The 112,066-nt window shown below is 39.3% G+C and overlaps 5 protein-coding genes across 20 annotated transcripts in view; 2 read left to right on the forward strand and 3 right to left on the reverse strand.

Annotated features, from left to right (window-relative positions):
- The window catches only part of RBM46 (RNA binding motif protein 46), a 14,370-nt gene extending 7,996 nt beyond the window's left edge, over window positions 1–6,374 (reverse strand). Inside the window, exons 1-4 of one of the 11 annotated variants that reach the window (XM_068137235.1) lie at window positions 6,279–6,345; window positions 4,463–4,516; window positions 3,207–3,368; window positions 1,003–1,470 (exon numbers count right to left, since the gene is read on the reverse strand). In XM_068137235.1, coding sequence (XP_067993336.1) covers window positions 1,003–1,470; window positions 3,207–3,357 — 619 coding nt within the window. In that variant the 5' untranslated portion in view covers window positions 3,358–3,368; window positions 4,463–4,516; window positions 6,279–6,345. The other 10 variants (XM_068137236.1, XM_068137231.1, XM_068137228.1 and 7 more) reach the window with 10 other exon arrangements.
- An 11,819-nt stretch (window positions 6,375–18,193) lies between these two features.
- Window positions 18,194–23,149, reverse strand: LRAT (lecithin retinol acyltransferase). Of its 4 annotated transcripts, XM_068137239.1 has the most exons (4): window positions 22,577–23,149; window positions 21,943–22,030; window positions 21,421–21,482; window positions 18,194–20,464 (listed from the first exon to the last, which is right to left on the reverse strand). In XM_068137239.1, exons 1-4 carry the CDS (start codon window positions 23,111–23,113, stop codon window positions 20,435–20,437), a joined length of 717 nt encoding a protein of 238 aa, XP_067993340.1. In that variant the 5' UTR covers window positions 23,114–23,149; the 3' UTR covers window positions 18,194–20,434. The 4 variants fall into 4 exon arrangements, with proteins under 4 accessions (XP_067993340.1, XP_067993342.1, XP_067993339.1 ...); XM_068137241.1 differs by lacking the exon at window positions 21,421–21,482; XM_068137238.1 differs by having other exon boundaries at window positions 18,194–21,482.
- A 4,120-nt stretch (window positions 23,150–27,269) lies between these two features.
- On the reverse strand, window positions 27,270–86,899 carry LOC137440734 (uncharacterized). 3 transcript variants are annotated; one of them, XM_068137243.1, is made up of 20 exons: window positions 86,716–86,899; window positions 86,305–86,405; window positions 85,967–86,036; window positions 84,996–85,126; window positions 82,863–82,951; window positions 80,619–80,718; window positions 79,266–79,309; window positions 77,554–77,631; window positions 67,943–68,139; window positions 65,765–65,829; window positions 64,364–64,470; window positions 61,041–61,152; window positions 54,489–54,588; window positions 45,132–45,171; window positions 43,459–43,510; window positions 41,567–41,678; window positions 36,777–36,860; window positions 35,136–35,259; window positions 30,253–30,343; window positions 27,270–29,146 (listed from the first exon to the last, which is right to left on the reverse strand). In XM_068137243.1, exons 1-20 carry the CDS (start codon window positions 86,879–86,881, stop codon window positions 29,072–29,074), a joined length of 1,938 nt encoding a protein of 645 aa, XP_067993344.1. In that variant the 5' UTR covers window positions 86,882–86,899; the 3' UTR covers window positions 27,270–29,071. The 3 variants fall into 3 exon arrangements, with proteins under 3 accessions (XP_067993344.1, XP_067993343.1, XP_067993345.1); XM_068137242.1 differs by having other exon boundaries at window positions 54,489–54,591; XM_068137244.1 differs by lacking the exons at window positions 27,270–29,146; window positions 30,253–30,343 and adding an exon at window positions 36,121–36,160 and having other exon boundaries at window positions 35,173–35,259; window positions 54,489–54,591.
- A 7,326-nt stretch (window positions 86,900–94,225) lies between these two features.
- FGG (fibrinogen gamma chain) lies at window positions 94,226–98,927 on the forward strand. Its single transcript, XM_068137245.1, has 10 exons — window positions 94,226–94,358; window positions 94,458–94,502; window positions 94,937–95,120; window positions 95,205–95,298; window positions 95,815–95,945; window positions 96,417–96,550; window positions 96,665–96,849; window positions 97,585–97,862; window positions 98,209–98,378; window positions 98,697–98,927. The coding sequence occupies exons 1-10, from the start codon at window positions 94,284–94,286 to the stop codon at window positions 98,709–98,711; spliced, it is 1,311 nt and encodes a 436-aa protein (XP_067993346.1). The 5' UTR covers window positions 94,226–94,283; the 3' UTR covers window positions 98,712–98,927.
- Window positions 98,928–104,785: 5,858 nt separating this feature from the next.
- On the forward strand, window positions 104,786–111,724 carry FGA (fibrinogen alpha chain). Its single transcript, XM_068137247.1, has 6 exons — window positions 104,786–104,882; window positions 106,849–106,977; window positions 107,893–108,076; window positions 108,375–108,520; window positions 109,518–110,490; window positions 110,869–111,724. Exons 1-6 carry the CDS (start codon window positions 104,832–104,834, stop codon window positions 111,576–111,578), a joined length of 2,193 nt encoding a protein of 730 aa, XP_067993348.1. The 5' UTR covers window positions 104,786–104,831; the 3' UTR covers window positions 111,579–111,724.
- Window positions 111,725–112,066: the final 342 nt, after the last annotated feature.

Raw genomic sequence — 112,066 nt, forward strand, 5'->3', positions numbered from 1 at the left:
ACACCAAAATCAGAAACTAAAAAAAAAACCCACAAAATAGACAAAAAAAAACAAAACCAAACAAAAATCTTCCACCCTCTTACTCATTTCAGGGCAACATTTTAAATATTATACAACTACTTTATTTTATGCTCAGTGATCTGGTCATATTTATCCAATTACTTGGCAGGACCTATGTAAGTCTTAGGTAACACTCCACCAATAATTATCATTAGACTTGCCATCATTTTAGCCTTAATTAACTACAGGGAGTTTTGCCATTCATTTCAGCAAGGCCAATGCTGTATTACCTGCGTTAATGACTTTGCTTCTCCAACTACATTGTTTCATGTCCTATTTAATTTCTCTTCCTTTCTCTTCTAGAAATTCTTTTTTTAACTGCAACTTGACCTATCTCTCTTCTTTCAGTATATTTAAACCCTTCTACTTTCCTTCCCTCAAAAGACATGAAGTGCAAAGTCATCTTCTTTTTAAACTCTTATTTTCTAGTAAAATATTTTAAAAACCTACTTTCAAACATTGTTAAAATATGAAACATCAATAACATCAGTCATGACAATCCAAAAATATAAGGTCCACATTCTAAGCATTCTATTTTTTGAGTTTAGCTTTAAGAGAATTCATGTGCAGAGATCCAGACTTAGCTTTAAGAAAATTATGTGCAGGCATCCATGCATGCAAATGAAAACTGAATGTGTCCCCAAGAAAATATGGTGTAAACTACAGTAACTTGCATTTATAAAACACTTAAATTTCATCTTCTGTAAATAGAATAAAAATCTCCCCACAGAAGTACCACAGAAAAAAAAAACCAAACAAACAAACATTTGATTCATGAACCAATAAAATAAAATAAATCCTACTGGAGCTGACAGCTACTATAGTGGTTTTATAACTCTCAAAATATATTAAAAGAAAGGAAAACAGGGATGATTCACCACCCTGTCCCTTGCACAATGGAGACAGATACTAACCAAAAAACTCCATTACAAACTGATTTACCTGGGATTAGCCGCCTTCTGGCCATTGCAGCTGCTCTGTGAGATTCATATTCTACGAAAGCAAAGCCACGATTTTTAGTTTTGTCAGTGGCATTTGGATAAACAATGACATCCACCACTCCTTCTGTAACTTTTTTCATTTCATTCAGTATTTCTTCTTTCTTCTTTTCTTTTGGAATTGCTCCAATAAATAGCCTGCAGTTGTCCAGGCTTACGCAGACACCAATAAATTTCCCTGGACGAATTTCGTAATTATTAAGAATCTTGATGGCTAGCTGGGCTTCTTCTTTAGCAGTGTACATCACAAAAGCATAGCCTCGATTCTCACCACTGAATTCCATCATCAGTCTGAACTCATAGATCTTCCCAGCTCTCTCGAAAACAGGAACTAATTCATCTTCGTACATATCACGAGGAATCTTACCCACAAAAACTTCACACCCACGAGGTGGTGGAGGACCTTCCCAACCTTAAAATAAATAGTTCGATCTTAGTACAAAAGCCAGAGAGGTATACTTGCCCTGACCCCTCATCTGGAGGCGTAAGTTATTTATTTTCAGTCCCAATTTAAAGCTAGCATATCCGAATCCATTATTTAATTCTTATGTTAAAAAAAATAATAAAATCCCCAGAATAAGTAAGTCCCTAGATCACATCTGAAGTTACAAGAAGATCCTTGCCTCTGCCCTTAAGCCACAGACATTCATGCATTCTTTTGTATCCCTGCCTTACACAAGGAAAGGTGTGTTCAACAGATACTGCAAAAATACATACATACATTTAAAAATCTGGAGTTATGTTCTGCAAGTATGCATTTGTTAAAAAAAAAAATGTGTTTTTTTTTGGTTTGGTTTAAAAACACATTGGACAGATCAGGCATTAGGTTCAAAGGCAGGCAAACTGTTAAATCATAACTAACAGCTTTTTCTAAAGCTTTAGAAAGACACCTATTATTCAAAAAAGCCCTCATTCCAGTTACGTAAAACTGAATACATTACTGCCAAATGGCAACAACTTACAATCCCTGACCTAAAGAAAACCTGGTCTGTGCCACCTTTGCCAATGAGCAACATGTATTTCACAGAGCAAACATGGAGATAGCTAATTAAAAGCACCATTCCTCAAAAAGTTAACAGGTTACCGGGTGATCAGAGTTCCTTGACTGGGTTCTTGATTCATCACTGTATGATAGATTACCAGATTCCCTTTTTTGCAGCAGTTCCAGTAAGCAAAATTCAATCGTTATAATCCTCCCACTCTTAGTGAGATCATGCCAGCTCACATTTTCATCCATGTAATTCTAATGAATTACATATCTAATGACATGTACATCTGTGGCAATCAAAGCAGAGAACCCAAACAAAGCAGTAATTCACTTTTCCTAACTTTTTGCTGTTGTTGTTAAACACTCTACAGATAGTTTTTTCTACAAGTTGCCTAAGATGATCAAGAACTGTGCTGCTGCCAATTAAGTGGGAGGGAAAAAATCACATTTTTAAGGATAATGTTATGCCAAATCAACTGCTTGTTCTGGATAACAATAAACAGTAGTAGAAACAGGATGGTAACAGGACAATAGGGCTGACAGTGAGACTACCTCCTATGGTAGCAAAACAAGCTTACAGAAACCACATTCTAAACAAGCAAAACTTACGATGAAGAACTTGTTTTTTAGTTACTGCAATTTCTTACAAGCTACCCCAAACATTCAAGTCTCATTTGGCCTAGAAAACCATTTATAGTAACAGGGTAATTTCCAGCCTAAGCAAGTATGAAAATACATGAAGATTCAAAGGAGAGGTATATAATTAACACCAATGAACAGATTTATGGAAGATAACTGGTCAGACACCTAGTTTCAGACAAGATAAACAAATTTAATTAATAAAACTTTGCCAAACAAATACACTTAATACCATTTCATGTCATTAAAAATTACAATGGAAGAAAAAAAATTGAATAGTTTAAGAACAAGCTGAGCTCTCTAGAAGCACACTGTGATGCCCTGCAGTTCTCTTCTCCAGTGTCATTTTCAAAGTAATTTCACAAGGCTTCCTCTGGCTATTTCATATAGCCTAGTAAAAAAATTCATGAACTCTTAGACAGGAAAAGCTCCCAAAGAGAATTAACTTTGATGCATTTTAATCTTGCAAAATGAGCAGCATACAGTTCAATCCAGCTTCATAATCCAAAAGAAATTATTACCTGGTGGAGGACCACCAAATTTTCGTTGCCCATTTTCTTGAACCATGCTGTATCCAGTCTTCTCCATCAGGGCCAATAAAGCAGCCTCATTCTGCGTGCCACTTCGGATTTTACCACATCCATTTGCTGCGGCGTTGTTTCCCTCCTGCATATCTGCAATAGCTTCAGCAGAATATCGCAGATACTTCAATTCAGGTAATTAGAATTTGTTATAAACACACAGAAGCTACCAAAGCACAGAAACACCGCTTACATTATGCTTGGCTATTTACTATGACTTTGTTTAGCAGTCAATTGTACATTCAACTACTACTACATTCTCTTTAATTCTGCCTACGGCTATTATAATCTATATCCTTACTTTCAAAACACTGTTCTGTATCTGTGATAATGTGAACTTTAACCAACAACTATACTCAAACTTTCATAAATGAAATCACAACTATTTTTCAAACACGCTGTCCTCAAGTAGAATAAATTTTCATAAATCACATTACCACAGTTGTGTAGAGGCCTATATGCTACTTGAAAAGTATCACTTTCATGTCACTAAAATTTATAGAAACGTCAGATTTTAAGACTTGTCCATGTCATGAAGAATTCATGAACATAAGTAATTTAATTAAAACCATTCTATAATAAAACTAAGCAGAACTGTTTTGACAAAACTAAATGGTTGAAGTAATCCCAGCTCTGGAATCCTTATTTTCATTACTTCCTCCATTTTCACAATTTCCAAAACTAAAGCAGGTTACCAATATGGTTGTTGCAGTTCTACCCACTATTTCCCTTGCGTGACAAGATCTCATCCAACAGCTTTACATTTGTGTCATACAGGTGATGGGAAACAATCACACCAAGAAATTCACTTGGGAATTACTAACTTTACTAGTCAAGCTCTTACAAAGTCTTTTTCCCCCACTCCTTCTTTTTGGTTAACTTATGTCTTCTTTTCCCAACAATTCCCACCTTATGATCTGCAATACTTAAACAAGAAATCTTCAACACTTCAATCCTTTGCACAAATGGTATGCCCAAATTCTACACCACTCAGCCTCCAAAATAAATGCTTCCCAAAAAAATACAGCCAGAAAAATAAGCTACAACTTTTTGTTCTTTAATATCCCATTTTCAGCTCGCTTTGTCTTCAGGATCAGGCTCCCAATAAAAATGTCTTGAGACATCAGCAGTTCATTTATTCCAAGAAAGAGTTAAAATCAGCTTAAATTTAACACATTTTTTTCTTATCAACCCACTAGTATTTGCTGGACAATGAGGCTTCCTAGTTAAGGCTTCAATGGGTAAGGTATCTGCAAAGCAGAGAATAAAAAAACTACATCAAGGACAGTAAAAAGTGCTTAAGTAGTTCAAGTATTCACCTCTCTCTTTATTAGAAGTCACTATTCAAGGTCCCAAGAAACCAATTATCTCAAGCACTGCAGTAAACTCAAATTTGCTGCACTGAACACTGCCAAAAGACAGTTCAGAAGCAGTTAAAATGGCATCCTTTTTCTATAGTTGGAAGCTGAAACCACCTTTTCAGCTTGTCACTTCTGGTGGTTTTGAACTAACTAGTTTTAGTTTGATTATCAAAAGGAGCATTATCTATGTAAATTATTTACTTGACAGCTGACTATGCAACTCCCTACAACTGGCAGAAAGGCTTGTAAAACTACAGCCAATAATAGTAGTTAATACACCAAATGTTATGCCACTGATCTTTATATATAAAGGCTTTCAGACAACTGCCAATCACAGTAAGCGAGCTTTTGCCTCCACAGTCAAAACATTAACCATCCCCATGATTGCTAGTCCTTTTAGTCTTCACTTAGATGATACATTCTACTGAAAACTACCCTAGTATGTCCAGTTATCTTGCATAAATTATGTTTCCAAAAGGATTATGAAGTGTATTTATGGAGTCATTAAGCCCCTTCCACTGCTACATTTATGCAAGTTATGCAATGATATTACTGTCCAGAGGTGGACTCATCCCTCAACAGATCGGAAATTTCAAAAGTGCTTTGAATCAAATAAGGAAAACTATTTTTCAGTGCTTTCTTTCCACAAGTGGCATATGACAGATTACACATCCCTTAATTAGAATAGTGACAGAACATAACTGCACTTTTTTCTATCCTAATAGTCTTCTAGTGCAGACATGTATGTCTTTTCTACAAAGATGGTATTCACTTCGGGGCAAAAATCCGTGGAATCACCCACCCTGGAAAAGTTAATTTATGACATCCACCACAGGTTACTAAAAGAGTCAATCCCTAAACTCCTGGCTTCCTAAAAATGAGATTCCACAAATGAAGCAGAGTACAGCACTGCAAAGGCAGTACCAGCATGATGCCTGTCCTCTACAAATAGTGTCCCATCATTTATTTTCAGCAAGCAAATTACATTGACTGTGTTTCTCAGCCTTGAAGACTGCATCAATATTCTATAATCAGGAAAAATTCTTGGCCATTTCAGCCCCTAACGGGGTATGAAAATAGACAACAAATCTGAGGCAAAGGAGAGAGGTAAATTAATTGTCTCTTTGTCTCTACGAGTTCAAACATTCAGCCAAGAAGGTTTACCCTAAAAACTGAAAAGGGGTGGCCAGATTAAAATCCTGGGAGCTGATGAGGATGCCCAGAGTTCCCGAAGAGGGGAAGAAGCACAGAAGAGTTAGGGCAAGAGCCCTACAGGGGAAATAAGCAGACTAGAGACAGGCCCCAGGGTGAAAACGTCGTCTGAGGTAGCAAGACCTCATATGGGGCACGAAAAAACAGCAGCCCCAGAAATACCCTGCGCACTCCCGACGACTTGAACGTTACGGGCGGCCGCTACGACCCTTTCTCGCGACTCCTCCACACACCCTCCTCCCTCACGCCGTTCTGTGCCTTTCCCCACAGCACAGCAAGAGCTCGAACCCGCCGCTATTCTCAGAGAGATGAGATGAGGCGAAGCGAGGCGAGGCTGCGGCACGACCACCCGATTTCCCGCTCGGAGCCCTACGCCACGCCGCCAGACCGGATCGGGGGCGCAGACCCGCCCACCAGCTCCAACAGCCACCTCACTCGCCTGGCCCCACCGCGACAGTTTTCCCTCGCTCCGGTCCTGCTGCCACAGCTTTCCCTCGCTCTGCCCCCGCCTAGCCAATCACCAGGCAAGCACAGGGCACAGGCACAATTGACAGGCAAGGCTAACCAATCATAGCAAGACAGGGGGTGATGCCCAGCACGCGAGCTGTTTTAAAACAGGTGCTGGTGAGATGGTATAGCCTTGCAGCGCGTGGCGGAGCTGTCGCGGGCGGGGCGGCCGCGGGAGCCGTTGGGGCGTCGCGTGACCACCTTTGGGGCGGGCGGGAGGAGGCAGGCAATGTCGCCGCCGTAAGCCCCTGCTGAGGGCTGTACTGGCTGCCAGCCCGCCCCTGCGGCACTCCCTGACCCTCCCTCTTTTGGCGAAGGAGGGCTGGCTGCTAACTTCCCCAATAGCTTTTCAGAACCTGTGTGGTGTTTTTTTGTCTCTCTCGTATTATTTCCGGTGTTAAAAGATGTCCGTGGGCGCTTAGGGTATGCTCTGCTGTGCAGTTGTGCTTTAGAGAAGCATTTGGCTTTGTGCAGGTCTATGCTGACCTATATTACCTACCAGAAATAGGCCTGTTTGCAGTCCCTGTTGCTCTAGGTAATATCTGACAGCATTTATTTAAGGATTTAATGGGTGGACTGTTCCGTGGATAAAGAATTGGCTGGATGGTTGCATCCAGAGGGTAGTAGTTGATGGCTTTAAGTCCAGTGGGTATTGGTGATAAGTGGTGTCCCTCACGGGTCTGTCCTGGGCTTTTGTTGATGATACAGTGAGATAGAGTGCACCATCAGAAAGTCTGCAGATGACACAAAGCAAAGGGCTGTTGTTGATACACCATAGGGACAGGATGTCCCAGAAGGACTCTAGAGAAGATGGAGGGGTGGGCCCAGGCGAACCTTACAAGGTCCAGCAAGACCAAGTGCAGGGTCCTGTGCCTGGGTCAGAACAATCTTCATTATCAATACAGGCTGGGAGATGCGATGATAGAAAGCAGCCCTGTGAAACAGGACTTGGGAGTTCTGGTGGAAAAGAAGCTGGACATGAGTCAACAGTGTGCACTTGCAGCCCAGAAGGCCAGTTGTATCCTGGGTTGCATCAAAAGAAGCATGGCCAGAAGACTCAGAGAGGTGATTCTGCTACCTTGCTCTGATGGAGTACGTCCAAAAGCTGACCACAAAAAACCAGTTCTGCAAGGGCAGGCTGAGGGAGCTGGGGTTGTTCAGCCTGCAGAAGAGAAGGTTCCAGGGAAACCTAATAGCAGCTTTCCACTTCCTGAAGGGGGTCTACAAGAAGGCTGGAGACGGACTGTTTACACAGGCCTGCAGTGATAGCATATGGGGCAATGGTTTTCAATTAGAGAAGAGTAGCTTTAGATTGGATGTTAGGAACAAGTTCATTACCACAAGGGTGGTGGATCACTGGAACAGGCTGCCAGGGTAGTTGAGGCCCCACCCCTGGAGATATTCAAGGTTAGGTCCAACAAGGCTCTGAGCAACCTGATATAGTGGAAGATGTCCCTGCTGACTGCAGGGGGGTTGGACAGTATGACCTTTGGACATTTCTTACAATCCAAATCACTGTATGATTTCCATTTTTTAGAAATAAATGTTAGCTTAGTAACCATTACAGGCACTTTTCAAGCCAGTTGGGCTGGAGGCTGTGCAGTGCTGAGTACTGCTCCTGAGCTTCGATCTAAGCTCTTTAGGGACCACAGCCATGCAGCTATAGCCCAGCTCTTTGACGGGCAGACATTAAATACAGCTGATTCAGTAAAGAATATGGGACTAGATTGTGAGTTCTTCAATTTATGCGATAACCTATGTAAATTCCTCTTTATGAATACATTCCAGAGCTTTTAGCAATCTAGTTTTAAATATGCATTGCCATGGAATTGTCACATCACAGCTACTAGACATTTACCTGTTTGGGTTTGCTTATTTTTCAAAGAAAGCCTTATAATTCTTTTATCAAAATTAACATAATACAGTAATCTATTTTATAAACTATAAGTCTTCATTGAAAAGTTCTGCATGACCAATGTAACCAAACCTATTGCCTTCAATATTAAAGTTGACTGTATTTTCATTTTGTGTTTGCTTGGGGTTTTGACCACACCTAAATCAGCCACACAGCTAGTATGACTAAATTTGGGCTCTGTAAAATTAAAGTTTGGAGCATTTTGACTGCAGCTTGGTTTCCTTGTTACCTTGGAGACTGTTCACCCCATGGCAGAAAACTCCATGCATCTCAGTTGGTGTTACTGACAGGAAGTAGTGAAAGAATGCAATCTCAAGTGGAGAAAAAAACTCAACAATGCACAACTTCTCAGCATTTTCTCTATTTCATGTACGTTACATCTTACTGAATGGGATGCCACATTACAGCCTTTTTGGAGTACAAACAGCTGCTTGCTGAACCAGTTGCTCCGCTGGAAGTGTTAACCTGTGCCAGCACTTAACAGCAGAAGGTCTCAAGGAAAACATACAAATTTGTCATTAGGTTTTTAACTTTATGACATGATGTGAATAAAAGAAAAAAAACCTCAAAATAAGCAAGAAGTATTCCATTTTTACATTATTCTCTTATTAAACATCAAAGTCAGACATAGAAACTAATTTGGTTTTGACTTTGACCTTTGCCTCTCTAAATGAAATTAATGATCCTTTTTTTCCTTTGTTCCCCATGTGCTAATTAGGTATCAGAGTTTTCACTAACCTTTTGCCCACAGGTGCTACCTGCTTTTTTTGTTCACTGTAATTTGGATTTACTAAGAACAACTGTTTTCTAACGTGTGTTTACTTTGGATTTTGCTGTGACTAGTGACAAAGTCTGAGGTGAATAATTTTTATTAAGACAAGCTTCACAGGTCATGCAATAGATTTTATTAAATCAAGCAATATGACTGATTTTTTTCAGGTCTTCAGAAAATGTTTGTGCATCTGGAAGCTTAATCAAAAGTGCTTGTCCACCTCAGCACTCTCTGTTTTTCTTGTATTACAACAAGCAGAATCCTCACCAAGCAAACCCTTCTGTCAATCTCCCATTTTAAAAAGCTAGGTCTAGTTACCTGTACCCTGAAACACAATGTCTAATTCCATCAAGTTGGAACAGTTGTAGGGAATAAGCTGCCTCTTTCCTCCTCTAGTAGGCACTGCTTCAAATAAGTTAACCTTGGTTTAATTTCCTCCCTTTTCTCTCACATAACCCTTAATTGCATTGAGCATTTAAAGTTGTATTTTACTTGTGTAGCAGTAGCTGTTGTTTGGGGAAGTGTGGTAGAAGAATCATTACAATTTTAAATCAAAATTCTAGGAGTGGCAACTGTTCACAGCAAAGGGACAGTTTCTTAGAGGTATAATTTCTTTCTTCTAAAATACATAAATACCATTCATTCAAAAAATTTTTGGTTTTTAATTCACTTATTTTTAATGTTTACTAGAGGATAGGTAAAAAGACTAGGCCCAGAATAATATTGGTTATTTATCGGAGTATTTAGCTTTTTACTGCTTTATTAAACCAGTACCTTACTAAATATCTGTTTAACCTTAGAACTCATTTTAAAACTAATTTTTTGGATTATTTTACAAGCGTTATAGTATAATTTACAAAAAGCATTTGGCACAAATTCTGGTTAGAAAATGACTTTAAATTGTAAGTAATACGCTATTTACCCTAAAGCTTTATAAGGTTTCCATTAACACTGAGTAACACAAATACTTTTTTGAAACTATCACAGCTCTGATGGATGAGGAATGAGGGCAGAGTCCTGCCAAGATTGTGACATTTATTCCTTTGGCTAAATTTGAAAATGTGAAAGAGGTCTTTTTCTTGCACATTTTATTTTATAGCACTGCACCAGACAGTTGCTTTTCTTTTCCTTCTAAGTTATTTTAAGTAGCTGTAACATAGAAGTCCTTGATGATTTCTAACTTCTTTTTCTTTGGAACTCTAGCAAGCCCTGGCATATATGTTCCTAGAGTGGGCTATTACTGCAGTTGTAATATACTTTAATAGAGGTGTAAGCTTTTCTTTTTTTTTTCTTTGTCAGTGTAAATTCTACTATGGCCTGGAGCAGGAAAAGAGGGTATGTAGTATTTCTGCATTCTGGACATGTTTGATATGTGGAAATACTTTAAAAGGAAGTAGACATCCTTTGATGTTTAGACAGAGGTCTCTGTAGAAAGCCTAGACATAATATGATTGTAAATCTAATTATAGTAAGCTGTCTAAAAAGACTTCAGTCAATCAGACCATTTTATTTGGGGTTTCATTTTATCAAGGAGCTGCAATGCCTGTTTAGCAGAATCCTCCTAGCGAGGCATTCTAGTGCCTAAAGGATCTCTTTACTTGAAAGGTACTGTTTGCTGTCATTCAGCTTTCTTCCTTAAAAGCGTTGGACTCTTTTTAATTATAAAATTAGAAAAATCTCATATCACTGGAACAAATATGTAAAATATTAATTGCAGAGAAAACACCATAGATAATTGCTTTCTTGATTCTGTGAATCAGTTTGAAACTCACATGCCACATGATTTTAACATAAAGATATGCAATGAATATGAAAAAAAAGGATCTTGAACCATGTCTGGGTTTCACTAAGAGAGTACAAATATCAACATCAGTGGTGTAAATAGAATTAAATCAGCTTTAAGCCAATATTGCTGAGTGCAGAGCGATGTAAAATGTGCATAACAAAGTGTCTAAAATCTCTTTGCTTGTTTCCTCCCATTACCTTCAGAACTTTCTGCTTTCTGCTCCCTCTCTATCTCACTCTAAAAGCCTGAACCCTGTGTGACAAAGTCATACCCGTAATCACTCAGTGAAATGCCTGTTTTCTGGCAATACAGCTAACCTCAGAAGGATGGAGCAGATGAGAATTGCTGAAGAAATTAACACAGCAGAAGGTTGGTGGAAGAAGGGGTGAATGTCAGGACATAGAGGGGAAGAAAGGGTGGGGAGGAGGGAAAGGCTGAGGAAGATGGGGAATCTTGTCCTGCAATACTGCAGTCTTTTGACACTCCACCGTTGCAGAATGCTTTCCTGTTTGCTTTTAAGGCAGACGTTTTAGATTAATTCTGAATGTCAGTATATCCTCCACATATCTGTATAGCAGTAATTAAACAGGTTTGACATTTTTAGTGCTAGTGGAAGTGGCTACTGCTCCGGCGACATTGAAACCTAAGTTTTCTGTCCACAAGGATGTGAAACAAAGTGCTACAGGACAGGCTTCCTTTCATCATACTGCTAATATCTCAGTCCTCACCACAGGGCTTGGAAAGATCTGAGACAGTCCCCTCTCAGTCACTGCTTAGTTTTATATTTCTCTGCAAATATTGTCAGAAAATACATGAATTTATGGTAGCTTCTGTGAAAATCTTAGAGCACATTTCATCATTGGAACCAAACAGGTTTTAGAAATCAAACTGTAAAGTCTTTGGTCATACCCAACTCAAACATTAAGTGGAATTTTACCAGGAAGGCTAATGATTTTTATATCACATTGCCTTTTGAATATTTAATTTTCCTGGACATAAATTACATTGAGTGCAGCAATGGAAAACAATATTTAATTTATACTTTTCCTAGATTTAAATATTTAAAGTACCTTAACAGTAGTTTGACAGGTGGAAAAGAGTCCGCTTTTTCTTTAGGCCATACTTGGCTTTGAGTTTCAGCTTGTTTGAGAATCCTAAAAGGCATCAATGTATCAAGCTCACATCCTTTACATTTATAATCTATCTGCTGTGTGCTGCTAACTAGCTCTTTAGTCAGGAAACTCTGGACTGTCAATGCAAATTACAAACAACTTCTGTGTAATTTTCTTTATATGTTTTCTGAGGCTTTGAGGATATGGTGATGTGCTTGGAGACACAATTAAGAAGGTCTAAAGCAAGGCAACCTATGTTTTTGTAAATTTATTTCATTTACATATATATGTATATTACACACATGTAGAATCCCTGATTTATCTGTAAGGGTGTGTTTATAGTATTCATTAAGTACAGCTATCAATATTTATATATATTTTTAGATGCTTTTAGATGTCTTTCCTACAAACCTAGTGACACAATCGAAATCGCAGTGGCAAACTAAACCAAGAATCTACCTTGTGGGCAACTATAAAAAACATCAGTGTTATGCAGTTTAACTATGCCTTCCTGATTTCTGGTTATATGTTACAACAATGAAGCAGGAATTCAAAATTAACACTTCCAAACCTACTGAGCAGTTATGTCAACTTAGTAAACATTTGATTTAGTTGTATTTTTAAACATGAGTTTTACAGGTTACTGTTTCCAGCTTACTGGAGATCTGCACAAGTGCAGTTTCCCTGAATACAAGAAAGCCACTAGGTGGGAGCATGTTATCTTAAAAGAAGGTTTGTCAACCTCAGCTGTTTTCATTTTGAAGAAACATTTCCCAGCATCCAGGAGATGCTGCAAGACCATCCACATCATGTCAAGTTTGAGATCAATTTGGGATTTTTCAAGGTTCATGTTCACACTGGATGCTGGGGAGACACTGCCTGCCTTGCTGCTCCATCAGCCCAGGAAGACTTGAGCTGGAGCAAAACAGAGGCAAAGTCTTAATAGAAGTTATACCCTCCAAAAAGAAGATCTCATACCTAAACAAGGACCACAAGCACTCTGCTTAAGATAATTATGTAGAAAACCCCAAAGACCCAGACTGAAAAGAAAGGGGGGGGACGAGGGGGGGGGACGGGGCAATATTCCATCCAAAACCTATAGAGATTTCATAAGAGACCCATCCACCTTTTTGGTTTTTTGTTTTTCATGGGAAATACATCATCACATGAGTCCTAACCTGAGGGGATCAATAAGAAAAATTGTAGGGCTGACAAGTAAACTCAAAGTAGCCAACTGACCAGTCTGGGTTTAGGCAATTCTAAAGAAACTCCAGGATGATGTCGTTACACTGAGAGGTGTAACGTGCAATAACTTTCTGAGAGCAGCCATAGCACTAGAAAGATGGTGCCAGATGAGCTGCTTTCAGAAGAATTTCATCAGCAAACTGGGAAAAAAAAAAAATCTGACATCCACAGCAGGAGTATCTGAGAGTTGGAAAACTGCAAGTGGAAAAAATGAACACAAAATGATTTTTCATTGTTCCCTGTAGTATGAGAAGGGGAGGAACAGCTAATGTAATCATCAGGCAGCCAATTCAAAATAAAGTGGTTTTTCATATGTCATAATTAATCTTGCCATAGAATCTGTCAGAGGCCAGACAGGTAAGCTGAAAAAAAAAGTAAGACAAGTTCACATAGGGTAGGAGTATTAAACATGATGAAATGAATGCAAGCTTTAAAGCTGGAAGTTTGTGAATTGTTGCTTATGGAAATTTTTGAGACTATACCAAGACTCTGTCTGTGCCTGTACCCTGTCCCCAGGTTCTCACTGTTGCTTATTGGTGGATTATGATACGTAGCTAAACTGATGTGCAGATATTGCCAAGTCCATTCCTGTCTTCCTGTGATGCTGAAAATTTTGGCCCATGTCTATAAGCTCCAAGGCCCTCAAAGCTAGTTAACAGTGTCTGGTTGTCTTGGATTGAGAGGCCAGTATTCGTGAAGATTAATGGGAGTAGTTGTGTTCAGAGAAAAAAATCTCAGAAGCCTGCCGAAGTGTGCATTGCTTACACCAGCACAAAACAAATAGTCAGAAATACTGGTGGCAGCACAGAAGCAACCATCTGCAGGCAGGTGTCTGAATAGATTTAAAGAAATGGGGGAGGGGGAAGCTGTACAGTTCATGACCTGTAAGATTCTGTACGATTCTTCAAATCATAATTTGGTATAAAGTTCATAGTGATTGGATGTTAATTTCTGAATATCATTATTAAATTTCCACAGGTAGAAGATTTTGTAGAGGCCAGGGAACAGCTGGCAAAACTACAAACTTAGTCTTGCTTTCTATGGAGACAGTGACAAAGCTCATGTTGATTTTAGCTAGAAGCATAGCCCAGTGATGCTCTTACTGCAAAGCTTGGAGTGCTATGTACTCAATTACTGACAACCTGTCCTAATGGGATAATTTGAAAATATGCAGTACTAGTAAAGTGATTTTATTATTTTTTTTAAAGTAACTCCTCTTACTATTTTTTTTTAATTAGGATCAAATGTTTTTTTGTGTAAGCAGATGACCTGCTCACATCCCGTGTTCCCTCCCTGCTCAATTATATAGCGAGCTCACAATTTATTCACAAACCCAGTGTCTTTCCCATTAGTCTGTAAGAGAACTTTTAGCAAAACCATTCCCCAAACCAAAAAATGCATACTAGAAAGTTACTGAGGGAAACTAATTTCTGTAACTGGTTTGGGTGGATATTTTCAGTTTGCTTGTAAAAAAAACCCTCTTTGCAAGTCATAAAAACCTCATTATAATTTTGAAACACATTTCATGTCTATGCATCAGGTCTGCTGCCTGTGCAATTCTCAATGCTTTAACAGTATTAGTTACTGGAATTACTCAAGACATCAGAAATAGAAACACTCTGTTCCTCACTGGAATTTTAGTTCATTGGCCAAGCAGAGTTACTGCTTTCTCCAGGCAAGTTTTTGAAATGTCATTCCCAGCCTATGTCCTGTGTATCAATATATGATCAAATCATCATTCTGAAATGCTTAACTGTACAAATGAGTGGTTCTTTCTTATATACAGGATGACCAAACCTATTCACTGTCAGAAATTTGGAGTAATAACTACATGGAAATAAAAAATTGTCTGTGATTCGGTGCTATGTGGCTGATATGGGAGGTTTAGGCTGGAGGTTAGGAAGAAGTTCTACACAGGGAGAATGCCCATTGGAATGTGCTGTCTGGGGAGGTGGTGAAGTCACCATCATTGGAGGTGTTCAGGGGGAGACTTGATAGGGTGCTTGGTTGCAAGGTTTAGTTGATTAGGTGGGTTGGATGATAGGTTGGACGCGATGATCTTGAAGGTCTCTTCCAACCTGGTTTATTCTATTCTATATAGTGGGAGAAGAAATGTTATTTTTGCCTCTATTTGTCAAAGCTTTGTCCTAGTTTATTACACATTTGGATTTTCAGAGGAACTAAGTTTTGTGCATGTTCTGAGCTTGATGAAGGACTGAGAGAAATGAGACACAGCAGCATGACTATGGATACCATGGGCTACGTCTACATGTATGCTTTAAGCATTGAAGCTTTACGCACCTACCAATCTGAGGTGATCCTCAGGCTTTCAGGCCCCTCTTCCAAAGCATGGGAAGAGTTAGATGCTTTAGCAAGGACTCCTCAGGAACTGGCAGAGCTGGAACCTGTCTGAATTAACCTGTGAATACAATGAGGCTTGGCATGGAATTTAAACAGTCTGGGGCATGTCTGCATATCTGCTTCAGGTGAGTCAGTGTGACTGCAAAGACTGCAAAAGACCGGATTGTGAGGCACTTTCTGTTCAGGCTCCAAAATCGACAGAGCTGTGATAGCGTGATACTGAACCAAACAGCCTTTTTGCCCTAGGTCTGAAGGCAGTTCTGATTTTTTTTCACAATTATGCTGTTTCTGGCTCTGGAAGCACCCAAGTCATTGTTAGCTCTAGGCTGCTTAACAGTACCATGTTGCTTAGACAGACTCCAAATTAATGAGGTTGAAACCAGATGCTTCCCTCCTACTAAGCATTCACTTGGAGCTACATACAATCTTATCTGCAAACATAAATAACAAAAGTTCCTCTGTTTAATATCTAACTTTAATTTTTTCTACCAGGGCTGCAGGAGACCTCTCATTATCTTCACACCCATATTTCTTTACTTTTATTAGAATTAACTACCAACTTCTTACCACCTGTGTGGCAGACCCACCCCTACCTGTGTTTCTGCACAGTACTAAAAGGAAACGTGCAGGTACTTTCTGTAAAATTGCAAGAAATGCAGGTGCAAAACTAAGTTGGGTTTTAAGATTATGCAAAAGCAGAGGATGAGGTGGCTTGGCAAGTTTAGCAGAGCATAATCCTTCATTTGCGTGTATTGTTAATTATATAAAATAGTGCACCTCCTTTGCCTCACAGAAAACTCTGGTTTCACAGGCAGGGAAGCTGCCTTCTGCTAAGGAACCGCACATTATGTTTATTTGGTACGTCCAATGCAGGAACCTGCAAATATTAACATAGTCTTGCAGCTAGCCAGAAAAGAGAGACAATTGTTGTCCCAGTTATAGAAATGAGAGAAAAAAATACAAAGAGAAACCGTAGGCAATAGAGGCACAGCAGGCATCTGCTTTAATTTAAAATGCTTGCTTTACCTGAAACAACACTGGAGCAAAGCAGCAAACTTTTGCTCTAAGCTGACTCTCTCTCCTTTACTTTTACCTGAAAATTGTCCTAATGCATTTTGTATTGTGTTGAAGTCAGAAATGTCCTAGTTTTAGCATTTCTAGTTCCTGGCTGCATCTAGGGATCTGGTTCCAAATCAGAACCTCACTGAGGCCCATAAACCATGAGAAGTGACACTCCCCTTGGAGGGAGCAAATATGTGAAGCCCAGACACAGCCACGCAGAGTGACCTGAGAGCAATTTTCTCCTTCAAAGCCACAGGTGTTGCTCAACTTGATTAAAAAAAAACAACCAACCAAATAAAACAAACCAAAACCAAACACTATTCAATAATGACTGTCCTAATAATGAGGTAAAATTAGAAAAAGTGAAGAGGTCACCACCTCATAGCATTATCCAAAGGCTGGTGAGTCTGCTGCAGGATGAACTGAGAAGGTTCTAGAAGCAGGTCTCCCAAATCCCCAGAAATATTGTAATCATCACATTTTTTCTCTCCTTATAAAATGGTATTGCTGTTTCCAATGTATGGCTCAATCAGGAAGGGACTCAAGGGTTTTTTGGGTAAAAAATGGGTATGTCTGACTTAAAACTCTGGCAGGGTTAATCAGCTAAACAAGGGCACAGAATAAGTTTGTGCATCCATGCGCATGTTCACATGGATGCTGTTTACACGATGCCAGTTTTAGCTGCTGGTAACAAGTGCTGTCTTGGAGTGTGCCTTGGGATGAGGCAGGCTGGGGACAAATAGCCACTAGAGGTGAAGCTACACTTGTGGTGAGGGAGTTCAACTATACAGACATGAGTCACGGTGCACACCACATGGATGGAAGATGAACCCCATCTATTTACTAGGTTATATTACAGCTTGTGGCATTAATAGCATTTAAGGGAAGGCAAGTTGATTCAGTTAATCTCAACCACAACATGCAACCCTGTCTAAAACCCCCTAAACTCCAGCTGGGACAGGAGAGGAGACATACCACTGCACCTACCTAAACAGTATTTGAGCCTTCATAGGCATACATTTCTGCATTCACTGACTGGTCCTTCAACACAATATGCCCTACCCTTGCAAGTAAAACAAACCTACATCTGCATCCCACTCTTCACTGCCTCATTGAGACCAAGAATTTAGTTGTAGGTGTTACAGTGTGGTTGTAGGGACCATGAGGCTGATTTGTTCCAAACTGCACTATCACAGAGAGCAACCACCAACCATTTTCCAGTTTACAGGTAACACTATAGAGAAGAGGAAACTACTAAAACAAGGTCACAGGGATAAATGAAATTCTCTAGTAGACAGGGAAAACATTTAAAAGCTATAGAACATCTTACAGAAAGTTTTCCACCCTATGAGGCAGAAATAGTAAACACAAATCATCAGATTTGTGAAACAGAACTGTGGTACTACGATCAGTGTAACTGATTAAAGTCTTGTAAAGATCATCCCACTTCCCCTCTTCCTGTCTCCAAGCACTCAGAACCGTATCCTAAACGTTCCCTTGACTTCAAAAGTGAAGCTACGCCACAAAACACAGCATGGAATCGATTTTTAAGAAATTATGCCCAAAATAGCTCTCAAATACACTTAGTGATCTATTCTTACAGCAGATGATAGTTTATTTTACCAGCACAGTGTTCTGAAAGACTTACAGAAGAGTGCAATGCACTGCACTAAAAAGCCTCAGGATTACTAAGCTTTTGTATCATTTCCCCTCAGTAAACCCATTCATGACAGTTAGAGGAATCAGGTCCTAAGCTGTTACAAAGCCTAAGGAACTCCTAAGAGTCACCTGAGAATTTTTTATTAAAAAACAAACAAACAACAACAAAAACCCCAATGGATAAAGGACATCCTTACTAATGACTGTCTAATACAGTTCTGTACCATTCAGTGGTGTATGAGACTTTATTTAATGTGAGAACATGCAATAAATAACACGCCACCATATCATTTCTAGACATCACTGTTCTAGTGTTTCTTGTTGCTACAGCTTGTTCTCTAAAACCTGTCTGGACGATGTCAAGTCACACACAACTTTAATTCCCTCTTCCCTACCCCCTCAGACTTTAACAAGTATTGCTACGATTTTGTTTTCATTAAAAGCTTCTAATGGTATTTATATGCAGCATTCTCCTTTAGAACAGGAGGACCCAAAGGTGAAATCAAGCAGCAGACGACTTCACCACAAAATGAGTAATCATTTATGTTCCAAGCTAAAATAAATACAAACAGAAAGCTCACTGTTCTAATGTCATTTAGCAACTTAATTTTTTCTAAACACAGGTTTTGTAAAAACATTTTGAGCTCATTTTATTTTTGTTTTCTTTGGAAAGCCTGAAGTGAAACATCTATGCTTCTAACTTCTTCACTACTTTCCTTTCCCTGTGGCACAGGGGTGACAGCTTTTCTCCCTCATTACATGTTCTGGTTTAACCATGCAGCTTTTCAAAACAGTCCCACCACTTATATGAGCTACACCTCTAGATTTAGAGTCCCCATCACCATCACTTACAGTTACCTATAAACAATTAGCACACACCTTTCTGAACAGCTGAACTGCCCCAGAGTTTTATGTGTTTTTATTATAACTAGTTCCTTCATTTCAGTGGCATCATGGATGAGCTCAAGTCTGAAAGGCAATGCTCCACCTAGGGCAAGTGCTTATTTTTACTCAAGTAATTACAGAAAAAAGTTGACACTGACATTTACAAAAATATGTCAGAGCACAAGCACCACCCGCTGAGCTGAACATGAGAATTCATGCCTGCCAGTCTTGTTTTTCCCCTCAGAGTATGACTGATTTGACTCATGCCTGGCTTTAAGAAAATTTCCAGATCTCTGTTAGAATTATAGTTGGTAGGAAAAATTCTTAAACATGCATCTGAATTTCTGTTGCTGTGCTCACATTACTACTTGTCTTTGATGAAAATATACAGCAAAACATTCTGTACAATTTTATAGTGTTTCATAAAGATTCACATGTTGAAGGAAAGTTACCTACTAATACAGATGGGAATCTGCAAGGAACTGTTTTAATTTCTTTCACAGACATCTATGAAAAACCCAGTTTAGTTCCCTAACCTAACCTCAATGCTTCTTGCTCAACAGCATTAGCAAAGCATTGGTCCTTTGATATTGAAGCTACGACACAAACATTTCTCTGCCTTCCAAGAATCCCACTTATGATTTGGTTACTGGTCATGACCCCGTTGTTTGTTGTGTAGGTGAATTGTAAGGATTACTGGAATTCTTATAAATCCCAAGTAAATAAAGAGGAAAAATAAAGCCCACCTGTAATCAGACACCATGTAACTGCATGTTAATGGACTGTTCAGTGCCCTACTGGGATATGTTAGCAAAACACTATAGCATTATACTCAATTTCATCAGGACAGTGAATGTTTTAAATAAATTCTATTTATATAATTACAGTAATGACTACAGTTGATACCTTACACACAGCCAAGTAAAAAACCCACACTGGAATGTATGTAAATATTGCTAAGGCATACACTATGAAAAAGCAATTAATTTTAATTAAAAACCATCTTCATTTTAAAAGTTTACCAGAATCTGTTACACTGAGCATTGCAGTCTTTGAAAGCAGAACAGAAGCTGTTTACAAGGATTAAACAGTAATTGATATCCAGCTGCTTGGAGCTGGGCTGCTGACTGAACATATACTGAAAGCTGGGCTGAAATCCCCTCTCAGCTGATGGCAGTGGTCATGCTGCTGTTTCCTATGAGTCTGGAATTTCACCCCAGTCTTTACATTCTTTGTCGGTTATAGTGGAGCAGCCAGAAGAAGAAGAAAGATGATTAGAGATCAAGTCGACTCACAGTTCAAAAATCCAATCTTCAAGCAGCTGCAAGGTGTAGAGGAAGGAGAAGGAGGTTTATAGCACAGTTAAAACGAGTATCTCTAAAAATGTGCTAAGCGAAGTAGCAGATCTGATGATACTGAAGACCACTCACAGAAAAAAGTAAATCAGAGACTCAGTCCTTGGTGATGACAACGTTGTATTTGCCTTCGACTAGAAGGTAGGGAAGCATAGCATGTGAACATCTAAGTGTGTGTATCACACACAAAGCATTCCAGAAGCTGAAAAATTTCTCTGCACACATCAAGACATTGCTAAGAAAAGCAAAGATTTTGAGCACTTAACAATTGGCTAGATGAACTCAATTTCATATCCAACTTTATACATTCTTTATAAAGAGAAAGGCCCCATCACTGAAGATGAAATATTTTTAGCACCAACTGCTGGCTTGCAAGTGAATACTTATTTGCAAGGCAAGAGTATGGACAGATGTTGTCTCTAAGAGGCATATTGTTTTAAGGCAACATCCAAAATGACAATATAGCCACCACAGAAACTGCTTCAATGATGCCTGATGCTTTATGGCACCCATAGGTGAGGGAAAGTAGGAACTAAATTGGCATCTGTCTTCCTCTTCCCCACCATGTGCTCTGGAACACAGGAAACTCTCGACATTTGTGTGTCTCTAGTTGTCATAAAACAAGCTGGTTCCTTCCTGTGTCCCATAAAACATTCTGTAGCCATTTATGTTAGCCATACTAATCACTACCAGTAGCAAGGAAAAGGCTGAAGAATTGTTGTCTTTCCTTACCACTAACCAAATTAAAAAGTTCAATACGGTAGCAAATGCTTATGCAATTAGCATGAATGAGTGATTTGTGAACGTTTCCCAGAAGGCAAATGACGGGAGCCAATCTGGCCAGATGTGCTCCTGCAGCGCACAGCACCCAGCCCAGGGTTGGTTTTATTTCTTTGTTATCAAAACCAGTCATTTTACTTACTTGTGTCTCCACTAAACAGTATTTCAGGAATGGAGACAGTAACTTCTGAATATAGACTATATCTATAAAAGGAAGAGGTAAGTAGTGTCTCAGTATCCATCACTTCGAAAATTCCATCATACATCTTTATTAACAGTTACAGCACCTAGGTATGCAGCTACGGAATTGAAGAACGTGAAGGATATTACCAGAATCACTTATGGCTACAAGTAAGGAGCAGAACTGCATCACATCCCTACTTTTTCATGATTTAAAGGTGTGTTAAAATATACTGAGATTTGCAGGAAATCTATTATTTGGCTTACACAGTAAGCTATGCCCTGTGCACTATATTATAGACAAAGTTGCATTTAAAAATGGCACACAAGGTTAAGACACTGATGAGTACTGTGCTTTCATAAATACAGTAGTATACATCTTATATACAGACCCTGGCTGTGAACTTGCAGGAAGGCTGTTAGCCAGCCATCCACAGAAAGAAGGGAATAAAGATAGTGGGGAGTGTGGTGGAAGGTGCCAAACCTAGGCAGACTATTGATGCTAATCCCACAAGCATCGAAGCAAGAACACTCCGCTGGTCCCGAATGATCATCTTCACAGTCTCACAGAACTGAAAAATAGGGAAAAAATAAAAAGGTTACATAGAAGGGCTTTAACTGGCCAACTGGAGTGGCCCACACTATTACAAACCAGCGGTTGCTACCCAGCCTCTCAGGCGGGCTCAGTGCACGGTGAGGAGCGATTCTGGCACCGGCTCACAACCCAGCTGGGGCTAACCCAGTACTGCCTGCAGCTCCGGAAGAACCAGTCACTTCAGAGCATTTTGAGCGCATTTGTCCCAGGAATTCAGCTTCACTTTCCTCTCTGCTTGAAGCCAACAAAGGCCGAGCCACCCGCCCTCCCAAGCAGCTCCGCGGCGGCAGTAGTACCCGATGCGCGGAGCGCGGCCGTCTGCCCCGTCTGAGAGCGGCGTGCGGCACCGGGCAGCAGCGTCCCAGGTCGGCGGCGGCTGAGCTAGTTTGAGGGAGCGGAGCGCCCAGCAGAGCCGCGGCCGCGAAGGTCAGCCCGGCACCGCCAACGCCTCCCCTGGCAGCTGCTGCCTTCCCGGCAGAGCGGCTCCCTGCGGGGCTCCCGAGCGCCCACAGCCAGGCCATACCTTGTCGGTCTGGAAGCTGACGGGCGCTCCGTACCGGCAATAGGTGACAAAATGCTCGCAGTTGTTCCAAAGCAGGCTGTAGGCCGTGGCTCCCACCAGCTTCTCCGCCCGGCGGGCCGCCTCCTCGCTGCCCAGCACCTGGTCCTCGAAGAGCCGGTCCATGTGATTGACCAGGATGCTGCCGCCGTAGGCGAAGTCCTCCACTGTGTCTACGCGGATGCTGGCCGTTTTGGTGATGACGCCCAGGATGAGCCGCTTGTTGGTCACTACCTGCTGAATCTGCCGGCGGTCGCCGGTAAGGGCGGGCAGGATATCGGGCATCAGGTGGGCGACGCGGTTCTCACCCAGGTAGATACCGAAGTGGATGAAGAGGGTGCGGGGCACCTCTAGTAGGTCGCCCCGCTTGAAGCAGCTGGTGTCGTAGTACCCGGGGGCCGGCGGTGGTTCCTCATCGGAGCCCGCGGGCAGGGGCCGGACGTGAACTAGGAACAGCAGCTTCTCCAGCAGCGACGCCGCCTGCGGCACCAGGCTCTTCATCGTCGGCGAGGGGCGCCCTCGCTGCCGCCGAGAAACCCCAACCCCCCGGCCCCGCTTTTCTAGGCTACCGGGCGGGGCGGGGCGGCCACCCGGGCCAGCCCACCGGGTGAGCGGCATGTGGGAGCGCCCGCCCCGAGAAGCAGTTGTATTTTATTGGGAAACGCGACGGGCGTACTGACCCGAACCGGTGGCCCGCGGCTCCGTGTCGCCTTGACCCTCACAATAGCAGCGTGCCCGCAGCCCGGACCCGGGTGCCACCCGCAGCTCTCTCCGACCTGTCCTCGGGGCTGCCCAGGTAGAAGAGTGCGTTTAAAGCCTTTATTCGCTACAGGAAGTTCAGCGAATGGTCCCGGGGCCGCAGGCGCTTCATTTACCTTCTGCCGCCGATGGCACCCAAGGAGCTCTGGGCACCCGCCCCGACAGCAGCCCCGCGGGGCGAATGGGGCAAGTGGCGCCCGGCTCGCAGGCCGGGGGAGGGGAGGGCGCAGTGGGATAGAGCTGCCGCAGTACTCGCTTGGCGGCGGGAGGGGGTAGCGGGTCCCTGGCTCCCGAACGCGCTTTTCTTCCTCGGAAGTAAACAGGGGTTCGAGAGAGAGAAGTTCACATTTATAACTGAACTCGCCCGAAAGGTCCGCCCGCTAAGAGTGGGAAAAGGCGGAGAGGCATTCTCCTGCGTTTTGGTTTGTGCTGATCCATTATGTAAATGGATAAATCCTGGCAACAGAGCCCACAAAAGAATATCCCTGTCAGGTCAACAAAGCCGCCCCGTCTGAGGCTCCGAAGTTTCAGTAGCCAAATTCCCGCCGCAGAGGGGACTGTGGTATGATGGATGGGACAGACATTCATCTTACCTGGAAGATGGCAGGGCCCAGAGAGTGGCAGGGGAGGGGGCCGCACTCACCCGCCGCCCCCTTTCACCGAGCCCTCGCCATCACCACCGTCTCTCCCCGTCCCGCTGCCACGGCGCTTCTCTGGCACTCCGGCTCCAGGGGTGCCGCTTCGGCTGCAGGGCGAAGCTTTTGCTTCTGTGGGAAACTCGGAGTGGGCAGGGGAGGAAGCAATACTGGTGAGGTGGTAATATGTTAAAGCATCTTCACCCAAAACCAAGCTTTAATCTAATCTAAACCAATTTGCCTGATCTGTCCTCTGGCAGGTTGTGGATGCTTCAGCAAACACGGCAACATACTCGATACCACGTACAAAAAAAGGAAGCAAGAAGAGGAGTGTGTAACAGCTTGTCATGTCTCCACAGTCAAACCGTGTTGAAACACCTTATTATTTTTCCCAGTTTAGTCACTTTAAACCTGAGAGTCTGTGGATCAAGAATGAGATCCCCAGATCACCCTTATGCTAGTCACACCAGCAAAAAGAGAAAATGTTCACCATCCTTTTTCTTTCCATCAGGGATCAGCTCTGTTAGGACTAGAAAGGCTAAAGGGATGTGAGGGGCCCAGCAAGTGAGAGTCTCCCTACCACCATGGATACTGAAACAGGGTTCTGGCAGGATTTTGTGCACAGGAATGATGAGGCTTATCAATAACCAATGACCCAAAGCAAGCTTTCCACTCAGTGAAAGGAAGTATTTCAGGGAAGCAGGTTACCTCACTGCTTGCCAACCGAAAAAGAATGGCTGGTGTGGCTCCCCGATTTCCTCCTGCTTGAAGCAGAGAGCAGCTTCCTGGGAAAGCACCTTGCTCCATCTGCAAAGAGAGCGCCCCACCATAGCCTCTTGTATATTTGTTGTTTGCAGGCCAGAGCCTCAGCGTTTCTTAGCAGGGTGATCAGGCATCAGGGATTTTCTCTGGAGTCTCAGCCAGATTTTTACACAACAGAGGCTTAGCCCTCTGAAGCCTCTAGTTCAAATCACATCACTTACAAAAGAGAAAATACTTTACAGATACAGTTTATGATGCTGCCAAGAACCCTGTAGATTAGCCACCAGCCACACAACATCATCTTTTAAAATCCTGGTTTTAAAATGTATTTGGAACATTTGAAGCTTTTCCTAGTAGTGAATAAAAATGGAGTGGATGTGAAGCTTTTCTCATTTTTAAATAGTGCAGTATTTTTAATGAACAGGGGAAAATATCTATCTATCCATCCGTCCATCTATCTTAGAATCCCTCATCATGATAAAGGGGTTTACCGATTTGGTGATGGTCACAGAAGCTGGTCCAGAGCTAGACTGTGCCACAGCCAGGTGGTTATCAAGGATTCCACAAAAAAGTCCTGACACAGAAAGGTTCCTCCCTGCCATCTGCAATATAAACACTGGGCCTGCCCTGGGCTGCTGTTTCAAAGCAGTCCCCACACCTCCCCACACCCCCCACTTCCCCAAAGCTGTCAAGGGAGTATCTGGATGGCTATTACTGAAGTAGGTGTCAGAGATGCTTTCGTCCTGCAGTTCAGATTTTTCTACCCTGCCCTAAGGAAGGTAGAATTCACCTGAACACTCTGTCAGAAAAAGACATTTCCCAATGGGATCTTTTACTTGGAGGCTTTCTTTGTTCTCTTGATGCCAATTAACTATAATTCCAAAATCACCAGGGTCCATTTCAAGTAAATCCGTAAAGGAAACCAGGATGAAACTGAAGAAGAGGAATCTCCATTAAGAGGAGACTAAGAGCCTTACTGCATGGGAGTGTTTCAAAGACCTAAGGTGAGAGGTGTGGCATTTCTGCAGTGCAATTTCCTCATACCTGAGGCACTAATGAGCCTCCCCTCTCCCTTCCCCCAAACCACTCTTTTACCATTAAGCCTGGACACCCCAACACTAATGGAACAAGCACAAAAGGCATTACACAATGGACAGGTCTTTGAAATTGTTTCACTCCTCCAGCCAACACACGGACCCAGTTGCAGCAAGTGAAACCCACCCAGACAAAGCTTTGCCACTACTTTGCAACTGCCTGCAGAGCACTTAATACAACCTCTCAGAGTAATTTCTGAATGAAACTGAGGTTCTTGAAAGGTAACCTGCAACCCAACATTTTCTTTTAGACTTTAAAGGATGCAGTCCTTTTAAATTGCTATGACACAACACAAAACTTAGAAGACATACTTACTTTTCCTCTTGTATGAAGAGGAAAAAGCACTTCCCATATTTTAGTGGAAAAATGGTTTCACTGGAGATGGCTAAACTGAAAATATACTTTGTGCCTCAAACAGGCTGGCACATGCCTCATCTTGGAGCACTTTGGTAAAACTACTTTTGTACCTTTAATACACAAATTGCAGTGGGAAAATCACTTTGAAATATTAAATAGCAAACACTGACAAACCATGCTGGGGCCACTAGCTGCGGGCAGAATAATTTAAAGATAAACCCCATGATTTGAGAGTTAGGTAAGATGCATTAGGAAAGCTGTGAGTGGTAAGAGAATGCAGCCTTTGTTTTGTAGCGCAGAGAAGGCGCAGCACAAAATCTTCCCGGGTAAGAAGCGTGAGCCAGTTTCCATTACACTGAAACTCCTGTATTAGATAGAACCTTATTTTGTGTGCTAGGAATTACTATTTCCATCTTGCCCTTGCAGCTAACACAGTGGGGAAAAAGCAGGAAAGAAGGGAAACTGGAAGGGTGAGGAACAGCCCTGATTTAACGAGCAAGCAAAATGCACTTTTTTAACTGACTGAAGGTTCATGAACGCAAAACATGTTAAGGAGATCAAGAAGAATAAAATCTTTGGATAGGGATTTTTGGAGGCTGTAATTTGCAAGAAAAGTATTTGAAAAGCAATGCCACTTGCTTTAAGATGGTGCACTGAAATAAACAATAGACAGAAAACATTCTTGTGAAGGATGGTTTCACAAGGGCAATTCACAAGGCTTCCAAAAGGGCAATTCCAGAGATAAAATGTAATGCCTTTATATTCCCATATCCCATCTATTTGAACACCCTACCATTCTTTTCATCAAATTACAGCTTCTGCTGTGGAACTGCAAATGACCAGCTCTCTAGAAAACACTATCATTTGCCTCTTCAGTTTTTGCATTTAACAAAGACTACAGACAAAACAGACACAAAGTCTGAAGGAAAATGAGAACCAGCAAGACAATACACAAAACTGCAGGCAAGCAGAACAACCACAATACAAAGAACCTTTGAACTAAGTATCATTATTCCAGCAGAAGAAACAACATAAATGACTAAAACAAATTTGCTCATTATAAATGTTCACTTTTATTCAAACATTATTGCATATGCGTTTACAGAGTCACTTTTGCAAATATTTACTGTAGCGTTTTTATCCCTGTAGCCTGCTGCTGAGGTCTATCACTTTATTTCTTCTGAATACTTCTGTTGTGCTGAACTAACAGGCTTCCAAATTATTAACAAGAGTTTTCTAACAAAGATTGTAAACATTGTAAAACCAAAATGCTTTTTCCCTTCAAAGCTATTAAACTGTATATTTTTGTGCAGTGAAGTAATGACTCATTTTTTTACAACTAGGTTGAATCACGCTGTATACACAGATAGTCCTTACAACTTGCTAAGAGAATAGTATGTTTAGATGGAGGTAACATTCACTTATGATACCTTCACTTCAACTTAACAAAACCACAGAAAAGATGGGAACAATTATACAGCTCTCATTAGCAAGCAAGAGGCTAGGAAATTAGTCAGAATGGTAGCATAGACTGAGATTTAGGCATGACTAGGAGATAGTTTTGGTGACAATTGAAGAATACTTCTTTTCAGTACTTTCAGTACTTTCAGTATTCCTAAGGTTGGAAGGGACCTCAAAGATCATGTCTCCTTTTGTCAGCACTAAACAATTATCAGACTCATCAAAACAAAGGAAAATATTAATTTCTGGATATAAAATGCCTGAACATTTGGATTAATATTCCTATGGCTTCTGCAAAGGAAATACTGACAAATACTGGCCTACAATTTCCACCTTCATATTGTCCCAGTAGGTACAATTCAGATTTTTAAGTCTCTGCTTAATCAGGTGAAGTTAATAGTATCCTAATTTAAAGATGTTAGTCATATTGTACAGGAAGGGAGATGGAGAGGTGATAACTGGTAGTCAGAAGAGAAAGGGAGCACAGAGCATTCACCATGGTATCTGTTCACCGCAGGAGACAGATCTTTCTGTGGGAAGAGTAATGCAGGACTCTGCTGCACAAAATGATGATGTACAGCCCTGAAACAAAACAAGGTATTCTTCCACCACCCAGCCCCACTTCCTCCCTGAGAGGATTGCAGTATCACAAGAGAGTGAGTGGCAGGCTAGATCACAGCACTCTCCTTTCTTCATCTTCTAGTTTATTCCCATGACAAGATCTGCGATTTACCAGTAGTCAGTGCTTTCAACAATGGATTAATCAGCAAGACATGTGGGAAAACGTAATAATAAAGTCTGTCATTAATTGGACAAAGTGCTGGAAGTTTAGTGGATCACCACCAAAGGTCAGCATTTACTACTAGTCACTCTATAACAGTAACAATTATTACTTTATTGCCCAATGGTGAAAGTTGCTCCCCAATATCAGACAGTGCTGACTTCATAGCGATGCACAGCAGGTTACTCAGCCTCACAAACACAGCTGAAGGAGCTCATCAACCTTGGTCCATTTATTTTTCAAATAAAGATTGAAAGAACAAAAAGAAAAGTGGATGAAGAAAGAGGCAATTTCCATTTTGAAACAAAGATTATTTTCTCTAATAATTAAATGTCATGTTGCAATTTTATTAACTCTGTTTTACAGGAAATCAATTAATTCTTCATCCAATGTATTATCTAGATAGGAAATGTTATCAATTACAAAGTTATTAGTCTTGTATTACTCAAAACATTTGCTAATCTGTGCCATATAGCTAAGCCTGAGAGATAATTGTCACTAATTTCTACACTTTGACTTATAAAAAAACCTCTCACTCAAGAAACCAGCTCTTGTTTACAACATGTTTTTCTACCACTCAGTGTTAAAAGCATATGTATTAAACACCTGTTACTCTATCAGTGATTTTAAATCAGGAACATTCTTAATCTGGAAGTCCAACAGCATCTGTCCAAATGCCTTGCCCTGTAAGAAAGAAAAAACAAAACACAACAAACCAACATTTCATTTTACCATCTTTGGAAATGATTTTGTTTTGAACAGTTTTATAAGGTACTTCTCCTATAATCAAGTGTAAGAATTCTGTGTGCTGTCTAAGTGTTGTGTGCATTTATTTCTATGAATATTTATATATAATTTTAAGGTGATTTTTTTCCAAACCTTGGACTGTTGGCTATCCAAAGTGATATATACCTTTCCATTTATTTGGCTTTTTCACTTGTGAATCAATATACTTAGGGAAAACTCTACAGTTGAGTTTTCAAGCATCTAAACCTGAACAGATTGAATAGCTTCAATTTATTTGGTACCTAGTGCTAAATTAATTTTCTTTTGTGTTCTATTCTGCTCTCTGATTCATACATCATCCTAAATAACCATCAATCTCACTGAATAAGAATTTGGTGAAGAGTCTTCTTTACTAAGCTGAGATGATTTGTACCTGTAAGCATTTCTCAGCCTATGGTGGCAGAACTGTGCTTTGCTGTAGCCATAGGAGTGCCGCATTAAAGCACCTCTAGGCTTAGATGTTTAAAATATTGAACTCACTGTACAATTGCAAAAAAAATGTTAAGTTTCAGTTTCACTCAGCATTGCCAAGAAAAAAGGTGTGTCCTATCTATCTAGACTTTCCCTTCAGATTTATGTTACTTATCAGTACAATTATATTTACAGGAGTCACAGGCTAAGCTAGAGGCGCTGTTATACAGTTAGCAGTTCTTGTATTCACAACGAGACAGTTCATCAGAACTGTCTAGTAAATCTACATTCTCTAAGACACAACAACCTTCTTGAGAAGCTGCTTTTGCTGGTGAAGCTAAAAACATGGGTAGCACACGATAAAGAGCACAACTGATCTGAAGATGCCTTAACAGTTTCCTATACATGTATTTTTCACCAAATATTCTAAATTGACTTTCTACTTCTCTATGTATATTACCAGGAAATTAAAAAGGAAATAAAGAGTCAAACCCAAAAGTTTACAGTTCTAGTTCAAAAACTCATTATAAAGAGATTGTGTAATACATAGTTATAAATGGTAACTACATTAAACCCAATGCTTTGATACATGCCTGTGGGTCACTTCTTAGCGATGCTACACCACCACCACCAAGGGCATTCTTCAGAACAAAATTTAATCCATGGATTCCTGGCAACTCATATCTGTAAAATAAAATCTACACATTGTTTCTCAAGAGATTTTGTAAGATACTTGTGCACAACATCAAGTGAAACACAGCATGCAAAAATGTCATGCTTCTGATGGCATCCTACTGTGGAGTCAAGCCTAGAAGTTAATTCAAGATTTAACCCACAGCCATCCTTGCCTTCTTATTCCTTCCCCTTTCCACAAATGAGCAGTCCTTAATAGTTTTAGGGTAAGACATAAAGAAATCATTCTCCTCTTATTCAATTTCAAAACTCATTAATTTCCAATCAGACTGGTTTCTGTATTTATTTATTTACTTCACAAGATGTAAAGCCCATACAGAAATCTCCATAGGCAAGAACTTCAAGATCTAGTATGAACTCAAAGATCACAGTGGGCACAGGTTGCCACTTTTAATATTTCTTACTTCTGATACTGCAACATACACTAAATTTGTGGAACTAACTTTTGCCAACGTAGGCTACCAGATAATTGGGGGAAATTGAGAAATTGAGAAATAACTGACTCATTAGATCAAACTCTTCAAACTAACTACAGAAATTTTGTAACAAATGATAAGTAGAGCTATATTCCAGTGCTTTCTTGGAGACAGATACTTTGTTCAGATAAAATTTTAGTTTAGTGTGACAGACCTATTTTTTCTGTTCCACTGCTACTATAAGCATTTTTCCATCCTTGCTTCTGACTGGTGCAGTTCCAATTTGGAAACTTGTAGAAGTTTGGCAAATGGCTCTGTGGTTTCCTCACAAAGCTCTTTAAAATTCCATAAATAGGTCTACAGCATATTTCCATTTGCCTCTCCTTGCACAGGTTTTCAGTGTTTTGTCATCTTCCTTGCATTCTTCCTGTTTTCCTTTGTTTTCGTTTTCCTCCAACATTTTCTTTGCCTAAGCACTTGACTCTTTTTTTTTTTTCCAATAGGAAAGGATTTAATCAGAACATGATCAAAACATGGGCAATAACACAGAAAGATTATAGTCAATTCTTGCTGTTTCCAGATGTTTGACTGCTGTAATTTAAATCAAGGCTCCTCCAACACCACCTGTTTTTCTTTAGGTACCTATCTGGATCTTCATCTGTTTGGGACATTCTTCAAACCTACCCTCTTGAAATAGCTGGAATTTCTTGCAGTATCCTGGTACTGCCTATTTTGTCACTCTTGAGGTTTATATTTTTCAGATCCTTTTGTACGTTATCAATATTATGGCTGTTGTTGATATTCATCACTCTTGTATCTTAGGCACGTGACCCAAACTTATTGTGGGAGGAGATCATTCTGCTGAGTGACCTGGCATGAACTAGATTGCATTATGCTCTTGCATACAGTCATGGAGTGTCAGTGCCTGTCTCCCAGGCAAGGAGTTTGCACTGATCCTCCTACTCTTTTATTACCACTGTAATTATGCTGTACTTTAGTATTAGAATTATTAGTAGTTATTAAGAAAAAAAAATGGTGTTAGCATTCTGTTGACCTTCCCTGAAAACTAGTTGCCAGGCAACATCACCACGTTTAAAGGATAACCAATGGGAAGTCAGGAAAGTTCAATTAATCCAACAATGCTCTACCAGACAGCAGGAATAGCAAATTCCACAATAAGCTATCCACACAATTTACTAAATTTAACAGAATAATCAACTACCTAGCAGGATTAGAGTAGCCCACAACATTTTCAGCTAAAAAGACCAATACAAATTACCAATAACCATATACTATGAGAGCTAGAGATCTACCAAAACATTACAATGTAAATTTTACTCTAAATACTGCCCAAAACTTCCAAACAGCAGATTCCACAACTGGCAGATCTCTCCACAAGAATTAGACCAATGGACTATGTATCCCACCAGCTAATAGCTCTCAGAACAAGTTCCATGAAAATCAATCATTTAAACAGGAGAGAAACAGAAGAGTCTACAAAAGCAGAAGCAAATAACAAGAGTTGAAGAATTTAACTTCACTTTCTGCACTTAATTCTGGCAGAGAGAGTGTGTAATACAAGCAACAGGTCTTAATTTGGAACCTTCCAGAATGACACATTCACTTCAAGTACCTTAAAGAAATATTTGCAGTGAGATACTCTACCTGAAACTAGGATTATGAAGTAACACACAAAATGTCAGCATTTTTAATAATTTAAGGCCTCTTTGAAGCACCTCAGCATCCAAGATATTTCTGTGCACGCAAAAAAATACACTTACACAATAAAACAAATCAAACGCCACCCTTAACAGTCTTAAGCAGCAACAATACATTAACCACAATGCTGGCATACTTTGTTTAATTATGCTGGATAAATGCAAGTTTCATTAACTGACATCTAAAGGAATAAAACATTATCTAATTGTACAATTAAATCACAGGTTTTAAGAGGTGCTTTTAAAAAGCACAGAAAACAAACCCTTCAAAGAATATCAAGTCTGTGACAGAAACCAGTAAAACAAGGAAAATTCACTGTTCTAGCTAAACTCCTATGCTTATGCACAATGGGGTGCCTGCTTAACTACTTCCTTTGAAGTGCTCTCTGCACATATTCAAAGAAGTCAGGTTTCCCTGTGAATTTCCTGTTAAAATACATGGAAATAATAATGTTACAAAAACTGTTTAATGCATTTGTATTAAGGAAAAGATAGGATTCCTCCTATCACAGGAAAGCAGGAACTGCCTCCATAGGCTTAAAAAGGTGTTTGTATATGAGATACATTGTAGAGAATTTCTGCCCCCAGATATACAAAAACCAATCTAGAAGCATCACTATCCACATTTCTTATTCTTCAGCTTTTAGTAAAAATATCCCATAAGAAGAAAATCAGTTTTCATATATTTCTGAGTGTCAGGATACTCTCAAAGCATAAAGAAGATAATCATATTTCAGAAGATGAAAGAGCAAATTCTGACAGGATAATTTTACTGTGCTTCTTAAATGACTGACTCAGTACCACAAAATGAAAAGTTGCTTATCTTAAGCTGTATCTTAAGATACCAGATCTATTAAGAATGTACTCCGCACAAGGGAGGAAGCAACCACATAAATTTGGGATTAGAAAGTATGGGGGAGGTGCCTGAAAAACCATTTTTTTGTAAGTATGTTACCTGAAAATCTGGAAGTTTATGAGTTTTCAGTGTTCTCTATCAAAATAATCCCACCTTTTCTCTGTTTACTACACCTATTTAATAGCTTTAATGAAAAAGATTGAAAGGGAACTGGTTGACAATCCCTAGTCTGTAGAGAGGCAGTGCCATGGTCGGTATGTTTTTAGTAGCAAAACTATTACATATTTTTTTAGCCAGTCACAATTTAAATAAAGAAAATGAAGGGAAATGAAAGAGTAAGACAGCTCTTTTTATGACAGTCAAAATAAAGTAATAAACAAGTAATTTAAAAAGAAACTATACAATCTGAAACACATGAGCGTAATCCTTATAATCCTAAATATTTCCACAAAAGGGTTTATTCTTTTTCCCCAGTAGTTTTTCAATTCACTCACAGAGCTCCATTATCACATCATGAAAGGGCCAAACTCAGGAACAGATAATCTAATTAATCGAAATAAATTCGCTTTATCCAGATACAGCAATTTTCAACTTGTATTTATTAACATAAAAAACAGTAAGAAACAACACTGAATCAATTTCTGGAAGCATCATTATGAGGCATAACATTTCTTTTATTCTTTGCTCTGCTCTGTTTCAGGGGAACTTCAATTACATGTCTTGCCATCAGTTTATAAGATACAGAGATTTGTTAGCACTTATGAAACAGCATGTGAGATTCGCGCTGAGCTGCTTATGAAGACAAAGAACAACACTTATACCCTAAACATCAGGGGTTAAAATAACTCCAAGCTCCCTCTGAAGTTTAAACTGCACCTTTCTTACTCAGGCTCTTTGAACAAGAAAAGAAACACTTAACAGTTTATCCATTACTCATGGAAATATAGAGTGATGTGTCTCTGTATCTGCGGAATAACTGGCATTGTATCAAAACAGGTCTTAGAAGACTGAATGCTTTATGGCAGTATTAAGCTTTTGTTTGTTTTTGAAGGAAACTGGGAAAATAGTTAGACCTATCACCTCATGCTATGAGAACAGTTTATGTCTCACTTGCCAGTCCCCAGGAAGGACCCTGAGCATCAGCTGAGGATACCACGAAAACAAAAATGTTACATATCCTCACTGCTGGCAGAGGATATTCTTTGGAAAATGAATAGCAGGTAAAAGTGTCCTGGTTAGGGTGTATGAGGACTACAAAGATGCAGTGAAGTTGCGCAGGGAGAAAATTAGAAGAGCCAAAGCACAGCTAGAGCTCAACAGAGCTACAGCCATTAAGGATAATAAAAAATGTTTCTATTAAATTCATTAACAACAAAAGGAGGACTAGGGAAAACGTCCATCCTTTGTCGGATGCAGAGGAAACAGTGACTAAGGATGAGAAGAAGGCTGAGTTGCTCAATGCCTACTTTGCCTCAGTCTTTAGCACTGGAACCAGCAGCTCCCTGGACACCCAGCCTCATGTACTAGGAGTCAGGGAGAGGAGTCAAAATGAGGTCATCACAATAATTGAGGAAGTGGTCAGTGACCTGCTACACTGCTTAGACGCACACAAGTCTATGGGGCCAAATAAGCTACAACCAAGGGTTGGTATTTAAAAATGTAAGGGAAAATACACAAAAATATTGGAAGATGATGCACATGTTTGCAGTATTTATGTTAGCATACTTTAAGATAACTTCTGATACCATCACATATTTACCATACAACTGTGGAGTACACAGCCAACAACTTACCTTGTTACTTGTTCTTCTTCAGGTTTTCCTTGCTCTAAAACATGTTGGAAATAATTCTGCAGGGCCTCAGCAGTCAAAGTTTTCTTCAGGTATGGGTAGTAGAGGGGATGCCGTGCTATCACACCTGTTAGGTGTACATGGTGTTAGCTGGAATAGGAGCTGTTGAAACCAATTTGTATTTATCCTTTCAAAACTCATTTGAGATTCTCCTCTTAACTGAAACTGTATATATAGATCCTCTTTAATGAGCTCCTGAATAAAACAGAACAACAACAGTGTAACAGCTTCCCCTCTGTCAGTAAAGAGAGAGTGTGGGGCATGACATGAAAAATTGCTCCCAGACTAAGCAATTTTTCTGGCTGTAAAATGCTCCTGCCACCAAGAGACACCTAAAGGACAACATCATAACCCACAGGCAGCTGTCTACCCCTAAATGATTTCAAGATTTAAGGTAAGTAATTGCAATTAACCATAACAAGGTCTGATCAGTGACTGATGGTTTGGTCCTTGCCCCACTCCTTGCACAAGATCCTGACGTAAGTGTGAGAGATTGCAATTACATTTTTATTGCTGTATATATGCTTTCATAAGCTTCAGATAACTTTATGCTGAAGCTGAAGTTCCACAACAGGATCAGGAAAGTAGATTTGTGTCACAGTGATCTTTTTATCTGCAGACTTCAAAGGTAAATTAATCTTAAAGGTCAAGTTTGTTGTGTTACTCTTGCTCTTTAGTAAAGAAGTAGCGTCTTTACATCTGAGGAAGTCTATCAGCTATGCATCCTTCATGATTTGTCAATCCTACACTGCAACAGTGGTTAACCATTGCGAAAGAAAGAAAAAAAAGAAAGAAAAAAAAATCAACATTCCTTCATTATTCAACCCAAAAAGGTTTCAAATAAGAACAGGAAAACTATATTCCTAAATGAACAAAATTTATCGGTTTTAGCATCACAGCTAATAAGCAAATCAAGTCCCAAACGCACCTTTAATTCATACTGAGCTTTGAACACCACACACTCTCATCTTCCAACAAGTGAGAGAGCCAATTGTTGCATGCAGAAGTAAGGAACAGAAGGAATTATTAAACAATGCAAGAAGCAGCAGAATCAATGTAAAGAGACTGCACACTGAAATACACCATTTGGATTAACAATGTATGAAAAGCTTTCTCTTACATGCAAGATCACCTTTGGTATTTCCCAACATCGTCAATGTTTTAGCCATATACACAAAATTCACGTATGGAAATATATATGAGAGCAGACAACCAAGAGATTATATAACATAACACATACACAAGAAGGAGTGGCAACTAACATTTAAAGGAAACGTAGAAAAGGCATTTCTTAACCTGGGGGAGCTTGACTTTGCAAACCTCAAGAAAAATCTTTGTAGTATGATATGAAAGTATTTTTTCTTAAGCACTTTAGATTTCAACAGCCGCTAAACAGAAAACTAGAGATGCTTAATTAGTGAAGTCATTGTTTGTATGGGTTATTTTTTTGTTTCAGCACAGAGACAAATTAAAAAAACAATCATAATCAACTGACATGTGATTTCTAAAGAATTAAGAGCACTTTATATGTAATAACTCGTCGGTGAAAATCTTACATCACTTCAGCAAGCCAGAAAAATATACCTATGTTTGCAGAGTTGCCTTTGTCTCCACTTCTAGTATAGGCAAGATCTTCTAAGCGGTAAGTATGGGGACCACTTGGTAAATCTGTACAATAGAGAAATGAATGTGTTTTAGTGATAACTACTAATAGCAGTACATTTTGAAGAAGTATCTGTCATTTTAAGTGAATACCGTCTGCACTGTTGGTAGTGCTCCAGAAAACACAAACTTTCTTCCCACAAGAGCATCCAGAGAAGAAGAGGTGAGGCTGGTGGCCAAAATTATGAAACTGATCCCTTCTGCTCTGTCTCCCAGATTCCTATTGCCTTTTTACAGCCAAATACTGTAACAGGCACCCCTCTTCCACCACCTCTGAATGTGAAAATTCATCTTGGTCTTAGCAATGTGGTATTTCTAAAGGATGCATAGCAGCTACTTCTAATTTCCGATTAGCTGACAACTTTTGTGCCCTTAACACACCAACCTCCCTGTTTCCCATGCAGGTGGAAAATACAAGTAGTTGCTACTGTCTTGGTAATTCTGCAACATCTCTTTATTCCAATAATGCCTGCAGAAAATGGTCACAATTCAGAATTCCTTTTCAAGACAACATGTGTGTCCCACTTTCATATGCACTGTTGTAGCAGTTACTTACTCACCTGCACAGAATAAAACCAAGAGGTTTATTCTGAGTTGCTAATTTTGCAAATATCTCAGTATTATATATGAAAAGGTCCTAAATGGTCCTAAATGTATGCACTATAGGAAGCCAGTCTTATTTTGTTACCTTGTCAATTCCTGAGTAACAGACTTTCAAACCTTTAGGAACATTGATTTCACCAAACAAAATTTGTATTTTTATCTATATACATATAAAAAAAAAGCCAACCCTCTCCTGCCCAAATCCAGAAATTCAATCTTGTGGGATCCACACAGTTTACATGTGAGGTTTGATGGTTAAGTTATAGAGCACAGACCCCTTGCAATCATTGATTACTACAAGTAGTAGGCTGTCACTGCCTAGTTTCTGTTCCCCAAAGCCAGAGATTAATTTCTCACTTCATCACCAAGTGTCAATCATTTGCTGACAGCAGTGTAATACTGGAACTAGAAGTTTGGGTTGTATCCCAGTTTTCAGGCAGTGAGAATCCAGTCAAGTCCAGATGGTTTTGCTTCTGATCCAACTTCCCTGAGCCCACATCAGCTCTCCCAGCATCCTGGAGTTTTTCAGTCGCAGCACCTCCACCCAATCACCTGTGGTCCTAACTCACAGTAGACTTCTCACTCCTCAGTTGCCCTCTCCTCTATCCTCTTCCTGTCGTTTTCTAGTCCTCCTGCACTTAAGTGGCAACTGTCCCAGTGTCTGCTCTTTGAACACCAGCAGGGGGAACATTCAGCGCAGGGAAGTGACAGCCCTCCTGCTTTCCTTTGTGAAAGCTGCTGCTGCTATATCTACAGGAGGTGAATGTCCTAAAGATAATTTCATTTTTTGGGTAAAATGCAAAAAAAAAATATGTGTGCTCTGGGCACATGCTTGTCACAGACAATATATGGCTAGTGTTTTAACAACTGTCAAATTTAAAAGGAACTGAAAAGAGGGACTCATAAATCAATTACATTGGACAAACTTCATATTGTAAGCCAACAATGCAGTCTGAAAATGCACCAGTCTGTCTTCTCTGTATTGTTACTGCTTCTGCTGTGGATATCAAATATTGTGCTGGCTGTGTGATTTTGTTAATTTTAGGGATTAAGAGACCCAATACTAAAGATGTTATGCTCTAAACGCTGGCCAAAGGCAGACTGTAGTAAGTAGTGTAACTATATCTATTTAAATTAATATTCAAGATACAAAGAATGTTTATATTATACTTAAAAACATAATCAACACTGCGGTAAGTTCAAGTATGATTTAAAGTGCACCTACTATTAAGGCATGGGTAGATATGCACTCTGTGAATTGCGTTAAGCAACCAATTAATCTCAGCTCTAGCCAAATCAACATTATCATTAACTCCTTCCTGCCCACAGAGAACTGCTGATTCCTCAGACATGAAGCAAACTGACCTGAAGAGCTTTAGCAAAGTAAGAAACTATGTCTAAATCCTACTGGCTGCATTTTTCACCATTCCCTATCAAAAAGGGAGGTTGCAAGTCTATGGCAGGGGAGCTGGACAGATCTCAGTTCATTTGGGTATGGTGTGGAAGATACCAGGGATGACAAAAATGCCTCACCACAACACAGCACATTATTTGTATTGTGTATCCTGGTAGCTGGTTGAAACAGATCAGGTGACACATATGAGAGCAGGTTTACTGGCACATCTGAGCAGCAATAACAGGGAAAATAAAAACCAATAACTAGGGGCTCACTGCAGCAACCTCTTGCACTGGCACAGCTGGATCTACCCACACACCAAACAACAATATACCAGTGTTAAGCTGTTTTAACTAAGACCTAAAGCTTTGTAACACATATTAGGTCACTGCCAAAGAAGAGTTGAACGACGGACTACAGTTTAATGTGGTACAAAAGATCTTCATTGGCATTTGTGTCATGGTAGCATGAAATTTGAAATGGTAAAAACAGAGAATGAAAGAGTTGACGCAAGAGGTTTGCTTTGAGTTGGATGCCCAGTCTTTTCCATGTTCACTTCTGTGTAAAATGCAAGCAGAAATGTGCCATGAAACTCTGCAGAAAACATTAAAGGGTGCATTTATTTAATTAGAGAACATTATTTTCTATTAAACATCTCCACTGAGAGAGGATCTGAAAAGGTCCAGCTAAAGCTCATTGTTAATTTTGGACAAGACTACCACACTTCATACACCACAGGAACCACATTATTTTTAATAATTCCATTCAACACAGAATAAAATAAAAATACAATGTAGTGCTTCTTCAAAGTCTGAAGGATGGCAATGTTGAAATTGTCTAAGCTGTAGAAGTCTTTTCTCTGTCAGGCATTTTACAGTCTTTGACAGTCTCCCTTTGAACACAACCAGTTCTAGAGTGTTCTGGTGCTCTTATTTATTATTACCCTAATTGATTTATCTTTCATGATCTGTTTATCAGGAAATTTTTTGCATTTAATAAACATCTTAAATGAATCTACAAAAGAATTTCCTTCAAAGCTAGGGCAAATGCTAAATCCAAATCCCGCTCTCCCAGAACTGTATCTAGGAGCATTTTTTAAATCCATTTTCACATATTTCTCTTATCTATCCAAAGACAACTAACAGTCCCTCACACTTGAGATAACCAGGAAACTAAGAAAAATATTTCCCTCCTTACTAAATGCTGACAGAAAGTATTTGGAAGAAGTTGCTGCTTTTACAATCTAACCCATTTGTCTATTTCTCATTTGTGCTGTCCATGCGTACAGAAGCCACAGAAGCAGGTAAGTACTTAGTTGCATACAGAAAACAGTTCTATTTACAACTAATGGCAAAAGTTTAGAGAACCTTCACAGGGGAAACAAGCAAGGGAGCTCTGCTGTGCCTCATAAGTGGTGTTTTTTTCCTGCTTATAATGATGATGTCAAGCATCTCAGAAAGTCTTCTCAAATGGTAAGAAAAAGGAAGTCTAATAGCTTTTTGTTTCTCTAATATCTGGTATTGTAGTCTACTTGAACAAAACAAACAAGACAAAAAACCAAGACCTTTACTAACCCCTTTATCAAGCAGAACAACAACTTCCTATTCCTCAACCAGTCTAATGGAGCAAATCCCCCACTGTCCTCCTGGGAACTCCCAGTAGATTGGCAATAGATGCAACAGTTGAAAAACCACTCAAGAGTTTATTTCTTCACAAATCATTGCACTAAATAGGTGTTTTGAGTATACACATACTTAAATGACTGAGTTACTCTTTCAGCACCAGCATTATTTTTAGAAATATTTCTAACAAGTAATCTTTAAGCACAGTCACCTGATTTAGATTTGAAAACAGCTATCCACAGCTTTAACTTAATTCTCATTTCTCTGGTGAGCAGGAATAAGGTAATTAAGATTCTGTTTAGAGCAAAATGGAATTACGAAGTGTGCTATACATTAAGTAACAGTGTATGTAGTTCTTCCATTAGAAAGAATATAAACATTTTCAAGTGTCTAGGACTTCTAACAATCCATAATGCAGTACCTAGCTTGTATGAACAACTCTGATTGAACACTTCCTTTTCACTACAGACATCCTGACATGTTCCATTCAGCTCCTTGGTTTGCTCTTCTCAAGTTTCTCCTTTTCTTTCTGCAGAGAATTTAGTTAGACAAGTCTAAGAGCAACACAGGAATTACCGCGCTGGATCATTAGCCAAGTGTGGTTTTCTTTGTAAGCCACTAGTTCCAGGTTGATCCCATTCTTGTTCATTTTGTGGAGGCTGCCATATGAAATGGGGCCAAATTTTCTATTTAGATTTTAAGTAGTCTATAAGTCTGTCCTCCACACTGAACACAATTCATTTGATATAAGGTAAACCAAAGTGTTTCCAGGATTAACAAAGTAAGATGCAGTATACTATGAAACCATGTTTCAATTTCAAGGTAGTATTCAACTATCTTCAGCCATGTCTAAGGCAGGCTTAGGTTTTTTTGAATAAGAATTTCCTTACATACCTATTATAGTCTCAAATACATTTTCTACTGTGTGATGCTAACCTCCTTTCTTCTGAGGACAGTATTTTATGTATTTTGCAGCATACTTGAAAATATATGGTATGAAGAGGTAAAAGATGTTTCACAGTCAAAAATTAGTCCATGATTTTCCAGGTCAAAGATAGCAAATAGATTCACAAACAAAAAGATGAACATACCTTTCAATTCACTGCTAATCTTAGGTGGATCACACGAAACAATCTCATCTGATGTAAATGTGAGATCCTCCTCAAATTTCTCAACATGCTGCCCATTTAAAAATAGGTTGATCTGGAAGAAGTACCCATGTTCAAATTAGAAATTAGGAATAAATATAGTCTATTTCTAATTAAGTACTGATCTTGCCTTCAGTAGGCTTGCTGGAATTTTTCTCCCTGAGGAAAAGTTTGGGATACTTTTTAAACATGAAAAATCACACATGGAAAATAAATACTCTTTGCACTGTAAAACCACTGGTGATCTGTGAAAAAATTGGGACAATTGCATAAGAGCAGTGGAAACAACAAACAACATATTGAATCCAAACTGACACCCTGAAAGTTATTATCAAACACAAAACAAAAGAACCCACTGTGGCAATGTTAACATACCTGACAATCTCCTTATGGAGGCTTTTTGGTTTTAGGTCAAATGCTGACCTAGAGCAACTAGACTCTTTATAACTGAAATTCCAATCTAGAAAAGCAGTTAATTCATACTTTACTTCATAGTATCTAGCTAGACCATTGCTGTTAATACATGGCTAAAACTTTCATGCAAGGACTTGAATCACTTACACATTTTTACGTAACCTTTATTAGTGCAGTACAATACTGATGGGTCACACGGCTTGCTGCTAATAGTGTATCAGTGCATTCATCACATTAGCTACATAGAGCAAGGGGTTTGATTTTCTGTATTGGAAAGAATAGATGAGACACTGCTTTCTTTCCCTGCTAAATTGGCTTACTATTTAATCTCAACAGCACTTTATCATGTCTGGATCACAGAGCTAGTTAGTAAGTTCACATTTAATTTAATGAACAAAGAAGGAGTAGGCTAAGCATCCATAACAATAATAATTTCATCCTAAACTTGGCAAAGACAACCCATTTGTGTAAAGCAAAGCATAAATGACAATAAAAATAGCTACCTGAACTTCAAAGAACAAGATTAAGATTCTCAGGGGAGACGTTATTGCTGTCTACAACTACCTGAAGGGAGATTGTAGACAGGTGGGGGTTGGTCTCTTCTCCCAGGCAACCAGTGGCAGAACAATAGGACACAGTCTCAGGCTGCACCAGGGGAAGTTTAGGCTTGAGGTGAGAAGAATGTTCTTCACAGAAAGAGTTGTTGGCCATTGAAATTAGTTGCCCAGGGAGGTGGTGGAGTCACCATCCCTGGAGGTGTTCAAAAAGGGATTGGACGTGGCACTTGAAGCTATGGTTTTGTAGTCATGAGGTGTTGGGTGACAGGTTGGACTTGATGATCTTTGAGGTCTTTTCCAACCTCATTGATTCTATGATTCTATGATTTTTTAAATGCTTTTCTACTATACACTTCATAAACTTAAGTTTTAACAACTCAATAGCATCTCCTCTGTGAAATTAATCCTAAATTATTTCCCATTAATGCACAGAACCACTCAAACAAAAACCGTAACATCTGGGGTTGTATTGCTAAGCACCAGTATGCATGTTAGAAAATGGAAATGAAACATTCCTTTTCTAATAGGCTTAGAACACATCTATTGACTGCTGATAATTGTTTTGCACAGTTGGGTTTTTAATCAACTGCTTTCTGTTTGCACCCACCACCCCCTCACCCCCAACCTGTGCTCCTAAAGCTTCCTTTCACCACTCTAGCAGACGCCTGTCAAAGTATCTGTAGTTCAACTGTTGTAAAATGTTTTCAGTGAATAACATTAGTCTCTGGGAAAATACTTCTTAATCAAAGTTACCCAAATACTTTTCAGTTATAGGATTCAAAGGCACCAAATAATGCCAGAGTCAACGGAACTTTTCATGCTACTTCAAACTGAACAAGGTAGGCTTTAAGCAGTTAGTCTTACCTGAACATTGCTTTTGGGATAATAAAAGAAGAATGGCTTCAAAACTGGAGACCTGGACACACAAAACAACAAGCAGAACTCCAGAAACTGATGAATATAATAGATCATACATCTTTAGGCTATTCATACTCCAGAAAACACCTGGGAAATCAAAAGCTATGCAGCCATAATTAGCAATGCTTATCCAGACAACTTTCCGAAGTCTGAGAAACATTATTAAGACAGTAAATATTAACTGGGGGGAGTGGGAGGAAGAGTCATCAAAATGATGTAAATATTTTCTTGACAAAGTATGTACTTCATGCCATGGAAATCTATTCCAATGCCATTAGCTCTACATTAATACCTAGATTACTCACACAGAGCTACTGGATATATATCCACAGTTTCTTCCCCCATCTTTACATGCAAGACAGGACATAATGGAGAAAACAAAACTTTTTAGATGCTCTCATGAGTAAGTATGAAAACAGGAGCATATATATCAACAGCAGATTTTAATCATATCTAAAAAAATACTGAAACAAACCAAGATTATTTTTTTTAGCCCACGCTCAACATTATTATGTTTACGCTCACTTACATAATTGGTTCATGCCAGCTATTTGTGGGATGTCTGAGGACATTTAACCTCAGATTTCTGGGGGAAATGGGCTGCTACAGACAAACTTGCCATGCCTATATTCCAAACTGACAGACAGATATCTGTTCCAGAAATCTGCATGTGTTAGTATATACTTGAGCTACTGCCCTTCTGTAAAGTCACATTTTAAGTTCTCCCCACAGTTCATTAAGCAAAGAGATTGTTATGAGCTAATCAGAGACTTACATAATTCATTTTCAATATAGAATTTTATTATTTGCATATATATCTTGTAGCACTATGATCTTGCTGTCAGTTATTAAGCAATGGAAAGATTTTAGTTGCTTCTGTGGTTGCTGTTTCAAGGTAGAGAAGCTTTGTGATGGTGAGTGATAGGAACACTACCATCATACCATTTGAGCCAGCAGTGTGCCCAGGTGGCCAAGAAGGCCAATGGCATCCTGGCCTGCATTAGGAATAGTGTGGCCAGCAGGAGCAGGGAGGTCATTGTGCCCCTGTACTCTGCTTTGGTTAGGCCACACCTGAGTACTGTGTCCAGTTCAGGGCCACTCAGTTTAAGGACATTGAGACACTTGAACGTGTCCAGAGGAGGGCAACAAGGCTGGTGAGAGGCCTTGAGCACAAGCCCTATGAGGAGAGGCTGAGGGAGCTGGGATTGTTTAGTCTGGAGAAGAGGAGGCTTAGGGGTGACCTCATTGCCCTCTACAACTACCTGAAAGGTGACTGTAGCCAGGTGGGGGTTGGTCTCTTCTCCCAGGCAGCCAGCATCAGAACAAGGGGACACAGTCTCAAGCTATGCCAGGGGAAGTTTAGTCTCAAGGTGAGGAGAAAGTTCTTCACTGAGAGAGTCATTAGTCATTGGAATGGGCTGCCCATGGAAGTGGTGGAGTCACCATCCCTCGAGGTGCTCAAGAGGGGATTGGACGTGGCACTTGGTGCCATGGTCTAGTCATGAGGTCTGTGGTTACAGGTTGGACTCGATGATCCTTGAGATCTCTTCCAACCTTGGCGATACTGTGATACTGTGTGTGATACATTACAATTTAATAATGATCAGGAGTTAACTTACACTCGGGGGCGTCCTCCAACAACTGCAGTGAGGCCAGGTGCTGGAAATGGAAATTAAATTCACAAAAGAACCGTTAGAACTATCTTCAACACACTAGTGCTCATAGCTTACCATAGCTTGAACTGTTCATATAATACACATTCAATTAACACTGGGAAATTTCTAACAAATTACTTTTGTTCCCATTAATTAATAAGGCTGAAAATACTATACAACAGCTACAAAGATAAAACATGTCAAAAGGTATAGACAGACTGATGGAAAGGCAGACAGAAAGACTCAAAATGTGCGAAGCATAAAATACATCTTCTGGTTCTTCTTCCAAATATTCTCTGTAACAATGCCAGTCACTTGATAGCTTTGGTCTTTTTGTTGCTGTTTTATTTACCTTTAAAGGGCAGAGAAACAAGTCAAATTTGAACCATAGTCTGCTGTAGTCCTTGTTTGATATGACTCCATTTACTAACTGTTTCAGACTGACCTGCATCTTTTTAGCTTTTTCACTGGCTAACAGCTTTTTCAAGGTACTGGGTACTGCAAATCCCACTCTCTCTTTGGTAGATAGAGAATTTAGGGGCTTAAGTCACAAACACCATCCCAGATTTGCAGTACATCAGCACTGTGATTAGATTCTGGCTTCTTCTCACTATCAGGTGGCCAGGCTTCACTGTCATTCTATTCATTTCAGCATTGCTGAAAGAAACAGTTCTGTTCTCTTCCTGGCCGTATCATCTCAACCTTCTTTCAGGCATGGAGAGCATGCATACACAATACATCAGAGCTCCATACGGTATTGCAGGAGAAAGAAATAGTAGAATGTTCATGTTAAATCGGTCTAGGAATTAACAGATATGTTAGGTAGTCCCAGAGAACTACATGATGTGTAAAGCTCCCCACACTCTATATTTACTCAAGTTAATCCTGGCTAAAATTGGCTTCATGCTTCCTCCAGGTGTGAATTCTCTCTGTTTGTGCTCCAAACAGACTAGAAGCCACATAACTGTGCTGTTGTGGTGCTCAACTCACGCTGATAACCTCTGCTTCTCAGCTTCAGCTTGCATTCAGTGCCTTGGTAATGTGGACACATACTAGTGGCAGCACAGATGGTACAACGCAGCATGGATTATAGAGTCTTACCACATTCATCTTCATTGGAGTGATTTCCATAAAATAATGGTTAACAAGGTGTTTTAAGGAAGTTTCTGAAGAGGGATGCTGTTATATAGTCCTTCCTATTATGATCGTGCTGCTTTATAATTATAGACATGCTTGGAATCAACAACACTAAAATTCAGTGCACATCTGAATGACTATTCAGAGATGGTACAATGAATCAGCCTGAAGTTACAGAAGAGGTCTTTTGCCTGAGGCTAGACCATAATCACTCTGCTAGCCTGGCGTGTGTGCTAGTACAGTACTTGTGCATTTTAACTACTTCACAAGATAAACAGACTTCACTGACTGTATTTGTAGCCAGATGCTGAAAAAAAACCCAACCAACTTCGTAACACACCAACCTTTAGAAGGGGCTATAGTTGAGAATAACTGGAAGGGATTTGGGGTATTAGTATTAATGTCCCCTCTTTCCCCAAATAAAGTCTAAGTCCCTTTGTATAAGAAAAAAATAATAACAATTACAACCCAGTAACAACAACAACAAGCAATGCATAACCAACCCCCATGCAATAATTTCTGCTGCAAAAAATGTAGTAGTGGATAAAATGTGAAATAAACCCTTAGTGATACATAATTTTAAATGATTGAGTGAAGAGTGACTCCAACGCCAGTGCAATCTCAAGCAGAAAACTGCCATTCAACATTAAAACCAACTGGAATTGTTCTCCTGAATTATGTGCCTAGTTTGTTTATTTAGGCCGTTGGAGGACAAGGCTAAATATGGTAAGGTCATGTTGAAAATATAGGTTCATGAAGTTAGTTAATTTAAATTATCTGTGGATTGTCACACTGCTCACTTCCTGCTAGACAGCTGACCTGCTCATTAAGGACACCAGATTTTGTTCCAACATCAATTTTAAGTTCCTGAAAGCTCTCAAAGTTCTTCACTTGCCTGCTCTCACACAATGGAACTTGCCTTCTACAACAAAGCAGTTTTCCAAACACTGACAAGAAGACAATCTATCTAAGAGAAACCACCGCTTATACCCCAAGGCTGATAACCTTCTAATGTTACTTGCTATTAATAGTGTTGCAAGGAGCACAAAATACCAGTAACAGCAGATGTGCAGCTGGACATACTACATCTACCCTTGCACATATATGCAATTGCAGAGCAAAGCTACACAAGTATCCCAGCTGCAATGCTAATTTCTATCTTACAATTATCCAATTCATGATTTATGATAACATAAGTAAGACGTAGTAACTTGTAAGTACAATTTAACTTTATCTATTTAGAGCTCAGGCAGAGAAGATGAAGAAAATTTTAAATTGCTTATGGCTTATAATCAGTGATGTAAACAGCTGTGTAAACAGCTCTAAGGTACTACATCTCACCTCAACCCAGAGCTCAGATCCTCATTACATTTCTCCAGTAAAACTGAAAGAAGGCAACGGAAGGTGAAGCATAGTCAGATAATAGTGAGCTTCTCACTGTGGTCAGACCTACTTCTTGTAAGTTTATTGTCATATCCTTAGACCCAGTGTTCTCCCCAGACACCTTCTTTAAAAAGATCTGCTTGTGCTGTACTTTATGCTTACTTTACATTTCTTCCTTAAATATCTGCACAGATGCTCTCCCACCCTCCTTTCTGGGAAAAAACCTTATCTTTAGTTACAATGACAGGAATAATTTGTGATACTTGTAGAACGAATATCAATCAGGCTGCACTACTGAGTTGGATTCTCAGTTAAATTGAAGCTTGTTGATCCTCCTTCCCAGAAACTTTCCATGACTACTGTTTGCTATCAGAGCTCTTGTTCATTAGTTCATGACAAAGTATCACTAAGCACAATGTCATCCTCTCTGTCACCGCTCACCCTCCTGAACAAGTGCTTCCCTTCAAGCTGATAGACAACTCACCACCACTACCTGCCAGCTTCTGTGCCTCAAAATGGCACAAAACTGATGCCTTGCAAAATGAGCTACATGCCTTTGAGACCTTCTTTCTTTATATTATGTTCATCTGTAGGTATAGTATTTTTCTGGTATTATTATGTTTATTTTGTTTCACGTATACATGATCCAAAGCTCACCGTTTCCTAGAACATTTCCCCTTGCAAGGCATGAGGCCTTAGCCCAGTAACTGCAAATTCTCCAGGTGGCTGGGCATTTGAAAGCAGTGAATCAGTACTAGGGATGCTGGTTGACAGCCATCTGAACATGAGTCAGTTATGTGCTCAGGTAGCCAAGAAGGCCGACAGCATCCTGGCCTGGATGAGGAATAGTGTCACCAGCAGGAGTAAGGTAGTGATCATGCCCCTTTACTCAGCACTGGTGAGGCCACACTTCAAATACTGTGTTCAGTTTTGGGCCCATCACTACAAGAAGGGCATTGAGTTGCTGAAGAGTGTGCAGAGAAGAGCAGCAAAGCTGATGAAGAGCCCAGAGAATGGGTCTTATGAGAAATGGCTGAGGGAACTGGGATTGTTTAGTCTGAAGAAGAGGAGGCTGAAGGGAGACCTCATTGCTCTCTACAACTTCCTGAAAAGAGTTTGTAGGAAGGTGGGGGTCAGTCTCATCTCTCTAGTATCAGGTGATAGGATGAAAGGAAATGGTCTGAAATTGTGCCAGGGGAGGTTTATACTGGGTATTAGGGAAAATTTCTTTCCTGCAAGAGTGGTCAGGCTGCCCAGGGAGGTGGTGGAGTCACTGTCCCTGGAGGTGTTCCACAAACATGTGGACATGGCAATTGGGACATGGTTTAATGGCCATGGTGGTGTTAGGTCAGTAGTCAGACTCAATAATCTTAGAAGTCTTTTCCAGCCAAAACTCTCTATGATTCTATGTGTATTTGTCAAGAGTTTTTTCCTTTGAGTTCACAATTCTCCCAGCAGACCTGCAAGGCCACATTATTTTGATTCTATGGCGAATTTCACCCAAAACTGCAGGATGAAGAGGAATCTCAAGAATATCAAAGCATGCTAACACTGCAGGACTGCCACCACTCTCTCCTTTGGCAGCAGTGTAGTTGACAGATATGCCTGCAGGTAACACAAGATGAAGACCACTCAAGATACATTCCTTCATACAGCAGTTCCACTATTTCTGAACATACATGTATGTTTTCTCTCTCCAGCTACCTCTCAATCTTTTTTTCCTCACCCTGAGAATGGATTTGCAAATTACCAGTACTTTTAAAGCTCATATATGATATTCTGAGAAAGACAGCCAATTTCTGATAAATTTCATGAACACTGGCAGCATGCAAACGAAAGAGTACTGGTAAAACCAGTGCTGCTCTCAGTCAGGGCTGTCACAGTTTCCTCCCTCCTCATCCTTTGTCTCTCATTCTTCTCTCCTTCCCTGTACCCAGTTTCTGGTGTTCACAGAAGCATTTCAGGGACTGGATCTACTGAAAACCAGCCCTGGTAAAAAGAATGCTTACAACTGACCCAAACAAGCATCTATTTCAATATCTAGACTCACCATGTACCAATACAATCATGTACCAATATAATCATAGATTATAGTCATAGATATGACACTCTGTAAAATGCCCCACAGCAGGAAAAGGTCTGGTAGGAACCTGGAATTACAACCTACGAGATGCAAGCTCCCAGCGAAACCAACTTCATGCCTTCCAGCTCTCATAACTGGATTTTCAGATGGTAGAAAAGCCTCATGTTTTCCCTCCTTGATAGATCCTCTAACCTATTCAAATTCTACTTTAATGACCACACTCAAGTTCGGTTTATTGATTCTCACTTTTTTAACTACTTCTGTCAAAAAATAAATCTTTCTCTACAAGTCTCTGTACTTTTCAACAGAATAAAACATTAGACAGTATATGAAAAAAATTATACACTGCATAAAACATTTTGTAAAATGTTTTTGGAACAAAAAAAGCATGAAAATACTCTTGACTGCTAGAAATCCAAAAGGCTCTAAGTACTTTAAATTCAACAGGTGGCACTTCTTTCTTGGAAACCTGATTGAGTTCCAAATGTCTCCTGCTCATTAGTTTGCAGTTTTTTATCCTACATGGTTTATTCCTTATACTTCCAGTAGCTGAATTAGGTCCACCAGAAGGTTATCTATTTACTGCATGTTCTAAGGAATGATATATACAATGTCTTTATATATGAGAAACAGACAAAATGCCTATTTCTTTCAAGTGATCAAACCAGAGAAATCTGAAATCCAAGGTTTTAATTTCTTCTGTAGAGTACAGGCAGAAAATACATATTTTGTGTTTACAGGGGTCAATTGTATAATCTTAATTATTCTATGTCCTCTGAATACAACAGATAAACTATCTTCTGCAACATTATTCTAAAACATAAAATAAATAAATAACTGCAGTAAACTCTTACTTCCAGAAATGTCCTTGTTCTGTCTTCCAACATGCTTAGGAGATCAGTCATAATATTTACAAATACTCAAGCACTTTAAAATCTCAAGTTGTATTAACCAGCTGTCATCTTAGTGTCAAACTCCGGTCATTTTAATGTGAAATAAGGGTCAGCACATGATTTTAGCTATTAGTAAAGCACTTCTTTGCTACTGAACCCCTATTAAACTATAAATGTCAGTTTCCCACAGAAAGGCTCTTCTTGAGCCTCTTATATACTGCATTTTATTCAGAAAAGAAATCTGAATTTTAAAAAGACAAAATAAATACACTGCATCAACACCAATTATTTCAATGCTAACTATACTGGACAGTATATAAAGATATTTTCACTGTGGAGTACAAACCTGGTCTGTGATTGCCACCTTTTATGAAGTAAGGCTGAATTGCTATAGCCCGGGCAACGCAGAACTGTACTGAACTCCCACAGCCTACTACAGACTTTAAAATCTGAGTCAGTCTGTCCAGGACTCTTCACTGCCAAGTATAGAAAAACTCACTTTACAGAAAAGGAAAATAGCTCCAAAGACCCCAGTATTAAGACTGAACATTACAGACATATAAAGGTTTTACTTTTTTCAGAAGACCATAAATTCATGAAACTAAACAAATTTGCCAGTTGCTGCTAAAAATCCTGGTTATTATCAACTTTCAAAGTATTGAGGAAGAAAGAGAAAGCATAGTCTTACCAAATGAATGTTTAACAATCTTAGGCATTAATTGTAAAAAAAAAAACCAAAACAACAACAACAGATTGGATTAGGTAGGTTTTGTCAGTTGTGGCTTGGGGGAGGTTGTCTGTTTTTTCTTCTTGTTTGGTTTTTGTTTTGTGTTTTCTGTGTTTTTTTTAATAGTTTGTGTCCCTTTAAGACCACCAGTAGAGATCAGTCTAAATTAAAACAATCAGATTAAGTGTTTGAACAGTCAAACTAAGTGCACTGCTTAACAGAAACTTACAGGAAAAGCTTTCCATTCCAAACAGAAAATAAATGACAAGTCACTCTCTAGTGTATAGCTTCTCTATAAACAGTAACTTCAAAAATCTTCTCTGGGTTTAAGAATCTCATCTGCATTTTAATAATGCTTCATAAAATCTGTGCAAGAACACTCCTGTAATCCACTGGTGTTAAACAAAAACAATGAGAATTAAAAATGCCTTAGATAAAGATGTTAGGGAACAGCTATGGATTTCTCAGCCTCTCATTCTTGGTTATGGAAGCTTTTCAAAAGATGCCACCTTCCCAATCTCCTCTCTTGTAGCTCTAACTCTTTGTACTGCCAAGCACAAACACACATGCTTCAGCCTATTCCAACACATAAGTAGCATTCCTCTAGCTTTTCTTTCTGACACAGAAGATGAGATTTTATAAGAAATAAGAAATTTTGAATCAGCACAATACCTTGAGATGTTTATCTTTCTACTGATTTTCGTAAGTATAAATGGGGTGGTGGAAGATGCCAGTTTTAAGACAATTAAGCAGCAAGCATTCCTTGTCCTGCTCTTCACAACAAGTTCTGACAGCCTACACCGTTGTCAGAAACTAAGCATCATTAATCTGATTCAGTTATTGGTACACTGCCAATTACTGTTTGGTAGCAGTGCACAATTTGGTTGTTGTTTTTTTTGTTTGTTTTTTTTTGCTAAGTGTCACTGAAAGAAACAAGAAAAGAGACTTCATAACCACTGCCTTAAGAACATTCCACATCAACAAGCAGCCTACTAAGCATTTAGATCCCAAATCTGACATTTGTCTGCATACACAGTTTACCTGTGCAGGTAATAAGGAAGTAAACCACAAAAGAGCAACTGGAAGAAGTGACTGAATAAAGCAGTCACAATATATCTTCCACAAATGAAATAAAATACTGTTTACAGAGTGGTGATTCAAGCACATGGAAGAATGTCAGTAAATAGCTCTGATATCCTCTGACACTAGTAATTTACATCATGGAGGCCAAAAACTTTGTTGCAGTCTTGTACCTGGCAAGCAAAAGTGCTATTTATCACTGGATGCCCCCAGTGATTCCAGAGATAGGCTCCTTCTCATTGCTGCTCATTAGCAGTAGTTCCATGAACTGAAACAGATTTATTTTTCCCTTTGAGAATAAATGTTACAGGATGTTATAAAAAGTTTAAGCTGTTCCTTTAGGAAACAAAACCAGCACCCTCAGCTCTGTCCACACAGACTGCCTAACCTGACTCTCCACAAGAATGCACCTGTTTCATCACAAAGAGCCCTGATACCATGAACTGTAAGCTTGCCAGCCACATTAAGACATATATTCTGGTAACTCAATTTCAATACTGGACATCAGCCACCCAACCCAGGCAGCAAATATTTTTTATATTTATATTCTATGAAGAAAAATAAAGAAATTAAAATAAAACCTTAATAAACCTAGCACTTTCAGACTTCAAACAAAGTTCATATGCACACCAGTTGCTTTACACAAGAAAAGGAACGGATTAAGAATTTGGAGATACGAGACTATGTCCATTAACACTAGAGGCAATGTAGGCCCACTGCTACATTTAGTGGGTGCCCTAATGACAGGGGATACAAACAAGGCAGAGCTACTGAATGCTTTATTTGTCTGTTTATATTGCTGGAGACTGATCTCAGGAGCCCTAGACCCCTGAGGCCCCAGAGTAAATCAGGATAAAGGAGGAGTCTGCCTTGGTTGATGAGGACTAGGTTAGGGATCAGTTGAGCAAGCTGGATGTCAATAAATCCATGGGTCCTGATGGGATGCACCCTCAAGCGATGAGGGAGCTGGCGGAAGTCATTGCTAGACCACTCTTCATCATCTTTGGGGAACTGAGCACTAGAGGAAAGCAAATGTCACTCCAGTCTTCAAAAAGGGCAAGAAGGGGGACCCAGGTAACTATAGACCAGTCAGCCTCACCTTCATCCCTGCAAAGGTGGGGGAACAACTTATCCATGGCACTGTCTCTAGGCATATCAAGGATAAGAAGGTCACTGGGGGCAATCAACATGGTTTCACCAAGGGGAAGTCATGTTTAATCAACCAGATAGCCTTTTATGAGGACATAACCAGGTGGATGTAATTTATTTTGATCTCAGGAAAGAATCCGACACCATCTCCAACAGCATCCTTGCAGCTAAACTGAGAATTAGATGCAGGCTGTTAGCATTCTCACTGCAGTATTGTATTAAGAGGTTTTGAAATATAACTGAAACTTTTAATGACCAAAATAAGCAGCCACACGCTAAATAGGTTATAATTAAAGTAGTATTTATAAAAATCCTTTGTAGTAACATCAGATACCTAAGTGCTGAAGAGACCCTTCAAAACCCTCAAACTGAACAGCTCTTGATAATCTACAATGTTATTGCTAGACACTATGATAATTTTTACCAGCTGAATAACATTCTTAAAGTATATATTACCAGTGAGATCTAAAGGCAATCCTCAGTTTTAATAACATGGTAAAACAGAATAGGACACTGTTGCACATCAGTGTAACCATGGATAGGGAAACAAAGACAAATGAGGAAACAGAAAAAAGACAAGCAGCAGCAGCAAAAGGATAGTCTCAAAGGAACAAAAAGGTGGACTTTCTGAAATTTCATTTTATCATTTTCTTAATGTCTGAAGGTCCCACTTGTGCACCAAACATGAATACCTTTAAAAAACAACATTATGATCTCACTATGTACAGCATAATGAAACTGAACACAACTAATTCTCTGGGTTCTAGTCATGTTCAGAAAAACAAACAAACAAACAAACAAAACTCAAACAAACAAAAAAACCCAAACCAACAACTGTAAAATTCTTGTCAGATGATGTGAGTATTTACCCATGCCAGTTCCAGCTGCTGCTATCTCTCTGGAGAAGACCTCTACAGCTTCTTTTTGCTTATGGTGTACAGCAAGCCAAATAACAGCTTCCCGAAGACTCTGCTTCAAAAAAGTAGAAATTAGATTAGCTAATGTGCCTCTCAACTAGACTTGGCTGCTCAAGGCTTCATCCAACCTGGATTTAAAAGCTCCCAGGGAGGAGGCATCCACAGCCTCTCTGGGCAGCCCATTCCGGAGTCCCACCATCCTCTTACTGAAGAATTCCTGCCTAAGAACCAGTCTAAACTTACTCTCCCTCAGCTTAAAACCATTCCCCTTGTCCTATTGCTAGGTACCCTTATGAAAAGTGTCTCTACAGCCTTTCTGTAGGATACCTTCAGGTACTGGAAGGCAGCTATAAGGTCCCTTCAGAATCTTCTCTTCCCTAAGCTGAACAACCCCAGCTCCCGCAGCCTGTCCTCATAGCAGAGGTGGTTCAGCCCTTGGAAAAGAACTGTAGTTCCACATGCAAGTTAAATCTAATGGAAATGCTTAGTGCTCACTGCTACAAACTAGTGGCTTTTCATCCAGCACTGCTGTAATTTTCTGGTAACATCTGATTACCTTATTTTCCTACTACAAAATCAATTCTTGGGTATTTCAGACTGCTAGGACACTGTGTGTCTTTTCCATCATTCTCAAAGGACCAAGTACAATAATAATAATCCTTTATAACAAACTAAATACTTGGCTTCACTCTCAGTAGAATTGGAAAGGTAACTTTCCTTTAAGTGGGCTGACAATACTGGGGGTCAATTTAGAGAGCCAGGTTTACTTCTGCTAACATCAAGAAGCAAGCAGATCTGCTCATGGAAAAGAATTCAAACCTAGTCCTTGGGACTTATATGAGAGAATGGAACTTGTAAAAGACACCAGATTTCCAGGGAATAGAATGGACATTCCTCTGAAGGTAAACCCAACCATCAGTCTGCTCCCTGCTCTCGTCAATTAACACACTCACATGCACTCTCTCACTTAATTTTACTTCTTTAAAAATCTCTTTTCTGTCACACATCTGCCACTGGAATCAATGCACTGGCAAAAGTCTTAGAGTGAGTACAAGGTTTCACTGTGGGCAAAAACTATTTATTCAAGAATCTGCATCTACCAGTAAGAACTACTTTTGGTCTACCTTTCCATCACACATATGAAGTAGAACTGCACAAGGTCACAAAATCCACAGCTCAGGAGTTTCTCATGTATCACTACTCCAAGTATGGAGTTGTACAGCAAGGTATTTCTTCTCTCTGGTAGTCAGCTACCTGAAAGTCAACTTGTTTGGTTAATGAGCACTGAGAAAGTTCCTAAAGGTTCTCTGGTAACCTTAAATTATTGACCTACTTAAATCAATGTAAAATTTTTAAAAGGAGGAGTTTTACTACAAGATACCAGAGGATTTCTTCCAATGTTTAGGTCTTTTTTTTATTTGTCAACAGGAAAGAATGTATTTCATAAGAGTCTGAAAAATGTACCAAAGTTTGGATTTGTTGGATGGTGTTTTCTGTTATTCTACAGAGCTCAGAAAACTTCAACACACTCCAAATGCCCTGTCTAAAAATCTCTTGTAGATTTGGTATCTGCTGTATTAAAAATGTAGAAACATAAAAGGAAAAGTGATCATATAGCTAGTTACGATACTGCAGAGCACATCTTCCTGGAAGAAAGGAACAAATGGATTTTAGAAGACCCAAGCCCTTAAGAATCTTTCAGATGTTTGGAGCATCAGGAAATGAATATGCATGACTAAATAACCCATATTTAGCTTATTCCAACTTTTTTTTCCATATATGTAGTGATTTCAGAAGCATTAGATAGCTTCCCAGTTGTGCATAAAATCATGAGGAGTATCTTGAAATAATGCTTTTCCTCCTAGGTAAGATTTTTAACAGATTTTAGCAAAAAGCCTAATTCCTTACAAATACATAAACCAGGTAATTTTTTTAAGCATCAATGATTAAATACTCAGCAGACAGGAAGAACACAAACACTGCTAAAATTCACCAGCAGTTGAGGTGTGCAGCAGAGGGAACATGGGAGATTTTTGGTCAGATTAAAAGAATGGAGCCATGACTCCTTAAAGGAGTCTTCCCTCCTCTGGGCTAAGGAATAGCACCCTACATAGCACCTAATTTTTGATGACTTAACACTGGAAAGAGTGGAACTCCTCTTCATGTGAACAACATCTTTCTTCCAATACACAGAACAGGAAAGAAGAGATAACTTCAAGTTGTTGTAATGCAGAGAATCTTTAGATGAACTGAAGTAAAGTTGCGATCAAACAAAACCTCATCTCATCCTTCCTGCTGCATGTTTGGTATTTATTCACTACCCAAAGTTGAATGGGTGTCCCTGATTTCAAGATCTAGAAGTCATGTCAAAAATTACTTGAAGCAATTATCAGTTTAAGCAGCTGGCAGTAAAAAATGCCAGACTATTATGCCTACCAAAGTGTAAATGTACTCATGAGAATTCTAGTAAATTTAAAGGTACCGTAACAAAACAAACTGTTCTGCCTCCGGATTTTAAGAGTTGGCTAAACATTTTGAACTCTCCAAAATAACCTGGGAAGCGTGCTGGATATGAACTCTTAAACTGACAACCTCTTAATACATCTTCTAACTCTACTGCTGCTTACCTTAATTGCCCACATTCCTGTAAATCTACATTCTTTAAAAACACTATGTAAACCTGCAAACTGAGTAATAGCTTCTGAAATACTGATACCTATCTTGCATATTAGTATCAATTTCCTGTGTGCTTACAATAGTTTTTTCCAAAAGCAGTACTGCTGAACATGTCAACATTAGAAAATCTCAAGCCAATTTCAAGAATGTGAGTAACTTCAGCAATGTAGGAACATGGATGTATTTCCTCGTAGCAGCTGCTGAAATGGTGTTTATCATAAATGTTGTAATATGCTGCAACAAGCATTCTGGCTACTCTAAAAGTGTCCCAAAGAGACCATCATGTTAACAGACTACTAAATCCTCTATTCCAACTCAAATGCATAACAAAATCCCAATGCAAACAAGCTCATTTATGCCATCTTATACCAAAGGAGGAAAACTTCCTGACTTTATAGTTGGTGCTAAGCTAAAAAATCCATAATAAAGAGCCTTCTTGTTCTAGTATAATTAAACCAAAGTCCTAAATATTCATCAAGTTGAAAGATTATTTTTCTCTGCTTCGTATTCTAGTACCATACCCACAGAATGGCACCCCAAGGTACCAGGACAGTAAGTGTAATTGCTTTCATCTCTCTTAACTACCCCTGTGTAGACATACTCACAGAGAGACACACACATTTCATTTGTCAACCTACAAGCTCCCAGACTGGAATGCATCTACCACAATACTATCATGTAGGAAATCCAACTTGTTTCACATTACCTTGATAGTAGGCAAACCCTAAAATAAAACTTTTATCAGCGCCACAGTTGGACAGCAGATCATGTATCACTAAAAATACAGTATTTCCTTCACTGAACACAGAAACAGAGGTCCCAATGAAGATACTATAAATAAGAAACCAATCAGTTTTCCAATTGAAAAGAAGCTTCTCTAGATTTTGGTAATAAACCATCGCTACACAGAAAATATGCAGCCATGCCACAAAGTCAACAAATATTTTGGTTTCTTTTAAAAACACATTTAGTGTTCATAGAGGTACTATCAAGTTCATTAAATTACTACAAATAATCCTTAATAGGAAATACTGCAGCATTCACATTTTGCTTCCTGGTTCTACACTGTACCATGTCTTCAACATTCCCTAAGTTCTAAGTTCACTTCCTTGTCCACAGTTTTAAGATACAATGGTCTATGAAAGATGAATCCTGGTTTGAATGAGTGAACCCAGTATTAAAAATAGATTATTTTAAAGATATTTCTCTTACAGTATCATAATTAAGAAAAAACCAGCATACCAAGGTTACATTTCATCACCTCTTAACAATGTATTGTAAATTGGTTAGCAAAGGGTTAGTAGAAAACTAAGACCTATCACACAAAGTTTTTCTATAGCAAACCTTATACCTTATTGGCTGCTCCTAGATACTTGTCACATGAAACACACCCAGTATTTCTAAACCATTAACTCATTGACACTGTGGCACTGTCAGATATTAAAAATTAACTACCACTAGGGTTACCCAGTGCTGATTCAGGTCTCTTTCTTACTTGTGCTTGGCTGCAAGCTATCAGCAAGCAACAATCACATAAATAGGTGGGGAAGACAGAAAAGAGGCAAGCGTTCCTTGATTTCTCAAGGATACTTTGAGTTGTCCACACAGTCAATACTCCACATAGTAGCTCAGACTACAGCATTCAGGCCTAGATAAGCCTAAGATATACAGTGATTTCACTGTTGCAAAGGCAAACCTTTGCACCCAGTCCAGCTATATAAGAGCTCTACACTGAACCTCAAATATTGTTCAACTTCACCTGTCTCTGTTCTTCTACAGATTTGCTTCTCCTCATTAAATTTAGAGGGCAAAATCTCCAAAGCAGGATCTATTTTCCTACTGCCTAACATAAGATGGCTCTGGTTTTGAGCACTGTTACCTGCACTCCAAAGAACCACGTCCAATTTTGTATGGAAATGCACGTTAGGAAAGTGTTTCAGAGACTACATGATTCCTGCTTAAAGCCCCAACAGGCAGATGTTTTCCTTAGGATTCTATGACTTTGCATTTTAAATGGAACAGCAAATCCCACTTATCATTAATTCTTCTCAAGCTACTGTGGCTGTTTTTAAGATCAAGACTTCTCTGATTAGTTTCTCCTAAACTGTTGGGAGGAGCAAAGTGAAGATGATACAGCCACTTCTGTATTGTTTAGCCCGGAGAAGAGACCTTATTGCTGTCTACAGCTACCTGAAGGGAGGCTGTAGCCAAGAGGGGGTTGGTCTCTTCTCCCAGGAAACCAGGACCAGAACAAGAGGACACAGTCTCAAGCTGCACCAGGGGAAGTTTAGGCTTCAGGTGAGGAGAAAGTTCTTCATAGAGAGAGTTGTTAGCCATTGGAATGTGCTGCCCAGGGAGGTGGTGGAGTCACCATTCCTGGAGATGTTCAAGAGGGAACTGGATGTGGCTCTTGGTGCCATGGTTTAGCAGTCGTGAGGCCTTGGGTGACAGGTTGGATGATCTTTGAGGTCTTTTCCAACCTTATTGATTCTATTCTATTTAGCCCTAGCTCCCACATCCTATTTCAGGCATGTATGAGACGCACATCACAATGGAGGTAACAGCCTATTTATTTTTAATAAACGACCTGGGAGTTGATGCTGGAAACACAAAAATTCATTGAAAAACTGAATTTCATTTGGAAAATCCATTTAATGAATTTTGGAAGCAAGGCATACTGAACAATAAAGAAGAAACTGCTCTTTCTCAAATCATTATCCATTCTACACAATGAGACAAAGTTTCTATGCAACAATTTAATTAAAGAATGTATTACAACGGAGTAATCATGAAGAGCTGGTACAAACAGAACATGGCCAAGCTCAACATCTGGAACACATGTTCCCATGTTTCAAAATTTGAATTCTGCAATCTAGGCACCACTCTTAACAATGCAGGGTTTGTGGGCCTAAAACGAAAAACCACATTATAAAGCTTAACCTCAGGAATATTATTCCTTGCTGCTGTTCAGAATGAAATCAAAGCTTAAGCGTTAAAATGAGCAGCTGCAGATAAAACTTGCCTAATTTCTATGAACATTTCATTTCTACAGTAAGAAGCTTGTGGTCTTCTACTCATTATGTTTTTGTTTCCTATACATATAAACTGTCAGCTCTCTGAAGTGTCGGGACTCTTATGATCAAACTCAGAGCTGAGTTTTGCCACATGTACCATAAGATTTTTGCAAGAGTACTATTGACAAAGAAGAATTAAATGCTTCTGGCTTGGAACAAACTAAACTGTCTAAATATTTAAAGTGCATGTAAGCAAGGACAAAATTTACAGTCTTTTTCCTTCAGAAAAGGATTTTCATATTCTAAATTAGATAAACAGACCATGGATATTGCAGCAGCAGTAGCTACAGCCATCATTCACATTCTTACACATGAATTTAGTATTCAGACATAGAATTATATAGTTGAAGAGCATTTCCCAAACAGTACTCACAGACAGTTTTAAAGCTGCACTGGCAACAATAATTATGCCATTTCCAGACTCTCTAATCTTTTTGATGTGGTCTGTTAGAGTTACATCTAATGCAATTTAAGTCTATATCATAACAACTTTCATATGAAGTTATTTCTTTAGATGATCAACATCAGAATAGATTGTAAGAACATATTTGTAAGATTTCATATCAGTGTTTCTAGAAGACCCAGTACCGCGAAGACCTTGTCAGTGTTAATTTTGACACTGAATTTTCTGCAAAATAATGGAGTGAAATTCCCAAGACTATAGTGACTTCCTTTAAAGTTGTGGAAAAGATAACAACATGAAGAGATTAAAAGAGGTCAGTAAAAGTTTAAGAACACTTCGGTGAATACTTACACCATCTATACTCCTTCTAGCATGAGGTCCATATGTATCTTCAGACCCTAAAACCTGTATGTTAACTGCACTGTAATCTTCATACCCAAGCTGACTGAAAATGAGACGAGTCCTGCAACAAATCATTATTTTTTTATTAGTAAGCTGCCTCAAAATGATTATCTGAAGTAGCCCTGTGTGGTCCCCAAGAGTTAGCTCTGTTGTGTAAACTGGACTATGAATGCTTTACATTAATAAATATATCTGAACACCGCAAATCAAGTGATTACTGACATGGAAGTTATGCCTCTGATTTATCCTTAGGTTTTAAATTCAGGCTTTTGTTTATTCAAATTGTTTGAAGATGACAGGCAAAGACAAAAGAATGGATTTCATCTCGTTTATCTTTAAACCAAATACAGCTTGAAATGTAATTGCAGTGTATGCAGTCTCCCTGGTTTTCATACTGTTAGTTCAGTTCTTAACTTTGTTTCTGCTATAAGGCATTATGAACTACCAGTAAATCCATGAAACCACTTCATTACATCAAAGGCACCAATGAAGAAGAATTGAACTGAAGAAGGAACTTTTATTTCAACCTTAAAGGTATATATTTGGGGTTAATGAATATAAAACTCAAATGCCAAAAGTTTTTCAAGAGAACACTTCTTCCATTATTCATGCCTTTCCAATCTGGCACTGAAATCACACAAACTCTATAAGGATATTTCCACCAAAAGCACATTGTGTCAAGAGTGCCAGGTTTGTCCAATCAGAATTAGTAAGGGGGATGAACACTGCCTCCTTTTATATGGCATGAAAACACACACTACTTTAAGAGAGACATAAATTAATTCTAGATTTTGACAAATACTAAATTTGGCTTAAACAGACTGTTTTCAACAGCTCTTACTAAAACCAGCCCAACTCTCAAGCATCAAAACTGAAAACAACCCTTGTATATAAAAGAAAACAATATGTCAAGTCCAAAATAAATGAAAACAAACAAACAAAACTCACAGAAACAAAAATCTAGAAAAAGTTTTAAAAGAATCCAACTATTAAAACCAGTCTAACTTATTAACATGTTGCAGACTGGAAAAATAAGCCAAATTCTGAAGCACCTAAACTGGCTTCCCAATTATCCTGATATATCACCCCTCTATCTGTATACAAGATTTTATCAGTTGAAATATTGGAATTATGTTAGGATGAGAAAAATATTTTCCATCAGGGGAACATTATGAAGGCATTGTTAATGTACCATTGCTGTTGTAAATATTAGCATTTTACCTGAAAAAATAAGCAGCATACAGGACTTAAATACAAAACCTAATTTTCTATGAAGATTACATTACAAGAGACAAAGATGGAACATGTACCAAAAATGAGGCCATCTTTATTTTGATAACCACAGAAAGACAGACACTTGATTAAGGTACATAAATTTTCAAGCCATGTCTGCAATTAGTTATTTATTTTATTTATAAACATTACAGTTCAAGTTACTGGAGTTCAAAATGCATTCTGTGGGTAATTTTTAGCCATTTCATCTATCTTTGTAATGCAACAGAGAATCATCAAAAAGGACACCAAAGATTACTTCGAAGAGACTTCTTCACACATACTGGCAAATCTCTCCTGCTTTCAAAAATGAATAAACAAAGGAGAAGCATGCAAGAGAGAAGTTAAAAGAAGTCATATTACAAGGTGTCAAAGCTATCTAATGACTTAAGCTACCAATTAATTTGAAGCATACAACTGAATCACCTTAAATTTGTGCCCCTTACTCTGTACTTGTTGCCAATAAGACTACAGAATTTAACCTAGGATGTACTGGAAGCTGGCTAGCTGAAATATCATGCCCTTACAACACTCTCCTGCAAAATAAAATTGATAGACTGAAATCAGAGCTTCCTAAAGAAATGCAGTTCAATGTATTAGATGCAGCAGATACAGTTAGAATGCTGGTAGAGCATTCTCTGACAGTGATCAAAATAGCTGTATTCTTTATCTGGGTTGCTATATACAAATCTTTCAAATATGCTTATTAAATGATTCCACACATAAAAGCTGTTTAAGACTTTTTGAGATGGAAAATACATTTATAGGTAAAACTATATATTGTGGTTCTTAATCACAGAACCAGCCATAGCTTCTCCACTTACACTTTAAGGCCTAGAGACCACTTATACAGCCACTGAACCATACTCTGGCTATCTCACATCAGCCATTTTTTGATTATCACTTGGGACAGCACAGTAAGCAGGCTGAACTAATGTTCTAGTGGCCACAGGGGCAGCAGCAGACCGATACAGTCTGGTCTGAAATAATGTGTAAGAGAAAACATGAAAGAAAACACACCATTCTAACACACACACAAACACACACCCCCCTCAAAAATAATCACCTAGCTTCCAGAATGATTGCTTTTTGGAGTCTTCTGAGTCCCTGAGTCTTTGTATTCAACAGCTCTTGAAGGTTTCTTTTATTTCACTGATTTTCTCAATAGCCCCTGAACACATAACACTTCTAATATTTGAAAAACTCTGAAGAAAGAGATTCCATTACACATCCCACATCACCTGCTATTTCTTGAGGGAATTCACACAGTTCCTCCTTTATCACAGTATTGCACATGGGGACATGAGCATTAAGTCACTCTAAGTCTACAGTAAACCCTGCACGTCTGACAGGTGTCCATCCTAAGGTACTTGTTGCATGAGCCTACAACAGGGTGAGGGAAAGTTATATTATGTAACATGGCAAAAAGAGATAGATCTCATCAATGGAGTAAATGCTCAGAGGCATCCGTAAAGATATGGAATTGTATTGGTATGGCAATATAATGGAAATATGGAAATATACTGGCATGGCAATATGAGTAGAAGCTTATCAGTCTGTCTTACAATTCTAAATTTTTTCTAGCAAACAAAACTGTTAATCACATTTTACAAGGTTTTAAGATACCTTTGTTTAACACATAAACTGGGTAAACTACCTACATATTAGAATACTAAGATTTTTGATAAGAAGGCCTGTGAAAATCAGTGAAAATTCGTTTTGCATGGGTTTCTTTTTGGCACCTAATACATTGAGCTGATCCCCGCTATCCAACCATGTATTCTCAATATTTGAGACCATTCTCCCTCTGTCAAATGTAGCTGAAGTGCAGATTTCCTTTACAGGATACTTAAGTATTGAAATGTTTTGCCCAACCAAAAGGTTATCATCATCTGTGGTTGTTACCAGGTTGATATGGCTGCCTTCATATGTCACTGTTCTATTTGCATCATCCCTGAAGAGCAAAACCCCAAACCTCCCTCCAAGATTCAAATACTAACCTTTGCAGAATACTTTCTGCAGTGCGTTTTCCTTTTTCTACTGCCTTTGGACCTCCCACTGGACAGACAGCAGTAGCTCTGAAACCATCATGGTAAGTGGCATTTACCTAAAAAGAAGAGATTATGAAATACATGGGATTTAGTATTGATATGCTCTGAATGCTGACAATCATTATCCATATGTTAAGCAGAAATGCAATAGCAAGAAGTCACCATCATCATCATCATCACTAAAATTAGTTTGTTATTTAAAATTCAAAATTCTATTAAAGGAAGACTGAAAAAACTCAGAGTGGCTCAGTTGGTAGCGCATCAGACCCTTAATGGAAAGGTCGTGAGTTCAAGCCTGCAGTGGGCAGTAGTGTCCTCCCTACTCTAGTCATGAGGTCTGTGGTGACAGGTTGGACTCGATGATCTTTGAGGTCTCTTCCAACCTTAGGAATACTGAAAACAGTGCTGTGCCTGCAGCATGTAACCTTAGGAATACTGAAATCTGCAAAACTGAAATTGAATTGATTTCAGTTCCTCTTGTCATCCTTAAATTCTCCTGTACTTATGTACTTTGATGCATAGGGCACACTGAAGCTGAAAAGCTGAGTAATCTATCCCAGTGAAATAGATCAAACACGTTTCCCAGAAGTATTAACTATTGGAAAATATCACATACACACAGAAAAGAACGTGCTATACTCTGCAAACACTTGACTAACATGCATTTTATTAGACTTCTAGTGCTATAGCTGCTGAACAGAGCCCTAATGCAGTGAAACCAATGACCATAATAATGCATGGCCACAAATGGTAGAAAAGCTTTAATAGATTTACCTAAGAATGATGAGCATTTTTAATATTTGTTACCCTAAAAGAACAACAAATCCAGAAATCAGACATTCAGCATAACTCTCTACAAACAGAAATGTTTTTTCTACAGTAAACTTTCAAACACCTTATCCAGCTCACTTTTAACTGCTGAAAAAAACAGTGTTTCAGCTACTTCTTTTGAGAAGCTATTTCACAGGTGATTTTGTTTTCTGTTTTTTTTCTCTCAAATCAAACTATCTGGCAGATAAATTTCACCATGAAACAGAACAAAAATTATCAGGCCAGTATAAAAACCAACAAGCATAAAGGTGTTGGTGGGCTAAGATGTTTTAAAAGTTACTATTACTCTTCTAAAATAACCATGCCAGTCTTGCCTGGAGATTTGTGGATAAGCCTGTTACACAAATTAAAATGTTTTTGTCTATCAAAGAAGGTTTGTCTTTTTTCCCTTTTCTCCCCTTTCTTTCAGTCTCAGTGCAGGGAAGAGAAGTAGTAGTTTTTGGTACAAAGTTTCTCCAAAATTAAAAATAAAAATAAAAAATTCAGAAACACTTTAAATTCCACAGAAACAGATAGTACCTTATAAAACTTTGAAGGAGGCAATCCTTTTGCTCCATGAACTTTCACTGCCCCACCATCAATACCTATAGTGGTTAAAAAAAGAAAATATAAATAAAAATCAAGCTTCCTCAATATAATTTCAAAGTCATTCTTCTTTGATACATATTAATCAAATGCACATAATTGAAAAGTAAATCATTGAAAGCTGTACTGACACAGCTCTCCCTGCCTTAGAAACACAAACAGTAAATTAGTGACTAAATTTATTGCTTCAACGAGCCTTTTAAATGAGCACTTGAAATGTTTATTCATGTACTTTAAAAATACTTAACACAGAAAATAGCCTTAGGACTTCAGACCCATTTTCCACTTAACAACCAGTTATTGCACACACACAGATCATACAATTTACTATAGCTGGCTGGAGAGGACTGCAGTCCTTCACTTGGTAAAGAAACAAAACAAGAAAGATGACAAACCAGTAAGAGCTCATTTGCTGAGAGCTTAGTAAGTGAAAGGATAGCTTAACTTTAGCCTTTTTCTCAGTAAGAGAAACAGAACACACTGAATGCATGTTTCAGGGCAACTACTATGTTCAGTATTAGGAATAATAATGCCCCTAAAAAATGGAGAATATTGTTGTCATGGCATCAGGTTCATGCTTGAAATGGAGAAAATCAATACATGCAACAGCTTGAAAATTAGCAGTGTAAAATCAACACCTGATGTCAGAGATTCATACTGTAACTCACCTGTACCTAACCTGTGCTTCCAAATATTTAGGAAGCAGTTCAAAGCTTTACACAAATACTCTGAAGAGACCAAATCACAATGTAACTGAAAAAGTGACTGTGACTGGCAGAAACTTTACACATCATTCAAATATCAGCAAGATGGAAATAAGTTAAAATTAATTCTTTCAATATAGAACAATATCCATGCAGTGACAGTGGAGAGTTTTGCATTGCAGGTGAAGGAGCAATAATAAAAAACTCTATGAAACAAAATGCATAGCATCCATTGACAAAAAGAAAAGAGAAGCACCTCTCGGTTCAAACATTGCAAGTAATTTAGAAATAAAATCAACAATGTAAACAGCAAAAATAAGATATCTTGCCTGGTTTAACTGGTGTGCATGTCAAAGCACTTCAAACTAAAAATATTTAAGAAATCTGCCCATTTTCCATCTGTTATATTTCTAAGAAGGCTAACTGAAAGTTCATGTGAAAGTTCATTTTAAGTTCAAACATGTCATTTTGGGTCATTTGCAAGCTAAAAGTTCATAGGAAGGTTAGGGTTTCTTTAAAAAAAAAAAAGACGAGCAGCGAAGAACAGCAAAGCTGGCCTTATCAGACTGCCATTTGGTTATGTTGCATGAGCAGAAGGTTCAGTATACAACTTTGCAAGTTACAGTTATACAGTACTCTTATTACTCAAGCCAAATAATCTGGGATGCTACAGCATTTTGGGTTTTATGACAGCAAGTTTTTAACTTGAGCTTTCAACCGTGTTCGGTTTTATAGAGACACTTAGCATACTGTCACAAATCAGTTTCATTAGAATGGAAAATGATAAATAATACAGATGCAGGGAAAAAAACAAACTTCAAATTACTGTAGCTAAATATTTTTTTCAAGATGTCTTATCCAACCTACACATCTTCAAATCTGTTATGCCTGGGGTTTTTTTTTTGTTTGTTTGTTTTGCTGTTAAAGCTAAATCCAGACCATACATTATATTCATCTCTAGTCTACTGGCTGTTGAGAGTTTCAAGGATAGTAAATGGACTTTTCAAACAGATCCTCTGGTGAAAATCCTGTACTTAGGCATGCTTCTACCACTTATGATGACTCACCTAACTGTCTAAGAAAAACACCATTACCAAGCAGTGCTTTGGAGCTGTTTCAGTGTTGCTCATGCAGAATACATAATTGAAAGATGTAGTAGGTACAAGGTATGCATTAAAAATTAAAGCAAAAGGAGCAGTGATCAAAGATTTACATTAGTCAGCTAGCATAGTAAAAGTACTGTTAAAATTACTGAAGGGATTTCAAGCAAAAGCCCTTGAAATCATCCGTTTAATACAGTATCACACTTTATGGAACAAATTGAACATTAAATATGCAGAGAAATATGGACATTAAAGTAACTGTGTTAGCTCGATAACTCAGCTTCTTAACATGTAAGAGGACTAACCTGGAATTTCAGTGATGGAAACATTGGAAAAGTCACAAGTGACATCTGGTAAGAGATAGCACTGAGGATTGCCCAATTCATACACCAACTGTTCTGCTACAGTGCCGAAAGAGATTAGCCCCCCTGTGTCTGGTGGTTTGGAAAGAGTAACGACTCCTTCAGAGGAACATTCTACAATGGGAAAGCCTATGTTGTGCCTAGAACAAGAAAAAAATTGAAAAAAAAATATAAATAAAGGGGAAGTGAAAAGAAAAAGAAGTAAAAACATACCAAAATTTTATGGTAATGATTAATGAAATAAAACTGTCCAAGAGTTATATCTGGAACATACACATGAAAAAGCACTGAACAAACTGGTCAAACAAAACAACAGGAGGATGCATTTTATTGTGTGTCAAAATAGGAAACAGGAATAATCACACTCATTAAAGACAATTTCATGTTAACAATAAATTATACACTGCAAAGTTATAATGAGAAAACAGAAAGACATAAAAAGTTAAGATATTCAGCCCAGAACAATAGTAAAAGACAAATTAAACAGAAAATCATGAGGCATAGCAAAAAGAAAACCAGTACACCAGAAAATTATATACATATTTGTAAATTAAAACAGTCCTACTCCTCACATTATCACAATAATATAGAGAAAGTGATGAAACAGCTCATAGTAAGAGGCACATGCTGGTCATTACTGTACTGTAGCACTGTAGAATTTCAGGGTTATGTGAGTGAGATCACGATACCTGCTTTCTCAGCTAAAAGGCTTTTATTTGCTGAAAACATGAGAAAAAGGAAAGAAAACAAAATCCATCTACCAAACAAAAAAGACACTACTTTAAAAAAAAATACTTTAGAATCTTTAAAATACCTGAAAATTAAAATAGAGCTTTAATATTCTAAAAAGGCTACCTGGTTCGCTCCCCTCTTTCACAGCAAGATGGAAATTAGTCCCAGAGACACAAAAAGGGTTAAAGACATACAGCCCCTTGCAAAAGCAAAACTGTTCTAAACATGTCCTAATAATGAAAGGTGGTGAACATCACCACTCTGAAGTCAATGACCTTCAAGTCCTTCACACACACTTAAAATCAGTCCATCCTTGACATTGTTTTTTGGGTACTAGTGGTAACAATGTGCTGAACATACAACTAAACTGGTTATCAGTAAAGGTTAGATTAACATGGTTTGTATAACTCAAATCCGCAACATTTTGAAGGAAGTAAGCAAAGAAACCAGTGAACTCTGAAGTGACATTTGTAAAAGTTCATGGGAGTTTGAACAGATTCCTTATCATTGGGAAGCTTCAAACATAAGCCCATTATTTAAAAAAAGGATTAAGAGACAAGCTCTGTTGCCAGAGATCAGCAGCTTTAATACTGATGGTGCACAAAACTTGGGAAGCACAGCAGCTGTAGGACACCTAGAAAAGCCCACATTCAATCAGTAGAGATACTACTTCATTAGATTGCTCTTTAAAACTATTTAGACAACTAAGCAGATAAAGTGAAACAAAAATACCTCACCATGGTGAATACAAACATTTGCATGGAATCAACAGTGTTTTTACACAAGTTATTCCAGAGTTTTTTTGCTTGTTTCAAGGTGAAGTGGAGGGACAAAATATGGTGGCAAGAAATATGCAACTTTCAAGAGTGACACAGAATAAAAATCAACACCCATAAAACCACTCCATTCTTAAACATTAATGTAGGGTAACAGACTAACATGTGTAATTATCCCAATTTTACTGGTAAGGAGACATATATATAAAGCCTCAGAATTTGCTCAGGATCAGTGACTGAACAAGGCTATAATTAAGGAGCCATGCTTGTGTGCTTTGACTACCTCACTGGAAGGCTCAACACAGCTTATTTGAATCACTTACTCAAAAGAGAAATCAATTCCATCAAGATAGATTACCCAGTACAGTCCATCCCACTGAAGTGACAACTGGTACTCTTGCCGCAGCCCACTTTTATCCAATTCATCAGCACATGCAATTTTTATGACACGCCTGAACCTACTCCCCAGTGAACTTTGTTTTGAGGGAGGAAGAAGTAGTAAACTGCAGACATGCAACTTTCTACTCTGAACCACTGAGTCTACACACACTGATTAAACCTCAGTTTGTCCATGCTCTACGGTCAAAAGATCCAAACCATTTAAAAACAAAAAACAACATTACAGTGAGGCAGAGAGAGAAATTCCAGCCCCTAAAACGGTCAAAACCTGGCAAACACTTCAATCATTAAGAGCAGACCAATCATGGAAAACAGCAGATAAACAGTATCAATATAAATCATTCTATTATTCAGATCTTTTAGTATGCATAAGGAAGGACAGACTCGGATTTTACTGTTACCTTAAGGCCAAAGTCAGAGGATCTTTATGGTGGAACATTTTATGCTGCCAGGGTAGCTGGAAGGAGACCATGTAAGTACAAATGTGCTTTCATGAACAACTTCTAAAAAGCCTCAAAGGTTGAGACACACTTGCTATACAAAAAAGACACTCAGCTCTTACCTCTTGAAGCAAAATGTTAACTCAAAGCTTCTAAGAAAATTTTGTGAAGAAGGACATTCTAACACACAAAATCACCCCCAAACAACAGACAAAACAAGCTTGCCCTCTGCCTGTTCCCAAACCCCCTCCCCAAACCAGAAAACAAAGGGGAAACTCAAAAGTCTTTCTAGGAAAGGCATGCTGATACAAGATACTAGCATGTCCTAGCAAGATAACAATTTTTAGATATCTTTAAACCATTCCAAAATCCACGACCCAGAAGGTCAATGAAAAGAACACTGACTTACTCTTCCATCACCTCTTTCAATGTTACACTATTAGAAAAGGTGTCAAGGAGGACTTTTGCCCTCGGGAAGTGTGAGGGATGTCTCCTCCTCAACATACAACACCACTCAATGAACTTTCCTGAACACTCAATTAGTTGCAGAAGATGTGTTTCATCCCAGGTCACATCAGCTCTGAAAGCTCCCCTCTCTTTTTAACAATTACAAACAGAGATGCAATGAATCATGCAGGAAGCCCCTGGATTCCATCTGTATTGTAACTGGATGACTGGGAAAATACACGTCCTATACTACCTCCTAGCAGATGCCAGTAAAAAACTACATTGATTTGCACGCTTAAGAGAAAATGTGTTCTGTATATTGCTAGAAATCAATATTAATTTTCAGCTTGGAAACAAACAGGGCTAAGTCAGCATCACTCACTTAAGGGACAGCTACTTAAGCCTGGTGTTAGAGCTCCCAAGCAACAACAGCTAGCTACCTTGACAGGGGTGTTCAAGCATGTATCCTAGGCACTGCAATCACATCAAGCACCTTATCAGTGCTTCCACCAAAGGAATAAATCTATTCCCTCTTCACCAGTAATTTGGCTGAAAGACTACATACCATACAACATCATCTCTAACTTGCATAACCCATAACCAAGATGCAGTTTTGTACAGTGTAGTAAGGGAGTTAAACCACAAAACTGTGTGCCTGAACTTCAGCAGCAACTACAATCATGGCACATAAAGTGGCACTGTACTCAAAGTGCTCCTTTTAATAATAAAAAAATTGCATCAGTTTAGTGATAAAAGCCCTAGTAGGATGGGGCAGTATCAAACAATGTAAACCATTCTAAAAACTACTAAAATAAATTCTAAATCACAGTATCACTAAGGTTGGAAGAGACCTCAAAGATCATCGTGTCCAACCTGTCACCACAGACCTCATGACTAGACCATGGCACCAAGTGCCACGTCCAACCCCCTCTTGAACACCTCCAGGGATGGTGACTCCACCACCTCCCTGGGCAACCCATTCCAATGACGAATTACTCTCTCAGTGAGGAACTTTCTCCTCACCTCGAGTCTAAACCTCCCCTGGCACAGCTTGAGACTGTGTCCTCTTGTTCTGGTGCTGGTTGCCAGAGAGAAGAGACCAACCCCTTCCTGGCTACAACCACCTTTCAGATAGTTGTAGAGAGGCTAAACAATCCCAGCTCCCTCAGCCTCTCCTCATAGGGCTTGTGTTCAAGGCCTCTCCCCAGCCTTGTTGCCCTTCTCTGGACACGTTCAAGTGTTTCGATGTCCTTCCTAAACTGAGGGGCCCAGAACTGGACACAGTACTCAAGGTGTGGCCTAACCAATGAAGAGTACAGGGGCACAATGACTTCCCTGCTCCTGCTGGCCACACTATTCCTAATGCAGGCCAGGATGCTATTGGCCCTCCTGGCCACCTGGGCACACTGCTGGCTCATGTTTAAATTATATGATTGTGAATTTAATAGAATAGTAGAGAAAAATATGAAAGAAGTACTTCTAAAATATTTTAAGCAGTTCTTTTAATACAGAGTTAAAATAAAAAAGTAATATACATCACTTTGTGCAAGGAAGTGACAACTACCATTCTTTTATCCAAGACATCTGGTTTGGGTTGCATGTTTGGTATTTAACAATTAAGCAAACTATGTACATTAGAAAACTGCAGCACTAAAAGGCCAAGATTAAACTTCAGAAACACGCTTCAAGTTAGGGCTAGGGGAGGAGTTAACAGTTGAAGAAGGTCCTCACTGACTGTTGCACAGAGGTAACTAGGCTCCAAAACCAGACTTCCTGATGAAGTCACCTTCTCAACCAGCATATACAACTGCTCTACTACTCTAACAGGAATCAGGCCTCTGAAAGTGAGTCTCATGTTAGTCTCATGTTAGTCCTCCGTCTGCCAACAACTTCCTCTTGGGTTAATTTTTCCCCTGTAAAATGCTGGATTTTCCTCAATTCTGGCTCTCAGAAATGTTACAATTTACAGGCATGTCACAGGTGATAACATGATGATAATCATGATGTCATCTCTGCCTATTGAATCTCTGGGCAGCTATGAAGATAGCCTTCCCTCCTGTTCTGCTGCCAATCTTACACCATTTGCATCACACAAAAAAGCAAAATCCACAATCAGCACTAGATTCTGTTGGGCTCATGGAGAAAGACACTGAGATAAAGTGGGCATTTCTTCCCTCACAAGGTGCCAACCCCTCAAGTATCTCATTTTGTCCACTAGTGGTAGAGGAGATTACTGGCAATGAAAGATGGGACCATCAGTATAGTATACTCACTTGCAGGGGAAGATGCTGAAAGAAAAAGAACAAAAAATGCTACAGCAACACATGTGGCATGGAACTGAACCAGGGTCCACATAGGCTGTGGTAGGAATTTGTAAGCTTTACAGCTAATGCAGTTTCCAGGGACGCGTGACTCAACACCTATCACACTGAGAAGAGCTCTAAGCCATGTTTCTCAAATCCCTGGGCAAGTACTTCCAACCACAAAAAGTAGAAACTGCTACCACTTCTAGCACTATCTTTACCACCAATCCAAAACTGCTAATGGATGCCAAGCAAGATCAGCACAAGTATGTGAGTAAGATATATGCATCTCTTCACTTGTAAGTACCAACATGCTGCAGCTCTGATTTAGGAAAAATCTATTGATTGCATCACTGATCTTCTCTGTCTAAGGCATTTCAGGACATGCTTTGAATGTAAACTCTAACATCTAGACCAACTGCAGGCAAATCATGCTGATTTGTTTTCAGCTGTCTGGAATAAATGGTGCTACAGAGAAAAAAGGATTCCACATTGCTAACTGGGACTCGCACGCTGGATTCTGTTCAAGCCCCAAATTAAGCAATCTGGATCCAGCCCTTAAAGAGACTACAGCTATTGACTTACCCTTTCGGTCATCCCAGGCCAGAGGATTATGCAGTCTCAACCATTGTACACTCCTGGCTTAGGGCAAAATGTCAGTGTTTATCATCTCCTCAATATGATTACTCTACTGATCAGCATTAGCTTATTCTCTCCTGCATTTCAAAACAAAACAAAACAATGTTTTGGCACTAAATAGTCTTAAGAGACACCAATGTCTGGGGTTAAATGAAAAATAAAATACAGAGATGTGCATTATCAATACTGTTCTGTCTTCACACTTCATTTTTACACATTACATGACTCCCTATTGAGTGCTGTAAGCTAAACATTAAATAGGGAGCAGTAAGGTATTATCACTTCTTCTGCCATCTGCTGATATTTATTACTATACACATAACAGAAAAGGAGCAAGTGCCTTTTTGGACAACATCTACTTAAAATCAGCCATTTAAGAATGCTTATTAGTCCCCTATGAATTGTGATCTAATGATTTCTTGCATTTTCTCTGCTAAACAAAGAATCCACACAACGGGTGAGTCAAGCAGCCTTCCTCCCACAGGAAAAGTAAACAGTATCTACCTGTCTGCCCATTTTCAGGAAAGCTGGATGAAACTTTACAACTTTAATATTCCTTTGTTTAAACCAAATACGTCACAGAGATACACCCAGCACAAGGACATCCCAGAATCCTAACCTGCCTCAGGTCAGCAGACAGAAACTAACTAAGTCTAGCTTATATCAATGAAAGTAGTTAAAACTTCACAAGTTGAAATATGCAACTTTGTTTTACATTAAAAACTTACTTAACTGTGACAATAAAGAAAAAAAAGCTTAGGTTCTCACAGTTAAGTATTTGATTGCCACAATATACCAACAGGAATATTCCTGATACATACAGCACCCTTTTGCAATGGAAGTGAGCTCCCTGGAGTGGTCAACATCAAACATTTCAAGAAAACTTAGGAAAAAAAAAGAAAACTATGTTGGAAGAATTAAATGGGTCCAATCCAGTGCCTTAATACTTATAGACACATAATAATACATACAGGGAACGGAAGTTCTAACTCTGAATTGCCTGACTTTACATGGTTTAAGGTGCTTCTGTTTATATAGCTAATTATTTTTGCTTATGCATAAACTGTACACAGATATGGTTTATAAGCTTAAAATGTAGTAAACTCTTCTTTTTTGTGTTTACAAGTTAGAAAAACTCATACCCATCAGTCCTTAGAAGTACACTTACATCTTTTTCAGCAGCCAAAGACAGTTGAGCAACGTGGACTACAGTTCTTGAGGAGGGAAAAAAGCCCACCAAAAACCCGTTAACAAATGACACAAGTCTAATAGTAACCAAAGTTACCCTCTGCAATAGGATGTGAGGAAAAGAGAGATTGCCCTCTAGTGTTTAATCACCAGAGCACAGCACAAAAGCTGTAAAAGGTTCACTAAACATTTGGAGAACTAAATGACAAGTGGTATTGGCTGCATGAGCACACCCATGGCAGTGAGAAATTTGTATGTGAAAGGCATTTTAGTAGCAAACACAGAAATCTGACTTGACTTCCTTCCCCCACATTAACCAACTTCATTAGTCTGGTTTGGATTTAACATTATGTATTGCAGACACTATGATCTATTGAAATCTCAATTACATATGCTTGTTTTCAAGAGACTGATAAAAGCATAACTTTTCCTAAATGAGGGAGAACACATGAATAGACTGAAGTCAAGTAACTTCTGACAACTCTGCCAGAGTTGTCAGAACTCTGCTGACCTACTGGCAATATAGCTAACGTTGGTGGTAGCAGGTATTGCACAGTTTTGTCATCAGTGAGACTATGAATTATCCTATTATTGCTGTGCACTACTATGCAATGCATTATCTGCATGCATTGAAAACAGATTATCTCAGTAACAAAAAAACCCATGCCATCAGTTTTTTTTAATTCAAGGAGTCAACTAAGGTATCAAATGGAAAATGGGTATTTCTACAGCCCAAAAGCTTTCATAATATTTCACTTTCATGCTTTCATGCAATTGGGCCTAAATACAGTAAAAAACCCCTATTTATTAGCGGAAAGAAGTAAAAAGAAAAGGAAGAGGGAAAAAAATGAGGCAATGAAGCTCTCTAACAATTCTCCTTCCCTTTCTCCCTCCCCCATAGCTTAAACAGACGTGGCTGGACCACATGCCCACTTTTTCAGTAAGTCCTCTACTCTGCCTCACAAAATGTATTATTGAAGCTCACAAACTATTTTGTGTTGGACTAGTTTGGGAGTTTATCATACAGACCAACATCTAACATGCTTTTACTTCAAGCATTTCATTAACTAAATGCCTAAGACTTTTTGAATTTCCAAATAAAATCACTAGTTGTTAAAGGCACCATGATTAACTTAACCTAAAGGAAAATAAATTACTGTAATGTTAGCATGGATACATACTTCATTCAGAAGTATGCATGCAAATCAATGGGGACAAGATGTTGGGTGCTAACCCTATTCTTTAGCAGGGATTCAAGTCAGCACCAGTCAGCTCTAAGCCACAAGACTATGACACAGTTAGATGATTTTAATAAATACATACGCAAGTATTAGCTATGCATATAAAATGTATATTTGTCTGCAGAAGTGTCTACTCTCACTCCAGTATTTCACAGCTTAATAGACTCAAACTTCCTTTTACTTTTCTAAATCAGATTGCCATTTCTCACAGAAAAATCCTTAAAAATAAAGAACTGCAACACCTTTTAATAAGGAAACTAGTATTCAGTCTGACCCTGATTCTTTCAAGGCCTTCTGTGCCTTCACCTGTAAATGAGTAATGTTCAGTCACTCAGAAAAGCAAAATATATCTTTCAGGACCTCACTCTGAATTAGAAACAGTCACCACAAAAAGGAGGAAAAAGCTTGGCAGCCCTAGGGAACTAACTCAGAAGAGCTGCTCCTCAAATGGCAGGACACAGTGTCCTGCTGGTTCATCCACCTGGACTACGGGCTGCTCCTGGTGGCCTCCTTCCCAGGGTCAACTTGGGGGCAGGAACACAGTCAATGAAAATTTCAAGCTTTGCTCTTGCATCACTCCCACTGCTCTTCAGCCCTTTCATCCATGAGGTAAAGGAAGCATTGCCATTCTCAGAACAGCACAGGACAAGATTCCTCCCTCTCATCCCAAGGAAAACAGGAATAAACTGCAGCCTATGCAAAACACATTCCCTGACTACTTTTAAACTACTCTTAAAAAGAAGCTGGTCAACAGCAGGCTACCTTAGTCCTCCCTTGTGGTATTTCTACGATCTCAAAGGTCTTTTCTAACCTGGTTAATTCTATTCTATTCTCAGCTGGCAGAAGGACATTTCTATGTGAAAGTCTAATTCAGCAAGCTTGAACACAAGATAAGCACATATATTTTTTGAAAGGACTGACAGCTCAACATATTTGTGGACATCAAGTCATACATCAGGAAAGGACTGTGACATACACTCATCCCAACCAAAAGCAGATTATGTAAAATTTGTGACTGAACAGTAGGCAAATCTGATCTAACAGAAGAAGCAGCATCCCAAATATCCACAGTGCCTTTTTTAATACAATCACACGTGAAACCATGTAACAAACTTTAAAAAAAAAAAGATGATATAAAGTGGAAATCGAAATCTGAAAGAAAAAAAGGAGCAGAAATCTAAAAGAAAATAAAAAGCAAGGGACTATTTTTTTAATCAGCTTAAGTTAACAAAGAAAGTCTCCAGTCAACCAGAAAGGAAAACAGCAAAAGGGAGAACAGACCTTTCAGAGACGTAACACTAAAAGAGAAAAATATTAAAAGGCCCATACTGACTCCTCCAAAAGAATAAAGTTGAAGTAGTCTTCACAACTGGTATCACTGTTACCTACCAGTCTGGTACTGCATGCCAGTCAGTGAATATTCCACCTGTACACTGAGCACCACATTCAATGAGATGACCTGCAAGGCTGGGAAAGTGGCATTCAAGTAACTAAGTATTCCACAAAGATCAAGCTTCACAAATACAGCTTTAAAATGTAACAGCACAATAAAGCTAAATAGCAGAACATGTCTATTTTTTTAGCTTCACAGGCAACAAATACATTTATAAATTACACATTAAACATAACAAGGGATGCTGAAACACGAATGGAAAAAGAGTTGAAAGGATTAACTTTTATATGAAGAATTAATTTCCTGAAAAGCAAGCAAACAAACAGACAACATAAGGATATCTGACACCAAAACCCAAGTTTTGTCAGTCATTTCCAGAAGTCTTAATCTAAAGTCAGGCGCTGGCTAGGCCACACCTTGAGTATTCTGTCCAGTTCTGGGCCCCTCAGTTTAAGCAAGACGTTGAGATACTCAAATATATCTAGAGAAGGGCAACAAAGCTGGTGAAGGGTCTGGAGCACAAGTCCTATGAGAAATGGCTGAGGGAGCTGGGGATGTTTAGCCTGGAGAAAGGGAGGTTCAAGGGGAGACCTTATTGCTCTCTGCAACTGCCTCAAAGGAGGCTGTAGCCAAGTGGGAGTTGGTGTCTTCTCCCAAAAACTAGTGACAGACTGAGAGGACACAGACTCAAGCTGCACCAGGGGAAGTTTAAGCTGGATGTTAGGGAATCACAGAGTGACCACTTCACAGAGTGATTTGCCATTGGAGGTGGAGGAGTCATTGTCCCTGGAAATGTTTAAAAAGACTGGATGTGGCAGTTAGTGCCATTGTTTAGTTGACTGGATGATGTTAGGTAATAGGTTGGACTTGATGATCTGAGAGGTCTTTTCCAGCCTGGTTAATTCTGTGATTCTGTGATCTTAGCAGTCTGCACCCTATGTAACTAAGTATGTAAAGCTTATTTTTAAACCAAAAGTTAGAACATCTTATTTTCAATTAGGATTAGGATTTAGGATTTTCAAATCCTTCATTATGATAATCCAAGTATCATCGCAAATTCAGCAGAGCTGGAGTTTCTCTCCACATTTATTCTCAAACCACACGAGATTCAAACATAGGTATATTCATGTCATCTAAGTAGTCACTCATTTTTATGGACTTCAATACGGTCAGATGACGCAGAAGACTACTTTAGTTGACAGAATTTTACCCTATACTAACTGGTTCAGATTCCCAACTTTAGGACTTACAACTACAGTTTGTTAAATTGAGAACTCTGAGTGCACTTCTGCAAAACCATACAATGATGCTGATTTCTGACTGGACCTCCTTCTGTGCATCTTTGAGGATAAACCCTGCAACCATTTCAACTATCAACAGTGATGGCTAAACAGAAAAAGCTGATAATCACTATTCTGTGCTGCAAGATTACATCTCCTAACACAAAAAGGACAGGACAATAATTTGTTAAGTAAAATAATTTACTCCTTTCCTCATTTTGATAAAATTGGTCCAGAATGAAGTTTCTACAATTTCAGTTACAAATGAGAAAGTTATATTAGGTGATCATTAAAAAATGAACATAAAACCTAGCAAAAACATTCAAATAAACAAATTCAGTAACAATATGCAAAATCACCAAGTGCTTAAAAAGTTCTGTTACATGGCATGCAATATAGATTTACCCATTTCCTCTTATATCATTTACCTTCCCGCAGCCAGCAAGTCAAATTCATCCCTATTCCAGCCAAACTAGAAGAAAAACAGAAATATGTTACACATATAAAAGTTTTATACAGTACAGAAAACTGCATATATGTTCCTTGTTTTGAGTAACAACACATCAGATACATTTTAACTGCAGGAATCTGAAGAATAATAATTGGCAAGTGCTGTACTTGGATTTGAATTGCTATATGTATTTCAATTTTCCTGTTCCTGACACACCCAGACAAACAGAAAATTCTCAATCAGGTCCTCTTCAAAAAAAATGGAAGTACAATGTTCATATTATTTGAAATTTGTGAACCCCAGGGCTTAAAAGTCTAGCACCTGTTTTGTGTCAGGTAAACAACCACTATGGTTTTCATCTTTTGAAAATGATCAGTTCCTGGAATACTACCATTCATCCTTAAAAACTGGAAGTATGTTTTCTGTTTAACTAATTTTTCCAAAGTTCAATACATTGCAAGCAATACACTCCTTACTTCTTTAGAATTTAGTAGGATTATACCTAAAATCTTTCAGTAAATTAGGTAAGGCCCCTCTGGTGTAAATAACACACACTGAGAACTACTTTTGAAAATGCAAAGAGCTAGGAATAAAATAACACATCAATTACATGTGTGGAAGTTTAATTCTAGATTAGGAAATAGTGGTCACACATGAAGTCCTAAGCATATGAAGTTTGAGAAAATATGTTTGTACCTAGACACTAACACATACCCTTATATTGTTTGAACAAATATGCCCCCCCAAAAAAGATTAATTCGCTACTTCATTCACTACATATCCTGCTTGTATAATTTGCTGAAATGTGAGGAATTTGAGAAATGTTGCACTGAATCTTAACGACTCAGAACTGCTTATCCACTGAAAAAGACCTGTGTGTCAGACCACCTCATGTGCCCCCCCCCAGCAAAAGCCAAGTGAGCGCCGCTATCGCCACCTTGCGGTAAAGAAAAACAGACGCGTTTCTCACTAACCTTGCACTCTACATTTTAAAGTTGGGGAGTGGGTGTGAAAATCAATACTGAAACACTGGTGAAACATGGTGAGGCTTCCTTAACTTTACCAAAACGCTTTCCAGCTTCATGACACACAAGTTCATAAATATCCCTGCTATAAATTCATGAGGAATGAAAGCTGGCGACTTTTCACACATGCAAGAAGGTACAAAGAAAATAAATAAAAATCAAGATGCTCATTATTTTAAATTTATTATTCATCTACATTTTCCTAAGGAGCAAAAATTGTTCATTTTGTCTCCATTCAGCAGCAATGATTGCTGAATATGCATTCACATATGTTCATTATCATTCAGAAATTAACTTGTACTTACAGAATGAATGAGTGGTCCTAATACAATCCCACTGTCAACGCATCTACCTGTTACAACAATATCAGCTCCAAGGTCAAGAGCCCTGCTTATAGGTCTTGCACTGAAGAATAGAATAGAATAGAATAGACCAGGTTAGAAAAGACCTTTGAGATCAATCAAGTCCAACCTATCACCCAACACCATCTAATCAACTAAACCATGGCACCAAGTTTCTAAACACAACCATAAGTACTTTTACTTTTTAAAGCATTGTTTAAAAGCACTAGTTCCCTGCCATGCAGGAGAATCAATCACACAGGAAATCAATGAAAACATCTTTAGCAACCAGTCTGTCATTTTGTATATGCAACAGGAATATTTTAAAAAGCAATCATCAGATCTGATCACCTGTCAAACTCAAGTACCTATATGACAGATTAAACACTTGTCTTGATGCTCAGAGAAACAGGTAAAATTAGTCAGTCTTGAAAATATTCACCCAAATGAACTGCTTGGGTTTATACACTTTAGTAATCAACTCTGAACAGCATCTGTGGCCCCTGGCTTCTAAACCCATGCTATTTGCAGAAGCATTCTATTCTTCATGAAACGGGCATCTTGGAAACATAAACCATGTAAGCCGTGTGCCTTGGAAGAACAAACCAAGGGAATTGCTTTTCTATGGTTTCTATAGACTTAGCCCTGGTTTTCTAAAGACCAAAGTTAAAAGACACAGATTCTATCAGTGATGTAAACATAAAATGTAAGTATGGTTTTCTTTTTTTCCTAATGCTACATCAACCAAGACACTGTCTAGAACAACAATCAAATATGCAGCATAGAGAAACAATGTACACCTCTCACACAATTTACATAGTTTAAGACGCACAAATACAGGTTTTCATGTATAGATACAGGATACTGATAGGAAAACTCTGTAGCTACCTTCAAAAAGCAGTGAATACAGCTGTTTGGTTCTTATAAAAAATCCACATGACCTCAATCCACAGAGCTCCCAATAGTCCGTATCAGAACGGACAGAAGAAACACTTCAGGTCTGATACCCCAGTGCAGATTTTTCAGGTGGAGCTTACACACTTGAATCAAGACTCAAACTGTAAACACCATCGTATTTAGGGAATTAAAAGTGATCTACAGAACTTACACCAATTTTAACCAGTACAATCTGATATTGACTTATTTTATTAAGTTATCCTTTGCATTACAAATAAGCATCCACTGCTGATGCTGTCGAAGAAAAATTTAACTGATGAAATGGCTAACTTAGGAAGCTAGTAATAGCTTTACATTGCAATACAACTGATACTGAGGGGCCCATAAAGAAATACTGCCTTTATCAGAAAACCAAGAGCAAGATTCTACTGTGCTAGCATCTATTTATGAAGCAGAGACAGAAGTAATAGCTTTTTTTAATGTCTGAACCTCACAGAAGTCTGCTTTCGTCCTCTCTGCTCTGATTTGTGTTGCTTTTTTAATGTGTTAATAAGTCACAAATCACCAAAACTGGCATGAAAACTGTCTCACAATTACAAATCTCAAAACATGATCTCTTCGTTTTCATTTACAGCTACTCATGATCCACAAATGTTGCAAGCCGAAGTTTAACAAACCAAAAATGCTATATTTAAAAAGACTATTAAAAGGTTCTTATTTTACAGATTAAAATACAAGCTGAGTTAGGTACAGCCTGTATCTGCCAGTGATGCAACTTTGGAAAGGAGAGCACTGCATTTTTTCCATAAAGATTAACGTAAAAGGTGGGGGTGAGAGGGTGCTGTGTGCACAGACTTTAGAAATACACCAAACAGAAATGTAGGAGGGACTGCATATATGCTATGGAGGATGGAAAAGGAAAACCAGGATCACCATCTGGAAGATATACTGGATTCTGGGAACACCTGTCCACTGTCCCATTTCTCAGTCCTTCCCCTGATACATGTGGCTGACACTGATTCTTCTCAAGTTGTTGGTGACAATGGAAAATGACAACTTTTCATGATCCTAGAACACCAGCATTTAGAGACTTATGGGGACGCTCTAGCATCATAAAGGAGGCAAGCAGACACCACTGGCAAGGTTCTAAATTAAGAGTTACAATCAATTATTATTTTTTTTCTGGTTGTCTGAATAATATAAAGGTGAACCTCACATACCAGGTGATTCTACTTGCAAAACAAACCAATTTCATGTAGTAAATGTGTTACAATTATTTTTCCATTATATAAATTTGTTAAAATAACTCACCCAAGATATACATTTATGCTATGGATGCTCTCTGGAAACTGTTTGCCACTCTCTGAATCAGTAATACCAGCTCCTCTTAGGTTCTCTTTCTGTTAGAAAACAAAGAAAACGTCAAATCTTTGAGTACTTTGTATTATCTACTGTAAGTTTTTTCATTCATTTCAGGTAACAGATCCACTTCATCACAACTCTAAATAAATTATAAGCAAATCACTAAAATTAGCAACAATACAAATCAGTTGAAAGGCTAAATCTTGAAGGTCTCTTCCAACCTGGTCTATTCTATTCTATTCTATTCTATTCTATTCTATTCTATTCTCTCTAGACTTTAAACTATACTTTGCCAACAGACATGAAAAATGAAGTCAGTCTTTAAAGAATGACAGCTTGTTCAGAGATGATCAACTACAATGAACTGGTATATTCCAGGGGCTTTTAAACTGTCTTTAATTGCTGTAAGACTGAATAAAACAACCCCTGCAAACAGAAATGTGTCTGCCATAACTGCAGTGGTGGTGTGGCCAGAAAACAAGCCTAATTCTAGCTCCAGATGATACTTAGAATGCATCGTATTTCCAGAGAGATATGTAAGGGTGTAGGTGCTTTTAACTCTGTATTAGACAGCTTGGGAAACCAGTGGATGCAGGGGCAAATGACTGCATAGACTCAATGTCTAATGACAGTTACAGGGGAGATCCATAGTATGGTGAAAAACCTTCCACTTCAAATCACTGTAAGGACTAAAATGTTCCAAAATACAAATAACATTTCCTAGTATCGTTTATGATATTTGGTATCAAAAGTTCAAGTAGTTGTCTCATTTTGTTCCTTTAAGTTAGGTACTGACAATAGCATGAAAAAAGTAATTCATTTCAGATCAGAAATGTCCACTCCAAGCTTAAACAACGACCATTTCACTGTTGTACCAATACTGAAATTCCAGACCACTGATGCTAAAACAAATTTCAGTAGGGCAGAAGTTTCCTGAAAGGAAGTCCATGTGCTGCACATAATTTGCAAATGAAAAAAAAAAATTAGAATACCCTCACATAGGATAGGATAGGATAGGATAGGATAGGATAGGATAGGATAGGATAGGATAGGATAGGATAGGATAGGATAGGATAGGATTAGACCAGGTTGGAGGAGACCTTCAAAATCATTGCATCCAACCCATCATCCAACACTGTCTAATCAACTAAACCACGCAACCAAGCACCCCATCCGGTCTCCTCCTAAACACCTCCAGTGATGACGACTCCACCACCTCCCCGGGCAGCCCATTCCAAGGGCCAATCACTCTTTCTATGAAGAACTTCTTCCTAACTTCCAGTCTAAACCTCCCCTGGTGCAGCTTGAGACTGTGTCCTCTTGTTCTGGTGCTGGTTGCCTGGGAGAAGAGACCAGCCCCTGCCTGCCTACAACCTCCCTTCAGGTAGTTGTAGAGAGCAATAAGATCTCCCCTGAGCTTCCTCTTCTCCAGGATAAGCAACCCATCTTCTACATTCCATTGACCATCTCCTACATTCAATAGCATGCAGGAGTAACAAAGCATACACAAATAAATAATTTTCCAAGATAGAAGCAGAGATTTAATTATAGTGCAAATCTATTTCCATATCATGGCCATAAACATTCTTAACAACAGGAAACCAGCTACCTGTGAACAAAATAACAAGAAATGATTGTAAACTGCTAAAAAAATCTAGAAGGGACAAATATTTGAACAGGATTATTTTGTTTAGACAGAAACAGTAAGTAACAGCACATCCTAGCTCCTCCTTAAGAGCAAGCCAACCCTAGATCAGATTTTCTTCAAAACAATATATAGCAGATCCAGAGTCTGGTAAAATTCACCCCAGTTACACAGCAAGAGATATGCTAAGAATTTGGTTTACCAATAAAAAAAAAAATAGAAAATGAAGCAACAATTTTTAGATGCCTTTTAAGAGTAGAAGGCTACTGCACGAAGATGCACAAAGTAAGTTCCAAAAGGACAGTAAATGCCACCCTGCTATATGTCACGAGTAGATTTGCTCAGAATGTTTTTTAAAGGCACAGCCTAAACTGTCACACTATGCAAACTAAAATAATTTCCATAACGCTATCAGGACTTAAGACAAAGCAAAATACCTCACTCATTAGGTCATCTCCAGTAACAACAGCTATTTTCAAGTCAACATCTGCTTTCTTTGCCACCTCCTGAAGGGCAGCTGCGCAAGCAAGTGGATTAATTCCACCAGCATTACTGATCACACGAACACCTAAACAAAATAAACAAATGAAGTTCAGCAGCCTGAATCGCTTGCGCAAGGTATTACCTTTGCAAGGTGTCAAGTATCTAAGCAAGTAAAGCAATAAAAATTACATTAAAATATGTACACTATTTAAGTCATGAAAGGATCAGAATAAGCCAATGCAAAACCGGTCACTGAAAAATAATTGTTATAGATACTACTCATCTTTCCTTCATGCGTGGAAACAGAAAGTGTCCGAAAAGACATAGACGATGAGACAGAATCGAAACGACTCCTTCAGAACCAATATTTGACATCAGTCATTCAGGCATCCATGCTCCCCAAAGAATAGTATTTTAGCAGAAATATGCCTCTACCTCTACAAATTCCAGACCCTGTTAGGAAGGTATTGAGTACTTAGAAGAATTCCCCTTCTCCTCTCAACCTCAGAAAGCTGTGAAGCTGTACCAATGCAAACAGAACTCAAAAAGCAATCCAAAAAGCAATCAGAAAATAACTTGATAGTCTAAAATTATATGGGAATGTGGAAAAACACTTAGATGGCATTGAAAATGTCTTTTAAGAAAGATCTGTAAAGCAATCTTCCATTCACAAAAGCTACAACAAGAAATACACAGAAATACACATATATATTCTGATTACAGCAAACATTTCAAATTAACCCAATTTAAATGTCACCATTAGACTTGAACTTCACAATCGAATTTCTGCTGATGTTTAAACATTATTCCTAGAGGAGAGCAATATATTGGGGTAAAACCCACCTGTTTATAGTGACAAAAGTCATACAAAACTCATCTTAAGCAAACGAACTTAATTTTAACAAACATGCAAAGTGTGGCATACCTTTCCTGTGAATATCTTTTATATAGGGAGTCATGGCAGCGGAGACAAAATCTGGAGTGTAACCTAAAGCCTGAAAGAATTAAAAGCTGTAATAACTTGTCACTGTTAAATCAGCCCAATCCCTGTTCTTGGTTAACAAATCAGGGAAGAACAACTGCAGTGATATAGAAGAGCACGTGAACTCTTTTACTAGATGAAACTGAGCATACGAAACTAAATAAACACATTCAAATAATAACTATACAGCAAACGTGCCCCCATAACCTGACCCGTCTTAAACTGGCTCCCAGCGTGATGCGGGTCGGATGCGAGCCGGGGAAGTACGGAGGGGTACTTACGGGAGACCGGGCTTTGGCAGCCGTCAGCAACGACATGGTGATCTCGGAGAGATAATCGAAGACAAGGAAATCCAGTTTCCCTCCGTACAGCAACTGCGGCACTGTCGGAGTAGGGAAGGACCCACCTTTAGCACAACGGTACCGCGGCCCGGCCGCAGAGGCGCGCCGAGGCAAGCCGCCTTGTCCGGCCTTTACACTCCGCAGACGGCCCGCCCCGTCCGGGCGAGCGGCAGCAGCCCGGGCCCGGCCGCTTATGCAATGGGGCTGTTTGCGGCGCTAGACAGCCGCCGCCCGGCAGCTTGATCAGCTAGCCTCGCCAGGCCTGGGTGTCCCGGCGACCATCGCCCGGACGGGTCACTCTGCCGCGCCTGCGGGCAGCCTCCGCCGCCGCTGGCCCCGCTCTGTCCCTACCTGCGGCCGCCGTGTCCCCCCAGAAACCCGACGCGCAGCCGATGCGCACTGCGGCGCCTGCGGGAGGCTCGCAGCCGGCACTATGCCCCCTGATCCAGCGGGGCGGGCGAGCCGCGGCCCCGAGGAGCCGCGGGCCCCGGCACCCCAGCAGCGCGGCACAGATCATCGCAGCAGCGGCGGGCGGGCTCCGACGCACCGCCCCGGCTCCGACGCACCGCCCTGGCTCCGACGCGCCGCCCCTGGCTAAATCCCGGGCCCGCCCCGGTCCAACCCGCGGCAGCAGCAGGACAGCTCGCCGGAGAAACGCTGGGGGCATGTGCGAGTGATTGGGAGAAGGGACTCGAGAGAGTTTATAAGCCCCGAGTTTGATGGGGGAAACGACAGGGGCGCCAAAAGTCCCCGATCGTCCCGGCTGGCTTACTTGGTTCAATGAGTAGCGCCCGGCAGCTGAATGGCAGTAGTGGCTGCGCTGCAGGACGTGCCTAAACGGGCGTCTAGTTTTATGCTAGCCCGTGCCGAACATGGATCAATGCCAGCCAGGTTTGGGGCTGCGGCATCTTTGGGGTGCTGCAAAGTTGGCAAATCACTTTTGTCCTTGTGGCAAAGGCATTACTGGGCACCTTGCGTGGAGTGGTGGGGTTAAAAGTCATCCCTCTTTGGGGGTTGTGGTAACATCAAAAGCGTGTCAGTTAGTTTGGTTATGAAATGTTCATTGAACTTTTTCCTCCTTCCCTATATGAAAAGTGTGATTTCTGTGAGGCAAGAAGGGCTTCTCAGGTACCAGACTGTATTTCTAAGCCAACGGACATGAGGTGAATGTCACAAAATTCCCAGTTACATATGGAGGAACAATATCCAAGTCCTGAACTCTGAATAAGGGGGCTGTCTTTGAACACCTCCACAAGGGCTAGTCATGTAGAGATACTTGAGAGTGACTCACTGGCTATCAATTGTCTGGTATGACAAGGACAGTGACTACAGTAACTGCTAGGTCTAGCTGTTTGTTTGGGTTTTTTTTAATTCTAGCTGATTTTGAATAATCTCTTGCAAATTAAACACTTGTAAAGTGTGGGGTCTTTGCAGGAATGCTGAAAAATACAATGTGTGATAAAGATGATGCTAAATATATGATGATGACAGGTAGTTTTATTGATGTAAAATATAGCCATGTTGAAAATACTTAACTACTTTTGAAAATGCCTGATAAAGTGTCCAATTGTCCTGATTTCTAATTGCAGATAGAAATTATGCAGCTGAGAGAACATAGAAAATATTCATGCTGGGGTCTTAGAATTTGGTTCTTTATTTAGGGAGCTGCAGTGGTTTCCTATTGCAAAAAGGCCATAAAGCACCATCTTGTAACCTTCTAAGTGCCAAGAAATTACAAACAATTACTGTACTAAGTTATTAAGAGGCAGAAGCAAAGAGGTCACAGAAAAGAAAAACTGGTTCCCTACACATAGAGAGGGCCTAACTTTTGATTATTAAACAATTGGTATGGTGAAAGCTTGCAGGTTTTGAATCCCTATAAACTAGTAAACATACAAATAATCACAGTGGGCTAAAAAAAACATGTATACATAGCTGTCTCCAGATAGCTTTGTCCTAAACATACAAATCTGTCTTTATTGTAGGTCCTTAAACTTTGAAGCAAGAACCAGAAGGAGCACCGTCTGGAACAAAATACACAGCTATCAGTATATCCATAAGGACAAATGCTTTCTGTAGCTAAAGTTCAAAGTGTCTTCCATTGCAATATGGCATTTCAATGTGGAATACATTGCAGCAAGATTTCAACATACAATAATGTAGCAGAAAACATGACTAATCCTCAGCAAGTCTTGCAATGGTCTCAAATCCTGTGGTGAAATTCGAAGTCAGTTTACCTTGGTTGATACTCCATAATCAACGTACTGCAGCATTACTAACATCTGTGCTTAAACATGTCAGAAATAAAAGCCAATAGCTAACAAACATAATAATTTACAATCCATGAATGCAAGTAAAACCCCTGATGCAATGGGTTGGACCAAGATGCTGCAAAACTGATTTTCTCAACATGAGAAAACAAGGTTGCTCAACCAACCAGTAGAACTGGAGGCCAGCAGGTGGCTGTGTTTCACCACTGTGCACCTGCCTCTTTCACAAAACTATCCCCAACTCCAAAAAGTGTCATCTCCTGCCAGCATCCTCTGTGCTGTCTGCGCTATGCAAAGAGGTAAACGTGCATTTTGCCCTGTGTGAACAAACACATTTTATCTGTATTAAGATACAAATATTCACACGTGCAGATGTACCTTGGCAGAACAGTCTTGGAATCTAGAAGGTGGTTTGTTCTTCCAATTTCTTTCAAATATTTTTGTAGAACAGATTTTGGCAGCAACTGCTCATGTTTCTGCAATAGGCTGGACTGTGCTTAGTCAGAAACCATTTTAAGGAACTTATGGAACATGAATACAATTAGCAAGTTTGCGCAGGGATGTTTGGAGACTCAGGGGTGACCTTATTGCTCTCTACAACTACCTGAAGGGAGGTTGTAGACAGGCGGATGTTGGTCTCTTCTCCCAGGCAGCCAGTACCAGAACAAGAGGACACAGTCTCAAGCTGCACCAGGGAAAGTTTAGGCTGGGTGTTAGAAAGAAGTTCTATACAGAGAGAGTGATTGCCCATTGGAATGGGCTGCCTGGGGAGGTGGTGGAGTCACCATCATTGGAGGAGGAGACTTGATGGGGTGCTTGGTGCCATGATTTAGTTGTTTAGGTGGGTTGGATTGGTTGATGGGTTGTACACGATGATCTTGAAAGTCTCTTCCAACCTCCTTCTATTTTCTATTTTCTATGAGAGAATGCATGTCCTACATGTGTAAGATACTTAGACAGCGGTACTTATAATGATTGGTTCAGAGCCCGTTGTTCCACTGTAGATATTAGGATTGTTTTGCTGAAAACAGAGGCAAGTTGTTTAGAGGCTTGGGAAGCAATGGTCTGTGATGGTCAAGTTGTACTGTTGAGATTTTAACTTTTCACTGATTGTAGAAAAAGTTTATGACTCTTTGAGGACAACAGATGGCACTGTGAGATTGTTGGTGAAGCCTGTAAGAAGCTACAGATAGCAGCAAGTCTGTACAAAATTCATACATGGAGATGCTAGTAAAAAAATAAATAAATATTTGTGGCCTTTGTAGAGCATAAGTGTCAAAAATAGTAGATGCCATAATCTATTTCATGGTAGGAATCCGCTTCCATCGACTTAAGAGTAAACCAGATTTTTAATTCCTTTCATAGATTTTGAGAGAGAAAGGCAATAAAAACAAAATAAATACTTCTGGGTTTCATTTTTATGCTGGAGAAAGAAAAAGGTTGCAAGGTAAAAAGATAATTAAAGAATGAATTTTTTTTTACGTGGTCATGGTTCAAATGTAGTTCACTCTGACATTCAGTTTCTTCAGTGACCCTAAAAACTCAGATTTACTTTTACTAATGGCTAGTGCCATTAATGTCCCCTATGCAGGCTTGTGCTTTTCTCCCTCTAAACAGATTTGTGCACTACCACAGAGCACAAATGATGTGTAAAAGAAATGTGAAATTCATTCTTCTACTACTGCCATCCTGAATTCATAGCATTCAGAGCTGATCCTGGAAGTTGGGGAGGACAATACAGAGTACATACATTTTCCATTACTTTTTCTAGGATTTTTTCTAAGAGTCAAGTTTCCTCTGATTGCTTTAAAAAGTACAAGCAAAGTACATCACAGACCCAGGTTTTATTGTAAAATACATTAAATTTTAATGTCACAGTAAATAACTTCCTGTCCTAAGCAACAGCATAAGCAGATACTAACAAATATTTTAGTTTATTGAGCAGGCTCTGTTTAATTTATTGAGGCTCTGTCCTCTCAACTAATTACAAAATTTTCAGCAAATATTTGAATTTATTACTTATCTCCTTCCCACAAATTAGTGCATCTCTTTGTTTAACGAATGGAGTTCACTGCTCTTGCCCTCAAGGTAAAGCATACATTGCAATCTCTCCTCCGCAGACAGTCTGAAAACCAACCTTTCCTAAGTGAATCAACAGTTGAAAATGATCTCTGTAAATCAGTAAAGGAAGAGATTTGCCATGTTGCATCTAATAGCCCAGTATAAAGCATAAACAACTCATGGATCAATAATGATGTTTGATTCAAACACATGGTTTGGGGCTTTTTAATATTTTAGAAAATATCTTCTGTATTCACAGTGTTCGTGCATCAAAATGTCCCATGAATTCTTTCCAATATGGGAAGCCACTGCTGACACAAGTACATCCATTTCCTACTGTTCCTCAGAAACAGAACAGTTTACAGCCTGTATTTGACCTGAAGCATAGCAAATGTCTTACTGGTTTCCTAAGCAAAAAGAAACAAAATCTTCCTTCTATGCAGAGCAATTAAGAGCTAATTTCTGCTGACTCATGAACCCTCCAGGCATTTCACTTCAGGAAGGGCGAGGAAGAACTGTTGCACAGAGTGGACTATCAGATTGGCAAAAATGTTGCCATTTACCTTTTACCCAAGTGTTGAATATTGAAAGAGAAACAGAAAGATGAGTTACAAAACTTGGGTGTTTTTTTTTTTTTTTCATTTTCACTTTTTTTTGGCTTTTGTTTGCAAAGCAGTCAGCTTTACAACGCAGTAGCAGCATACCTTGAATACTAGCCAGCTTTTTAGTCATCTCTGTTTCTCATCCTAATTGTCACTCACTTACTGATTGACTCAGTGTAGGGGATTTTGCCCACTAATCTGTATAGCTTGCTAGTACTACAAGCAGGGTAATGAATATGGATAATGGATTGCAAAGAAAGCAATTTTTTTCCCCAATATTTAGTTTTGGAGTGTTTTCAGCATTTATATTTGGTGTTTATAGGAAAATCAGTATCTTAAAAAAAAAAAAAAATAAGCCAAGGAAAAAAACCCACAAGTTCCAGCCAAGCCCACTGAACAATTTCAGTTAAAAAAATGCACTGATTTTTCAAGTTAGACTCTTAAAGTACGTAAGTATGGCTCATGTATTTAAAACCCAGTTGGTTTTCTAAGAGAGCTGTAAGGATACTCTGATATTCGGGAAATAATTTACAAACAAATCTATTTCGTCTGATTTGTATTTCTGAGGGAAGATTTACTGTGAATAATGAGAAGGTGTTGGAGAGACTCCTAGTAGCTGTTTGACAACAATACTAATCAAAATGGAGTTGAAGTAAGTTCTTTTAATCAAATAATGATTGACCTTTACTATCTACTAAAAAGATAAAAGAAAAAAAAAAAAGGCAAGAAAAAAGTGAGTTTGCTTTGAGAACTCTTGTTTCTGCCTGTGCTACACAAATTGTTCCTTGTTTATTGCCAAATCAGCAAAGAGACTTACTGGAAAGAAAAAACTGTCCAGAAAATCAACACGGTCAAGTTATGTCGGGCACATCTCAGGGTACAACTAGGTCTCTAGTACATTTGTTTGGTAAAGGGGTCAGCTATTTTGCAGCCAGAAACAATATTGCATAGCCATTCCACTAAGCATACATGTTGTTTTCAACTTAATGAAAAGCACTCATTTCTTAGGTGGAAGCATAGAAGAAAGGAGAAGGAAGTGAAGGATTAATTATTCAAGGCTAAATCATGACCATGTAATAAGTAAAATAAACAAAAATATTCATTTTAAATATTTATTATTAACAAAAGGGAAGGCTATGCTCTTTACTCTGTTAAAGTGGTTCACTTGTGTCACACACATGTGCCCGTCTGTGCTATTGAGTGTACATCTGTGGTTGAAACTGGGACAGTTATTTTATAAAGTTCATACTAGCAACCTACTCATATAATATATAATCATATTTAAGATAATCCTGGTGGTGCACAGCCATTGAAATTACACTTCCAGGATCCACTGGTTCCCATGTCATTCATATGCTAACAACCTGCCCCCAGTGAAGCAGCAAAGCAAGCTCAAGCAATGTGCGGGTAGCAGTGGCAGGGAGATTCACTGGTAGTTTCCTGAGTCCATGTTAACAGAATTAATGAATCAACAATAGAAGACACAATAGCAGGCAGACTTTTACCCAGTTTTATTTAGTTTCTTTTCACACTTTATGAAAGAACTATGTAAAAGGTGGATCCATGTCCTGTTTGTGTCAGTAAGGACAGCAGGCACACGTTCAGCACATGCCTCTTGAAGGTAATCAATGCCAGATTTGGAAGGACAAACTTCTAGTATTGGTCATTCTTTGAAAAGAACTTTTGGCAGCCTAGCATTGGTCATCAGTATACTTACTGGAAAGCTGACTTTCTCATTAATACTACTTCAGCTTCACATAAGTATCCCATTAATTTGATTTTTACCACTGTAAATGCTAGGATTTCCATCTGGGAGTAAGTGTCTAGAACCTCAAACATGATGGGTACCTTCTGTTTGACCAGTTGTGACCAGATGAAAAGAAGATATAAAGAGCAGGAACTCTCTGCATTTCAGGACACAATCATGTCTAATTTTGTAATAATACAACCTCTAGCTTCTATATGTTGTTTCTGAAACATTGGTCCTGCTATACAGAGGTGAAGTAATTACAAAGACAGTCAATAACAACAGATCTAGCAGCGAGCCCCAGTCCCACCATTCTTTCCATTATTTGGTCAAACATCTGGAAGTCAAAATCCTCACTGAACATTGTTTCATCACATGATACTCTATAGACACAAAAGCAGGCTTTCTCTGTAGAAGCCACAGCCTAAACACTTGCAGGATATGAGTAGAAAGCTCTAATGTTATTAATGCATATAGTAAGCAGAAGAACATACATAAATAATTTGTCCGGGATAAAACCTGTAGCGGAAGAGGGAGCCTGTCACCAGTCTTGTAGGTGTAATGAATAAGGCAGATACTGACAACATTCTTTCCCCAGCAAGGAAACTTTCACCAAAGTCATTCAAATCGACTTCTTGAGTAGAATTATAGGGAAGATTTGTGCTTTCATTGCACAAATATAGGGAAGATTTGTGTTTTCATTGCACACAGGCTTCTTTTAATGCCCAGCATGACTTTGACCTTTCTCAAGCTAATTTTTTTCATCTAGTGGGTAAGTAAAATGATGTTGATTCTCTTTGCAAAATACACTGAGAAAGTACTATGCAACTACAAAATAGTATTAATCATTAGGCTATTGTTAGTTGTTATGCATAATTCATATTACTTCTGTGGCTCTTCCTTGTGCTGTTTGCGTGAAAATTCTGAAGCCACGTATGAGTTTCTTTATGCTCATGTTACTAGAAGTGTCATATTCATGCCTCTTCTAAGACTTCATAGATGGAGCGTAGATCAAGCAGATTGGTGTGAAGCAGGTTCTGAAAATGGGAGGAGTGAGAGATGTGCAAATTCTGGGAATCCACCTCACCCCCTACTCCACCTCTTCCCACCACTTCCCAGTGCCCGCCCCCAGCTTCAGCCTGCGCTCTTAAACTGCTGCCACCCTGTGCTGGGTCGAACATTTTCAGCTGCTAACTCCACAACTGTGCTGAGTAGTCAGCAGCACCTGGTGGGACAGATATGATGGTGCTGAGATTAGGCAGATGGGCTTCCCTGGGGCCTCTCCTCTCCCTGCTCTTTTCCACTAGCATGGCGGTAAGTGAAGAGACAGTGTTAGAAAAATCAATGTGGAAAGTACTGTCAGAGAAAATGGTCTGAAATGTCACTGAAAATGGCCTTCTTTCTTCTCTTCAGTATGTTGCTACCAGAGAAAACTGCTGCATATTAGATGAACGATTTGTAAGTATCTGAACAACTTTTCTTTTATCTTAAGGTTCTAACTAAAGCTTTCATATGCTGATTATTAACCACCATTATCACTCGTAGCTTTGTTTTATCTTCACTTATATTTTTTGTACTCATTAAATGTGCTGTGCTTAAGCCCCTTATCCATTAATACATGTGTATGATGGTAAAAATGTAGGAGAGGCTGTGCTGTTGACAAAAGCATATATCTAGAAGATATTACAAGTAGCACCATGAACCATTTCTTTTCTGTGTATGTATGTATATATTGTAAGAGCAAACTGCCTCTTTAAATTCAAATACACCAGGCTAGGAAAAGCCTGCACTTTTTTATCCACAATCATTTATATAAGCAATGCCTGAAAGTTCTTGTACTCTCCTTTTTTTTGCTCCTGAAACATTGCCAATGATTATTCTTTCCACTTTAGGGTAGCTACTGCCCAACAACCTGTGGCATTGCAGATTTCTTTAATAAATACCATCTCACTGTGGATGGGGAGCTGCAGGAAATGGAGAGAATGTTGCGGCAAATTTCTAACTCTACAGGAACAACAGAGCATGTGATTCAGCACATCCAAAGCCTCTATCCTCCAGAGAAGCAGACACTACCAAGTGAGAATATAAAAATTACACAACTGAAGTTTTCTTGCTTTTTAATTTGCTTCATGGCAATAATTTTATACCTTTGTTTTACAGATTCAATTGATGATTTTACTAAAAAGTCCAGGAAAATGATTGATGAAATTATCAGATATGAAAACACTATTTTGTCTCATGAAACTACTATACAGTAGGTATCTTCCACCTTTTGTATCACTTGGTAACCTAAATAGCTTTCTTTCTGTTCTTTTATCAAGTGCAGGTAAGGCTCCCTCAGAAAGGGTTTTGTGCTCCTGTGGACCATGGTGGCCACACTGTCATTAGTAGCTGGGAATATGCAAAAGGATCATGTGGATCTTACATTGCATTCTCTGCTCATCTTCATAAGCCATTAACTGTGCAAAAAGTGCAAGGCAAGAACATTGGGAAGCATGACAATATTTGTACTTATGTTGGGTTTTTTTTGCTGTGCTAGCTATTCCAATATTTGGAGATTTTATATGTGTTTGTGCTGTAATGCGGAGTATGTGGAATATTTGTACAATTTCTGTAATTAATTCTGCTGAACATAAAAAATGAGCTAATAGAGGCACCTCTTTTTACAGAGGTGTATCATAGCAGCATGCTACATAGGTGAGGCATGTATGCAATGAAATTTGTGTTACGGATGCAGAAGACAACAAACCATTTTTGTCTCCCTGTCCAGACAGTTGACAGATACACATATACTGAACAGTAACAGGATCTCACAGCTGAAAGAGAAGATTGCCCATCTTGAGTCACTATGTCAGGAGCCATGCAGAGACACGGCTGAAATACAGGAGACAACTGGAAGAGGTGCAGAAAATGCTTCTGGTGTGGTGGAGGGTTCATTCAGTTACAAGTATTGCAGTGATGATGAGTTGTTTGTAATCTAGTGGCCCATAGATTTCTGCAAAGGTATGTAAGATGACAAGTTATGGAACCAGTGCTTGAATCAATAGGAGTGCTAGGTTGATGCTCTGCAAAAAAGGCATTCAGATGGAACTGAGATCTCTGGCCTTTTTGGCCAAAGCCCAATTGTCCTAACATGGATGCGAAATGTGATGGACATGAGTAGAGTTTTCTCATCTTACACAAGTCCTGTGACCTTCAGTAGGATTGTTTTGTGGCAATGACATTGAAGTATGTGAATTAAATAGCTAAGTGTGCAGCACTGCCATTTAAATAAATTGTTTTTCTTATGCTAAGAAAGCTAAGATAGCAAATAAATGTGCATATAGAATTGTGGTTAGATTAATAATGATCCTTTGAATATCTTTACCTCAGATTGTCAAGACGTTGCAAACAAAGGTGCCAGGAAAAGTGGTCTTTACTTCATCAAGCCTCAAAAAGCCAAGCAGTCATTCCTAGTCTACTGTGAGATTGACTCATATGGCAATGGCTGGACAGTGTTACAGAGGGTATGCTGCTTATGTATTATTACTATGAGCAAGCTTCTGGCACCAGCATTATTTTTATTTGCCTGTGTAAGATACGTATCTTTTTGACTGAGTGTTCTGTTTTTCTTTGCCTAGAGACTGGATGGGAGTGAGGACTTCAAGAAAAACTGGATTCAGTACAAGGAAGGATTTGGACATCTGTCTCCAGATGACACCACTGAATTCTGGCTGGGCAATGAAAAGATTCATTTAATAACTACACAGTCTGCACTGCCATACACCTTACGAGTAGAACTGGAGGACTGGAGTGGCAAAAAAGGGTATTGTTCATGTTGCTTCTGAAAATGGCAGATTAAAACCTACTGCTCTTTTGTCAGTTTGTACAGCTCTCTGATAAAATGATAAGCCCTTAGACCTGCTAACATGCATGGGACACTGGCTCCTGAACTCACAGACATGATAGCTATCACTGTGTGTAACTTGTTTGCAGGCACATGCGTGTTTGAAGGCCATTTGCTGGTAGCCATTTTATTTGGCAGAAGGAATCTATTTATTCTCTTTAAGTTTCTTCATCTTTATTAATCTTATGGCCTGGATAATCATCGTCAATGACTTCCAACTGAACTATTCTATTCTATTCTATTCTATTCTATTCTATTCTATTCTATTCTATTCTATTCTATTCTATTCTATTCTATTCATGTTTCCCTCTACAGGGGGGCTTACAGTCCCTGCCATTTCTTGAGATATCTGCTCCTTCCTCCACCAAGAATTTCCTTGTGACCTAAGTAAGCTTCAGCATTATGAACCTGGGAGATACATATGTGTATGTTTTATAATGTGGACCTTTCACACATCACTGAAGGCTATTAGTGTCTGATAATGGAGCACAAAAGTTGGTTGGATCTGTGTCACTCAGCTGAGGCACACAGTTACGGAAAACCAATTCCTTTTTACATGCTAGGGTGGCATACATGCCTTTTCCACAGTTCTAACACCTATGAATGTCCAGGGAATGCAGCATACTTATATTCATGATTCTGCTTTGTTAACAGCACTGCTGACTACGCTGTTTTCAAAGTGGCAAGTGAAGAAGACAAGTATCGACTGACTTATGCCTACTTTATTGGTGGTGAAGCTGGGGATGCCTTCGATGGCTTTAATTTTGGAGATGATCCAAGTGACAAATCCTTTACCTTTCATAATGGCATGCGGTTCAGTACCTATGATAACGACAATGATAACTATGCTGGCAACTGTGCTGAGCAAGATGGGTCTGGATGGTGGATGAATAGATGTCACGCTGCCCACCTCAATGGCAAATATTATATAGGTGAAGTATCTTCTAAGTACCTATAGCCCAGGACACTATGTTTCGGTGTCAAAGAAACATGGGTTGCTTTCATTTAAAATGTTTTGCCATCTGGATTTCCCAAAGCTGGTACAGCCCACATTTTACAATAACTGTTAACACCAGCAGTTGGAATTTACGGCTGCTCTCCAGCCCCAAATGGGAGAATCAGTCCTGAGAGAAGCAAACTAGGGGAAGAAGGGCAATGAACAGGGCCTCTAGTATGCCTGGGGATGCCATGGAAATTTTAGTACCAGAAGAATACTTGGGTGTGTTAACTCTTTAGGAAAGCAACTTAACTGCTTTGTTCCAACTGATATTTTTTTAGGTGGTGTGTACACATCAAATGATGCTGGTCCATCTGGATATGACAATGGCATTATCTGGGCAACCTGGCGTGACCGGTGGTATTCTATGAAGAAAACTGCAATGAAAATCATTCCATTTAACAGACTATCAATAGATGGACAGCAGCACAACTTAGGCAGTGCCAAACAGGTGTGAACACAAGCCCTTGGGGATGCTTAAAATGACAACAGAATATAGTTAGTGTTTCAAACACTGAGCATAGACAGCTGAAGTGCTAAGCCCACTGCATCTTAGAGAAGTCGGCTTTGTTTACCATTTTGTCACAGAAATACTTGCACTTTGATCTTGGTATACCTTCCACATTACTGTTTCTTTTAATATATAGATAAATTGGAAGTCTTATGATCAGAAATAATCCCTTGCCTACATGTGTTTTAAATGCTACATTTTAAATTTCTAACCTTTCTTTAGCAGGTCACTAAAGTGCTTTCTTTTTTTCTGTTGTAGGTTGGAGACTCATGAAAGTACAGTTTCACAAAGACTGATCTGAAGAGGGAAAACAAATCTTTTTTCTTAGTCACTGAACTAACCTAACATTACACAGTTCAGTTTTGACGATAAACACTGTTGCCTGTAAAATGCCCAAGCTTGTTCCCTGAGCAGTGCTTATCTCTATGTGCATGGTTGGGTTTTTATTGTGTACAAATTCTCAATAAATTTTTGATTATTACAAAAAAATATGAGCTTGTTATCTGTGCTCCACAGTTGGCCAAACAAAGCAAAGTGAACTTTATGAGGGTTAGAAAGAATCAAATATGTTTGATTCAGTCATTTCTGTAGTCGTTTCTGCTTTAGTAGTTTGTTTAGTAGTGAGTATTGGAGGTATTTCTCCATAGAAATGAGGCTTGTTTCCAGAAGTTTCCATTCTGTTTTCTGCTGAAATTAATCTTTGACATTAATCAAAGTACAGAGTAACTTGAAAGAAGCCCAGTTTACTGCTAAAGGCTACTTAGCTGATCTTACCATGAAGTAATAAATACATTTTCAACCAGGGTGTGCTAGGAAGTACACTATCAATAATCAATAACAGATATTTTACTCCAGAGCATACCTATTAACAAGTACTACACTGCACAACCGTTATTAAAAAATAACACATCTAGTGCCATTATTTGTAAAAAAACCAAAACAATTAAAAATGTCAACAGAAGTGTATTGTATTTTACTTGCATTTTTCTAGATCTGTTAATAATTTTCCAGGTCACACACACAAGCAAACTCACAGCACAGATCAAGAACAGCAAAGAGTTTGTGATGTTGCCTGAATGTAGTCACCCAGAATATCTGTTGAATTGGTTTGAGGGGTGCACTATCAAATGAGGTTAGGATTGTGAATAAACTGCTAAACAAAAATGGATTCAGAGCTAATACATATCCATATACACACACATCTGTCCATGCATATCTATATTGCTCTCTGTCTCAAGTTTATATATTGAAAAATTAAATAAGAAGTGTTGTCCTGGGTTAACACAGTCTACTCTCACAAGCTCCTTTCTCCCCACAGGAGGGAGAGTAACAAAAAACCCCTCACCTAGGTTAAAGATGAAGAGTTTTACAGGAAGTGCTACAACGCACAATGACAGCCTATTTGCAGAAAAGTGCAGCAAAATGCAGAAGCAGCAGCAGAAGCTAGCAACAAAGCAGTTCCTCCAACTCAAGCAGGCAGCAACCAGCCCAGTGGAAAAGACCAACAACCCCAAAACCTGGAAACCAGAAGCAGCAACGGGAATAGGAAGCCTCTCATATTGCAGTCTGAACTTCAAGCCCCATAAGACTTTGCTCCAGACAGCACTTCAATTTAGAAGCTGGCATGGCAGCAGCATGGCATTGAAGATCAGCAGCAGATTCAATTCAACCTATGACAAGTGTATCCCTAGTCTTTAATTTTAGCTACTAGTGAAAGGCCACATGTTCACTTGGTATTTCTGAATAACACATTCAAAGCATTTAAGATAGGAAGATGTTATCCTCATAAGAGAGATTGTAAAGGCAGTGTATGCCATCTGAAAACTTCTCCAGTTTTTGTGCCCAGGTCTCTGGCAGAGTTGCTGCTGAGCTTCTTTTTGCTGGATCAGTCTCCATAGCATGATAGGTTGCTGTCCCTGTCATTGTTACCAAGGTTGTTTTGACTTAGTTCATGTTTTACCCTTGGCCAAAATCTAAGAGGAAGGCAGGTTTCTCAGGAATAGGCAAGAAGAAGGCATAATTAGCACAGGGTCAGCGTGAGGTTAACAATTGTTTGCGATCAGAGACAACCTCTTCACTCCACTAAATTGGTGTATTTGCATGGTTTTGTTCCACCCATGCAACCAGACATGCTGCACACCTCACTTATAGCCTTGACACCCAATTTCTCACCACGTAATGCAGTGTTCCTGATCATTTTGTGCCATGAAGTCTCTCGTCTTTTTTTTGTTTTTTTTTGTAACTGAAGCAGTCAGTGTAGAGAGCCTTGGGGGAAGGATGTGAACTGAAGGTTGACAAGCCCAGTCTGATCTTGGTTCTCCAAACAACCATTGAGTGGCATTGGCCAACTCCCTTCCACTTTCTGTTTTCAGTTTATCCCACCTATGACATGACTTTAAGGTTGTTATTATTTCTATATTTTATTTACACCATGGAATTAAAAAATATATTTTTCCTCTCTGTCACTTTTACTTCTGTGTCCACACTCTGCTAGGTGTGATGTGTGATTTGTCTCTCCCTGTTTAGCTTTTGGCCACTGTGGTTTATTTAATAATAATCTGCTGTAACTTCATACATTTCACTGGTGTGAGCTGGCATTTTATGAGTTGCTCACCAGAACTATGATTGGCTTTTTCTTCCAGTATGATCATTCAAAGAAGTCCTACACCAGAGCTCATCTGGGCACCTGCAGGATCCCAGCCCACTGTTTGAAATAAGACTGGCAAGGCTGATGCCTTTTGGATTTCCATTCTACTGTTTCCAAATCTCTTCTATCAGAAAGGGGTCTGAAAAGATCTAGTTCTTCTGACTATTAGAGAGAGAATCACACTCTTGGTATTTATTTTTGGGGTTGTTTGGGTTTTTTGGGGTTTTTTTTTGCAACCAAATACATCACAGTTGTACTTATTTGACTCTATCTTGTGTACTGAGAAGTCATATTTCTCTTTTCTTAATCAGTCTTTATTTTATGTGACCTTCAGACCACAGCCTAGAGTGAAAGTCATTTGTATGTAAGTAAGCTTGTCCCCCTCTGAGTTGATAAAAGTTCATTGTAGGCTTTGTTGGCTACAACTAATTTGCCTTCCTTTTGTGCCTTGTGTTTGCAGTCAATCACCCAAAGACACTGTAGCACAAAACAGTTCACTCTACAGAAAAGAACAAAAAAAAGAGAGATTGAAAAGAGGACAAGGAAGAGATAGAAGTAGAAGGTACAAAGATAGAAAGAGGCAAATTATGTGGATGGACTTGGGGACTTGCTGGGCCCCACAGTCTGTGAGCAAAATGTGGGACCAGATGCTGGGACTGGCTAGTAATGAATGCAAAAATATTGTCTGAGGAGCATATAATGAGAAAGTGGAGCTGAGAGCTGAAGCGGAAGGACAGTGGAGTTTAATACAAGATTTCCAGGGAGGGACATGAATGAGCAGGTACGATGAGGAGAAGGCATCACCTGGAAGCTGGTGGGGACTGTTGGTAGGACTGGAGACTGGGGCAGTGCTGGGCAAACAAGGGCTAGATCTCAACTCGGGAACACAAACCAGAGTTTAATCCCAGACTCCACAGCTATTTCTCTGGCAACCTACCAAAACAAGAGCAGCTGAAGCAGCGAACTGTACTTCTGCCCTTTGATCATTAATTAAAGATAAATCCAAAGTTTATCTAGCTCTTGGCCTTTAGCTTTCCAAACAAACACAGAGAGAAGTGACTGGATGATTACAACATAAAAGCAAAGGTATAGGCTGAAGGTCAGGCCCAGATGCAGTCCCCAACTGGACAGCCTAAGGAGCTCCTCCTTCACCTCAGCCTCACCAGCAACTCCCTCTGAATGAAGCAGGAAAGCCCTCTTAGCTTACCTAATGTTTATGATTGGGCTTTTCCCAATGGCTGTAGCCTTAGTGGCTGAGTTCTACTTGGACCAGAGCTTAACTGTTCTGCATTTGAAGGTCACCAGAAAGCTGGCACATGCTATGGCTGTGTCCAGCGTTGCACTGGTAGCCAGTACCTGGGACACCACCTCAAATTGTTGCATCCTCTGTTAGCATGATTAAACAAACAGAAATTCTTCTGCTTGATCAAGGTGCTCTGACTTCTCTTGATTTTTAAGGCCTATTAAATTATAAAAAATAATTTTCAGAGATTATTGAAGAGAACAAAATCAAGCTCTTATAAATAAGCACCATAGGAAAATCATTGACTCTTTAAACAGTCTGCAAATCATCATCATGCAATGAAAAAAGTATATGGCTCTGGGCAGCTGCTTGCCAGCAGAGCCCCATCCATGCTCAGTGTGAGGAGGAAGGCATTTGTGGAAGAAACAGCATATGTGGTCCTGTGGTAAAGACCATGGGTGTACACAGAAGGAGAGCACATGTGTTCCTAAGCATGGAGATCCTGAGGCTGGGATCCTTGAGCAAAGTGTTGTGTCCATCACGTACATTAAATTAGAGCTTGTTCGTTTGAGTTGGAGACTCTCTGAGGAGTCACATTTATTTTAGGTGAAGCCCATTTTACTCTGCTCTGTAAAATAATTAACCCTAATCCTGCAAGACTTCCTCTTAATATGGTCTTTCTCTCCATTAAGCATTTTATTGTCCTCTGAGCTTTTCATAATTCTTCACAGAGTGAAAAAAACCGTGTAGGATTTGGAGGTGCATCACCAACCTTACTTCTGCTGAAGTTAGCAGCTGAGAATTTTGGTAAGTGTATTGATTATGTGCTTTGGGTTCAGGAGCTGCTTTGTGGACATTTATCAACCAAACAACACAGCCGTGGCTGGCTGATCTTCAAACTGAGCAAAGATAATAAATGGGCTGTTTGGACATATTTATTTATTTATTTTAGATTAATTGAGGTGTCTTGTTGCTGAAATCAGAAGTAATTCGTTGCATCATAGTATTACTGGCACTGCATATGGTTCCACAGAAAACTTTACAAAGCGTGTTGAAGGGAACTGAAATAAGCAAAGCATTTTGTTTCAGAATGTGCATAGATAAGATAATATGAAACCTTAAATACAATAGAAACCCTTTGTCATGCAAAATCATATCCTGGTGTAAGTGTTAATCAATGTAACACCATCTTATTGACTCTTCAGCTGGGGATATGACTGCTAGTTATATTGGTGTAAGTTGTTAGGTTTAAGAGAGTTTTCTCGATAAGAGAAGCATGACATGCAAGGTCAGAATTGGGAGGAAACAAAGACTCCAATTCAACTTTATGTAAACTTTACATACAGAGGGTTCAAGCCTCCTGAAGGCTTGGATCCGAAGATGTAATCAACTATTTTGAATTAAATGTGTTGTCCAATGACAGAGTTAAGCTTAAACATGTCTCTCTAAAGCAAAAAAGTTTTGTGAATGCCATGTTGCTTAAATAAAAACAAGGGACAATTTGTTCTTTCAACTGATTAGGCCCACTTCTACGCTAGCAAAAGTTTTCTTGCTCATTCCTGATCAATGTGGTGGCAACTTTTCAGATGGGCAGTATCTTTCAAGTGCCCGATGGTCATGTATAACATCAGTAACAGTAAGGCTTGTTGTAAGAGCTCACAGAAGCAGCACATTATCATCAATTGCCACATGCAAACTATGCCCATTAAACAAACATTTAAGGAGGCATGCCTCCTTAGGAAGATTTAATTATGCTTAACATCTGTTCCTTGACATTTTCAAATATCACTCTACTCTGATTTTCATAAATATGTGTTCATTTCAAATGAATCTCACTTGATAAAAAAGTAAAATACACCTTTTGTGGAACAGACAGCACAACGTTAAACACATCTGCACTATACAAATACCAGTAAGGTCCAGCTGTAAAAACTGATGTAAACTTGGCTCTGCACTCTTCAAGAATTAATTTGAGTTGAAGACCATATGGTCAGAGACTGCATCAACCTTTCTTAGACTAGTGCTTGCTTTTGAAAGGTTAGTGGATTTCACAGCAGTGGAGCATAGTCACACAGAAAGGGAAAACCACTGACTTTGATTTTTTTCAAACAGATAGCAACTCTTTGATTATGCCAGTTAAATGCCCATCACAGACTGTGTCTTCCAGACAATAAACATTGCTGGATCCTGCTAGGTCCTGAATATACCTTAGTTGAACAACCAGTTATGAGAAACTATGCTTTAGACAGATTGTTTCCTGGAATACACGGTGCTGCCTGCATGTTAGCGTTGTACAAACTTATCTGGAGCAAATAACACCAGAAACTTGTGCAAGAGGCCTTAAGTAATCACCCAAGCAGGAGGGGGGAATTTGCTATGTTTTGTCTCCAAATAGAAGGGAGCATAATGATTAATCTCTGGTTTGCATTAAGGTTTAAATTGCACCAAAAGACCAGTAAAGAGCATCCTTTCAGTCAGAGTTCTGCTCACTCTTCTCCTGAAGATGATGTCTGCAAGGATCATCTGTGTGTTGCTGTCCCTCAATATAGCTTGGGTATGAGTTTGCTTATTTGATTCTTTTTCCTCTCTTTCTGTTTTGAAGAGTAAGCATTTATTTATTGTTTGTTCATTAGATAGACACATTTTGGCTGTTACCTAGCTCATAAAATTCAATGCGCACACATATACACATGCATACTGTAACCACTTTGCTGCGGGCCTTTCATCAGTTGTTACTGAGTGTCCAGCTGTCTAGTTTTACTTAATTAAGTTTTGATGAATCTGCCTGGCTTCAGGAGCAGCAAAGCACACACATCAACTTGAATTTATAGATTCGTAGGTGATGCTGGATGCTAGTGGCTCCAGCCAGTCAGAAATTTTCATATAGTTTAGGGTGAATTCTACTCTCCTTTGGATCATATTTCAGCAGAGTTTTCCACCTAAAAATGAAACAAAATTCCTTTATCATCAAACGCACCAGGTAGCAACACCAGGTTAAACTAGAGCTAAGTAAGAAACAAGGGAAGTGATAGACCTGATTTTCAACTATTCTAATACAAACTTGGTTTTCTTTCATTGAGAACCTCTTATGTGAGGTTCTTTTGTGTTTCTCTTTGTACCCATTTATTGAAGAATGTGTATATTCTAACAAATTACAGAAATTATAGGAAGCAAATGGGACAAAACAGAAGCAATCGTATTTGAGCTGTCAATGCCAAAAGGGCACAGACCACCTAAAAGTGAAGGGATTTTTTGTAACTTTAAAGAGGTATTTGAGCCAGATCCTCAGGAGCATGAATCAGCTGCTTTTAATAATGAAATTCCATTTCACTAGGGCTGAGCTTCTGGGTCTGGAGGCTAGAATGAGGAAAATTTTGCCTACCTCCAAATTAATCATTAATAATCATAATCATAATTAATATTTTCAAGCATTTATTATGCTGCTTGAAAAGAATATAAGATAAACAGTCAGACTTAGTTATATCTCAAGGCCTTAAACAGAGCTTTCTTTTATAAAAAGTAATTATTTCCCAGTCTTTTACTAAGGAATATCACAATAGGAATCCTTACAGTTTTTTGACTCAGAATTAGCATGTATATATAAATATATACACATTCTCAGGTTTGAGAAAAAGCTCAGTATATTTGTTTCTCTTCCATTAGCACAGTGGAATCCATCCAACACTGACATTACTATTCTTGTTAAGATGTTACTAACGTTATTGCTCTTTATGCCAGGCAAAACGGTGCTATAAGCTCACAGCAACTGTGATTAAAATCAGAAACTCTCTTCATACATATCTTTAAGACAGTTTTGTGTAGAATGAAGGTGGTAGAATGAAAATAAAAAATTAGAAGTATTGAAGCAAAAGGAAATATAACATAGATTTATTATTTTTTTAGTACTTGCTTTAGTTTAACCAACTTTAATCTAATTTCAAGTAATTTTATATTTACATAGAGAACACAAGATTTCTGTGGAATGATATCATAACATATACTGAGGATCACCAGCTCCCAACAAAGCAGTATTAATTTTAAGAAATTGAGGGCTTCATTTCAATTAAACAAACAAAATTATATATTACAAGAAATGTTAGGAATAAAATCTCTGAACTGTTTGGTGTGATGATTTCCAGATGGCTTTGAACAGCCTCAGGCTGCGACTGTGTAGGTTTAGACTGGACATTAGGAAAAAAAAATTCATGGAAATAGTGGTCAGGCATTGGAATGTGATGCCCAGGGAGGTGGCTGAGTCACCAACCCTGGATGTGTTTAAGGATCATTTGGATGTGGTGCTTGGGGATATGGTTTAGGGGTGAATCTTGTAGAGAAGGGCTATTGGTTTGACTTGGTGATCCTGAGAGTCTTCTACGACCTGGATGTTTCTGTGAGTCTCTAATTGCCACAGGTCAGCTATGCCACTGAGTGTCTGAGGATGTCAGTGTTGTGTTTCTGTTCTCTTTGTAGCTGTTTAGTTCATTTTGGTTGTGCCTTTTCCCCCTTTTTGATCTTGGCAGGCACAAGATGGAGAGACTGACTTTGAAAAGGTGGGTGCAGGAATCCGTGGTCCCAGGATTGTGGAGCACATGTCCCAGACCACCTGCCAGTATGAGAAGAACTGGCCCATCTGTGCAGATGATGACTGGGTGAGCAATGAACTCCAGCAGCAAAAGCAGGGCCCATCAGTAGGGTGCTCATGAACCTCAGCCAAACCACACTGATGACTGCCATGCAGCCAGCATATGACTATGCTTTAGGTCCAAGGGAAGACAGGTAACACTCATGTTGGAGCAGCCTGGAGAGAACTGCTGTGGGAAAGAATTAATAAATGAATGAATGAAAGAATTAAAAAGAAAGAAAAAAAATTCAGGGGAATGAAAGAGGGAGTAGAAGTGTACAGAGGTGCAGAACCAAAAGAGAAAGTAAATCTGGAAAAGAAAGATGAAATAAAAGAAGACGACTATAAACTGCATATAAACTGTTAATTTGTCTCCCTCTTGCCTCTTTCATCTCAGCCTATCTTTATGTTATATTCTTTTGATGAAATCTTGGCAGAGAGCTTTAGTCTGTTGGAATGTGAAGCTTTTCCAATGAAAATTTTGCTTAAATATGTTGGCCTCTAACATCTTTACTCAAACTGGACAACAGACCTTTCCTTGTAGGAGCCCTTTAGGAAGTACATGTATATGTGTGTATGTGTTATTTCACCCCTGAGTATCAGAGGAGAGAGAAATATAAGGGTTTACTTGTTCCCTGCTGCCTGTTTTTGTCAATTTCCTGAGGATGCATTTCACTGGTTCTATCACACCAGTGACAGAAGCATAGGAGGTAAAGGATTGACCTCCAGGTGGCTTACTCTAAGTCACACAAGTCCTTGGTGAAGTCAGTAGATTAACAGGAAAGGGCATCTGAAGGGAATTTGCAGAATCTTGCCCTAATATTTGTGTGTGTGTGTGTGTGTGTGTGTTTTCAGTGTTGCCCCAAAATCTAGAAACATAATATTAACAAATACATTTACTTGTGAAGATTTTGACACAATTATTTCCCTCTTTCAATTTTAGGGTACAAAATGTCCATCAGGCTGCAGAATGCAAGGGCTGATTGATGAGACAGACCAGGATTATAGTCACAGAATAGAAAAAATCAAGAAGCTGCTAGCAGAAAACCAAAACAACTACAAAAAATCCAATCGGATAGTTACAGAAACCATAAACATAATAAAGCCAAACCTGGACAGTGCTCAGCGTGAGTATCTCACACCTGGTTTTATTATCTATTCCTGAATTATGGGTTGGGGTTTTTTTTGTGCACAAGCAACATGCAGAAAAATATATGCTGCACTGGACCTTGTTATCAAGAGCCAGAAGAAACACAGCAATACAAGACTAGTTAACTAGTAAAATCTAATGTAATTATTACCTGCTTAGTCCTGTTAGAAATATGTTCTTATTTACATCTTTTAATCACAGATTTTAAAATATGCTACACTTTTAGGAAAGAAACTTACATTTGCATAGCTGACTGTGTGGTAATTCTATTTCAGAGGTTGATGAGACTTATGGTCACGTGTCAGGAGAACTGAGGCGAAGAATTGTGACATTAAAGCAGAGAGTTGTCACTCAAGTAAACAGAATTAAAGCTCTGCAGAGCAGTATCCAGGAACAGGTGGTGGAGATGAAGCGCTTGGAGGTAGGCAGCTGCTACGTAATTTCCATTTTTTCCAGGGCTTAGCTACAGAAAAAGGGTCTGTACATAACATGATAACTGCAAAACATGATGCAACTTTCACATGATCTGACTTGCTGAGACAATGAGCTGCTTTCTGTGCAGCTTGGTTTTCCTTTCCTGCTTTGTGGGAGCCAGCATGAGCTTGGGAGGACTCTTGTTCCCATCTGCCACTCTTGCTGTCAGACAGACAGCAAGGATGTTGTATCTGCTGGTAACTGGCTCTGTGTGAGGCATTTCTCCTCCTGCAAGAAATTACTGAGTAGCTAGGATGAGAGGAACATGCTCTGTATTTTCTCAGTGCCTCCACTGCTGCCCACAGCCAGTATTGGCATTGGGAACACAGCCTGTGTTCCCAGGTTGCAGCCATTTCTTCTGATAGTAATGCAAGAAAAAGTACTAGCACAACCAGCAGTTTTGCTCAAAAGCCCTTTTTGATCCCTGGATTAGAGATCTGGCTTTTGGATCATTTGGGAAAACAATCATAGAATCAGAATTTTTTTGCCTGGAAAAGATATCTAAGATCATCGAGTCCAACTATCAAATGTCATCCCTACGGGGCAGGTCGCACAGCAGGCTCATGACAGGCTCTATGACAAGTCCAGTGTCTTCCCCTCTCCTTGGAGCACTTGTTTTTGCCCTGACCCCCAATGAGTGTGCCCACTCTGCATCACTCCTTCCAAACTCAGGAAAACACCCCTATGCCCTGAGAATAAAGGGAGCAGAGATTGTGGACATGCTTCAGTATACTTCTCCATGGGGATCATGTGCAGTGTGCTATTATGCATGCTGTATTTACAGTGGGAATAAGCCCAGGGACGATTTCAAAACGGAGTTTTGGAAAAGCTCAGCGGTAGGTGGGAGGGCAGCTCCCACCTTTCCCCAGTCCAGTTAAAGGATAAGCTTGCTTGAGAAAATCAGAAAAGCTCCCTAACCAAATTATTTGTCTCTGTTTATGTAGGTGGACATTGATATAAAAATACGAGCTTGCAAAGGATCCTGTGCTAGAAGTTTTGATTACCAGGTGGACAAAGAAAGCTATGACAACATCCAGAAGCAGCTTACCCAAGCCAACTCCATTGACTTGCACCCAGAGCTTCAAACAACCACCTTGAGTACACTGAAAATGAGGCCACTTAAGGACTCCAATGTTCCTGAGCATTTTAAGCATAAGCCTCTGCCAGAAATGCAGGCTCTGAACATAGTAAATAACATCAGGCAAATGCAAGCAGTATTAGAGAGATCAGAAGCAGACACAACCCCCCCCCGAGGTGACAGCTCATATCACCTGGCAGAATCAAGGGGGGATAGACTAGCACATACCACCAAGTTCTTTACTCCTACTCATGGGAGAGAAACCCTTGGTCTGGGAGACAAAGCCTCCTCTGCTGTTCATAGATGCACCAAAACTACCACCAAAAGAATTACCACTGGTCCTGATGGCCCTAGAGAAGAAGTAGTTGAAAAAATGATTTCTTCTGATGGCTCAGACTGCTCCTATTTACATGGAACAGGAAATGTTGGAGGGGAAGGGAGCACATACCATGTTGGTGCGACAGAATTCCACAAGATAGAGACATTATTCCCTGAACTAGAATCATTTTTCACACCCGGTACTGGAGTATCCAGTCATTCAGGGAAAGGTCCATTTACAGACTTAGGAGAGGATGAAGATGATGACTTTAGAACAATCCACGCTCAGCCACCTGAACTCCCATCTGGCAGTGCAAGTCACTCCAAGACTGTAGTGACCAGCTCTTCTTCTAGCTTCAACAAGGGAGGCTCCACTTTTGAAACCAAATCACTAAAGACCCGTGGAGTAACTGAGCAGCTAGGTGGGGTTCAACATGATCAGAGTGCAGAGGATACCCCAGACTTTCAGGCACGCAGCCTCAGACGACATGTGAAGCAAAGGACAGTCAACACTGGGAAAGGTACACGGGCATCACAGAAATAGTTATTGAGGTAGTGGAGCCAAATTCCATCCGTAACTAAATTGACACATTTGGTTTAGATACTGCAGTGCAACAGTGTGATGTTAAAAAGCTAGCACTGTGTCTGTTTGTTGCCAACTTGAAAACAAAACAGAAAATATTTCATTAATTCTTGGGTATTACATTGACAATTCACAATTTAAGTATGTAAAGTATTCTTTCCTGAATTCTTTTTAATGTTGCCTGTCACTATACCTAGTGTAGTTCAAGACATGATTAACAATTTTCATCAGAGCTATTGGTACTTGGATTCCCCTGAACCTTTTATTAAATTTTGCTGATAACTCCTGTCAAACCAGATCAACTTTGTTTTTTTAGACTGTGATGATATCCGCCAGAAACACACTTCTGGTGACAAAAGTGGCATTTTCAAAATCAAGCCAGCGGGATCCAATAAGGTTTTGTCAGTTTATTGCGACCAAGAGACCACTTTGGGAGGATGGCTATTGATCCAACAGAGAATGGATGGATCAGTGAATTTTAACCGGACCTGGCAAGACTACAAGAGAGGTTTCGGCAGCGTGGATGGCAGAGGGCGAGGAGAGCTCTGGCTGGGCAATGAAAACATACACTTGCTGACTCAGAATGACACGCTCCTTCGAGTAGAGTTAGAGGACTGGGATGGAAATTCTGCATATGCAGAGTATATCATACAGGTAGGGTCTGAAGCAGAAGGGTACCCTCTTGCCGTGTCCTCCTATGAGGGGACTGCCGGGGATGCGCTGATCGCTGGCTGGCTGGAAGAGGGCACTGAATACACATCCCATGCCCAGATGAGGTTCAGCACCTTCGACCGGGACCAGGACCGCTGGGAGGAGAGCTGTGCAGAGATGTATGGGGGTGGATGGTGGTACAACAGTTGCCAGGCAGCGAACCTCAATGGTATTTACTACCTGGGGGGCCACTATGACCCCAGGTATAACATTCCTTATGAGATTGAAAATGGTGTGGTCTGGTTACCATTTAGAGCCTCTGATTATTCCCTCAAAATTGTTAGAATGAAAATCAGGCCCATAGAAACCCTGTAGAAGGACAGGCTCTTAATATCTGTGTTACAACTTCAAGTTGGAAAGATTTTTTTAAAATACATATGTATGATTTATATTTACTCTGTGAATTTGAAGGCAACTGGACACATCTGTGGCTTGAAAAATAAACACTGATTATCAACAAAGGAGTTATTTCATTTTATTTGTAACTGACAAACCTTTTCAAGGAAATACTGATTTTAAAACCCTTTTTATATAAACTTTATCTATGTCTTTGGCAGCTTAAAACTTGACTGAAGACAAAAGTATTTACACTTTAAACTATTTAGTTTGTTTCAGAGCGTTAAAGAGGAAAAAGTATTTAGAAATATATTCACCATGAATAATGTGAACCATGAAAGCCTGACCAAATTAGTCATGGCTGTGGGTCATTTCCTCTCATGTCCATTTCGAGAAGGGGCAAAACAGTGGCAGGCGGCAGTCCTTAGGCAGAGCTGAGGGTAGTTTGAGTACTCACTTTTGCCACA

The sequence above is a fragment of the Melanerpes formicivorus genome, unplaced genomic scaffold, assembly GCF_026170545.1.
Source record: "Melanerpes formicivorus ecotype bairdi unplaced genomic scaffold, bMelFor1.0.p_v2 SCAF_4, whole genome shotgun sequence".
NCBI classification, from domain to species: Eukaryota; Metazoa; Chordata; class Aves; order Piciformes; family Picidae; genus Melanerpes; species Melanerpes formicivorus.

Excerpts from the sequence above, each read along its gene's own strand:
- LOC137440734 (XM_068137242.1), bottom strand. The coding sequence starts at position 86,881 with ATGATCTGTGCCGCGCTGCTGGGGTGCCGGGGCCCGCGGCTCCTCGGG. Across the intron at positions 54,592-61,040 it reads CTAGAAGGAGTATAGATGGT|CAGAGTCTTCGGGAAGCTGT; the intron begins GTAAGTATTCAC and ends ACTTTTTTGAAG. Across the intron at positions 43,511-45,131 it reads GTTGGAGGACGCCCCCGAGT|GTCTCCAGTTTTGAAGCCAT; the intron begins GTAAGTTAACTC and ends TTGTGTGTCCAG.
- FGA (XM_068137247.1), top strand. The coding sequence starts at position 104,832 with ATGATGTCTGCAAGGATCATCTGTGTGTTGCTGTCCCTCAATATAGCT. Across the intron at positions 106,978-107,892 it reads TCTGTGCAGATGATGACTGG|GGTACAAAATGTCCATCAGG; the intron begins GTGAGCAATGAA and ends TTTCAATTTTAG. Across the intron at positions 110,491-110,868 it reads GACAGTCAACACTGGGAAAG|ACTGTGATGATATCCGCCAG; the intron begins GTACACGGGCAT and ends TTGTTTTTTTAG.
- FGG (XM_068137245.1), top strand. The coding sequence starts at position 94,284 with ATGATGGTGCTGAGATTAGGCAGATGGGCTTCCCTGGGGCCTCTCCTC. Across the intron at positions 94,503-94,936 it reads GCATATTAGATGAACGATTT|GGTAGCTACTGCCCAACAAC; the intron begins GTAAGTATCTGA and ends TTTCCACTTTAG. Across the intron at positions 95,299-95,814 it reads TCTCATGAAACTACTATACA|ACAGTTGACAGATACACATA; the intron begins GTAGGTATCTTC and ends CTCCCTGTCCAG.
- LRAT (XM_068137238.1), bottom strand. The coding sequence starts at position 23,113 with ATGAAGAGCCTGGTGCCGCAGGCGGCGTCGCTGCTGGAGAAGCTGCTG. Across the intron at positions 22,031-22,576 it reads TCAGCTTCCAGACCGACAAG|TTCTGTGAGACTGTGAAGAT; the intron begins GTATGGCCTGGC and ends CCTATTTTTCAG. Across the intron at positions 21,483-21,942 it reads AGCATCAATAGTCTGCCTAG|ATATAGTCTATATTCAGAAG; the intron begins GTTTGGCACCTT and ends TTCCTTTTATAG.